Below are 142256 nucleotides of genomic sequence, written 5' to 3'. Positions count from 1 at the left end.
CTTTCCAGAGAATGCGCGGTGAAAAGGGAATTGTAAATTCAAAAATATAAACAAAGCACTAAGGCATTTTTCAAATAAAAAGCAGGCGTTTATTTTTAGTACCAACTTTAGCATTTTTCATCGCTTGTCTAATAAAAATATTGATATTTTACATTTTACGATTATTAATATACTACTATATTAAATTACACCCAATTAACGGTCACACAAATTAGTTTAATAATTGCACACCGATTTCACATATCTCCATAATTCCTCAGTGTATTTATTCTGAGTTCGTTACACCGGAAATTTGAAAAAACTTCGAAAAAATATTTTGAAGTTTTATATACTATCAGATAAAGACATTATTCGCATAAAACTGAAGCCTAAAGTATCACATGCTTTTGTTAGACGACTATGTATTACTTGCCTTAATGACGTCCATTTGTCCTGTTGGGGTACATATTTCTTTCGAACACTAATGATTAAATATTCGTTAATATATTGGAAGATCTGCGCTATTGTGAACTATAAATACAAATGCAGCTGATATGCCCTGCATATAAACTCACCGTAGGTGTTGCCTTGCACCGAAGACCCACCATGCATAATTAGCCGGTAAGTCACTAAAAATCAACGCTGAAGACATGTAGTTAAAAAACACCTTAGTGCAGTTTTTTTTCTTCTCTTATTTAATATAAAAGGAAAGCGATAAAAATTTCGCATTAATTATTCGTAAGAAATTGGGAACTTTTTTTATCAACACTAGGCAAATCCAGAAAATGAGAGGTGATCTTAGACAAAAGAGATAATTTAAGGACACTCATACTTACCTCGTATTCATTGCTTTCGCTATACTAAGTTTGTTTTATTGTTTTGCTTGAACACCGTCTTTTTAAAGCACTTACTCACTGATATGCTGTCCTACCTTTGTTGTTGCGCGCCGGTTAATCTGTAATATTCCTGAAACCGGACGCCATAGTCTACAACATCCGTTCTTGTAAAAAGATAAACAAATATTTTATATATATATACAAGTCGAAGGTCGTCCGCACTTTTCAGTCACACGTATTCTTCCAACATCAATTTGTTGAATGCACAACGTCGTAGTCATATGGGTTGATGTCGCGGTTTTGTTGGGAAATTTGTTTTTTCCGGTTCCTTTTATTTTTACGATTTCAGCAGTTTGAGAAAGAATCTGTGTGAGATGACGGTGATCAAAATCAAGGAAGCATGGCCGGGTCGATAGAGAAGGGTGTTGCAAGCAGTACGCGAAACAATCGTGTGCGTTATACGTCTTTGGACAAAACATTTATTTAAAACCCACACTTATCTACAGGTTCAGAGACACAACACAAAGGCATCTATAATGGACGTGAACATGCAACGACAGTAAAAATTATAAGCAAAATATGTTACACTCTTCACGCCTTGTAAATTTGGATTATGTTAAATTGACCTCCGTTTTAAGTGAAATCGACATTAGGCGACAACTAAATTAAATAAAGTTTACATTCCCAGATATGGTAACAATGCAAACATTCGGAATAGCGCCACGTGCAAAGGTAATGAAGTCTGATCGTAAATTAAATGTACATAAGATTTGGTTGCTACTTCATAATTACCACGTTCTTTTTAAGCACGCGCCTTTGAAGCATGATCTTGTTTATCGATCTCAGACTCGGTGAGCATAATGTGCGGGGATATAGATCAGAGAAAAAGAAAGAAAGCCCATCCGCAATGCATGTCAACGAGTTCTAAAAGGCAGTCTCTAGAATGCAAGGTTCTGTTTTTTTCTTTCTTTCCTGACAACATTCACGTTTTATTGCGAAGGTTCCGATGTCCAAACTTGTTTTGTTTTCGTAACTGACTAAGGAGATAGAGGTAGTAAAAGGAATCTGACTTGTTTCGTATAAAAGCAGCCGGCGATTCATAGCGAGCATCAAATTCTACTTCTCATCAAGACGATCAGCTTCTAACATGTTTTCAAAGGTACAGTGAGTTTCTACCCGTCAGACAGGGTTTGTTTAAACGCACTTTATTACCCCACACGCCCGGCTTTGTGATCTAATTTTTGTCGAGTGGTGCGCATTTTGTCCGGTTCAGTTTTGAGAAGTAAGATTTAGCTTACTGTATCCGGCTTTATTCCAGGTTTTCCTGTGCTGCCTCATTGCCTTCGCGGCATCCCAGGTTGTGGAGAACAACGTAAGAGATTTTGATAGCGCTGCTTTATTTCTCGGCAAAGAGGGAAAATATGGTGGTAAATAGCATCACACCTATTAAGCTGCGTTAGTTGAAGGACCAGGTCGACCTTAAATAAATAAGCGAAGAAAACACGGAGCAAGAACAAAAACTAACAACTTTGCTTTCACACACTTCATATTCGTAATCGTTTTCTTCGGAGAAGGTAATGATTTCGTATATAAAAATAGGTGTACTAAAGCAAAGTTGTTGGTCGATTGTTATGTTCTGGTATGACTTTCCTTAGTTCGGTTCTGTAAGTTTAAGCTCACACTTAATAATAATGTACCAACTATCTTAACGAAAGACATTAAACGCGTTCGTTTTGTTTTCTTTCTTGCTCCTCCATTTGCGATTCGTAGCTTTATACTGTCAGTGTATGAATTAAGCCACGCCTGTTTCTATAGTACAATACACATACGCCGGACGTTTCGAACCCCAAGCTCTTATAATCTTATCACTACGCAGCCAACGATAGATGGAGGCATTAATTCGCAAATAAGAATATCTATAAAAACCACGTATCAAGACGCCTGAAGATAATGAGCTACTCCCCGAGTTCTTTAAGCTGTCGGTTAGCAAAGCTGATTCATCGTGGAACCTGGTGGGACATAGCTTTGGTTGTAGAACATCGAGGTTGAGACAAGATGAAATCGATACCCGCATTCTCGGGACCAGGACGAAAGAAGTAGCAGCTCAACGTACCTAATTATTTTTTCACGCGTCCTGGCGACTTAGCCACCGCAGCCATACAGCTTCGGCTACGACAGCACCGACGAGTTCGGTACCCGGCTGACCCGCCAAGAGACTGGGGACGAGTTCAACGGCAAGGTCGGATCCTACAGCTACACCGACGCCGCTGGTGTTCATCGTAGTGTCAATTACGTGGCCGATGGCGCTGGCTTCCGTGCAACCGTCGACACCAACGAACCAGGCACCAAGACCTCCGAGCCAGCCGATGCGCCTACTGTCTCTGGAGCCGTGGAGGGACCGCATCCTGTCGCTGTGAAGGCCGCTGCCCCTGTCGCAGTGCAGGGTGTTCACGCCGCTCCGGAGGCTGTGCACGCCCTCCATGCTGGTCCTGTGGACTACGCCCAGCATGCCGCTCCTCTGGCTTACGCAGAGAATGCATCTCCACTCGCCTACGCCCAGCTTGCTGATCCTCTCGCCTACGCTCAGCCCACTGGGCCCGTTGTTTACGCCCAGCCGCACGGACTACCACTGGCTTACTCTGTGCGCCAGGCTCCGCTTGCCTACACCCTTGCCAAAAGCGCGTAAATAGCCCGAACCTCGAAATAAATCTTACGTTGGAATTTTTCAACCTATTGTCGTAAGTTTGACTTTAGGCTTCATAAACTGGTTTCAATAGAATCAATATAAACCATGAAACCTATAGCATCTTCTAAACGTCTCTAGTTCGTATTTGCGGTCTGAGTCCTTGACAATATGGAGTTTTATGAAACCGTATTTGCACGTCCGATACTGTACGATGCGCCCTCCGGTACAAACCGCACATGTGCGATTCATATATGCGCAGTTCGTACCGAATGGCCTATTGTATATACGATAGTATCAGATATGCAAAAAGGTTTGAGAGTGGTGAAACCGTGGCGAGTTCTGAGCATCATACTATCGCGTTGCTGGCCAATAAGATTCCGTCATTCGCCGATAAGAATACAGAAAAACAAATGACTAAGCAAGCCTATTGAACATAGTAAGCCACAGCTTATGTGTATTAAGATGTCCAGCTGTTTTTGTTTTTCAGATGAAAATGATTAATAATAAGAATGTGGCATCAGCTGCGAAATAATTGCTTAGAAACTGTTGAATTTGCAAGAGCTGCACATCTGATTCTGATCAGGGTTTTTACATCGAGGGCCTTAAGGAGCTCGTGTTGCAGGAACGGCTGCGTCGGCGGTGGCGTCTGTGAAATGAGAAACTCTTGATTGACCGATAGGGTCATGATGTAACAACCAGATGACCTCGCGGGAAATTAAAACCCAGAACTCTCACGTGAAACATGACGTCACGCGTGACATGAACGGCGTAAAAACATGACATAACATGACATTACACAACATGATATGTAGTGCGAATTAAAGGCCGCCGCATGTCTAAAATGATTTCACTTTATGAAGATATTAATTTGCCTTAACAATAAAATTTGAAAAATTTTAGGAGGGATTTGAACTCGCTAACTTTCGGTTGAAAGCCACGCTACTGACCAGGCCACGCAGACACGCTTGCACGTCTTTCGCGTTCCACTCTTAAAGGGGAAGCTGAAGCGTCCTCCTGCATTTTTAAATAATTTTTATGGGTCCTTCCATAATTCTATAGAACCTTGTCTACGCGGGCACCGTCGTCATGAATCGAGCAACGTTGGGTATGAGGGAAAACATCGCTTTGCTCTCACCACACCACATGAAGGTGCTCACGTTTTAATTGCGACTCTATTATTCTTGTTTTGCCTTTTCTATTGTCCTCACTTATGCCAGGTCGTAATGCTTCGTTGTTTTTTTTTTCACTTCGCATACCAGAAATATCAGTCACTTGGCTGGAAACGAAAGCAACGAAAAATATATATTGAGTGCTCACACACTACCTTTTCTTTTATGTTTCCGAACGACGATAGAGAGAACTATTTTTACTCGCAGGTTAAGGAATGCTGGCGCGATCCTAATTCGTGAATCGTATTGTTGTGTTTGTGTAAGCCGGTGCCGGAATTTGATTGGTTCAAAGCGATAATAATATACCTTGGAATCGCCAAGACCCGCGTCTCTTTGGCTGTCAGTATTTATAGCCCCGAACCCAGGATCAATAGCATGTAATGTAGAATCCACAATATACTTTTTTTTTTGCAGTAGAATACTCAAAGTGCTAGTGCAACTTTGGAGGCAATATTTCAATAAAACAAAAAGGGAAAGATGTAAAATTCCCTTAAAGAATACCAGCAGTGATAACTCATCCTCAGGGGCTGCGTTGACATATCATTAAGGAACTTGTGCATGTAGTCAGGGTATTGGCTAACCGGAAGCAAAATGCACGTTAGGAAGCGTGGAGAGATTCGCACGTGTACATTTAGAGCTCTTAACGAATTGGCCAGCATCACAATACGAGACGCCATTGGTCGTTATCTCGGTCGTAAAAAACTGACCATCACAAAACCGATCGTTGAATTTCTCATCTGCCTCTGATTCAATAAAATTTATTGGATCATATGTAGAAAATAAATAGTGAGCCACGTTTACAATATATATTATTGTGGCTTGCAAAATGCGACATGGATTTTAATTTTTTTTTTTTTTTAGATTGGAGCTACGTAATTGTCAAGCAGTAGAAAATGCAAAATACCCCAACTGCCAAGTAGCCAGAAATATTTTAGACACGTTTTGTGGGTATGAGTTGTAAATATTATTGGCCTTGAGGTTATGAATTTAGTTGAAATTAATGTCACTATTGAGGATACTGGGAAGTTTCTATATATTAAAGAAAACTACAATTGTTATACACATAGGCGCAACTACATTGATAACGAGGGAACAATATATAAGAACATATATCTAACAGCGGACATACACGTTCATATGCCTCCTTAAGCCACAAAGATACATTGGACCCAACAAAGTTCAAGCCTCTAAGGAACACCGTATATATGTCAATAATATATTCATGATATTACCTTACAGGCTGCTTTCATGCCGCAAAAAATGCTAAGAATTTGTATTTGCGATGCCTCACATCGAGCAATGTGATGTGTAAAATTTAGTAGGTCGATTTATTTAGGGTTGATGTGCGGTGAAAAAAAAGTCTCAGATCTAGTCTTCCATTGTCACCGAAAACACAGAACGATAAAGAAACGAACAAAACAACAACAAGTCTCAAACACAGCTTCTACATTAATTGAACAACGAACGCTTTTTATACACGTCACCCCTCACCACCAAAAAAAAAGATAATCTCCTCTCCACCAGCTCACCGAAAGCCGGACACTCAGACAGGTCCAAAGGAGTCATGCTGCGCCTTTGCTTCCACACCAACCACCCTCCCTGACGACATCCTTTTATCTCTGGGCACTGTGTAAGCACACCGTCTTCGGCAATGGATAGTGATGTGAAACGCTTTTTCTGTCGTTAAGGCCTTGTTTCGTGGGTTCTCCAAGGGTCACGGGTTGTGCTTGAGTTTCCTGTTACCGCACGTGGCTGCCCTTAGCGAAAACTAGGTTACTTTAAGTATACTTTACGGTCTTTTAAGATACTCATTCTCAAGAAGTATACTAAAATTGTCCTTAAAGGATGCTAGCCAGAAGTAGGCTTGTACTATTAGTGTCCTTTCTTAGTATGCTTGAAGTAAGTACTGTAATAGTATACTTTTAGTAAACTAGCTAAGACCTAAGTAGCTTCTAAGTTCATGCGAAGCGTCTTACTAGTAGCCTGCCCTGGGTATCTTTTAGTGCACTAGAAGAACGTTATGGAAGTAAGCTGGAAGGATCTTGTAAGTATTCGTGCAGTGACTTATCAGTTGCCTCTCTAAGGTTTCTTTTAGTGAACGAAAAGTTTACTATGGAAGTGCGCTGAAAGGATAATCGGAGCATGCACCGAGTATGCTTAGCTGCGCTCACCATGAAATGAGGACAACACTGGGCTTCGTCGCTGTGTCTGTGTCATGAAATGGCGTCAGCAGCTCGCGTTGTTTCGAGCGCTGTGGCGTTTCAGTGCTGTACGTGAGCCCCCTGATCAAGTTCTCAGCGTTCCGGTGGCAGGCGTGACCGACTACGTCTGCGATTGCACCGTGCCAAAATGAGTGTAGTGACCATTATAAGTTGCGCACACGCTGTGGACGCGTAGCTTCCCGGCGTGGCGATCAAGAAATGAGCCGCCTGGAAACGACAACAATAGTTGCGTTGACGCAGTGGTTACCCCTAACAAGAGCGCAAGAAAAACTGTGAAAGGTACGTTCAGTTGATATCTTCAGGAATGTGAAAGGTAGCCACTGCAGTCTCAGCGTAGTTGTTGTCGTTTCCAGTTCGCTCTGGTTACACGGACGCGGTGAGCAGCCTGCAACAGCGAGTGAGATACGCTATCTACCGTTTGATCCACCAGCTTGGTGACAATCAACAAATATGCGAGCATGACCGACTACGTCTGTGATTCCATCGTTTAATCATCAGTGCTACGTGTTATTTGCCCCACCAACATCGACGAGCAATCTTCTGTCGTCGATAGTTCTCAGTCGCGCAGTTTGTGTAGTGGTGCACCGGGTCGCGAAATCGATGCTCCTGAGTTTCGTCGACGCAGAAAAAACAAGCTTCATCGTGTCTGCGTCTGAGAGCTCCGCGTGGTTTCATTGCAGTGTTAAAATTCGAATGATTTGGGGTGTGTTGCTGTCGTGACGCGTTTGAGTTCTTAATATTTCTATCAGTCGTGAGCCTGACCGACCACGTTTGCAAATACGTCGCTTTTTAGACTTCAGCTAGGTGGCGCAAGCTACCGCCCGTTACAAAGTGCGTTGCAAGGTGCCGCAGTAGTATCCATACCCATACAATCATCCAGATGGTGCCGGGTTGATCAGCCGTCAGTTTTGTTGTCTTTAAATAAACCAGTTTTTTTTTATGAACGTTCGATGATGTTACTTCGAAAACTTTAGCATTCAGAAGTGGGATTACCGCTGAGCCTTCCCGGAACAGTGGTGGCTGCGACAGCCACGTTCACGCCGACGAACGTGAGTCTTCTTCGCGGGCGGTGGTGCGCGTCCATTGTTTCCGCCACCGACGAGAGGCCGTTCAGTGTTCCCGTTGACTCGACGAGAAAGCACAGCCATGGCCGCGGACCGTGAGCTCGTACGGACCCTAGCGTCGCAACCGGGCTTCGCATCGGTGACCGCGATGCCAGACTTGACGGCGTTCATTCCCGCCTTCTCTGACTCGTCGTCGGCAGCGAGCGCCATGAAGTGCGCGGGACTGGGAGGCGCATATCAACACGGTGGCGGCGCAGCGCAGTCCGGGTGGAGCGACGGAATAACGCTCGCTGTTGCTTCATCGAAGGTGAGCGGGACGGCTTGAGTGGCATCCAACGACCGGGAAGCGACTGGAAACTTGGTCGAAATGGGCTGAAGAACTACAGATGGTGTTCCCCGATGATGACGATTCGCACTCTACGAGATGATGCTCCGGCGGACACGGACCGGGTGAGTCCGTCGCTGATTATTTTTTCGACAAGAGCTTCTTCTGCTCGAAGTGTGACGTCAAGGAAATGAGTTTACAACGGCGCAGCTTATAATTGCGGAACTTCGGAACATGAACCACGCTGTGATCCTGCGGCTTCAACAGCGACGTTCGCAACGTCTTTCGAAATTTTGCAAAAACTTGCTGATTTTTTTTTCTTGAAATCACTCGTTGCAGAACAAGCAGCCCACAAGAAAAAAAAAAAAAAAAGACACTGTGGAGGACAAGCTTCTCAAAAAGCTTCGCCAGGAGCTGAAAGGTCACAGGGTATGTATAACAACATTTTTGTTAGAAAGTGTTATCTTTATGGAGAGCACATCAGATTTATATAATGTTGCCATTTTGGTGCTTGGTTAGATATATTTTAATCAATGTCATTATTGCTTTTTCAAGTGTACTTATCAATTATTCATTCATGCAAACTGCAAGCTGTTCAGAATGCTGAAGTAATTGGAGACTAGATATACTGTTTCAGTAACCTTTGCACTGTGAGGGCAGATGACATATGATGTTATTTTCCTCAGCATTAGAAAAAGTTGGTGGGCAACGGGAATGCAACTTTGCGGGTCAGTCAGAGGTCACTTCTGGGAAGCAGTTGCTTAGGACTTCCAATGTTATACTTTGTTGTACAACTCTGATAATCTATCATTACTGCTTATATTTTCTGTTTATAGCTCCGTGCATCTTCTGGGGATCCTGAGGACGTTGCATCACAAGCTCGAAGACCTGTCTTCGCTGTACCTGCCCTGGCCTCTGCTGAAGAGGCCTCTGCTAGGTCCAAGGAGGCCCGGATAAAGGAGGGCGAGACCTGGGCCAACAATGTCGAGACCAGGGCCAGTGAGCCTCAGACCGGGGCCGAAGCCAGGGCTAATAAGGTCAAAGCCTGGGCCAACGAGGCCGAAACCAGGGCAGGGCCACCGAGGCTGAAGCCAGCATGGAGCAGGTTGAGACCAGGACCGACCTGACTGGGGGACGCTGAGGCTAGGGCGGCCGAGGCCAGAGCACAGGAGGTCGAGGTTGTAACGTAGCGTCCTCTGCATCCGGATGTAAGGTGAAACAGTATAACCTATTTGTCCAGGCCTAACTGCTCGATGTCGCAAATTTGCAACCTAAAAGATTTTTGCTTAGAAGTTCATTTGCACCAAAAATAACTTTAGTGATCGATTACATATACACATTTGCAGGTACGTCCCCTGGGCACCGCCATCTTCCTAGCTGGAGAGCGCGTGAGCTGCGCCATAACCTAATTACGATGCCTTGAGAAGAAGACGTAGTCAGATTATGGCGCGGCCCACAGTGTACCTAAGTACCCCCCAGTAAGCAAGATGGCGGCGCCCATAGGCCATACTTACAAAGATGTATACAAAGCAAAAAAATAAAGTTTAAAACATTTTTCTTATCTACACTTTGCTTTAATTCCCTGCGTTAAATGGTCAACAAGCTTCTTCATATCCCAAAATGAGTACTACTGCTGCTACTATTCTTTGTGATTCCGTAAGTTTTTTTAGTTAAACTGAATGCTGATACAGGAGAGACTTTTTCAAAATCAGGGTAGGCAATATCTGTGATGGTAAAGCACTGAATCGTGATGCGAGAGCTGACCCTGCTTGGGTTTGGAGTTTGACTGTCTCTATGTTTACACACAGTGTCAATTTTCATGCCTCAATTTGCTGTTCTCCTTACAGGAATAGCTTGTGCATTTCTCTTTAAAGTTGTAGCTGTACATAGGTGAAATGGGGCCACTCATAATTTGATATAGAGTGGCAGCAGCATTCTTACTCGATTTGGGAGCGGTTTGTGAAGCGGCGTGTTGACAGTGAGTGCCCGTGTCGAAAGCAGTGAAATATGCACAAAAATACTGAATGTGCACTAGGAGAGAAATTTTTAAAATAAAAGTGACAGCCACTGAACTGAGCTGACTAAGATCAGGGAATGAGATTTGAGGGGTATTGGGGTGGCGAAGCAGTCTGAAGGGAGATTAATATTTCTAGTGCAAGTTAAAGGGCTCGGATAATTTCACGAATGGTTTCTTTATGGTGAGTATACACATGTCCAGCATGGGATTTCAGGCTTGGATTTCACAGCTTCATGCTTTCCCACCATTCATATTAAAAGTTTGAAGTCTAGGAGCAAGTTTGGTGCAGTGTTTGCTTTAATCGTGTGCACTTTTAATTTTCCTTAATGTTAAACCAGGTGTCACATGTGTGTAACTTCAAAGCGCCTGTGATTTCAGTGTTGACTGTTGAACCAGTAATTTTCTTATAATTTGATGCTTCCTACCGGCAGGTGTGCCACCCCTTGTTGCGGCTATGGAGACTCATGGAGTGGCAGGCCCTGTGGTTCAAGAGGATATTGTGTAGAATATGGTATGTAACAATTTTTTTTCTTCACATCGCAGTTAAAGGTGTGAATCTTTTATCTTGTCTTTTTCCTAACCGTAATGGCTCATTCACACGAAATTTTGACGCTGGGCGTCAAAATTTGATCAGATTATTTTGATGCTCGAACCACAATCGCAGACTTTTGACGCTGGGTGTCAGAACTCTGTGGAATATCCTGTGGCAAGCGGATCGATCAAAGACCTTTTTGATCTTTTTTTTCTTTTTTGCTGGAGAAAACTTTTTAATTAGAACAAAAGGCAGGAGTTCTATTGCCGTATGTCACACCAGGGAATGTCAGCTTATGTGCAGCAAGAAAATGAATTTCGGCGACGCGAGGATGTCTCGTGCAAGGCTCTGTCACATGCCTCCTCAGCTTGCAATGGCCTTGCCGCTTGCCTTCCTTGTCTTGCTCGGCCTTTTCTGTCCTCAGCTACAGTTGGTTTGCGACAGCACACTGCCTTTTGGTGCCAGGGTAGGTTGGTGCAGCTTTTAAAAAAGGTCTATTGCATCCTTTGTGATATAGCAGACGTTCACAAATCATTTTAAATCTCGTTTAGCAGACGATACATCAATGTCTTTTTTGTTGTGTTTTCGTCGGTGATTGACACTTCATGGCAAGCGAAACCAACACAATTTAGACGAACTTGAGGTTTTAGCACCGATTTTCCATGTCACCTAAAAGGAGTCAGTGTGAAGCGCAGATTGAACACGAGTGTCATGTCAGCCTTGACTGCCCATTCGGTGAGAACACGAGTCGCACCTGATTGATGATGCTTCACTAATTATTAATCTTAAATCTGTGCTCTGCTCGGTCCCCCTTTTGGTCACAGAAAATCCAGTGCGTTGACTTCCCAAACTCTTCTTTTTCTCGCACTGACAGGCAACATATTTGCAAACAGTCTTTTAGCTCCTTCACTCTCGCCAAGACGAAAATCAGACCCCGTGCTGTGGACAGCTTTCGTTCGGTGCTCGCATATTTCTTGGTTGTCACTGAGCAATGAGCATAGGTAACCTACTCAAAGTAATGCATGGTGTTTGTCAAAAGTTGACCTCCTAACTTTATCCGCCGACGCACACTGGCACGGCAGGGTTGTACTAAGGAAACTGATTTCCCAGATACATCATATGGGAACGGCAGGGAGTAGTAAGCCTCAACATTATAACTTACAGTGCGACTAGGACAAAGACAGACAGAGGAGAAAACACAGGACAAGCGCTGTACTAGCAACTGATTCTATTGAAAAGAAAATACATATGATGCTGCTGCTGCTCAGGCAGGCATGCCCCTCCGTGGCCCTGGCGCTTCTTCTTTTACTCAACACGATACCAGCCGAGTTATCCGAGATCCGAAAAGCCGATCTCGCTCTTCATCAAAATCACTGTGGGCTGGCTCACACACAGAGATCCGTTTCGTGTTATGTAGTATGTCTCCATCATTTCTCGGGGTAGTTTTTGGTTGTGTCGGAAAATGCGATGCCTTGTTTGACGAGTTTAGAGTGGGCTGACTGAAAGTTTAGAAGAGCCTTTGCTGTTCTGAAACTGTAACACCAGCAAACATGATCATCCCCCTCTTTGATGCGGAGATCCAGGAACTCAATAAGGTTCTTTTTTGGGGCTTCATAGGTGAATCGAAGTCCTTGCCTTTTTTTCGTGAAGATCTTCAGCACATCGTCAAGCTTCTGATGGAAATTAGCCTACTCAACGAACACCAAATAATCGTCTACGTACCTAAACACTTTTTTGGTGTTTTTCTCCAAGCAAGGTTCCAGATCCCGATGGATCTTGCCTAGGAAGATGTTACTGAGCACAGAGGCTACCCTCGACCCTATGAATACTCCGGACTTCTGTATGTACACCTTGTCCTGCCATCCGATGAATGTGGACTTCAGCCCACTCCAAACTCGTCACACAAGGCATCGCATTTTCCTGTCTGAGGACAGCTTTAACAAGCACATGTATCCACAAATTGAGTTCCAGCTTCATGTCCCAAATTCAACGGTTCAAGGATTCGGGGTATCCTAATTCGGTCATTACTTCAGCTTGCGAAAAAATCGTGAAATACCTTAAAACAGATCCAGAGATCGAGCAATGTGACCTCGAGCAGAAAGAGAAAAGGAAAACTTCAGTCATACCGTACATCCACCGTCTTTCCCACGGACTCAAGAAAGCTGCCATGAGATACAATGTGAATGTTGTTTTTTTCCGCCCGCCCCAAGCTTAGATCTGTGTGCTCCACAGTCAACAAACGTGCGAGAAATGACGATCCTACATCTCACAGCCGCTGCAGCATCAAACACGGAATGCAGTTTGTCGCCTGCATAAAAGGTGTGGTCTACAAGATCCCGTTTTCCTGCGGGCGTGCCTACATAGGACAAACTGGGAGTTGCCTCAACATAAGACTACGAAAACACCACAGTTCTATGAAAGGAACCGCTCACACACATCTCGCAATGCATTGCCGGGATTGCGGATGCCAACCCCTTTTGAACAACACGACAGTGATGTTCCGACACAACCAGAAACTACCCCGAGAAATGATGCAGACGTACTACATAACACAAAACGGATCCTTGTGTGTGAGCCAGCCCACAGTGACTTTGATGAAGAGCGAGATCGGCTTTTTGTATCTCGGATAATTCGGCTGGTATCGTGTTGAGTGAAAGAAAAAGCGCCAGGACCACGGAGGGGCATGCCTGGACGAGCAGCAGCATCATCATATGTATTTCCTTTTCGATCGAATCAGTTGCTCGTTAAGCGCTTGGCCTGTGTTTTCTCCTCTGTCTCTCTTTGTCCTAGTCGCACTGTAAGTTATAATGATCTCTACGGTAAACTCGCCCAATTGTCCATTCTGCTAGGCCTGAACAGTTCGGTCTTTTTTTGGTGACCAAATTCGGTCGGCAGCAAGACTGCTTTTTAAAAGTGTGAACGAACCATATGTTCTAGCAAAAAATGTGCCTATTAGAGAGGTTCAACTATTAGAACCATAGCTATACTTACTGACCTTATAATGTGAGGCCTAAGTTTCCACATTCCACCAGGATGTGCGAAGAGGTAAGCATTGGAATCTATGGAAGAAGCTTAGCAATGTTGAGGCATAGAAAGGTAATGGTTCTTCAAACAGCACTAACCGTATTGTTGGTTTCATTTCTGAATTGTTTTGTGTTGTCTCTGTTTCTGTCGTGTCCTTAAATCTCAGTGATTTGCTTTGTTCGTGGTTTGCAAGGTTTCAGCAGACCCGTCCTCTTTTTTAAGAGGTTCTTTTTTTTAATTAGATGCTGTATATGGGGTGTCTGTTCATGCAGGCTTAGGCCATCCCAACAATGTCAGGACTGCTTTCTGCTGATCATTTTCATAACCTAAATATAATTCTGTTAGAACCCAGGGAACAATTTTTGCAACAGATATATCCCTCATTGCCTCTACGCACGCCTTCTAAATTCTGGGAACTGGATGGAAATAGTGTATTAGGTTCACCACTATCTTTCGATGATTTTCCGAGTGATGCTGCCACACTCCACGAATGCGGCCAGCGGAAGTTCTCATTCAGCCACTGTAGGGTGCGCAGCATTCAATCGGTTGAGGCGTTTTCAAAGCTGGAGGATATAGTGGTGCCTCGATTATGTGACTTTCAGGAGACTGCGCGACAACATTGGATAATCCAAAAAACAACAGTTACGGGACAAAGACATGCAGAACTTCCAAACAGCCTTTAAGCTGATAATCTGCTGGAATCTGAAGAAGCTAGAACCCTCATGCAACTATAAATGTAACCTAGAAATTGTGTAATAGAGGTGCCAATCAATCTTTATTATCACATTGGAACTTCAAAAGAAATCAGTGAGTTTCTGCTGACTCGTCCAGTTGTGCATAAACCGGGGACGCATAATTGGGGTTTTACTGTATCCACTGTGGGACACATTTAATTCTCGATCGCATAATGTGTAGAAGTTTCTTAAAAATTTCTGGGCGTTGCCTTTAAGGACTAGCATTTTCAAAATAAAAAAAAACAATCAGAAAACTGCTTTAATAAACGACGCAGATCAAGCCTGGAATGTGCTCGACAGCGGATGTTTTCTTCAGCTTCGAGAATACTTCCCCAGTCGACTGCTGCATGCTGCAAGATTGCCAATTCAGAACTTCCGGAGGCTGCAATCACAGAGTGAAGCGTAATTATAGTTGGAGGCACCTACTACAGTCCATGTGCATGTTCTCTTAAAGGGACACTTGCATGGCTGTTAGGGATATAGCTAATAGTAATCAATAATATTGATTACTATTAGCCTTGGCACACTCGCAACTGTTGTTTATTTGGAAAGACAATTTACTATATAGGCCCCTTTGGCCAGCCTAGTCATCATCACTTCGTGCGAAGCATTTTTGTTTAATAGTGCGATTGATGCCTCACTTACACACTCTTTTCCTTTTTCCTAAATATCATATTCCTCATGCAGTTCTCTGCTTGTTTTGTCATTGTATCTGGCAAGAATCTTAACATCGTGCAACACCAAGGAACAGGGGCATCTACCGCAGTGAATGGCGAGGTGGCCAGACAGGCTAGCTCACGTGGCAGCCACGTGCTCATGGGCACGTTCATTCATGCATCCACAAATTTATTCTTGTGTTTTATGCTGCAAGGCTCGGACGGCTGCTCTATGATGTTGATTCTGTGGCAGAGCCGAGCCATCTTATTGGATGCCAAGGACACCACAGGAAAGCGGTGGCGCTGACCGACTTCCCTTAATTGTGTGAAACTGAGGGTATGGTATCAGAGCTGGTCTTACATTGGACCTCTCACGAGTGGGTTTGTTTATCCAGAAGCAAGCTACCTGCAGATGTGTATAATTCAGGTCGCCAAAAGCTTGTTAAATAAAGTTGAGGCATAAACAAACCTGCTCGTGAGAGGTCCAATGGGAGACCAGATGTGGTACCATACTTACACTCATACCCGCCAACTCTTCCGAATTTTTCGTAAAATGTACAAATTGGGACTAATTTTACGATTTTACAAATCTTGCTTCAAATCTTACAAAAAAAATTTTTTTATTTTTTTTGTTGTTTTTGTAACTCCGTTGTTGGCGGTATCTTGTATTGCCACAAGAGGGCGATAGGTACCGTCCACAGCAGCGTCGTGGTTTTTACTATCCGTCTATCCGGTGGCCACGAATCGAAAACCAATCCAAAGCTCAAAGCCTTTGTTTGTGTGTTCGGCGGTGCACAGGTGCAAGTTGGTTCGGCGTGTTCAGACGTTGTTGGGGCCTCATTGTTTCGGCCAGTTTCGAGGCAAAAAGTATGGCGTCTGTGTTTGTTGCACGTGTAACTGTAGCATTCTTCTGGTCACTGTGGCTTCGCGGCGCAATGCCGAACTCGAAACCTCAAAAGAGGTACTTTCAGGTGTTCCTGAAGTCCTACACGTCGAAATTTCCGTGCTTCATGCCGCCCAAAAAGCAAGAGAAGTTTGGATTGTGTAGCACGTACACGTGTGATGTAAGCGTTTTGCACGCTGGCCAGGCTGACATTAAGCTGCACATCGTTTCGCGTAACCCCCCCCCCCCCCCCCCCCCCGGCCGCAGCCGCGCGACTTTTACGAATTTGAAATTCCACAGGTTGGCAGGTATGTACACTCAGTGTCACACAATTCAAGGAAGTCGGTCAGCGGTACCGCACTCCTGTGATGTCTTCGGCACACAATAGGATGGCTTGGCTCTGCCACAGAATCAACAGGCCCAAGCCCCGCCGTCTTAGCCTTGCAGCATAAAACACAAGGGTAAAATTGCTCGGTGTGTTTTGGGCGTTGTGTATCAGATACCAATATTGTGAGGGGCAGTGTGTATGGGCCAGATGTGGGAATGACCCTGCCCGTGAGCATGTGGCTGCCACGCCAGCCAGCCTGTCTGGCCACCTCGCCATTCACTGCAGCAGATGCCTCTGTTCCCCGGTATTGCATTATGTTAAGATTCTCGCAAATACAATGACAGAACAAGCAGAGAACTGCATGAAGCATATGAAATTTGGGAAAAAGGAAAAAAGCGTGTGAGTGAGGCATCAATCGCCCTATTACACAAAAATGCTTTGCGCCAATGTGATGGTGACTAGCCTGACCAGTGGACTTCATATAGTAAATGTTCAAACTAGCCTTATTACCCTCTTTACTATTAGCTAGCTCTCTTCATCAAACACTTCCTTACCACCAGCATGTCACGGCCATTCGTGCACATGCGCTCATCTAAAAGGCGTTCATATGGATGTAAGGACCGTATTTGGTTCTATTTTTATGTTTCAGATAACCTTTGGAGACATTGCGCTTCCTGAAGCGCAGTTGAAGCATGTCGACACGAAGCAGCCATCCATTTACGTTCAGGAACTCGCGGTCATGGTATTTGGAACTGAGGCCCTGACAAACTGGTGCCTTACGGGGTCGGCAATGAAGGGAAAGCTTCCTAAAAAGGGAGTTAAGGACTTGATAGGTGCGTAAATTGCCGTAAAGAGGAAATGGCAAGGCACTATTGCAATCAAACTTAACAGGAACAAATACTAAGTTTACTCTTGACATATATTGGACTTAAATCTTGGACAAAAGCTCACCAGACAGAAGTTCACCGGTCAAAAGCTCACCACGTGAAAATTTAATGTTGGTCTTAACACGAGTGCAGACAACTTAGGTGCATGTGTGCGACACTAAAACACAACAATGAATTAAATCTGATAGGCACATGGTTTGTTGATTAGACTGGAAACAAGTTTATCGATTGGTTAGAAGGAAATGCAGTCCCGTACAGGCTGTTTCCAGCAGTCTTGGTAGATCTCGGTGCACCTGGAAACCCTTGCAAATATTTTCCAGACGGTTGTGGCATACCTTGAGTCAACCCAGATTGATCTTATCAGCTTCAGCTCCACTCATTTTGGTGACCTAAATTTTTGTCCCAAATCGTTGCTTCTGTGCCTGTTATGGCTTACCTGTCGACACCGTTGCATGAGATGGGGTACCACTTCTTCTAAAAATAGTGCAATGTCCATTGCGTCCGCACTTTGGCCCAGCTCGTGACTCACCGGGTAGCCAAAAAAAGGGGGTGAGCAATTGTGTGGGTCTACGAAAAAAACGGGTGAGCTTCTGTCCGGTGAGCTTTTGTCTGGTCACCATTGGACTTGTGTCTCGGTACTCATGGATGGTTGTTTCTTTTTGGCTTATGTTGGGGGAGGTATTTGTCTTTTTGTGTCATTACGTCTTGCGCTACACCTCTGGTTTGCAATAATGTGCCCCAGTTCTAGCATACTTTAATTTTTGCCTAGATTATAATTCACTCTGATGTTCCTTCTGCTTAATTTTGATCGTCGATTTATATCAGCGATTAAACTTAACGAAACTTCAGTATTGTTTACTTTTGTGTACAATTTTCTGAAGATAGCTGACTGTTTACCCCAGCTTTAGGCTGCTGAATCTTTCAAAAACTTTCAGCTTGTTCAGTTGTTTTTAAAGTAATTGTTTGGTACAGTATGGCCTCAGTTGGTTTTATATCAGTAAACCCTGAATTATAATATAAAATAGATGTCAGAATCAAAATTAAAAAAAATGTGGTCATCTGTGTGTTTAAAATTATTGTCTAGCTACGCTATCTCCGACGTTCTAGCCAAATATCCTGAGGCACTGGTTCTCGAACAGGGTTCCTAGTACAGTATACTGAGGGTTCTTTCAGCACCTGAACTTCCTCAATTGTTCCTACACCATTGTCATACACTCAATTGCAACAATGCCAAGAGTGGAAGGGGCTCCTCGGCTAACAATAACATTAGTAAATTTTTGTTCGCTGATGTCAGAAAGTTTGAGAGTCCCTGTCACAAAGAATGTTATGTTTGCAGGCTTTTAAAGGGGTTATGAAATAGTCTTCAGACTTCGGCCAAGTAAGTGTGGCAGTATCTCACCATCGCATGTGCAGTGAAGATCAGAAAACAATTTTTTCCAAGGTGCACTAGTTTTATTAAAAAAATTAAATAGACTTAAGCTTGGGGGGCCCCTCAACCTTTAGAGTCCTTTCCAGGTCACGTGCGTGTGACATGAATTGGGGGCCAAATGAGTGAATGACAACTTTTATAAAAACCTTAGCTTCAAATTGGGCAGATACCTGCTCAACCCGCAAACTCGACCACTATTGGCGCCAAGCCAGTAGTTCCTGTGGCCACCATAAGCTGCATGATGAAAAATGGACCCTTTTTTCCTTTCTGATTACGCAGTGCACTCGCGACATTTTGAGGGATCACGGTGTGTTTTCTCATACTTGTGATAAGGTAAAAGAAATAAAAGTAACGAGCTCCAGACTGTTTCCACAGTAAACTTGTTTCATGATCCCTTTAATGCATTGCAAATTGACGAAATGCCTTGTTTTACATTATTTCACAGCAGCAATATTTCACAGTTGCCAATAAACATAGTCATTGGTCCCCGTGCTCAATATATTTAGATGATTAACTTTTTGTTGTTGGTTTCTTTTTGTGAAATTTTCTAAAATTATGTGGACCTGAAGTATAATTTTATGTAGTATTAAGTAAATATGGAGTCTTAAGGCAAGTTCCTTAATTGTCTATTGTCTTCTCTTTTCAGCTTTTGTTACTGCCAATTCCCTGGAGAAACTCGGAAGTCCGTGAAAGAATACCTGTAAAGGAAGTGCTGCAATGCTTCCTACACTCAAAACAAAGCCTCCAACAAACAGAAGAAAACTGCAGAATGAAAAAAAAAAAATTAGCTTTCATTTTCATTCATTTTGCGCATTGGCTTTTTTTTTCTCTTAAATCTGATTAGCGATTAATTTAGATTTTATTTAACAAGTGCATTAACTTTTTTCATTCATTTTACTTCAGTCATGTAGGTGATGTTCCTTCAGTCATGGTAGATGATAAATATTGTAGGTTTTATATTAACAGGTGCAATACTATTTTTGCTCGTTTTTCTTCAGCATGATAGTTTGTAATTATATTTTCTAATAAGAGCTTGTTTATAAAGCTTTAAGTGCATCTGTGATGTTTGTAAGCCACTAAAAGTATTACGTTTTTTGTTCCATCGTAAGTGTTTGTTGTAGGCAACATGTGTTCATTCTATTGAAAAAAATATTTGTTTAATAAAAAGTTCTTATTTTAATTTGTCATCACTTTGAACTCGTCTACATTAAAGCCTGTAACATAATGCATTTCAGTTTCGATAAGTGCAAACCACTGCAATTGCTAAATCAATATAATTTTCTACTTTTCTTATCTGGAATTGGTCAGGAATAAATTGGTGAAATGCTTTAAAAGTTCTATTAAGTGTACCCCCGATTATATTTGAAAGCCTGCTTCCAAGTTTAATCCGGGGTACAATTTATAGTACTAAAGGCCTGCATAAAAGCATACTAAAATTCTCCTCAGAAGTGTACTAGAAGTATCCTAAAAGGATGGCGAAATGTTACTTCTGAAGTGCGTAAGAAGTGTACTAAAATGCCTCTTACAGGCATGCTTAGAAGTATCCTAAAAGTATAGCGAAATGTTACTTTTGAAGTGCGTAAGAAGTATACTAAAATGCCTCTTACAGGTATGCTTAGAAGTATACTAAAAGTATGGCGAAATGCTACTTTGAAGTGCGTCAGAAGTATACTAAAAACCGGCCAATTTAGAGCATCAAGCATACTTCTGGAAGTGCAAATAAAGTATACTCTAAGAGCCCCGGTTTTTCGCTAAGGGTGGTCAGCCTCCAACCGATGTCATTAGGGTGGTTGGTCGGTGTGAAAGGATGAATAATTCGAACCTGTGTGAGTGTCCGGCTTTCAGTGATCTAACGGAAATTAGTTTTTTTGTGTGTGTTTTTACGTATATATAAGAGTATTCGCTGTTTAAATATACTATAGTCTGTTGCAACTCAAGAAAGTCGGGCGAGGGAAAGGAAGGCAGTGGAGCAGGAGACCGGATGGAACGCTGGAGAGGAGGAGGAGGGGAAACCTTTTCCTCTTTCCAGCGTCTCAGCAGCTTCCTTATCCCCCGGCCTTCCTTTCCCTCGCCCTACCTCGATGCGTTGCAACGAATTATAGAAGCTGTGGTTGAGACTAGTTTTTTATTCCCTTCATTTATTGTGCCGTGTCTCCGGTTACTATGGAAGTTCTTGACCAGCTCGCCTCTGTTTTTATCCCTTCTCGGATGTTGCCGCCGTCTTTTTGTCAATTGCTTTCGGAGGGAAATTTCAATCTCAAATATTGTGAATACGAGCCGCCGTTCTCGTCTCTTTAGAAATAGAAAAATAAACATTTTAAAGCTCATTTTACTCACTTCCCAATGTAGACCGTCACAAATAATGATGTCAATAATATTTTAAGACCAGTTTGAAGTAACACCGCTATAAGTACATTTTGCTTTTTTTACGGTAGATGCGACAATTGTGGCATGGTAGAACGCCGTTAGAAAAACAAAATATAAAAACTAGAAAGCTTGGCATTCCGTTGTGTCTTTACACATAAAACTAAAGCTATTTTGATCTGACTCCACAAGACGCACCCAACGGTAGAATCGTAAGGGCGAAAAGTAATCGTGTGTCTTGTTTAGGAGGTGTACTGGTGCATATATTGTTTTGAGCACGTAAAGAAAAACACGCCGCTTTGGAGTTAATCAACTCTTTTATGGTTACCTCGCATTGCACCTTGCACGTTACCTGGCAGATACGCAGGATGATGGGAACACAGGGCACATATCGGCATTGTGATGTATTCGATTTGTTCTTATTTTCTGTTCTGAACTTGGACTGGTAAAAGAGATTAAGGAACTGCGCTCCGTCAAGGATGAATGGAGCGCATGAGCCGGCCCGAGCTTACACTGCAACGGCCCCACACTTACCAGTGCGACACAGCACAATATGTGATCGACGAAAGGCATTGTGGGATTTTCTAGAAATATATATTTATTATGGTAGATTATAAAACAAAACAAAAAGTGACTTCTGAAGAGACAAAGTTGCAATCGATGTACTTCTTCTATCACCAGGTGCTATTTTAAGTGGACCTGGCGCGACGTGCTCCTTTTCATAGGTGAACGGAAAAACGAGGAAAATGCAATACTGAAATATTTTGTGCTTCTCAAGGAGAGCATTAGAGCAAGGCGCAGGTTCCTGGTAAAAAGGGTTGACATTTTCTGTGATCCACAAGTTATCTGAGAGACGAATTACATATTTCAGAATGGCGGCATCTCTCACTCAAGTGAGGAATTGCATGCCCATGGATGTCCGAAAACAAAGGCAAGCAATTAAAAAAAAAAAATCAGAACAAATACAAGATTTATGGTCACTATTTATTTGTAAGTGTCACCTCGTCATGCCTTTTTGGCCTGACCAAGAGTATAGGCGATTGGAGCATGGCCCACGGCATACGCAACAGGAGCAGCCTGGAAGGCCTGAACAACGGGGCTGGAGGGTACAGCGTGCACAGCCACGGGCGCAGCGTGAACCGCCTGCACGGTGAGTGGGGAAGGCTGGAAGGCCTTGACAACCAGAGGCGCAGCTTGTACTGCTTGAACCGCCACTGAGGCAGGACGGAGGACACCTACAACGGCAGCAGCTGGGCGAACGGCCTTCACGACTGCTGGGGCGGTCTTGACGGCAACAGGATGCGGACCCTCAACAGCGGATGACACAACGGGTGCGTCAGCGGGATTGGAGCTCTTGGTGCCTGGCTCGTTGGTCTCGATGGTGGCGCGGAAGCCTTCGCCGTCGGCGACGTACTTCACGGTTCGGAAGACGCCGGCGGCGTCGGTGTAGCTGTATGAACCAACCTTGTTGTTCACGTCGCCGGTCTCTTCTTGGGCCAGTCGGGTGCCAAATTCGTCGGTGCTGTCGTAGGCGAAGCTGTATGGCTGCGGGGGCTGCATTGATGGTGTTGACACAAAAGTTGTTGAAATTGCATAAAAGGCAGAGGGAAAACATTATGAGTGAGACTGGTAGTGCATTACGAGTGAGACTGGTAGGTTTAGACTGGCATAGCCGCAGGTTAAGAACATTGATTCCGTGTTATTTGTGAGACTTGAATATTGTCTATATTAATAAGTATAGCAAACCGCAGAAACCACTATTGTTGGTTGTCTATGAATCCCGATAGCATTCGCCATTTTTGCCTCCTTTCGTTACGAGGCCGGCTAAATTAAACTTCCCCGCTAAATTCAGATGGGAACCTGAATTTCTCTTTAGGCCCCGTGACGCAGGTCACCTCACATTAATTGTTCCGCCAAATTTAGCGGAGAAACTGAATAAGAGCATAGGTCGTGAGGTGACGTCATTTTTTTTAATAAATTTTTGCTCGGAACCCTGAATTGGTGCATAGGTCACGTAGCGTCAGGTCACGTGATATCAATCTTCAGCCAAATTTAGTGGGGAAACTGAATTTTCGCATAGGTCCCATGACGTAAATGTTTCGCTAAATTTAGCGTGGAACATTAGAGGTCAGATACCCAAAAATTTGTGATGAGCAGCTTATTAGGGTTATGCATTAAAATTAAGCACGGTGATTTCCATAAGCGAATATTACGTATGTCATATATTGGAATATGAATGTTGCTCACTTTTAACTCCAGCAGATATCTTTCATCTTTTTCTCAAGGGAATCTTAAATGGCTAGCTTTTTCAATGCATAGGTATTGTTTTCGACTGATGTTATTTGGGGAAACACCACTCACTCCTTTGTTAATGCTTTATGGATCACGTTGCAATGAAAGCTTTAAAGTCAATCAATATTTTAAATTAAACCAATAATCAAAACTCGCAAAACGGTTATCACAACCCATGAGATATGTTTAATTAGTTTAGTCGCCCGGTTCCCAAACCGGGTGCAGACGGAGCGCCCTTACCTACAATGATGCGAATAGAAGTGACAAAAACCTTGTGCGGGACACGCTTCTACCGGCTATAGTCAATGATAACATAAGAAGCACAGGGTGGGGCCTATTATGTTCACAGTTCTTGGACTGATAATAGGATGCTCGGGAGTCGCCCAACGCCGTGTTTCATACGCTGTCAGCGGATACGCTGCGGAGATGAAAAGGGCTCCCCATCGGTATTTCACTTTTCTAAGCAGAACTGCGTTCTCGGCATACGCCACTTTTTCTGTGTAGAGGTTCAGTACACAAACGACACACACGCAGGAGGTAAAGATAATTTTTTGAGAACGTTGGCACAGATGGCATAAATTGGTTTTACCACTAACAAAACATAATTTAAACTGTTTAAGCGCATGAACGAGAGAAACAATATTTTTGTTGATTTTTTTTATGTAAAATTTTACAGCGGCATGTACGGCGGCCGAGACAAAGGTCAATGCCGGCCGCTTCAGCGAATATAGCTTATGCTTGCAAACAAGTAGCAAGCAAATTTTCACAACTACAAAAACCGACTAAAGAAAGATAACACAAATTGTAAGGTATAAGAAATGGTTTGCTACGAAATCAATGCAACAAATAGTAAACAATACACAATTGTAGCACGCTACTCTAGTGTACAATATGTTTTCTGACTGATGTGACAAAAGCAGAAGTTAATAACCTGGGATGATGTTTCTCCGTTTTCAATGTCTTTTACGAATTATGCGACAAAGAAAGGAAAATAAAAAACCACCTTTAGTCTGTGTACTCTTATGTTGGGGCCTCTTTGTATCGCGTATTCCTGGTTGTACTACATAGCACGTAATTTATTCATTCAAGTTGGATGTTATCATGGACAATGTCAAACAAAATTTAAAGATGGCCGACTTTTCTTGATATTTTTCTCTCCAGCTATAGACATTCGAATTATTGTCCAGATAAGTACTAGCGGTCAGCCTGTTACACCGCCTGATTCCTATCGCTGGACTCTGGTTCTGGAAAGTTTTTTTAGGAAGGTTGTTTTAATTTTTTATTCAATACCACGTCTAGATATTTAAATATTGGCCCAACTATAGGCCAAACTTGGCATGTAGTTGAATAGATATTTTTATAACAAACAGACAATTTCTAACAACTTAGTAACAACGTGGTTACTATGTTCGATCCATGTGGAACTTTATGTAATGAAAATGCGAGGATATTGCTGTTCGCTTTCATTTTGCAAAGGAACATTGTTTTCTAAGTAACATGAAGGCAAAGGATTTTTCTCCTCCGTTATAGTTATTTGCAGGTCAAGACTTTCAGGTCTACACTACTTTAATAGGCTTTACAGTTACATCTTAGTGAAATAAAACACTAAATGCAATCTAAAGAAAGACAGTCACTAAGTACAACAGCAACATGATATAGTTCTGCTGATTGCTTTGAAGAAAGTTTCCAGTCGTCACATTGAAGAAATTGTTTATAGCAGTTCTTATCATCGATTCTCAGGTCCTCCTAAACAACCAGAGCGACAACTCGCTATATTTCTGCCGGCTCGCGTCATTCAGAATCGTTTTGCTCGGCGTTATTGGTGCGATATATACCTAGCCATGAACGGCCTCTGCTCACGAGTCTTTTCCAAGCGGGTGATATAGTAATAAATTCTTTATGGCTAGTCTACCAATTCCAAAACCGTGTTTATGTCTCCCTTGCTCGTATTACTAAAATAAAGAAACTTTAGTTCAGATTTTAACTATTGTTTTATTATTGCAACGGTTTTTGCATTATATCAAGTCCAAATCTTATTTAATGAGCCGAATAAAAACGCATTAATAACAGTAATTAGACAATGACCACTCTCTCTTACGTGTTATGATTATTATTAAGACCTTGTTAATAACATAATGATTGATATTATTAACTATCATGATTCACACTATTATAATTCAAAACGTTTTTATAGGTGCTATCGCTGCTTAAATATTATAGAATGCTATAGAATACCAGAAAGAAAGCGAGCCAATGAGAAAGGTTTCGGTATACAATATTATCTGACAGATTTGCCTCTGAATTTGTCATACTCACATATTCCGCGGCATCTTGAGAAACCACGTAGGCGCAAAAGCAGAACAAAATCACCTGAAATTAGAAATAGATATGTCAGATTGCGTTTCCCCGAGGAGCATTACGAATCATGTTGATTATCCAACTTTGCGTGAGACGACAGGTAATGCTTAGTTCGATTCACCTTTGAGAACATAGCACTAGCTTGCAAGGTCCTCTTGCTGGAATAGTCAAGCGAATTTAGCGGAGCGGTATCCAACCAGAAGGCTTTTATACTCTCCGCTGTGCTGTTCAAACGAGTTTAAACCTACCAATTTTATTATTTAATCAGTAAAAATAAGCGGTTAAGGAATTTTGCGTTTACCGAGTGCAGTGCCATTTCAAAATCCAGATGCCTTTGTATACAAAATAATTAATTGCGAACTACTATTGCATTAAGACGATAAGGCCGCCGCATACGGTATGCATATGTGTTAACCGTTACCTAACTACTAACTTGTATTGAATCTTTACTCACAGCATGTTTTGAAATCACGGGTATCATCGGGAACTTGTAGTGTAGGTTCGCCAGTACCCTACCTGCATTTTGACGTGTCTTTTTTTGTTTTAATTCTTTCACACAGGTATATCTTACGCGGAAAATACATGCGGTTTTCAACATTCTGCTTTTTCTGCTTTTTTGTGTGCCTAACCTGGGTATTTTATAAAACTGCATCACCTGGGGCGATCTATAAATACATCCGAACACAATCATGGAAGTTCCTCAGTCTTATGTATTTAATGACCTCGTATGAGACTTTGGTCGAAGGAGCAGTTTTTGACTTTTTTCTTAACTTGAAGAAACATGGAATGTGCGACTATAACCTAAGATGTGCGTAAATTAGGTACTATATTTTACAATTTCGTTCGCGTAGAAAAAGTATGAAAGGTGCTTCGTAATCCCCTCTAAGAAGTTCTCCTAGTCCTCTTGGAAGTCTTTCGCTGCTTCCCAGAGAGCGTTTTTAATAAAATGTTGCTGGCAGTAAAAATGCTCTTTGCATGTAGCCTACTTTTATTGTAATATTCATTTTTCCGAAGTGTATCGTCTCAAATATTTATATTCTTACTCTTTGAAAAGTATATCTTGTTAAGACAGCTTAGCCCTATAATTAATATATAGCGAGGAAGAGAGAGATTCGGCGATTCTCAACGTTGTTTAAGTGCGAACTGACCCGCGCTGCCCCTTACGTCTAGGTGAGCCATCGGATACAATGATGGTAATGCGGCTTATGTCAATGAAGACCTCCATTAATTTATTAGAAAATACATCTTACCCCTCGAAAATTCAATGGCCTGGGGGTAGACAGCTTTAGCGTAGTTGGAACCACTGAACGCACATGCCGTGAGGTTTCGCTCTTCCAATTTCGAGTACAGACCTTTTCCATAATCGCCCTCTGGACGCTGCCATATTTGTCTACTGGGTTGTGGAAGGCGTTTTGAGCATGTGCAGTAGCTCTCGCCTACAAAATGTTTGACACCGCGCATGCGCCCACAGCCCAATGACCCATCATTTCCGCCTAGGTGATATGCGCTGAAAATGTTTAACTTCTTTTTACTTTTAGTTCAGACGCAGACGACGCTACGAGCTGATAGGACTAATCAAAGATCGTCAAGAGCGAACCATCATGGTGTTTTGTAAAAATTGTGTACGCGTTATATCATTGTTAAGCCAGTTATAAACAAAAAAAGTCCAGTGACTTGCGCTTTTGACGCTTCTTGCTTAGCCCCATTAGCTCCTTATGTCGGCGTGCGTCTGAACTTTAGCAGAAACAATTAAGTATAGAGTAACTGCGTATTTTCCGTTGAGAATGATAGCTGCAGATATATCTACTCTCCTGAACAGCCTTCGAGGTAGCGGAGTCAGCCGTCTCTGCTGTCTTGGTGAATACGGTGTCTCGTCGCGTCGGGGCTGACCACTCTTTCGGCGCAGCACGAAAGCACAAAACCGCGGACAGCGCGATGCTCATGCGTTCCCTCGGACGTGGGCTGTCAACACCGCTGGGTGGAGGATTTGGTGCTGTACGCTACCTATATAATACAAATCAGGAATTTAGATTGCATTATTCTAATAGTGTATTTAAGGACTTCATCACAATTCAATCCTCCCTCTTCCCCGCCGGGGGAAAAGGGGATTTGCAGTTGTATTGTTAGTAATTTAGCGAAAGTAATTTATCGAGGCAGCGACCGATAGTTAAATGTTTAAGCGGTTAACAATGCCTCTGTAGTGCGGCGGTAGCCATCATTGGATGAAGACTCGGGTGCTGCGAGGTGGGAAACGACGGACGCTAGTTCGATGATGTGGTAAGCCCCAATATATTTGTAGACAAGCCCTTCAGCTCGGGCAGTTTATCGTGAGGGGGAGTTAAAACCCACACTTAATCGGCAACGAGCATATCTGATATGGGTGTAGTACTTGCCGAGCGTTCTTTTAGCAACCTCTTGATGCATACAGCAGTCTCCATGTAGCGATCTCATGTTCGCTGCTGGAACACATCTTAGCCTCACGGGAAAGATAAAATATTGCATTCTGGTGATTAGCTCGTTCATCACACTTGTTATATAGGCTTACCCGGTCCTAAACGTCCAGTCAATATTCCACATCGTCTTCGCTGAATCCAGATATGTTGTCTTGGGATGTCGAATATGACTGAGACCTTGGCTGAATGCAGCGGCAGGGGCGCCCGTTAGAGGATCGGCCATTGGAATATACCGTATGTCGTAGTCGTCGGTGCGATGCTCCAGAGTGCAATACACTTCTCTTGGAGAACGTAGAAACTAAACGAGACCTTTACGGAATAATGTGAGGAAGACAGGAATTCGACGACAATGTTAAACTATGTTCATTTTAAAATATGCCCGCGCTGCCCGGTCGGGAAACATAAGCCGTCGAAGATAACAATGGTGATGCGCAATGATGACGTCAAAGACCTAGAAAATACAAACACCAGACGAATGATAAAAGTGTATCTGAGCTGCTAATAATTATTGTCTTGGAAACTTGAAACGAATTACAGAACCACAAAGACACGGCCAAGGTCATCTTTAGAGATACTGACTGATACCTATAGAGGATGTCCCTCATGCTTTCTTTGTTATTTTCCTCCTTCATTTGTTCGTTTATTGAGTATAATAGTGTTTATGAAAGTTTTTATGTAAAAAAACGAATGATGCATAACAAAAGAAAAATGCTCGCTCAGAAGGATACACGATCAACGTGCCGCTCAAAGTGTACACGCTCGAATGTTTCAGAGTGCAAATCACAAATACATAATGGGCGAGACAACGCACTCAGCGCTAAGCCAGACTATAGCGTTTAGACTTTCCGTTATTAAAATTTTCCCGGATCACGAATCCCAAGATAAACTGCTGAACATATACCGTCAGCCCAAAAGCTACTTTAACCCTACTGGGCATATATAGGTCCTTTTGCGCAGCTCGTTTGATGGCATCTCTGTTGAAGGCTGGAGCAGATTTTTAGCTGTAATCATCAACAAAAGTCAAACAACCTCGTTTTTTTTTGTTTTTTTTTTACTTTTGCAGTGGTACATTTAGTGGCATCAAACGTATACTGCCGCTGCTGATTACCAGTGTTAACAAGGCCTCCGATACTACAGTTTCAGCTTCAATTAAAATAAAAAATAAACATTTTGGCTGAGGTATTTATAATACTAATCGCGGTACACAAAATTACCGCATCTCCACGTGGTGAATGATGTTGATTGGGGCGAAGCTCGGGTGGTGCTGATGGTACTGAGTTTGGTCATAGGTAGTCCTGATGGTGCCGTTTTCATTCATGTCAGTAGGAGAATGAGTGGTTTTCTTCTTTTTCTTTTTTTAAGAAGACAGATGGGATGGCAACTCAGAATCCCCTACTCTTTTTTTTTTCTTCTTTTCCTTGGTACTGATTTTGGTCATACGTAGTGCTGATGGTGCCGTTTTCATCCATGTCAATACAGGAATCTGTGGTTTTCTTCTTTTAATATTTCTAAGAAGACAGATGGGGTGGAATCTCGGATCCCCCCTATTTTTTTCTTCTTTTTCTTTTCTTTTATTTTTTTTTCGTCTTTTTTTTCTCTTTTTTTTTTTTGCTCTCGCTGCTGAACTCGCGAGCAGGAGCTCGTAAGCTCCTGCTCGTGAGCTCACGAGCAGGGGCACGCCGGACTTTTTTTTTTCATTTTTGCTTTCTTGCTCTCGCTGCTGAACTCACGAGCAGGAGCTCGTGAGCTCCTGCTCGTGAGCTCACGAGCAGGGGCACGCCGGACGTATTTTTTTTTCATTTTTGCTTTCTTGCTCTCGCTGCTGAACTCACGAGCAGGGGCACGCCGGACGGCGGACTGACATACAAGCATGGCTAGCCCCTAAGGAGCTTCGCCCCTAAAAAAGGCCATTATATGATATAGGGAGTATTCACTGAACGCCATATTTGTGGGTGCTGTTTAGAGCGCATGCTCCAAACGAGCTCACATCAATAGGCTGCTAAGACCGGTACTCTCGATGGTGCGGAATGCACGTTGCAAAAGAACTGAGGAAGCTTACCGTCAGCACGCGCTCAGCATTCGCGCAAACAGATATGGCCGGCAATGAATACTCCCTATACGGGGGTGCTACACAAACTGTGCCAGAAAGACAGCTTTATTCCATATCCCATATATTAGGGAGGTTTTTTTTCCTTCCCTGCGACACAGAGTTTTTTTTTTTTTAATATACTTTTAACTTTTTGCATAAACTTGGGGGTTATATGTCTCAGCCCCGCTTCCAATATTTCGAGTGATTATTAGCGTTCCCGTCGGTGTTTCGAGAGAATAGTTTATATCAAATGTCTCAAACACGCGGACAGCAAGCATCCCTAGGCTGCGAGCCCCATTCTCACGCATCAAGCTACATGCTTTCTAAATTATGACATTATGTTGACAATTCAATTTTGCTCCAGACATAGCGCTGTTCGCATTTTTCGCTCTAATTTGTTTTCTTTTGGACTAAATATTGTTGCGTGGAAATGTTACTTGTCAGTTTTTTTGTTTGTTTTTTGTGTCAGTCTGCTGTACGACAATCCTACTATATCTAGGGGCGTGAGATTTTTTTTCTTAAAAACCGACCTACAGAATCGTCTCCTGCTGGGCTGAATAACCTGTTTTCAATTTCCTTCTCTCAACTTCCTCTCGCACTCCTCTCTCCACAGGGGCGGATCTCTAAGCTACTATTCACAGAGAGGAGGAGTAGGGTCTACAATTTTTTCAAATGGAAGGGAGGAACTGCGAGAGAAAGGAAGAAAGAGAGAGAGAGAGAGAGATCCCCCCTCTGGCTTTTCATCGGCCTTGAAGACGCATCTCTGCTGAACGAACTCTCATTCAGCAAGAGCAAATACCATATATAAAGATATCAGCTAGGATTGCTGACCGTTAAATCACTTGTAAATTCAAGTTTTGGTTTAAGGTTTCTGGCTATTTTCAGGCAAGTAGACGCGGTATTTTCTTAATGTATGGGTTATTACTAAAAAAAATATATTAAATAAGTATACATGGAAACTTCAAAAACGAAATTTGTTTTTTGCGAATAAATATTTTTTTTCTGATATGCTATAAAATTTTAGAATTTGCATAAAATCTTCGTAGTTAAAATAAAAACACTGTGTAATAACTGTTGTTTATCGCGCAAATTTAGATGGGCCCCCTGTATACTTAATAATATGTCGAATAGTATATTAACATACAAATATTTAACAACGCAATTTTGAGTAAAATAGGCTCTCCATACCCTATTGGAAAAACGTGCAAGAAACAAACCTGCTGCTTGTACAGTTCTGGTATGACACCACCATAATTCCTTTGTATTATGCATGCAGCTAGTTTGGTTTGGCGTTCTGCATAACTGGAGATACCGGCACCGCTATGGCTCCGGGTCTGTCTATACTGGCAGCCACTTTGCTTGCCGATATGATTCGGTGTGGCTGGTAGGATTTTGCGTCCGATGACGTAGGCGACTGCCGTCTTTCCAACAAAATGCTTATACCGCAGGACCACCGGTATAACCAAATCATACATGCAGAAAGACGACCGCCATCTTCCAACAAAAAACGTCCATCGTTCACCACCGCTATCGTTACATACACCATACATGTCGAAAAAGAACATAAGCCACGTTTACACGAATGCGACTTAGTCGCATTGAATCCAGTTGCCGGATTCAATATGCGGTCATGTAAACAGCATAATGCGCAAAGCGCATCGCATTTTGGAACGGGGAGGATTATCGGAAGGCGCTCGCTGCGGGAGCGAGTGAACAGCTGAGAACATGGCGGCGGCCAACCTCGTCGGCGGCGCGGAGAGCGGTCCCGCAATTTTTTTCCCGAGAACGCAAGCTTTTATTGCGATCATAAGTAAGCGGAATATAGCGGAGCTGCTCGGTGAGGGCGGCCCCGTCCAAACCTTTGCGAAGTACGACTTGCGCGTCCGAAGGGGTCACAAAGGCTTCGGTGCAAGCACGAATGACACCGAGAGCTCCGAGCACTGTAGAGCACTGCATGGTAGCGCAGAACGAGCAGCTCCTACCTCGGTGCAGTTCCTGGCTCCGCAAGAGCCTCTCGGACTCGGGGTCCGGTTGGTCCGGTCGCGATCGGCGAGGTCTAGAGCGGCGAAACGCGGAGCCTTCCTCAAAGCGTGCACACACAAGTCGCCTCTCGTTCAGAGTGAACCGGCGGCCCGGCCTGGAGTCCTAAACGCCTTCCGTCTCCCAACTTCTTCCACAGCACCGAAGACAGCGGGCACGATCTTTACGTTCACTGAATGCGTCGAAAGGCCTCCACGTGCGATGCACCGGAAAACGTGGTGCGGCTGGTGCCGGAACGGAACTGCATAACTTCGAGCTTTGAGTCAACGTGCACGGCAACAAACCGATCGTGACACCAAGCCGCGGATACCGCATCGCCGGTCGACAGCGGCAAACGGCCCGTTGCTCGTATCGTGGGCCGTGACTCGTACTCGGCCAACTTGGCGTCTTTTCGTGGCCCCTCGCGTCGTCGCAACCAGCCACAAACCCGACAAACCCACCAGCCCGAAACCGTAGCGACCGTAGCCTGCGTTGGAGAAAAGCGAAACCGAAACTTAAAGCTTCCGCCCAGTGGCTTTCGCTGCCGCGGCTTTTCTAACCTCGCGGCTTCCACTTCCGGTCGTCGCGGAGATGGCGAAGATAGAGCGGTGTGGGGGGTCGTTGGCTCGTTTACGGCAGAGGTTTACGGTTACGGGACAGATGTTTTGCGGTCCGTTTCTACTGCGTCTCTGGCTCTCAACTGGACGGCGCCTCTCATAGTTCAACCAGGCGTGGTCAGCCTGCGTCACGCCGGCTCGACTCGTCCGATCGCCGGACCGCAGGCGACTTCCAAGTACGGCCGTTAGGCCTAGGATCCGAAGGCCTAGGATCCGTGAAGCGGTAAGCGAATCTCGTTCGGTTTTCGTTCTACTTTTAAATTACGTTAGGTGCGCTATAGTATAAGCATGCGTGCCAAGTGTTCGTGACAATTTTGAACTAGAATAATTGTGCTTCATTGCGGTCATTTGCCGAAAATGTAAATCGAGCAATGAACGAGGAGCCATGCTTGAAAACGGTGTATGTACGATGTGAACTTCTACCTGTGCGGCTTTAAAGAAAGTCAATACTGGTTACGGTTGGATGCGAGGCTGGTCCCAATGCAATGGTAAGCACTTAGAGCGCCTTTCTGAACGGCATGTTAGCAATATAGCGATCAAAGAGACGAGCGACGGCGAGAAGCTACGAGAGCCGGCGCCGAGCGCCGAAGATTTCTCACTCTCGCTGCTTGCGCCGCTCGGTTCTTGGGCTTCTAGAAAACGTCGCTCATCGCCTTGGTCGCTCGCACTAATCGCTTTCATAATGTGTGTCTCGTCGCGCGGCTGACCACCGTGTTTATTCGAATATAAGTCGACCTTTTTTTTTTTTTTTTTTTCTTCTCGGAAATTGTGACTAAAGAATTTCGACACCTACATTCGCGACCGAATTTTGCGACCCTACCGGAGGCATGAAGCTATCGAGTCACCGAGCCGGCGTTGCCTTAGGGCCGCGCCGCTTTTTGTTTCGAAAAGCTTTTGGTTGCCGAAATGGCTCGCCGCCCGCGGTGGCCAGTGCCGCTGTCGCGCGCACCGCTCGGGCGTCGGATTTCGACATCGTGCCTCTAGCGTTCCCCTTGCTGGGCAACGGGGAAGGAGAGGAACGCGATGCGCCATGCACTTTACCCCTCTATCCTCGCAAACGCGCAAAAAAAAAAGAAAAAAAAAAGTTATTTTTGTTATTTGCTTGAGGCGGCTCGGCTCACGTGTTGCTCATGGCGACACGGCGGCTTTGCTTGCGTCTTTGTAGTTTGTCTTCCGTCGCTTCGCACCTTTTTTCGTTTCTTGTCGTCATTTTACAACGGTGTCAGTGAAGTATTGCTGCGAATTTGCGAGGATGTCTACCCAGCTGACGAAGCTTCGGACGATGATAACATGTCCAGAAGTTCTGACGGTGATGAATATTTTGGCATCGCCCCGTGATTTAGCTGAGAGTGATGTAAATAAAGGTTTTTTTCTTTCTTTTGCCCAACATTTCCCCTGTTCTTAAAAATAAAAAAAAAGATCGACCTATATTTGAATTTTTTTTCTTTTTTTTTTTTGTTCTTGGTGGATTTAATAAATAGGGTTCGACCTATTTTCGAGTAAATACGGTAACTTTAATTTTTATTTCGGGTTACGTCGGACGTAACGTTAGACACTCCGTTACACTTAAGGAAAATAGGGGCTGTTGGTTCATCATATAAACCAACCATTTGTGTTTAACTAAAATGCATCACTGACCTCAAAAAAAAAAAAATACTGCTATCCTAGAGTTTATGCTATAGGAATGTAGCGCTTCAGATAAATTTGTTAATTTTTACTTTTAGTCCCTGCACCCTCCAGATACAACATCTGGCCTAAAGCAGTGTTCCGGATCTCCTTCCAAGACCTCAGGCGGGTCGTCATTCAATCCAAGAGTCGGCGGCGTCTCATGGGCGTGTTGCTGGTGCTTACTGGATGGTGCTACCGAGAGAAAAGTGGTCATGCTTGGGAAAGGCAAGTATGGCCGCCGTAAGTATACATATTGTCTTTACCTTTGCTCGAATCCACTTTTAAGAAATGCACAGTTCGCATGTGTGCATCTCTCAATGTTTCCACAGTCGGCTGTTTTTTTTTTTTTTTTTGAGTGCTCCAACTCTGTCAGCGCTAGTTTCTCTAGATCATGCAGATGGGATGCAACACTAAACCACATATGCTCTCGCAACAAACAGTGCTGTGCAGAAGCACAGTGGAATTTACTCTAGCTTTATAATGCAGCACAAAATAGTTGACTCCAAGTATAGCTACTTTTGTGACTCCGTTTAACCAAAAGCTCTGCCGAAACAAACTTGCCGCCTTATAGGTAGTGCAAAAGAACCTCGCGTGCCTAACCTGGAGAAGGGCATTTTCTTTTCATAGGTCAATTTTTTCTTAAACCAGTACCTTCAGCCTCCTGGAAATGTTAACATCATGTGACACACGGAAGAACAGTAAACTCTTTAATGTTGGCCAACCTTTAATTTTCGCGGCCTTTAATTTTGCAGTATTCAGTGGCTGCGATTATGTCCTCTGTGACCGATTCAAGAAGAAATAGGGGCCACGAAGATAAGGGGGTTTTACTGTATGTACATCGGAGGAAAGAGGAAGTCACTTTTGTTTGTATGCAAGAGTAAAACCAACAACAACAATCATGGTGTCGACACCTTGTGAGCCTATCTGTGTCTATTGAATGATATCAATTTTGTTTTAGTTCGTTAAACATTGTTGCCTGTACACTGTGGGATGTCGTCTTCAACACGAGCAGTGGTTTTCCCTGAAGCAGGCAGCATGGATGCGTGCCGCAGCGCAACATAGTTCATTTGCAGGTGGTACCGCAGGTTGAAGGATGGTTGGCACAATATGGGGGAATCACAATTCAATGTTCTACCTCGGGCGTAGACAAGATTTGCTCATTCTAAATCATTTTGTCTAAAAATCGGGGATTTGCGATGAATGTACCCGCATGGTTGGAAGGGCCAGACAAGCCTTGTGAGCGCTTCGTTTTCTAGCGTCTCAGTCCTGAACCTACTCACGCACCACATGTGTAGATGTTCCAATACATGGGACCACTTATTTGGAAAATGGTGAATGGCAACTGTTATCTTTATCAGACTTCTGTATTATGGTCAAAGTTGGACTGCATATTTGCAATACTTTTTCTCACTTAAAAATATGTCATACTAAATTATGTAGAATAGCCGATGACAAAAAGAGAATGGCTGGGCGTCCTCCAGCACGTGCTTGTGCTCTTCACCCCACTTTGGACAGATGTGCTCGCTCCAGGCTCATGAGGCGCTGAAACGTCATCGAAGGTAGCAGACGGGCTGGTGGTGGAACAACGGAGACTTCTCCCTGCCTTCCTCATGCTGTCAGTGAGCGTGTACCTCTATACTCTAACTTAGCTTAACCTGCACAGAGCTGAGGAGAATAGGCTTGGCGAGTGCCTTTACTGCATATGCATTTGTACAGCTGAGGCACTTTCTGAATCAAGAACATTGTGTATCTTACCTTCAAAAACACATCATTTTGGGGGTGCAAAAGGAATTGGTAGGCATATCTTTGTTTGTATTGTCCTCTTACGCATCACAGGCACGTAGCCAGGGGGAGGCTTATGAGGCCCGGCCCCCCCCCCCCCCCCCCCCCCGATATCTTCCATTTTGCATGGGTCCTCCTCTCCCCCCTCCCCCTCATACAGCATTTTGTTATGAGTGGGCCCCCCCTGAAACAAAATCCTGGCTACGTGCCTGACGCATCGACTCCAACTTAATGCGGAGTCGACCCACCTTGTTGATAAATTTAATGCCTGCCAGGTAATTTGTTTTGCATTCAGTTAATATATCAGTATTCAGTTAGGTATCCCAAGTCATTAGTCGTTGAGATGCAGTCTCTCTGTAAGTCAGTCATGTTTAGCATTCATAAAACTGCTTGTCAAATAATGGCACTGTCGAGGACATGTACTCGGCTCGAGCAATCGCTGTCCACAAGCTGGTTGTGTGGGTACAGGCAGCAAACATCCCGGTTGAAACGTCCTTCCTTGCAATGTAGCTCAAGACTAGGTCAGGGCCCCACTCACAAACGTCTATACTTTGCATCTCTTTAAGCTGGACCACTTTTGACACTACAAGCCATCGCAGCAAAAACAGTGTGACACATGATTATAAGCTCGACGTACCATGGCGTCCAACTTGAAGGTCACATGGCTTGCAGCTTCTGCCATGGTTAACTTTAAACTGAGATAGTTTGGAATAATGCTCTCGGTTTTTAGTGTTGCCCGGCACGGTTAACAATTTGGTGATATAGTGCTGCATTGAAAAATCTGCATTCGTGACTGTATCACCTTATGAATGCATACTAGCTATTAAACTCTCCATTCTGCAGAGAAATGAAATGCACTTTGCTTCCAATTGCAGCTACTTCTGGAACTTCATGGTATGAAGCACCTTATGGCTGCAAGCTCTGACCGATCTTGTTCTCTGGTCTGCGCAGGCCCATTGCAGGGAGTCACTCCGAGAGCCTCACCAGAGGTTCCTGCCCGTGGTCGTTCTAAATTTTTTTGTTGTAGGTATGCATCCTTTCTGTCTTTCCCTAATGTACTCAGGCGTTTTCTTTTCATTGTCGCAGATTTGCCTCAAAATTGGTTCAGCACAAAAATGGATGCTGTACAACTGTATCCCGCATATTTTGTTCAAGATAACTTTTCTTTGCGAAAGTTAGATTTTTTTATAAAGGTTAGTCTTTTTTGTTTTTATTTACAAATTTATTTGAGTTTCCATGGGCAACACTAAGACGTTATGCCAAGGGCAAGGACAAATTCACTGCTCTAACTTGTTCTCAACTGATTGCAAGAAATTTTGTTAATGTCGTGAAACCTCTTTCCAGCACTTGCTTTGCAGCATGGAAACAAATTATACATGGGACATACTCTTTTTTAGACTGCTTGCTCATTCTGCAGGTCTGCCTTCTATAGATGTCGTGCTACTGGAGAGCAGGCGAATTCGATTGTTGGTTTTGCCATTGCTTTTTTTTAGCCGTTGTCTTAATAGTTGTTGTAAATTTAAAAATTTTCCTAAAAAGCAAGTCGGCAAGAATATCTAGTTTGACTAGTTAGCTGAAAATAATGATCTAGTACCCTTTAGTCAGTAAAATAGATAGTGTATGCCACTGTTAGTGTCAAGTAGAGATGCACGCTTTTTAGGCATTTTGCGCAGAGTGGCACCCATTTTTATTGGTTAGCCTCTTGGTGCGCCAACTAAACTCTTTCTATCCAGACACCTGCCCTTTGCTTTTATTTGGCAGGCTTTGGCAATAAAATAATAGTGTTATTCCTCGGTGGCTTAAAAACCTAAAGAAAGAAGTTTCTTCATGTTTAAACGCAAAGTTTTATAAAGGCAAAAATGAATTAAGCCAGTAGCAGACGACACATAGCCTCAACACTGCTCTGCGCCAACAGCGTTGCGTCAAAATAGCGGTCGTCTCCTTTTTGCTGCCTTCTCTCTCCCTCCTTCGGCGCTCTCCTCCCTTTCCTCCTCTCCGGCACCTTTGTCACCACACCCACTGGTTAAACTCTCCCACTATACGGCTCTGCATTGCAGTAGTAGTTTTTTTTTTATAGTCTTTAGAGTTAAATGTGAATATTTGACAGAAATCTCCCAGGTTGGGGTGAAAGGGGGTTAAATGAATGCATTTGATCATTCGCCTTAATTCTGTACCCATCATTTCAAGGCCTCTGTGGCCTTGTCCTGGGGTGTGTCTATGACTGTGGCTGTGAAGGAGCAGTTTTTTAATAGGTGCACATACAAAGTATAAAAACAAAAGGATCTATGTGCTGATCACGAAAGAATATGCTAGCCATTCTAATGTAGCTCTGCCAAGTACGTGATTGTGATTTGTTTTTATTTCCAGCTACTTGGTTGCCTCAAGATCTGGAGATCCTAGTGGCCACAAGCTTGGACTCAATCTTCTTCTGTGGTCCGGCCAGGACCATGGGGGAGGTAATCCCAGCAACAAGAGCATCACAGTATCTCCCTGCCTGTGACTTTCGATTAGCATCACGACAAGGGAGTCCTCATGCCACCAAGTGTTAGGTATGCTACTCGAAATAAGCATTCTTACCTCTTCTTGAAGTGAAACAGCAAAAGCACTACTAAGCCTAAAATGCAAAAAACATTCAAATCTCGGGTTGGATGGAGTTCCAATTACAAAAAGGCGTCTGCAGACATGATTCACATGTGAACTTAAAGCCCACGGATGTAGGTTCGACAGAGTCACAGAAATAACTTCCCGCAGATGGCTTCGCTAGTGCTATACACAAACAAATTCTTAAAATAATCATTGTGTTACGTTGGTGTCATCAATCTTATGTACCTACCCCACCCAGCAGTCTGGAGATGTGAAATATAAAAAAATGGGAACTTGCACATTGTCAGCTCTGCAAAGATAATATATTGAACCGAGCATAGCACATTCAACTTAAGAAAGCAATTCAGTGCAGGCCTAGTTTTAAGCTTCATATATTTGTTATTGCCCTTCATAATGAAGTAAAAACTGCTTAAGTTGTGGCCCACTACAGGCTTTCTATTAGTGTTAAAAAGTGTTAAGGCAGTTTAAACAGCTCGCTCCAAATATTTTCTCGAAATGCATAGGTTTATGGAAATTATTATGTGGATGTTTGCAGACAGTCATGGTGAGACCAATCTTTAGTGCCAAGTGTTCCACTTATTCAGAGTTGGTTGAGTCTGTAAATATAGTAGGTCGCAAATTAAATTTTTATAGTATGCAATGGGCACAATCATCCGTAATGACTAGCTCTACCTAGGGGAACTTTATACGTTTACTACGGCAAGATGGTTTCGCAAAACTAAGTATTTAGTTTATTCAACTCCTGCACTAACCTTATATCTAGAAACTTTTTATATTCTTTACGATGCTGAGTTAGGATTCTCGAAGTAGTTTTTCTAGAACTACGCTAGACATTTCCAGTTGATAATTTTTCTCGCAAAGCATTCGAGAGAGCCAAACCCTGTAATATACGGATGGAATTCCAGAATGATGCGACTGGCAATTTGAAACATTCGGCACTGTAACAGTAACAATGACATGTCACTTGCCTATGTAATGCTCATTGTCGCAGATCAAACTGCTTTTTCCGTCTGCACTCATTTTCAGTGGACTCATTCAGCGAACTCGCACCCGAGACTGCAGCGCTGGGTTCTGCGAAGTAATTTGCATGAATATAGATGCAACAGGTTTCTTTGAGCGTGCGTCTAACACGTATTCTTCATATTGAATCTGCTACTGTATTCATGACCATGTCCTTAATTGTATCCACATTCCAGCTTATTTTTATTTTGACATTTGAGTTTTCTTCAGTACTTTTCTCAACATCTGTGCTTGTTGGGCCGTACTCAAGACCATACATGTTGTCTTTCACTATTACATCAATATATAAAACTGTTGATGCCGAGTGAGAATTCAAGGTTCCGAATCTGTCGTGCGAGTTAAATAAGAACCAATAAAAAGCTCTACAAAGAAAATTTTGTTAAAGGAGGCTGTATAAGCATTAGAATAGCACATGCCATGCTAAAAAAAATACAAATTCTTGTTAGGTATGCAAGGATGACACTGCTGTGCTGTTTCTGATGTGTCACAAAAAAAATTAGTGCCATACAGTGTTCCTTATGGAAGTACAAACTGTCGATTTCAAAGCCCAGAAGTTTTATTCAAGAATGTTCCTCAATACAAATGTATTTAGAGATCTGAGCCACTGACTCATACATGACTATGTGGCGAACATTCATTTTCATCTGCATTATAGTTTACAAGGTCTAGTCTGCATTGATTTATTGCATTCATGCTGAAACTGGGAGGGGTTCTCTGGGTATGAATAAAGATATAAACATTTCTTAAAATCAAAACATTTGAGAACAGACTATACGGCTCTGCATTGCGGTAGTAGTTTTATTTGTAGTCTTTACAGTTGAATGTGAATATTTGACAGAAGTCTCTCAGGTTGGTGCGAAAGAGGGTTAAATGAATGCATTTGATCATTCGCCTTAACTCGGTACCCATCATTTTAACGCCTACGTGGCCTTGTCCTGGGGGGTGACAATGACTAAAATAAGAGGATCTATGTGCTGATCACGAAAGAATATGCTAGCCATTCTAATGTAGCTCTGCCAAGTACTTGATTGTGATTTGTTTTTATTTTCAGCTACTTGGATGCCTCAAGATCTGGAGATCCTAGTGGCCACAAGCTTGGACTCAATCTTTTTCTGTGGTCTGGCCAGGACCATGGGGGAGATAATTCCAGCAACAAGAGCATCGCAGTATCTCCCTGCCTATGACTTTCGATCAGCGTCACGACGGGAGTCCTCGTGCCACCAGGTGTTAGGTATGCCACTTGAAATAGGCATTTTTCTTACCTATTACTAGAACAGCAAAAGCACTACTAAGCCTAAAATGCAAAAAAAACATATTCAAATCTTGGGTTGGATGGAGTTCCAATTACAAAAAGGAGTCTGCAGACATGATTAACATGTGAACTTAAAGCCCGCGGATGTAGGTTCGACGGTGTCACAGAAATAACTTCCCGCAGATCGCCTTGTTCGTGCTTTACCCAAACAAATTCTTAAAATAATCATTGTGTTTCGTTGGTGTCATCAATCTTATGTCCCTACCACACCCAGCAGTCGGGACATGTGAAATATAAAAAAACAGGAACTTGCACATTGTCAGCTCTGCAAAGATTTATATAGTTAACAGAGCATAGCACATTCAGCTTAAGAAAAAAATTCAGTGCAGACCTATATTCATGGTTCACATATGTGTAATTGCTCTTCATAATGAAGTGAAAACTGCTTAAGTTGCGGCCCACTACAGGCTTTCTATTTGTGTTAAAAAGTGTGGTAGAAAACATGATTGCGCTTGGAAGACGGGGACATAGGAAGGACAGACACAACAGAGCGCTAACATTCAACTGATTTAATTCCAGAACCTCAGCGTAGAAACGGACTTTGTCACCGCACCACATCTCAACCAATCCGTTCTGCCACGGACCGCAAGTACGCCAACTCCTTATCCGCCAAGTCAATTGACGCCATACTGACACAACTTGTGCCGGAACTATTTATAGTGTCAGACTCTATAATCTCGCTAACAGTCCTATCTTTGTGCCTCCCAAGAACAGTAGACGAAGCAAATAATTGTTTGCACCCGCAGTCATGACAGTGACACGACAGACCATCACTGCGAGTGCAAACCATTATTTGCTTTGTCTACTGTTCTTGCTAGGCACAAAGATATGACTGTTAGAGAGATTATGGAGGCTGATGCTATAAATAGTTCTGGCACGTGTTGTGTCAGTGTGGCGTCAATTGACTTGGCGAATAAGGAGTTGGCGTACTTGCGGTCCGTGGCAGGGCCACGGATTGGTTGAGATGTGGTGCGGTGACGCAGTGTGTTTTTTCGCTGAGGTTCTTGAATTAAATCAGTTGAAAGTTAGCACTCGGTGGTGTCTGTCCTTCCTATGTCCCCGTCTTCAAAGCGCAATTATGTTTTCTAACGTACCGTACCAACTTGCCCAACAATCAGCACTTGTTAAAAAGTGCTATTGTGTTTTAAGCAGCTCACACCAAATATTTTCTTGAAATACATAGGTTCATGAAAATTATTATGTAAATGTTGGCAGACAGTCATGGTGAGGCCAATCTTTAATGCCAAGGGGTCCACTTATTCAGAGTTAATTGAGTTTGTAAATATTGTAGGTCGCAAATTAAATTTTTATGGTATGCAATGGGCACAATCATCCGTAATGACTAGCTCTACCTAGGGGAACTTCATATGTTTAGTACGGCAAGATGGTTTCGAAAAACAAAGTATTTAGTTTATTCAACTCCTGCACTAACCTTGTCTTTAGAAACTTTTTATATTCTTTGCGATCTGAGATAAGATTCTGGAAATAGTTTTTCTGGAACTACTCTAGATATTTCCAGTTCATCATTTTTCTCGCAAAGCATTCGAAAGAGCCAAACCCTGTAATGTACGGAGGGAATTCACAGAATGATGCGACTGACAGTTTGGAACATTCGGCACTGTAACAGTAATAATGACATGTCACTTATGTAATGCTCATTATCGCAGATCAAACTGCTTTTTCCGTCTACACTCATTTTCAGTAGACTCATCCAGCGAACTCCCACCTGAGACTGCAGCGCTGGGTTCTGCAAAGTAATTTGAATGAATAATGATGCAACAGGTTTCTTTGAGCGTGCGTCTAACACATATTATTTATATTGAATCTGCTAACTGTATTCATGACCATGTCCATAATTGTATCCACATTCCAGCTTATTTTTATTTTGACATTTGAGTTTTCCTCAGTACTTTTCTCAACATCTGTGCTTGTTGAACCGTACTCAAGTCCATACATCTTGTCTTTCGCTTTTACATTAATATATAGAACTATTGATGCCGAGTGAGAATTCAAGGTACCGAATCTGTCGTGCGAGCTAAATAAGAACCAATAAAAAGCTATACAAAGGAAATTTTGTTAAAGGAGGCTGTATGGGCATTAGAATAGCACATGCCATGCTAAAAAAAAAAAGATACAAATTCTTGTTAGGTATGCAAGGATGACAGTGTTGTGCTGTTTCTGATGTGTCACAAAAAACAAAAAAAAATCAGTGCCATACAGTGTTCCTTATGGAAGTACAAACTGTTGAATTCGAAGCCCAGAAATTTTATTCAAGAATGTTCCTCAATACAAATGTATTTTGAGATCTGAGCCACTGACTGATACATGACTATGTGGCAAACATTCATTTTCATGTGCATTATAGTTTACTAGATCTAGTCTGCATTGATTTATTGCATTCATGCTGAAACTGGGAGGGGTTCTCTGGGTATGAATAAAGAGATAAACATTTCTTGATATCAAAACATTTGAGAACGGACAAAAGGAAGGATCTGAGAACGGTATCTTAGATTCTCTTCTTTTTCTTACCGTATATCTAATGTTCACTTTATTTCACCTGATGCATTTAGTTTTTAGCGCAGCTGTTAGCACCCGTTTCCGCGTTTCGCGGCGTCGCTGTCGGCGTAACCGCCCAACTAAACTTGGCAGGAAATTGAATTAATGTTGTGGTCATGTGACGTTAATATTTCCGCTAAGTCTAGCTGAGAAACTGAATTTTTTTATGGATGACGTGACACGGTCATGCGACGTCATTTTCCCCGCTACTTTTAGCGGAAAAACTGCATTTGTGTTGAGGTCATGTGACATCAATTTCCACGCTAAATTTAGTGCGAAACTTAACCCGCTAAATTTAGTGGGGAAATTTTCCCGCTAAATTCAAGGAAATTTCCCCCTAAATGGGAGGGAGCAGAAGAGGAGGAGGGGAGGGGAAGGAGGGGCATACCCTCCCATCTTCCTCTTTGAGAGCTGTACTGTATTTTCTCATTACAGAGAATTGTAAACGTCTCATATTTCATCTCATGTTTTTTCAACTTTTATATTGCAGGTGCGCTTGCAGCACAAATCTGGGTTGTGCTGATCCTCTACGCACAAGTTAGGAACTCCTGAGTGACAAGAGTGGGAGTTTGGTCTGACAGCTCAAGGGACACCATTGTTCAGTATTGAATTTTTAATTATCTTCTTTTGAGCAAAGTTAAGCTTTGCTGCATGCAGTTCTTCTAAAAATAAATACCTGCTACCAAATTTACCAGGTCACGACATTTTGCCTCTGCTCTTAGCGCTCCTGGTGAGCCTCGGATAAGCGCTTACTGGTGTGCAAACATCATAATTGTTTGAAACCACTCACTGATGTAGAGACTCATTGACATCCAGCATTCCAATGAAACGCTGGATATCCACAAGTCTTTCTTGAACAATGCAAGCGGGAAAGGAACCATACAATCATATTGTATTGGGGGACATTCTACAGAGTGTTTTTTTGTATATTTTACAGATTTTCTTTAAAAAAAGCCGTAAAAGCTACATTTACGCAGTCTGTACACGTGAGTTATATGGCCAGGGCGGCATAGTATAAAAGGCTAATTTGTAATGATCAGTCGGCTTATTACAGAGATGTGCCAGACTTCTTTCAGAAAACTAGATGGAGGTTCATTCTCGCATGGTTTTATCCCGCGAATCTGAATATCCCGTTGGTTTTCTACAAAGATATAACTAAACGTGAGAAAACACAAAAAAAAAAACATCCTACCAATAGTGACATCGTAAGAAGACCTTTCAGCCGCCAAGTGTGTCTCGCTTAAGGGCCGCGCGTCCAGTCGCAATTTTTCTAGGTATATTCTCCCGCATTGGCACCAGTCGTGACACATTTTTCTGCCCCTTTAAAAAATAGCATGTGCGTGCATAGCTTTCATAGGCGCTGAAGATGCGTGAACAAAGATTTTGAAAGCTGCTCTTGTGACGTCGCTCTCTAGGGAAGTGCTTTCAAAGCGCTTTAAAAATGACTCTATGCAGCCTCGATTAATTAAATTAGCAAATAATTTTGATATTTGAGATTCTGGAGGTCAAATGAAGAAGATTTAAAAGTGTTTTCTCAAATACAAAACCGCTTCAACCTCTCTCTTAAGTATAGTATGTTCCTGAAATTTTTAATCAGTGAAAATAGACCCATGGTTCCAATTAGAAACTTTTAAGCATCATCAAAACACACTAAATCAATTTTCTTTGTGAAGATATAAGACAAGAGCAGCATTTTATGGTGTTCTAAAAAAATGGTCAATTTGGACGCGTTTCCAGACTTCGGTTTCTTACCAGAGCGCATCTTTGCACCTACGGTCCTGCTGCCCGGTGGCCGCAGTGCGAAGCCGCCCCCTCGCCTCCCTCGTAGGATGGAGGGAAGCAAGGCGCACGTGTGTTGCGCGTCTAAGCCCCTGGGGAACAGGACTGTGGGCGCAAAGATGAGCTCTGATAAGAAACTGAAACCTAGAAACTCGTCCAAATAAAGCATTTTTACGTAACGCGTAAAATGCTACCCCTGCATTATATCCTTCTAAAAAGAGTTGATTTTGTGGTTTTCAGTGACTCAGCAAGTTTCCAATAGAAACCATAGTTTCATTTTCACTAATTAAAAAGTTAATTAACAAATTGTATTTAATTATCTGACTGATCGTTACGACTAGGTCCCTTACGTACGCCTGGCCATATAACTCGCCTGCACAAATCGCATTAATTTAGCTTTCACGACCTTTCTAAACATATATGTAAAGCTTAAAACTAAATTGCCGTGTACAACAGTGAAAAGGCGAAACCACCATGTTGGAGGCATATGGCTCCAACATGCCGGTATCGCCTTTTCGCTGGTATAGGATATCCCATATTACGTTATCCATGTATGGTTCCGTCCGCCTACATGGTTCCGCCATAATCCACTACGCCGGTATAGGATGTCCCATAATACGACACGCGTGTATGGTTCCGCCTACCTGTATCTTTCCGCCGTAATCCACTATACTGGAGCTGCCTTTTCGCTTGTATAGGATGTCCCATATTACGGTTACGCTTGTATGAGCCTTTTCCATCATCTTTCCATCATCGATATTTTCCAACAGGGTAAAGAAGAGATTTTATAAGATTTCATTTTTTTTAGTGAACTAGAAGTGAGGTGTTGGCCACAATACTTTTTTTTCTTCTCTAAAGACTAAAAATTTAATCGCTTGTATTTTATTTTCTAAGCCTCGTTTCGTTGCGTCTTATATAAATGCCGAAACTTGCAGTTCAAGCCGAAATGGCCATATTGAGAGCCTGTTTTTAACTTTTTTTTACTTTTTTACTTCTTCGGGGTTGCGATCACTTGCTTTTTGTTCGGAACGCATACCGGATAGGAGGACATCGTGGCTGGGTGCGAGGCTAAACGAAAAAGGTGTATATTGTGCGGGAAAAGATTGCCACAAGCAATGCTCACAATGACGCTTAGAAGATTGACGTAGTCGCTCTTATGACGTCATCACTATCTTGCCAGCCCGCCGTCGTCCTTATTGGGTGCGACAACAAACTTAAATGCATCTTAGTACTACCAAAATACATTTAAGTTCAATGGGTAAGCGACGTCACTGTTTTTCGTTTTCATCGTTTAAGAGCCATCCCGTCTGAATTGTTATATCAGTAAATACGACAGACAATGCTGACAGCTGGGTGTACGCATTCCCAAGCTCGGGGACCAGGCCTGCGTTTGTCGGCAGTTACCTGGACAGATCGAAATAGAGTAAAATTAAGACTTCAGAATTATTTTATAACGTAAAGAGGATACGGATGCCTAGAAGTCAGGATAACACGCACTTCAACTGAATAAAACGTGCTTTCAGGAGTGCGTTGAAGACCTTCGGGCGCCATCTCACACTGTCGGCGCTTCGCTAGGGAAGACCGGCGTGCGTAGCCGACAGGGCGGGCGCCACGGTCGGAGAGGCTCATCTTTAAAACAAATAATCTCTCCGCAACAACAAAAAGTACTTTTCTCATATTTTGATACGTTAAACAGAGGAGGTGAATCGGCTATTTCAAAAGTTCCGGGCACCGCTGCCCACATTGATTTTACTGGCTCTTAACGTGGCCGTCACTGCCTAAACTGGAGATTTCGGCATTTATTTATGACGCTACAAAGCACCGAAATCAAAGTTGACTAAAAAAATAAAGAAATATCATTAAGTCTCCTCCTTTCGGAGCTCCTATCAGGGCTCAAAACAGCGTATATAAATATTTTTATTATAACGCAAGATATGAATTATTGTTAGGTAACTAGGCGCTAAACTAATATATAACATGGAAATAAAATAATATAAATAAAATAATATATAACATGGAAAATAAATTATACACACTGGGAGTTTTTTTAGACTTTAAAAAAGCATTCGACACGATTCAACACCAAATTTTGTTAAGTAAACTTCAACTGTACGGAATACGAGGAGTAGCTTTGGCTTTAATAAAACATTATCTAACAAATCGCCTTCAATTCGTCAAAGTTAACAACTCTCTCTCAACCACGTTGGAAGTAAAATATGGTGTCCCTCAAGGTTCTATCCTAGGCCCCTTGTTGTTCCTCCTTTACATAAACGACATTACTGCTATTCCTAGATCTCCAGAACTGATTATATACGCAGATGATACGAACGCATTTTTCGCCTCTGCCTCCAAAGCATCCCTAGAGTCAATGGCAAATAGCTATCTCGCTGAATTAGCAGTGTGGCTTAATAGAAATAAACTGCAACTAAATTCTAAGAAAACCAAGTATATAATTTTTGCTCCAATAAACAAACATGATAATACTCCAATAACTCTGTATTTCGAAAACACGATTATAGAGCAAGTCCCCGAACAAAAACTTTTAGGCGTTTGGTTTAACCAGGAGCCTAGCTGGAATGCACATGTAAATAAGTTGACTGCTGAGCTTTCTCAGGCAGTTGGATGTTTGTATAAAATAAGAAACCTGATTCCTACATGGTTAAAAAAACAAATTTATTACTCTCTTTTTTACTCAAAGTTATGCTACTGTATTTTAGTATGGGGCACCACCACGCTCACAAACTACAATAAGATTCTTAAATTACAGAAGAGAATTTTGCGGTTATTTGAAAGTTACACGGGAAATATGCAAGACCTTCCAACTGAGCCACTCTTTAAAAAACATGGTATACTCAAGGCTAACCAAATTTATGATTTCAAGTTAATGCAACGTATCAAAACTGAGAAACTTTATGATAAAAATACAAGTGATGTAGAGCACAGATACACCTTTCGGCACTCTTTAAGACGACCCCCACAGATTCGAACAAATTACGGAAAGCAAACTAAAGATTATCAGGTGACCAAATTATTAAATTCAATTGGGACCTTCGTGGATTTTAATAACTCCTTTTCTAAATTTAAAAAAGAGCTGAGGACACTCTTGGTGGGCAGTGACACTGTTTTATAGCCATTTTTATACATGTACAATTTGATGGTTCTTATTTTTTGAACTTGTGAAAAAGTTTCTTTCACAATCTATATTACTAGTTGCGATCCTCATGATGATGTATTATAAAGCTATGACATTATTTGAATTGCTGATTGTTATACAACTGCATGAGTGTTTACTATACAGTGTACCGTATGTACGAACTGCAAAGGGGACAGAGACCTTCGTCAGGCATTTTCTGCCTTTAGTCTCTGTTCCCCTTTCGGTTGATCCGAAAGAAATAAAGACTTCAATTCAATTAAACTGAATTTCTGTGGTAAACAACAGTTTCTTTCAAATTTTTTCTTAACTACGAAAGTTTTGTGCAATTTCCTGAAATTCAGAGAATGATATCAGCAAAAATAAAATAATTGTGTTTTCACACCAAGAAATATTGCTTGGGGTTCAGGGGTTTCTTTATCCAAATAATTTTGTTTTTTGTACATATCCCAGAGATAAAAAAATAATGCCGCGTCTCCTTTGGCATGGATGACCTCCTGCTATAAACATTTTCACAAAAGCAAGCAAGCACTGTCGCTTGATGATATCTCTTTAATTACGTTTAATTTGATTATTTCCTGAGTGAAATGAGTGACAAGGAAACAACCGTGGGCTTGTTATCTTTTTCTGTTGAGAAAGAAAAATGCCAGTACCGATGGCGGATGTCATTTTGAGAGACTCGGCTGCTTTGCGCACGTGAAACATCATTGATATATAAAAATATTGCACAAAAAAGGAGCTAAAAGGGCGACACAAAAGACGAATTCGTCTTTTTCGTCTCATTTCTTTTTTTACGCTATTTTTATACAGCAGAACTCACCAACACGCCCAAGCATCGTTATTAACATCACTGCTCTTTATTTTATTATCCCGAAATAGGTTTAACACTGGCCTTCTACCTCTCAAAGGTGGGCTACCTCACCCCCACACTTGAATGACCTTGAGACGCCTAGTTTTTTCATTGTCACCAGAAAAATGCAGTCAATTGTAAAACTGAAAATAAAAATTTCATTGCGCGAACCTATTCAAGTCACTAACACGAATGGGGCATTATATGCCTTCCTACAGTGACAAAAACGTGACTTATGCGAAGTCACGATCCAAGTAACCGAGAACATTTGAAACACAAATATGCGATGCGTTCTGATCATCTACAGAAACTTTCCAGAGGATCAACAAAAAAAAAACGAAGAGCTGCGTTTTGAGGGTTTATACTCCGTGACTTTACGTGGCACCCGCGTGTATTGCCACTCTGCTGCGAAGACAGAAACGTAAGCACCTGCAGCATTAGCTATCATATCGAGTATGCGCTTGCCACGCGTAGTTAGCGCTTAATGAATCTAAACGTAATACTCCCTAAAGAGGAGAGAAGCGCAAACTTATTTCCTACTATGCGATTGCAGTGATGTTGAGGGCTGGCAGACAATATATACGGTCCTTCTAACATTAAGAGTGTAAAACTGCCTCAGAAGTATCGACTAACTTTTACCCTTCACTTACTCAACTAGCTTTTAGTTTGAATAGCTTACTTTAATTTTTTGAAATTACGGGTATCGCCTGCAGATGAAATGTATATATCCACTTTTGCTTAATTGTTTGATTTGTTTCTTTTATATGTCATTTCGAATATGCATGTTAATGTTTAACTTTCAAAGTTTATAAGTGCACAAACTGTTTCAGCACTATTTGGCGTTGGCTTCATCTGTTGCTCTACCTTTCAAAGTGAGCGTAAAAAAATCTTTATATGTTTTATTTTTCTTGGTTAAGCACCAACGTAGTGCATCCCGATTATGTGAAAAGTCCGTCCATGTGGAGGACGGCTCGTTTAGCTGACAAAGTGGGCTCCAGTGAAGGATTAGCGCATGGCGCTAAGTGTCTGTTGAAGGCAAACACTTAAATATCAGTGAAGACTTAGTACTCATTCTTAAGATTTCTTTACTAATATGTCGCCTCTTTTAGGCCTTCTTGACCTGACCAAGAGTGTAGGCGAGTGGAGCTTGGCCCACAGCGTATCCGACGTGAGCAGGGACGACGGCATACCCAGAGGGAGCATGACCCACGGCGTATCCAACGGTAGCTTGCCCCGCGGAATACGCAGCAGGAGCAGCCTGGAGAGCCTGAACTACGGGGGCAGCGTGAACGGTTTGCACGGTGAGTGGGGCGGGCTGGAAGGCATTCACGACATATGGCGCAGCATGGACTGCTTGAACCGCGACCGGGGCAGGGCGGGGGACATTTGCAACGGCAGCAGCTGGGCGAACAGCCTTCACGACAACTTCGGCGGTCTTGAGGGCCGCGGGATGTGGGCCCTCAACAGCGGAGGACACAACGGGGGCATCAGCGGGGTTGGAGCTCTTGGTGCCCGGCTCGTTCGTCTCCACGGTGGCGTGGAAGCCGTCGGCGTTGGCGACGTACTTCACGGTGCGGAAGACACCCGCGGCATCGGTTTAACTATACGAGCCGACCTTGTTGTTGTTCGCGTCGCCGGTCTCTTCACGGGCCAGGCGGGTGCCGAACTCGTCGGTGTTGTCGTAGGCGAAGCTGTATGGCTGCGCTGGCTGCGTGCATAATGGGTACATGTAAGTGGAGAAAAAAGAGGTATGCGAAGGGAAAAGTGTTACACTGAAATCTAGCACGCACTAGAGAATGTTCGCAAAATGATTTCGCCGTTCCGCAACGTCCTCCGCAACCCACTTTGAGATTGAGAAGTGCACAGTCAAGAGTAGAGGCGCACATGAGCACATACGTTTTCTACATATAGTACGTGAATAAAGAAAACGGCCCTCCAGAACATCCTGATACTTTGCGCTCTTTAAAATGTATTTTGTTTGAAGAGAGCGGTGTTGTTTCGTGATAATTTTGAGACTTGGTGATACAAAAAATTAATATTTATGCATGCAGAATATTTGAATTCCTATTAAAACTATTTTCATTAAGTGGATCTACCGCTTATTATTTAAAGGATTTACCGCATATCAATAGGTATGTGGTGGAGAAAACGCATATATTGCACATGGCGGATATTGAATGCCAAATAACCGTCAAAAGTGTGCTAATCATGCACACCGAATACTTCCCGCATAGTGGTAGTCCTGGTTGGGCATTCTCGACCAGACAAGTGGTTTTGATTGCGGCGCCTCAGTTTTAATAAAAACACCTTTACAGCTCTCACTTCTTCACGATAACTGTATCGAGCTTTGCACATGTTCAGCGATGCTCAAATTTCATGTTTCTGAAACAATTCCGAAACATAATTTATATCAATAATTTGCTTACTCTTACAATTTAGATATTAGCAATATATAAATATCCGTTAATCAGACGTCTAATCCTGATAGAAATCGCCTCTTCAAAAAGAAAAGAGCCCCTATATGAACTATCATTACTGAGAACTATTTCAGAGAAACAACCTCGGCGAAATATCATACACTATTTCAGATTGGCCATAGAATTTCCCATTCACATATGTTATACTCACATCTTCGACAGCAATCTGCGAAGCTGCGTAGGTGCAGAAGCAGAACAGAAGCACCTGTAATGAGATAATTACTGTGTTAGCTTAAATTCCACCAAGCAACGCCACTATGGTCTTGTAGAATATCCGACTTTGTGTAAAAGGACTGAAGGTCCTTAATGCTATTCACCTTGGAGAACATAGCTGAAGCTAGTAAGGTCCTCTTGCTGAAACAGTCAAGTGAATTTAGTAGAGAGGTACACAGCACCAAGGCATTTATACCTCGTGCAGTGCTATGCAAATACCTTTGTGCGTAAAGTATTTGATTATTTAATCAAGTTAAAAATGCGGCCAACCCATTTTGTTGATTTTGACCTAAGTGCAGTTGCAAAAGCGGAATTCTTTGGTAGGAAACTGATAAAAGCCCGGAATTTTATTTTAAAGAAAGAAAAAGGACGCAAAGTCCAACATGTTTCGTCACCGCCAGTTGACAAACTTGTTATAAATCTTTACTCTCTACGAGTTTTGAAATTACAGATGTGCTCGGACCCTTGAAGCATATAATTGAGCTTACGTAAATGCTTCCACGCGTATTCTTGTATTTATTTTATATTTTGAATTGGGTGAAATACCTGAATGTTTTTGTGCTCGTCAGTCATATTTCGAGGCTCATTTATGTATCTTAGGGATATGTCAAAATCTTTATGAAATTACGAAAATAGTCCCTGAAGAAGAGGAACAAGAGGGACAAAGATAAAAAACAAATCTCCAAACACAGCTAGGTGACTGGTGAGCGACCAAGAAAGTCCGCCTGGTCCGGTCACTCACCAGTCACCTAGCTGTATTTGGAGATTTGTGCTTGTCTTTTGTCTCTCTTGTTCCCCTTCTCCAGGGATTATTTTCGTCATTCTTATACAGCTCGCTTGCAGCTTTGAATTTGATTGCATTATAATTCATAAAATTGCATCAATATGGCGTATTTCTCCTTATCTTTGTCGTTTAATTGTTTAACGCAGTCGTTTAATGCTTTATTATTTTTGTTTATTTACACATACTACTAACCGTCTTTTGGAGATTGTGGTAGGAGCGGTTAAACGAGTTATTCGCATATGAAACTACAAAAAATCCGGAAAAAAGACGCGAACATTCTCAGTAGATTTGTAAGCGAAAATTTCACAACAAACATTTCCCTGAACAACTTCCCAAAGCGTTGACAAATAAATCAGATGGTGTCAAATTTGCATGTGCTTCAGAAAGGGTATTTGATTCCTTCATGGTACTTGGAAAAACAAGAATTTCGACGAGGTACTATAACACAGAAAGGGAAGGGAAAGAATTCTTGGTGCAAAAAAAAGCCGAGGAGGTAAATAGTTTGCTGTATCTATCTTAAAATCACTAATTAACATACAGCATAGAGACTAATTTTGTCGCGCTCTCGACGCCCAGTTAATAAAAAAAATTAAATTTAGCGATCCCGTAAAGTGGAGCAACCTATTCGTTTCTTTTGTATTGGTTGCATATGAAGTGCAGTTCAAATCCCTCCACCGCCTCTAATTTGTCAACTTTAGTAGCTGTGTGCGGATCCCAAACTTAAGAAGCATATTCTAACAGGTTTTACCTGATTTTTTGTATGCAGTGAGCTTTATATAAAAAGAGTGATTCAAATCACGCTTCATGTACCAAAGGTTGTCATAAGCTTCACAAACAGCGTAGTTAACATTTAAATTCCACTTTAAATCCGCATAAAAAAACTTTTATGAGCACAAAATGAACCACGATAATACATGAATATACAAAAAATATTCTTGCTTACCATGATATCACTTTTCTAGAAAAAATAAACTGTGAAATTTGTTTTTTTTTAATTAACTTGCGCAAAGTCCTTGTAATCCCAACACGACGCAAGGTAATTCTTGCGTCGTGTTCCCTTAGAATGCAGCAGGCAAGACATATTTTATTGTGTTGAATATTTAACTCAGAACAGTGGCCTGAACGGGATTATAGTTCAGAAGTAAAAGTTGGAGTTGTCTATAGCGCAAGCGAGAGCGAAAGTGTCGGTTGATAATTCATTTTCTCGGCAGCCGGATATCCTAAGGTTGTGCTCTCCTTTTTATGAACTACTGTAACGCCGCCTTCAATGTCGCCAGACAAAAGAGCGCTTGAAAGGCTCAACACAGTGACGCCTACGCAGTTTGGTTTTGGCACACCACAGGTCCTCGATCACTGTGATTTTCCAAATTGTAGCCCTCTTGAATTGACATTTTTGTTCTCCTGGGATATTGTTTTTTATATATAATTTTCAATATTCGTGCTGTTAAAACTCTAGATTCGTATGTTGGAATAACAGATTGTGGCCTGAATAAAAGAATATTATCCTGAGGTAATAATAACTGCTTTTTCTGTGCTGATATGGTACTAAGGTTTTGAGCAGCTCGAAACGAATTTCACAAATCTAAAACTAGGGGCAGTTTAAGAACATACGCCATTATGGATATCACCTAGCATCTATGTAAAATATCGCGTATGTACTCCCCTTGATTTTCCTTTGCCTGTCGAGGGTTTAATTACGCGTCATCAAGTTTCCCATCTATAGCTGCGTTTAGTTTTGCGAGTTCAAAGTACGTAAACAATAAAATGAGGCTTGAGGAGAAGGACCCTTGATGAACAGGCCGAGTTGAATACACGCTCTTGTCTTTTTGTGAGGGGAAATCTGAAGGCTATGGTAGAGCAGGTATGCACTATAGCGTTATGCTCAGCTAGAGTTGCACTATGATCTGCATAGTTTTGCTGGCTTTTTTATCTGCAGATTGTGCATGGTTACGTAATAATAGCACTTTGTAAAACGAAAACGTTGGCTTTTAAAACAACTCCTGAAAAAAAGGTTTACGAAATCAAATTTTATTTTATATTTCGAAACACTGTCTGACCACCATTGGGGACTGTTTCAGAAAAGGTTCTTGTCCAACTGAAAGACGCATGTAAATGCAACAAAAATACATTAAAATAGGGGAAAGTATGGTGCCCCATCGGAACCGCGGAAGAGTTTCCGCCCCCTGGTTACGAGAAATTGCGTCAATACACCTCTCAGTACCAACACAATACTTTTCTCATGTCACGTGGGAGAGGAATATTGGGTAGGGCCCAGTATTCAGGATTAGAGTCCTACTAAACTAATGCCCGTATAATACCCAACACGTCTTGGCAAACTAAACATTAACCGAATCGTTTTTTTTTTCTTTCTTTGTGTGTAAGTGGGGAGAAAGAGTGGAATCTCTTGTGCAGCCTTTTTGTTGCAAAAGACTATAAGTCTGTAATTTTACCAGTCACCAAAGAGGGAAACCATATTGCGTTTGTGATAGCGCGTTAAAGAGACGTCGGTTTGGAACAACGTAAACTCTTCCTGACGAGCCCTAATCTTCTTCCTAGCTCAGTGACGCCCTAAGACACTTGTTAGGGCCAAGGAGCACAAAGAGGGCTCCAAAGCAGGGGGGGGGGGGAGGGGGGATCTCACGCTGGCAGTCTACGTGCGTCTCACGTCGGTTTTGGAACTCGGGCACACGTCGCCCCGAATGGGCCTTTTCCAGGGTGTAAGATAGACAGGTGGGGAAACGGCCCACAGAAGCCTACCGCAGCACCGTGACCGGATTGTGTACCCATCTGCTTGCGGGTACCGCCGATTTGCGACAGATGGCGCTGCGGCGAGAAGAAAAAAATTGGAATTAGATTTGCATGAAACTTTATGGGAGAGTGCCGAAAATAAACCGAGAGCACGACAGTCCTCCATAGAAAATCCACGAGAAACCATCTCCGTCCCTTTAGCCGGTCGCAACCGGTCACCCACCCGGAGTCAGAGTTCGCGGTGCTCCACATAGATGGCGCCACAAAAAAAGAGAAAACCGAGAGGGACACAATTCGCTCGCTCATTTGGCTCTCGTTTCCCCGCCTGTCTATGGCTGTGTTCCAAAACTTACTCGATTCGACCCCAGAGTAAAGGTTTCGCACCGTGGCGTTTCAAAACTTACTCGAGCTTACTCGATGACGTCACAACTCGCGTTTCAGAAGCGGGTTGTTTACTCCGGAGTAATTACTCGCGCTACCCTCCTCGATCGGGGGGTAACGTCGGATCAAATCGAGTAAATGGGTCACGTGATCTGCTCGTCGTCTGCTTTCTGCGCTAACAGCCGTCAAAGCTCGTTTGCGTTGTTGCGTTCGGTGACAGATTGCAAGAATGGCTGAGAACTCGACGCCGTCGTTTTTGTGCGGTTATTGCGACATGTCTTTCTCAACTCATGAGTTAGCTGTGCAACACATTCACAGCGTACATCTTGCGCGAACAGGTATGCACATATTTCTCAGTAGCAATTTCTCTGCATCCTCGCTCTCAGCGTTGGAGTGAACTCGCTGTTCATGCTTTCAAGATTGAAGGCGTTCGACACTGACCGGATTACTTAGTTATTAAAAAGGATACGTCAAATGAAGCCCTATATTACAGGGACCCGACGTTTCGAGGCCTACTCGGACTCTTTTTCAGGTGTGACTGCATGAATTTGCTTTGCTCTGGATAGAATAGAATAGAATAGAATAGTTTATTCCAGGTTTCTTTCAAAAATACATTTTCCAGAATCGTCTCACTTAAGCACATGTGTGCGTAAGTGAGACGATCTACTTCTTCGTCTAGGGTGGTGTTTTTCTTTTTGCATCGGTGATGTGACGAAGCCCGTTTACGTATGCGGATGGTAAAGCACCGAGGGATCTGTTGATGTTTCCTGGCGTGCTTTGAATATGCCAGGATTATAAGAAAGTCTCTGCCGGGGATTGGGTTCAATGTCGATGACGAGGTGTACGTTTCCTCGGTGATGTATAACTTGGCTAGAAAATAAAAATAAAATATCGCTGACGACGCTGTCACGCGGCAACAGACAATGCCGTGTACATACATTCTTATTTTCTAGACTGAGAAAGTTGCACTGCCAGTTTTCTCTGGGTGGAATCGAGCACCGGAATTAACGCACCTTTCGCCCGAGGTGTATTTGAAGGGCACGGAATTTCGGTATACTTAAAGACAATGATTGCGTAATGGTACAGAGCTCTGACGAAGAGCGGAATTAGGAGATATAATTTTGTATTCAATCTATACACAGCCCATGTGAAGGCTGAGCAAGACGGGCCACCTCCGAAACAGCCAGCTGAGAAGGAGGTGTATGTTTATTGGGCTGAGGACTTGTACGTTCAAGGCTGAAAATAGTCGAACACAGTAGATGATGATGATGAAATTATGAAGTAGATGATAAACATTGTTAAAAATCGCGCACAAAGAGACAAGAACAAACGAGGAACGTGCAACACAGACAGGCACGTCTGTGTTCTACGTTCCTTCCTCGTTTGTTCTTGTCTCTTCGTGCGCGATTTCTAACCGTGTTCAACCTTTACCAAGACGCCCAGCTTACTACTTTACTATAAAGATGCAAGTATCTTTTTTTTCCAGAGTAAGCATAATAGCGCTTGTAAGCAGTGAAGGCTTGGAAAATTTTATGTAAATAATCAGTCAACATGCGCCCCCCCCCCCCTTTTTTTTTTCCCACCCTAAAAAAATGCCGTTCAGTTTTAAAGTTCTCTCTGTGATATATTTTTGTTTTTCAGCGTCAAAACTAAGGTAATTAAGTTACATATTTCACTGAGTACCGCTACACTGCGTGGAATATGATTTTAAATTTCCGCAAATTGTAATCGATTCAAATTATGATGCGGGGAACGCATATGTATAAGGCACCTGGAGTATAATAACAGCGATTGCTCTAACTAATAAAAACAAATGTTTGATGTCTAACTGAAATGAGTTTTGATCTCAATATGCAGTTCAAAAGGAAGCTGACCAAGTGGAGCCGGTGGAGCCACCTCCAAAAACATTGACGCCAAGCAAGGAGGCGTACATGTATTGGACACGACCAGCCGTACTGGCCTTAATCGAACGATGTGCCAAGATGGAAAAAAAAAGTAATCCTGTCTCCAGGACGTTCTGGAAAGGGTAAAACGATACATTTTCAGGTATTTTGTATTATCGCTGTGAAATGAAGGAAATGCATGCTCGTGCCACAACTGCGTATTGGCAATTCCCTCTTCTTTTTTTTTGTTTTTTGTAGCACGCATTTTTATTTTATTTATGTTTTTAACGAAGATAAGGAAAATATGTCTTTGCTTACCTGGAACTAGACATCTACAACGCGTAACATTTCACACGAGCATGTCTGAGGATGAGAGATGTTTACAAAAGTCAAAATGTTTGCACTCATAGGGAACTCGCCGGTTTGGTGGGCTTGCTTTTAATATAAAGAGGCAGAATGTCAATTTTGACTACTATTTCAGGGAGCGTTCATTTGGACAATCCGGTCACATGAAACTAAATACACTAAAAAAATTGGTGGTGATTTATTTCAGGCTGGCCGAGACCCTCAATGAAATGGGGTACCCAGTCACTGAGGACCAGTGTTGCAATAAATGGAAAAATTTGAAAAAAGCGTATAAAGGTGTTAAGGACCACAACGCCAAGAGCGGCAACGACAGGTACGCATTTCAAGTCTCCATTTTTATATTTCTTGAGTGAGATTTTGATGAAATCTTTCAGCACTGTATTAATCTCGCAGGAAGGATTGGCCATTCCTCAAGGAAATGGATGAAATCTTCGGGCGAAGGCCGGAGGTGGTCCCTCTGGCTGTTGCGAGCACCTCAGTTGGTCTGAGCGTCAGGGAAACCGGAGAGGAGCCGAAGGCGGAGTGCAGCCGAGGAAGCAAGAGAAAGTCGAAACTCTCGGAGTCACATGAGTTGCTGTCCAAAAAAATGGCCTTAGAAGAAAGGAAAGTCAAGGCCCTAGAGGATTTTAATTGTTTTTTTAAAGATTTTATAGAACTCAAGAAAGCAGAAAAAGCCAGAGCGGAAGAAGAGCTATGATGTTTGAAACTTTGTAATCTAGATTTTAATTGACGAGCAAAGAGCTGCAAAGATGTGTTCACCTTCAATGTTATTTATTTTGTGTGAGTGTGTGAAGATATAAGTCACAATCATTAACATGTTCGCGTAACCACGGGATCACAAAGAAATGTGAAAGTTCCAACTAGTTTTTAATTATTAACAGTAACTTGATGAATACATAAAGAATAAAAAAAATAGGTTGGTCTCCTATTCTTGTTAATAAACATGAACTATGTACATATATACCGGGGCTTCACAGGCTATGCATGATAAAATCTCGCTTTGCCTTGCCCCTGGCCTTGTCGCGACTCGCCGTGGGTGCGTCGTCTTCGTCCGAGGAGGACCCACCGGACTCGCTGGAGTCGCTGTCCGTACCGTCACCTGCGGGTCCATCGTCCTCGGTGTGTAGGGGACCGTCGTAGATGTCCCGCCACTCCATGCACGCGTTGTGCATGACGCAGGCTGCCACAATCGTCGTGACAATGCGTTCTGGGCGGCGGGCTTCAATGTACTTGAGACGTCGGAACCGCCCCTTGAGAATCCCAAAGGCCCGCTCTATAGCCACTCGCGTTGTTGCGTGCTTTGTGTTATAGTTTCTGTGCTGCTCAGTTAGCCGGCCGTTGTTCCTGTAGGGGACAAGGAGGCTTTGTCGCAGCGGGTACGCGCCATCTCCGAGCAGGTGGCTGTCGAAGGGGAACTTGTCCGCAGTCAAGATCGTCGGTAGCTCGGACCGCCTGTACATGCGTGCGTCGTGCACGGACCCGGGATCTCCTGCGCTGCAGTGAAGGAACTTGGCCTCGTGGTCGCAGATAGCTTGAAGGAGCACCGATGGCAATCTATGTCGGTTGATGTACGACTGGGCATCCTTGCCCTGAAGCCCCTTGCAAACGATATGACTTCCGTCGATTGCTCCCAGGACTCCAGGGAAGCCTGCTTTCGCCTCGAAGCCGGATATAATATGCAGTGCCTTTTTCTCCGTCGGCCACGACACGAAGTTTGGGCTCTGGGTCAAAACAGCTAGACCAACTCGGTGCACTACCCTGCACACCGTAGACTTGGAGAGTCCAAAGCGGTCTCCAACAGACCTGTAAAATATAAAAACAGCCAGCATTTAAATTATATATAAAAATGAACCACCTTGAGTTCGTTCCCATACACAGTATACGCTTATTTCGTCATCTGAAATTTAAAGCGATGAGGCCCTTTCGCTGGCGCCGAACAGCTAGACATTTCAGAAATTATTGTAGCCAACCAGACATTTCAGAAAATTTAAGTAACGAAATCCTGCTCAGACGACTTGCTCTCCGCATAGCTATGCGGAGGGAAAGTCATCTGCTTCTTGCGTAGGAGTTGCGGTGACGTCAGAACGACGCCGAGCTCTGAATGACTTTGATATGAAAGGAGAAAGTGGGTAGATCTCAACGCTAGATGCCTTGAGATCTACCCACTATTTTGTTTCAATCAGCCACTAAGAGCTCGGCGTTCTGACATCATTGCAACCCCTGTGCCAGAAGCATACGAACTAGCACTCCGCATAGACAAACAACGAGTTGGGGATATTTATTATTGGTTCAAGATCGAGAAATAACCCGTTCCCATAAAGTCACCTGAAGCACTCCAGGTTGGCAAGACTCCACACGAATATCAGAGTCTGCTTGGTAACGTCTATGGCCGGCCGTCCGCGAGGAACTTGCAGCTGAGGGGCGAGCAACGTTACTAGGCGCTCAACAGAAGTCCTTCGGAGCCGAAAATGACTTTTGAAGTCCTCGGGAGACTGGCGGGGGACAACAGTTTCCGCATACCCTAAAATCTTGGCCACTTTGCGCCTGAAATGATAAAAAAATATATGTATATACATTATGTAGGATTTGTTTTAAAGTGCAGGTGCATTCGTTTCGCGTGTCTGCTTCAATATATACAAACTTTATCGTTGGTTTCCATCCCCGACAATAATCAACCAGCTACTCATAACACACGTGCGATTTGTGATCTTTTTTTCCCGGTGACTAGTGATTCATAGAATGCAAGCCTGGTAACACAAAAACAATTCATTCGGAACAAACAAGTCAATTGTGTATGTGTATATATATAAAAAAAAAAAACACACTGAAGGGACGGATTCCACCCGAAGTCTTCCTTTAGACGTAAAGCGTAGCTAGTGTGGACGTTCATGGTACATTATATAAAAGCTAAAGAAATAAATAAAGCCCACACGCAGGACATAATTTACTAAAATACGTATGACGGCCAAATGTTCTTTTATGTTGCCTTTCTATATTTTACGTCCCACGCAGCTTATTGAATAGATGAGAGTGAATACGTAATTCACTCTCATCGGAGTGAATAGTTTCGCTTTTATTTGTATACAATAACTAATATAAGCTTCAAGTCGGCGTTGCAAGGTGTGCCAATGAAGCACGCTCTGGATACTTTTTCGATTAGCGCGCTAAATGCCGCTTTAAAGTTTATCAGAAAATGTTTCCTTACCTCTTCTTCGTTGTAAAACTCTCTAGGATTTCCCACTCCTCCGCCGCGTCGTCACTATCAAAGAAAAACTTCGCAGCGGTTAATATCATCGTCTCTTCGAATGCTTCCTCCATGATCAAAACAGATCGTCTGCTATTTCCAGAATCGAGCCTTCTATGCTTTCGTTTTGCCGTAGCACAAGACGAAGCCAATCCGCGTAGTAGCCAGGTGATTATCCCGGCCGTTCCAAAATCGACTCGCGGATCGTTTACTCGCGATGTCACGTGGTATTACCCGCTGACGTAGGAGACAGGTTACTCGGGTAAGATTTGAAACATACCCTATCTTACACCCTGGCCTTTTCCGGAGTTTCCAGGGCGCATGCGCAGAAGCCGCAGACAGGAGTCCGCCATTTTTGGCGGCGTGCTGCGCCCGGCTCGGGACTGCGAACAGCAGCGGTGGTCGCGCGTTTCCAAGTTCTCCGACTTGCCCCAACGCTGTTCCGTTGTCAGCTGAAGCAACGAGAGGAAGGGTTGTCGCGACTTGGGTTTCTTTAGGTTTCCGCCGACCAGCCTGCACCCGATGAAACGGCAGCTGTGGATCCGGGCGATCCGGCGAAACAATGTGGAAGGCACCTGAAGGCTGCCTTTAAAGCGCTCTCGTGTTTCCAGTGGCCACTTCAAGGAAAGTTCATGTTTTTGGTCCTTTCTTTCTTATTGGTGTGGAAATACAAGTCAGCAGATTGATTACGTATTCTGTCGCGTCGCTTACGTGCCACGCAGAGCGAGCGCCTCGGAGTTCTTGTTTCTGTGATGGTGTATTTGACTGGCGCAAGATTTCGCTTGCTAAAGTGACGGTCCCGTGTAACTACGTGAACTGCCTGTCTGCTTTTTGGTTGTTATAAACATTAAAATCGTCCACAGTTTCCAAATATTTAGAAAGCATTGAGGCAAAAGGCCTATGTTGCACAGTTTTATGTACGTACACACCCGGAAAGAGAAATGGGACCACGACCGCATCTGCTGATCTTGTGGTTAAATAAGAAAAAAGGATACAATCGACTTGATGTATGTATGTAACATGTATGTATCGAGTAAAGGAATTACTTTGAAACATTGTCTACTGAAGCGATGCTCAAAACAGACAGGTGTGGCCGATTTCTTGTCTTTTTTCTTCAGGACCTACAGTTATACACAGCTGTAGCCTGAAGTGGGGTGATATCAATGCCGAGGCTCGCTCAGAAATCGGCGCTGCACGTATACATCTTAAATATTTAATAGGGAAGTGTTTTAGTGATTAATTTGACCTTGTCAACTTTCAAAGTGTTACTCCCTTCCAGTAAAAGGACAAGACTAACAAACTTGCCAGGGTCAGCGGCGCTCGCAAACGATTTAGTAGTCCCGAACGCGTCCGCCGTTGACCCGGACAAGTTTGTAGGTCTCATTTTTCACGGGCATTAAGCTACGTTTTTGAAATTTCACAAAAGCCAACACTGAAATACACTTTTGACAAGAAAATTACATTGATACGTGCAGGCTCCGAGGTTTTCGGACGATTTTAGAAGAAGCCTTCACAATTATGAGAATACACCTTGTCAATTAAAATTTCCGAGCAGGTTAAACAAACGATTGCCTTAACTGTAACTTGGTCTCGAATATTTTCTGAATTTATTGCCGGTACTGCATATAGCATAAACCCTAGCATAGTGTAACTGTTTCTACTTTCTCAATGGTCGAAGAGAGCTTCAACTGTGCCGTCAGTCACAACAAGCTCCACGGCAAAATCCACCGTTCATTCTTCGTAAAAATGTACAGACAGGCGAAGTGGTCCATAGTCAACGCATTCGTTGAAAACAAATGTACTCGTCGATCTCGTTAGATAGAGGAAAAAGAAACGCAAGGCGCCTTTATTGATTGCGGTCAGACGGCCAACATACCCAACAGAGCTTGGAGCGGGCAGAACCGCAAGCAAGGCCTCCTTACCCCACCTCCTTACCCCACCTCTAACTTCCGGTTTGCGACGGAGGCGCCCTCTGGAATTTCCCAAGCGTCTCGACGTCTTGGTCAGCTGAAGCGGTCGAGATGCCGATCGTGTGGACTTTTCTCGTCAGACCAGCGTGGCAGTGACCTCATTTAGAATTATAATGCAATTAAATGCAAAGGTGCAAGCGAGCTCGACAAGAATGACGAAAGTAATCCCTGGAGAAGGGGAACAAGAGGGACAAATGACAAACATCGGTCGCTCACCGGTCACCTAGCTGTGTTTGGAGATTTATGTTTGTCCTTTGTCCCTCTTGTTCCCCTTCTCCAGGGATTACTTTCGTCTCATCTAGAGCCCGCATTCGTATCGGATCGTCCTGAAGTCGCTCTAGATCTGTTCGTCCAACCGCGGACCTGACAAGTGCTTTGGATAATCGTCCCTACCGAGTTGCATTGGGTCAGTGTCTCGCGAGTGTTCGACTTCACAGCTGGAGCGGGCGAGTTGCCGATCGAGTGGACTTTTCTTATAATACAAGTGTGGCAATAACCTCATTTAGAGCCCGGATTCGCATCTGACCGCCCTGAAGCCTCTGTAGATCTGTTCGTCCAACCGTGCATCCCGAAAGTACTTTGGATAATCGCCCCTACCGAGTTGCATTAGGTCAGTCTCTCGCGAGTGTTCAGCTTAATTATCATATAAAACCGCGATATTGCAATTTTATTCTCCACGATTGCAAATGATTGACTACTTCTTAATACGTGTCCTTAGCGAGCTTTCGGGGGGGGTCTGGCCTACGGGCGCTAAAAACAATTTGGCGGCCTAGAAAGCAAGATACTATTTTCTTTCTAATAGGGGAAGTATTGATGTGGTTGACGCTAAGCTAGCACTTTGAAGCTGCCTGCAGTACTAGTAATGATAAAAATTGATACGTATTGCTGTGCATGCTGTAAAAATTAGCGACACCGCGGGCCTTTCGCTACGGGGCTACGCGGTGCCGCTACTTTCCCGAGCGTATAATTTTCGTTATCTTATTTGATGAAACCGTTTTTAAAAATGAAAACTCCGTTTTCGTGTATTTTTGTTACCCCGTAATTTTATCAGAGTGTCTCTATCGTTTCTGTTATTCGTTGATACTAAGAAAATCCAGGTTTACTTACGATTTACACTGCTTTTAGACTCCTGGGCCAGCGTCCTGGTACAGACTTGGAAACTAGCGCTCGGTTTCAGCACCTAGTTCTGGAGTCAAGCAATTGCAGATTATTTCAGTGAATGGGAATGAGGCAACAATAATTCAAATCACACCCAGAGAACAATGCCAAATAAGCGAATGCGAGATCAAAATCTCCATGAAAATACACAAGCACGGATGATGTTAAAAATAACAAAATTAAAGTCACAATTTTATTTATTTTACATAACTGCCAACCAAGCAAAAGGCCACGGCAGGAGCATTCACTACAAGTAGAACACAGGCTGAGTACATAACAAGAAATCACAGAATGAAAAATAAGATATATGACACGGAGACACACCATACACAATCCAGATGCTTTCTTAACACTTTACAAACGTGTGGGTAGCTTTACTGACAGGTGCAGTCACTTTTACATATCATAAAATACTTCTAAAGCCCTTACACCTTCTAATGCTGTAACTGGTACGGTACACCTGTAGACAATAAATTGTACAAACCACATGGAATTCAACATCGAGCTACTTGATGAGATGGGTATGCAGGTATCCAACTTGAGATGCCTATTTAAGATAAGGATGCACGAGTGTGTTATATGCTGCAAGTTTGGCTCACCTCGGATGCTAAAGGATCCATCAGCTTGTGCATTATGTCTGACACAAAGTTGAAGTCCTGTAGATGCCAATGAAGTGTACATTCTACAGGCAAAAGCTACCCCGATTCCCCAGTACCAAATTGAAACCATGGGAAACACAAGAAAGATGAATATTAAAAGTTTCTCGAGGATCCCTTTACTCCATGCATTCCCCTTCATACTGGACTTTTCGAGACACTTAAGTTGATCTGCAGCGAGAAAGCGCTTAAGTCCAAATTGTAAATTGTTCTCTTCACGTTGCAACTGGTACTCCTGTCATTGCGCCAATATCAGTTTTATCTGCATTGAATTTCATTGTAGCTCTTTGTTATTCATCAGTACACCTGAAAAACTGGCAGTCTGATGATACTGCCTGATGCCAAGTGTAAACAGTGTGCTTGAAAAAGAAAAAAAAGACTATTATTTAGTCTTGTCAAGTGGCTACCAGTGAGAAATAAGATCAAATGTAAGTAACAGTGTGTAACTGTCTGCACTCTGCCAGGAAATAAACAGTCGTCATAAATGAAAACTCATCAGCTGTTGCTGCAGAAATCTGTCCAGGACAAGCTGGAGAAGCAAGGGCCTGTAGGGCACTGCTCAGACCTTGTTCAGGCAGCCATGGGATGGTACACACTTCTAGAATGAAAAAAATGAACACAGACGACAGTCGTTGTAGGTGTGCCTCGGTCGACTTGGAAACACTATCATTGTGCTAAACTCACCAGCAGCTGAAGGAGGGGAGGGGGGTTGCCGAACCAGGCTGCTCGGGAAGCTGGAAAAGTCAGGTTCTGTACAGCACCGCTTGGAACTTCCGGGGGGCCTCAGGAGGACACACTCGCCTAGAATCGACAAATATGGCACTAGTGATAGGTGAGCCTCAGTTGACCTGCAAAGAGTATCGAACTGCCAAACTTACCAACAGCTGTGGTCACTGCGGCAGATTGCCCCGATGGAAAAGCTCCGCTTGAAACTTGCTGGGGGCCCTCCGGAGGACACACACTCCTAAAATGGACAGAGATGGCACTAGTGGTAAGTGTGCCTCGGTCGACCAAGGAACAGTATCGGACAGCCAAACTAAAGAGCAGCTGCGGTTGCTTCAGCAGTCTTTTCTGAGGATGTTTCAGTGCTGTGGGCATTGCGTTGTGGTGGGGTGCCTCGGGGACATTAGAGAGCCAACCAAAACAAATAAATGTAACTGCATTTTGTAAAGGAGGCATCCAAAATTATCAGTTTGTGCATCAAATTTGTATTGTAAAACAGATAACGTGTCTTACTGGAAAAAAAATAAAAAAAAATAGTTTGTGAAATGTTGTACATACCACCTACATTTCCAGCTCCCTTGCAGTGGTGGTTTACTCTCTAGGTTGAAGGTAACAAAAAAAGAAATATTTGGGAGAGCATTTTTTCTCAATTTTTTGCTCTCCTTTGTTTTGCATGATTAGTGTTTTGAATTGGTGAATACTGCAGTGGTCCTGTAATAGACTGAAGAGATAGAATTTTAGTCGAGAACACATCAAGTTACTCCACCCCAAGCGCCCGTTCCTGCAGATCCTAGGTTAGCCTGCCAAAGACCTGCAAGTAAAGTTTGCGCTGACAAAGCTGCTCGCGGGAGTGTGGGGTTGGTCTCAAATGTTTTATTTGCTTGCATTTTTGTTTCAATAAGACTGCCAGCGAAGTAGACCCTATTGACACTACGAGAGCGAACGCACTTTGAGCGGGCTAAGCACACACGCTCGTCCAGTAAGAGCGTCATCAGAGAAAACATACTCGTGCTTGTCGCACTGGCTGCGCTCACACTTATATTGAAACGGAGTATAAATACATCCACAAGCTCGGGTCCGCAGCCGCGGCAGCGTTGCAAGCTATGTGTGCGAAACAAAGTATGGTACGCGAACACGTACGCAACACTTGACGAGAGCGCGTACTCCGCATTCACCCGTAATTAGGAGCGACGCCGATGCCACAAGCACGAGCAGGAGCAGGCCGTTTAGATCGACCAAAGCCCCTACGCAAAGTTGAGTTTGAGAGTGTTTCACTGCGTTGCGACTGCGAGGACGCAGGACATCCATACTTCTTTTGTCGTATGCCAAGCAATTCCTTGAATTGGATTCCACGCTTCATACGAAGGGCATATGTGCCGATCAATCACTTTCGTTTCTCGACATAACGCAGTTAAACGCTCTCAAACGCAACTGTGCGTAGGGGCCTTTACTTCGACGGCACGGGCATCCGTGCATGCCAAGTTGGCAATCTTGTGCTCGCTATTACATCGCTCGCGTTTACGGTGGAATGGCGTGCATAACTCGCTCTAAACAGCTGTCTTCTTGCATGCTGGTGAGCTTTATACAGAGCACTCACCTCGCATAACTTTGCGGCTCCCGTCGAGTTGAAATCTTTTCGACCGATTCGGTGAAGCAAGATCTTCCTCCGAGGTTCATTTTCCGTTCCAGAGAGAACACTCAAAAGCTTTCCGGCCGACTTTTCTACAAGCCAACGCTACAGGCGCATCAGCCCGGCAGCTGCGGCGTAGCAACATATTGGGAAATTCATGACGACCGGAAGTCCCAAACCGAAAGCCAGATGTCACGTGACGACCGGCCAATAGTGTGCGAGGCGACTACTTCAAAGAATGGCACCACTTTTCCCAGGATAGAGGGGCTATAGGTACAGCGACAGGCCCAGGCGACATACCGATGGAACTCATAAAGACACTAGAAAAAAAATAGGAAATTGAATTTACGGCATGTGATTAACCAAGTAATTAGGGAGGATAGGTACTGAATGATTGGAAACTAAGTAAAATTACAGTGATATATAAGGGCGAGGGAAACACCGACAACATTAAGTCATACCACCCGATAACGGAAACTTCAGTTCTATACAGATTACCTAAGCGGATAATAAAGTGTAGAATGGCGGAACGGGCAGAAGATATGTAAATACCGGGTGACCTCCAAAATGAATTCTGAAGAGAAAAAAGACTGGTAGATAACTTATTCGTCACCACTTAATGTATAGAGATAGCACTGAAGAACCAAACTCCTTTATGGTGAGCTTATTTGGACATCATGGGAGCGTTTGATAATGTGAGACAAGAAAAACTTTGGGTCCACCTGAAGGAGTATAATTTAGATGCAAATTTGTTTAGGTTTCTTCAGCAGGTGTAGACAGATAATGGCGTAGCTATAACATGTGAAGCATAAGCTATAAACAACCCGCAGCAATAAAAGGAAGACGATCAGGCAGGGCTGTCCACTGTCACCTCTGCTCTTCCTGGTATATCTCAGTGAAATAGAAAAAAAGTGAAAGCCGTTTACAACTCCCTGTAACGCCGAATTAGAGCGCAGCTCTTGAGGAGGAGGAGGGAAGGGTACTGGGGGGGGGGGGTCAAGTGACCTTGGGTGGGGGTCACGTGACCTAGGGGGGTCACGTGACGATGCCGATGCCGATGACGTCATCAGTAACGATGACGATCCGGATACAGATGACGTCATCAGTGACGTCACTGATGACGTCATCAGTGACGATGGCAATGACGATGCGGATGCCGGTGAGGTCATCAGTGATGATGACGATGACGATGCGGATGCCGGTGACGTCATCAGTGATGATGACGATGACGATGTGGATGCCGGGGACGTCATCAGTGACGTCACTGATGACGGCATCAGTGATGATGACGCTGACGATGCGGATGCCGGTGACGTCACTGATGACGTCACGTGACTTGGGGAGCCACGTGACTTTGGGTGTCACGTGACCTTGGGGGTCACGTGAAACTGGGGGAGGGGTCACGTGACCTTGGGGGTCACGTGAAACTGGGGGAGGGGTCACGTGACCTTGGGGAGTCACGTGACCTTGGGGTCACGTGACCCTTGGGGAGGGGTCACGTGACCTTGGGGTCACGTGACCTTGGGATGACCTTGGTTACGCCAACGGCGACGCCAACGCCAACAGCGACGGCGACGCCGCTCAAGCCGGGAACGGGCCCCTAAGAGCTGCGCTCTAAAAAAATGAAGCAGGGAACTCAGGTAATTATGTGAGTTTTATGGCAGGACGGAAAAATGGAATACAGGTAATACCAGGAGTGATAAATGCGGATGGCATAGTACTCATCGCAGATAACCAGGATACATTAGAGGAAATAGCTTGAATATGTGGAGAGGAAGGGGGAAACCTTGGGCATGAGTTTTGAGTAGTGACAAGTTTGGTGTGATTGTATTTAACGACGAAAAGAGAAAACTCCTGAGGATACAAGACATCGTAATAGACCATGTAGCAAAATACAAATATCTGGGAGTCCGGCTCGATGAGGGAAGAAAATATCTACAAGAACATGAGGAGATTATAATTAGAAAAGGGAAAATAAATGTGTCTATTTTGTACCTCAAGTCACTACGAAAATATAATAGATATGAAGTGGTCAGAGGTATTTGGAAAGGAGTGATGGTACCCGGACTGTCTTTTGTGCATGAAATCAGAGGTTCAATCAGGATTAGAAATTCGACAATGAAGCGTAGGAAGATTGGCACTGGGAGCAATCGGAAAAACACCAAATGAGGAAGTAGAGGGGGACATGTTATGGTCGTCATTTGAGAGCAGGGAGTCAATAAGTAAGTTGAAATCTGAAGAAAGGTTGACCAAAATGGATGGTGCGCGGCGGGCGGAGAAGATATTCAAGTATTTAAACATGAAACATTTAAACATAAAATGGACAAACCGAACCCGAAAGGTCACATTTAGATACCTACGCATTGTTGACGGGGCTGAGCAGACTATTTCAATGTAAAAGGGGGTGAAAGAGGAGGAGAGGGAAATGTGGGAGGGAAGAATGAAGAAGAAATCAGCTCCAGCGGTGTACAGGTCACGAAAGCACGACATGAGGAAGGAAAATGTGTTTGACAATTCACTGGGAAGTTCTTTGATGTTTGAGGCGAGAACGCGAGTTTTGAGGACGAAGACGTAGAGGGATATATTTCAAAAGACAGACACATTATGTGCCGCCTTCCGTTATGAGAACGAGACACTAGAGCATTTGGTTTTGAAGTGCAAGGGGCTTCGCACTGCCCTGCCCGGAGCGGTAACTGATTTGGTCGGGGCCCTGGGTTTGAATGGCGATGATGAAATGTCGGAAGAGAAAATGATTACAGTCACAAGGAATCGAATAAACTATTGGTGAAAATTATCTAGGGAAAATTAAATGATCCACAACTAACTAGCACAGCTGGGGACAGGCGGGACAGATGTAAATTGGGACCAGGGGCGGATGCAGAAATGTCCTGAGGGGGGGGTCAGGTGTTGGTCAGCGTACCATATGTTTAGGAACCCCCTCCCCCTCTCCTTCGTTTTACGCCCTAAAATTTACACAAGCAGGAACCAAGAGGGGGGGGGGGGTCAGGACGTCCGAACCCCCTCTCTAAATCCGCCCCTGATGGGACTCCCTCCCGCATGCCTCCGACCCAAAGTCCCAACCCTGTCTCCCACTGAGTCCGGTGCTGGGGTAACACCGACAAGGTTTGACCTGAGGAAAATTGGCGACTCCCACATTGAGAGGAAGAGGCGAGGGTGATGTTTTTTTCGTTTTATTTTCCCCAATCCCCTGAAGGTCATTCTGGTGATATCCCACACTGCCTGATGATAGTCAGGGGGACAAAATTGGTATTAGAAGGGTGGAAGCAGTCTTATATATGTCTTTTATACATAGGCTAGGTGGTGCAAGCTACCGCCCGTTAGAAAGGGTATAGCTATTAGTAACATTCATCCATCCAGCCAAGAAATATATAAATCGGTTGTACATAATTGCCCTCTCACGGCAAGTATTTTTTTTTTTATGAGCGCCTCGTAATCATTATTTCTTAGAAAATACTCCAGGCTGGATAGACCATATGTGAAATTGTTCGAACTTCTGGCAACGCTCTAGCGGTATCGGTAACAATCGAGGCCTGTTTCCCTACTGCTCGCTGTCAGCGGTCCTCACCCACACCTGTGAGCTATGGGTTAGTATGGTTTTGCGCTATTCTTGCGCATGTACGTGCTCGACATCCTGCAGCTCGCTGGTTTCTCGCCGCAGTTAATATGACGGATGTACACTTACGTTCCAAATTTGGCTATGAGTGCCGGCAAAGGAATGGGCATGTGCGCCTGGTTTCCGAAAGCCCCTTCACTGCGCGAGTGCTCGTGTGAGTGAAGGCTTCTTCGTAACTAGTCTTTCGCGCCCTGGACTTACCAGTGCGAAGCCAACTGGTGGCATGTAGCATGTTCTTCGGCGCCCCTCCAGTTTGCGCTGTGCATTTCGCAGATGGTTGATTTTTCAATGTTTCATTGAAAAATCAACTATCTGCGAAATGAAATGAAAAATCAGCAAGCAGCAGAAATCAAAACCGGCATGCATCCCGCTGCGCGGGATGCATGCCGGTTTTGGTTCCTGCTGCTTGCTGAGAAACTTGGCGTCGGTGGTAATCATTGGCTTGGACATTAATCTGGACACTTGGCGCAAAAGTCGGCGAGAAATCCAGCGGCCGTGGTCGGCCAGCGCCGCACTTGACCTTGACGCCGGCCAATCATAGCCGTGGGATTTTTCGGCAACTTTTTCGCCAAGTGTCCAGATTAGGGCTCCCGGTCTGTGTCGTTGAAGGTCACCGTGCTACGTGTAAAGCGTTTTGTTTGACTGCGAATTATCGTTTTGTGTCGCGAGAATAAACCAGCGCGTCCTAGAGGAGGGGATCCATCCCCTCGGTCATTGACGTCGTGGCGGCAGTCTCAAGGCAGCAAAAACGCTCGTGCAGTCGTGTTTGTCTACCTCGACTACAAGGGTTCTTTTATCAATATTTTGGCCCAGAAACATTCCCTGGATTTCTTACTTTTCGTACTTCATTCGTGTGCTTCGGTTTACTGTACTAGTGGTGTGTATTGCTTCTAGAAATGACCCTGAACAATGCGAAATTTCCCGACTTATATCGCCAGTGAAACGTAATCATTGGTAAGATCCTTGCACACTTGCAATGTATATGTGATACCAAAACTGTATCCGTACGTTGCTTTATCACGTTTAAATTAGGTCGCCTTCTGTAATTGTAGAAAGAAGTGTCTCGAGATTTGTACCATTGGTAAAGTCATGTGTGAAAGGTCGTCATCGTCCAAGGCGGCGAACTGATTTCTTTCATTCTTTTTTCATAAAAGTAGCAATCTAAACAATTAATGGATAAATGAAAATGAATAAAGCCTTACGCTATTTCGAAAACTGCCTGTCCGTTTGCCGTTACGCCAGTGAATGGCAAAGCGCCCCTTTATTTACAGAGGTACAGCGAAAACAGCTTACGACGGTGTAGAGGCGGCCACCGCACTGCCGACCACCATGTTCCCCTGAGTTGCTGCTCTTGTTGCAGTGGATGTAGGGGTGTGTACGCGCGGCATAGAGCAGTGGTTCCAGTAGCTTTGTTTGCAACGGACGCAGTCGTGGTTAAAACGCTTGTTGCAGCTGTCTGAACCAGCCCATTATGGTTGCATCACGTGAGAAACATTCAAACACAGTATAAGGGCACGGCACCTTTAAAGGGATACTACAAGGGCATTTCTGCCTAAATGTTTGATCAGTTTCCTTTATATTTGATTTCCAAGATGTATATTCATGTTTTAATTTTCAAGGCATACACACAAGCACGCAGTACATGTTGCAGTACTATTTCGCGTTCGCCTCATATTTTGTTCTACCTTTCTGGAGTAAGCGTAAAACAAAATCTGCATATGTATTATTTTTCTTAATCAAGCACCGCATTGAGCAGCTTGATTATATGAAAAATACGTGCTCTAGGTGAACGGTTCGTTTCGTCGAAAAAGTGGGCGCTAAGAAGGATTAACGCATGGCGCTAAGTGGCAGCTCCAGGCCAACAATTGAGTATCGGTTGTTACAGAGTACTCATTCTTAAGATTTATTTACTAATGCTGCCTCTTTTAGGCACTCTTGCCCTGACGAAGACTGTAGGCGAGTGGAGCTTTCCCAAGGCGTACGCAACGGGATCAGGACCCGCGGTGTATCCAACGGGAACATGGCCCACGGAATACTCAGCAGGCGCACTCTGGAAGGCCTGAGCCACGGGGACAGCGTGAACGGACTGCATGGTGAGGCAGGCTGGAAGGCCTTCACGACGTATGGCGCAGCATGATCAAAGAGGACTCAAAAAAAGAGAAGGGAGGGGGGGGCGCCGGAGATCTCACGCGGGCCGTCCACGTGCGTCTCATGCCGGTTTTGCAACTCGTGCCCATGTCGGGCCGACTTGGGCCCGACTTGCGCCCGACTTGGGCTGCCCAACGGGCTTCCCTTATTTGACCAACAGTGGGTCTACTTGGGTATCCCACCTCGGCTTAACTCGTTTAATGTGTAGGTGCCTACTTGGGAAGCTCACCTAGGCTTCTGTCTAGAGACGTCTTAGTAATTGCTAAAGACGTTGCGGTAATCGCGACCGTGGAAACTTTTAGTAGGTAGTAAGCTCTACTTTTAGAGCGCAGCTCTTAGGGGCCCGTTTCCAGTCTGAGCGGCGTCGGCGTCGCCGTCGGCGTAACCGCGCCCCTCCCTCTCCTCCTCCTCCCCTCCTCCTCCTCCCCCTCCTTCTCCTCCTCCTCCCCTCATTGTGTAGTATGGTCCGGGCGGGTCACGTGACCTCGGGGGGAGGGGGTCACATGACCCGTTTCCAGCCTGTGCGGCGTCGGCGTCGGCGTCGCCCCTCCCCCTCCTTCTCCTCCCCCTCCGCTCCTCCTCCTCCCCCCTCCTCCCCCGCCAAGGTCACGTGACCCCGGGGGTGACTCCCCTCCCCCCGCCGACGTCACGTGACGGCCCGCCCAAGGTCATGTGATCCCGTCCCCTCGAGGTCACGTGACCCCCCGGGACCTCTGCCCTCCTCCTCCTCCCCTCATTGTCTAGTATGGTCCGGGGGGTCACGTGACCCCCCGCTGAAGTCGTGTGACTTATTTTCAGGAAACAAGCTACACAAGTACTCGGAAGAGAGGGAGGGGGAGCAGGAGGGAAGAAGGACTAGCAGGCATGATCACGAGGGAGGAGGGGGAATATACCTTCCACTCCTCCTCCTCAAGAGCTGCGCTCCAATTCGGCGTTATAGGAAGTTGTAAACGGCTTTCACTTTTTTTTAAACCAAAGTTAAATAGAATTTGGATTATTTTCTTCTATAAATGTTACGATGGCGTTCGTCGAGACGTCAGAATAAAATATCATCATTCAAGATATATAATGAAAAACAAAAATAAAAAGTGTTGACGAATACTCAGCTAAGTGTGAACACCAAGGTTCAAGAAGCAGACAGTTGACGAAATTAGGCAAGGTTTGTGAAGTTGATTCCGCCATAAAACTATTTACAAAAACGTTACACACAAAATGTCTCCCTTTAATGACGACATATACGAATGTGAAAATTGCTTAAAGCAATAATTTTTTAGGTTGTTAACGTTTAGCATGGTCAGATAAAAAACACTGCTGAAATTTACAAAATAAATGTAAGGTGAACCTGCGAGTTATAGGTTTGTTGCCTGAGGGCAACACCAGGCAAAAGTATGAAAATGACTCCATTGCGTAATCTTTATGGATCATGATAAAATATCAATATTATCTACTCATACCTCATGTAAAACAGTCATCCATCGAAAAATATTAGAGGCAAGAAAAACAGACATATCCATATTTTTCGTAGTTCTGATGTACTCGGTTGCCACGTATTTGCGTGCCAAACTTCTGTTTTCTCGGCAACTATTTGCGTATGTTTGCAGTTGAATAGTGCTGTACTTTCGATCTTCAAGACTCTTGCCCGACTTCTAGATTCTAAAAACACGTGATTAAACCAAAACGTTTAAACAAAACAGAAATATGTGGTTTGTTGCCTGCAGGCAACACTCGTCAACAGAAGGTTCAAAAACAGATTAGCAAAAGTAATATATATCGATTATACACAATTGTCCTCTCGCGGCCAGTATGTTAGACGAACGCTTCGTAATCATTAACTCTAAGAAAGCATTCCAGACGGAAAAGACCATATGCGAATTTGTTAGAAAGTCTGGCAACACTCTAGTGTTGTCAGTAACAATCGAGGCCTACTTCTCACCGTCATCGATCCTCACCCACAGCTGTCATCTAAGGTTTAGTGGTGTTTTACGCCCTTCAAGCGCAAGTACGTGCTCGTCGCGCTGCTGGTCACTGGTTTCTCGCCGCAACCAATATGGCGGACGTGCACTTACGCTCGAAATTTGGCTTTGAGTGCCGGCCAAGGCATGGGCGTTTGCACCTGGTTTTCGATAGTGCTTTAACAGCAGAAGTGCTTGTGCGAGCGTAGGCTTCTTCAGGACTATGCTTACGCGCCCTGGCTTTTGCCAGTGTCGAAGCTGGTGAGATGAAGCATGTTCTATGGCGCCCCACTATATTGCGCTGTTCATTACGCAGATGGTGTTTTACAGATCGGAATTTTCTGAATGTTTTGATTAATATTCTAGTTGTTAAACAAATGTCAAGCGAAAATGTTTGTCCGGATACAGAAAAAAAAAATGTTCACACCAATTAAGAATGACTAGTGGATATGTACAGACTTGTACACGTTACTGAAAAATAGTAAGGAATTACATTTACAGTTACTCAAGGCTAAATTGTAATTTATTACAATTACAATTACCCTCCCATAAATGTAAGTGACCGTTACTTCCAAAAGTAATCCGTTACTTTCGTGGCGTTACTTTCAACAATATTTTCCTCAATTAGGAAACAAAGGAAGAAGGTTATTCAAGTTCTTATTGTTGCCACCTGTTCCATTTATTGACCGTGCGTATTTTGAGCAATAGCTGATTCCGAAAGTCTCGTCAGACATTTTGCGTTATTTCTTACTCAATATGTCGACCGCTACGCATTCGAACTGAGGCACTGAGTGGGAGTGCCATATTGTGGCTCTCGAATGTTTTATGCTCTGTATTGAGCTTTTTCAGCGAAGCGATGGAACTACTATTTACCTCTAAGATAGAGCAAAGCTTCGTCGTTGCAGCCGCTGCCTGATATTCGAGAGCTTCAGTAGAGTTAGTAACAGTAAGGTGATAATTAAATAGTAAATAAGGTTTGGCTCGATATTCTTCTTCCTTTGGTTCTGAACAGGTCGAGCCTCGGTTGAGACGTTGGTGAATTGCAAAAAAAGTTCCCATATTTAAATATAGGTAATCGAGAAGAAAACAACAGGACACTCATAACAACAATTAATTAGAACATTGGTTAAAACAAGGAAATGTGAACGCACGTTTGCCATGTGTACCTTTCTTGGTGCCGTTCAAAAACTCACGGAGCACGGGCCGACTGCAGTTTACTCCGGTGTTCTCCAGATTGACGTCCGCTTATGCCACGGGCAGCGGAGGGCAGAGAACTAAGTAAGCCGCGCTATGGCCCCACTCACGAGTTTCACTCTCTCCTCAAGCCCAGAATATTAAGTCTACGTTAGCCACCATTATGTTTTATTTGTAAAACTATATGCTTGAGATAAGATGCGTCCTGCTGGGGTAAAAAACAGGAAGCAAAAAGGAAGACTATTACCATTTTCGAAGTGCTCGCAAAAAGCTGACTCACAAAAAGGGTAACTGAGATTCAAATAAACTGGCTGGAATTCACAAATAAAGTGGGCCAACCCTAAAAGTTGGACTACAAAAAAAGTAAATAGCTTTTAAAACATGGTCAAATAAGGTGAAAGAAGCAGGAAAAAAATACATCCTGTTTTCTAAAAGAAGATGATAAGTGAGCATTGACGAACGAGTATGCTTGTGGCAATAACACCTTCACATATTTATTTATTTATTTATTTACAATGCCCTCAAGGCCGTGAGGCGTTAGAGAGGGGAGTGGGTATTACAATATTGCTGAATCACTTCGCGAAATGCGGCGGAGTCCTCGATGGCTGCGATGTCACCGGGAAGGCTGCTTTGATGTGCTGCGGAAAAACATCGCGGTCGGGCTATTTTTTTAGGATGATCTAGTCTAGAAGACGAATAGGTTGGCAGAGTGATTATCACATCTCTTTCAGTGGATTTTAGGGTAGACGGCGCTTTGCCTCGTGTTGTGACATTATGAAAATGGTCCTAGTGACTATAACCGAGAGCGAACGCCTTGAACTTCTCGAGGAGGCATACAATTCCTTGGTGTCTTCCTCTCCCCGCCTTCGATCGCAAAGAAAAAACAAAGACACTAAAAAAAGCGGATTTAACTTGCTCCCCCCCTCTCCCCGCCCCCTTTTTTTAGAAATGTTTATTTAGATCTTTTGACATTGTTGTTAAATTCAAGGGCTTGGCGTTTCAAAAAAAAAAAAAAAAAAGGCTTTGCGGAACTGAAGAGTGCCAAGCCTCCCTTTGCGCTGATCAATTCGCGTGACAGTGTCACTGCGCTCAACTTTACCAAAATGAAAACGACCTTTTCTTTAGAAAAAGAGGAGGGGGGGGGGGGGGGGGCTGGTCCTAAAAAAATGTAACGGACTACAAGGAATCCGTTACATAAAATATGGAAGGGAATTACTTTAAAATTACTCTAGCAGATATGTAATTATTCCGTTACTAAATTACCGATAAATGTAACGGATTACAAGTAATTTCGTTACTTGTAACGGATTACGTACAAGTCTGGATATATATACGTACCTTTGAAAGGGCCCTGCAGTCATATTAGAGCGTCTACCTTTTTTGCGCTTTCCACGTCTCTTGGGGTTCCGAAAAGCCAGCGGGCACGGAGAGAGTAACGAAATATCAGCGCGTCCTATTTTAACCCGACGACGTTGAAACCTCCTCCAACTACGGGGGCGACCCGCGGTGCCGAAAGCGTGCGATATATGACGTCCTGGCTACTAGGCATACTACTCGTCGGAGCCGTTAAAAACTTCTTTTTAGTCAAAATACAAAACATATTGGCGACAGTCATTTCAATTATTTCTAGAAGTATTTCTTGTTCAGTATTTTAGATCAGAAAAACAAAACAAAAAATCAGTTTACAAAGTACGGAAACAAGAAATGACCCCTCTACATACCCGCCACCAAGCGGTGGAAAATTAACCTCACGGTTACACCGACGGCGACGCCGGTCAAGCAGTAAACGGGCGCCTAGGAGCTGCGCTCTAAAAGTAACTTTTCTTCCCCTGTTTGTGAATTTTTTTTGCATTTTGCATTTGTACAGATTAGCTCCTCTGTGTACCTGGAGCGAACGCCATGAGGTTGGATTTTTCAAGCGTTCTCGTCCTTTTTTCTTAATCATTTTGTCTGCTTCTACACCTAAACGATAATTCCTCGTTTTTACACGCCACTTCTTGATTACACACACACAAAAAAAAGCCGACGCGTAGCTTTGTGCGAGCCCTTAGCGCGCCTAGGTAGCGAGCGCTGGGCAGCAACCTGGGGAGATTTGGGCGAGGCGCGTCGCTTGGGACGGGCAGTGGTGACGTAGCTGACGTCAAGGCACGTGACGCGATGACCTGAAACCGGTCTAGGAGGTAATGCCAGAGCGATCACGACAGACCAATCATGGATCGAGGAGTGTTCGGCCGCGCGTGTTGCATGCCGGTTGTGGTTCCTGCTGTCTGCTGAGAAACATGGCGTCGGTGGCGATCGTCGACCTGATCGATGTCGTTGAAGATCACCGTTCTACGTGTAAAGCGCTATCCTTGACTGTGAATTCTCCTCGTGTGTCGCGAGGATCAACTAGCACGTCCCATAGAAGAAGATCCATTCCATCGTGCATTCACGTCGTAGTGGTAGTCTCAAGGCAGCAAAAAACGCCCGTGCAGTCGTGTTTGTTTACCTCGACTACAGTGGCTCTTTTTTTAGTATTTATGGCCACAAACGTTTCCCGGATTTCTTTTTTTTTACTTGACTTGTGTGCTTGAGTACACTGTATACCTACTGGTATGTACTACTTCTAAAAGTAGGCATGAATAATGCGAATTTTTACTACCTCATACCGCCAGTGACCTGTAATCATTGGTAACATTCTTGCGCACTTGCTATGTCTACGTGATCCCGAAATCGCATTCGTTCGTGTCTCTAGCACTGCCAAAACTCGGTCGTCTTCTATACTTGTATATAAAGCGTGTGGAAAGATTTGTACTATTGGTGAAGTGGTTTGATAAGGTTGTTATCGTCCAAAGCGGCGTACTGATTTTTTTTATCATAAATTAGCCCTCAAGACTTATATTTGAAAAATAAAAATAACTAAGTCCTTACACTATTAAAAATACTGCCTATCCGTTTGCGGTTATACCAGTGAGTGGCAAAGCATCGCTTTATTTGTATAGATACAGCGAAAACAACTTACGACGGTGTAGAGGTGGCCACCGCACTGCCGACTGCCACGTTTCTCTGAGTTGCTGCGTCTATTGCAGTGGACGTATAGGGTATGTAAGCGCGGCACAGAGCAGTTCTAGTCGCTCTGGTTGCAACGGGCGCAGTCTTAGCTAACGCGCTCGTTGCAGCTGTGTGAACCAGCCCCTTACGGTTGCATCCCGTGAGAAACATTCAAACCCAGTATAGTGGCACACCCCCTTTAAAGAGATACTACAACGAAATTTCGGCACGTATTTCTTAGTCTATACGTGTTCAAAGAAGGAGTATCCTATCGGACACATCAATATGTTGTTAAAAAAGAAAAGAAAAGAAATTTAAAAAAAAATGAACGATTAGCAAAGGGCACCTGGTGGATGTCGCTAAAGCTTCGTTTGTAATGACCATCTAGGAGCCTTGACAGGTAATGACGATGCCTGTCTCACCTAGATTTATTCATGCATTGAACCTGACGTCATGCCACCAGCTATCCGGTCACAACGAGAGAAGAAGGTAAGGAGGAACTTCCCTCCCGCCGTGACTCTCTTCAGTGCTTCCCAGACGTCGCTATTGTCCCTCTAGAAGATTAGACCCGTCACACAACTTTCGTACAACCGCAGCTTTCTGGATAGTTGTGGTGGCCTGACCGTTGCCGTGCTTCGGCCGTTTCGTTGGCTGGAACGCCTAGGACATCATGTCGACGTCAGCCGCGCCGCAGCTTTGCTCGTCCCGAGAAAATCAAAGCCAGGATTGCACCGGATGTCACGTGCTCTGCCCTGGCTGCTCTGGGAGTGCATGCCAAAGTGGGCCATTTTTAACGAAAAATACAGCCATAAGCCTCAAAATACAAACGTGAAATTGTCATTTAGAGACATAGTGGGTTATATCCAGCCTATTACTAAACACGCCGGGTATATCACACATTTCGATTAAGTATCCCTTTAGGAAACTATAATTGCGTAGTGGTCGCGTCTTGTAAGGCGTTCTGTAATACAAATATCCAGTTCCACTTTAGCTGAAAAGAGCATCACAGCTGATTTTGTTTATAAATCTAAAGTGAGTTGTCTGAAACGATACTTCAAAGTTCTGGGAAATTCACCGGTCATTTATTGCTCCCTTAAATATCATTCTATCTAATTTTTGAACAATATCATGGGATCACAAAATATCACAAAATTGAAGGAAGAGTTTAGGACTCAAAATATATTTATTGTGATATGAACATCTTTACGATCCTTAATCTGAAGACTATCTAGGGGGTTGATATTGTATTACCATACAACATTTAACGATGCCTCATTTAAAAAACTTAATCAATTCCATTTTGCGACTGAGCACCTGGACAAAAAGGGGGCTTTCACTTTCGTCCCAAACTAGAGGTCTGAAAATGATGCAAAACATTTTTCGGAAATCACACCCTTCGATATTCTCGAATTAATTATGTGCTCTTTGCCTGACTAAAGCTATAAGCCAGGGGAGCCTGGGCGAAGGTGTAAGTGACCGGAGTCTGGTGGTGGGAGGTGTAGATGACAGGCGCGGTGTGGTCGGTGTACACCACAGGCCTTGGGTGCACGTTTTGGAAAGCAGGAGTGGCGTGCACAGCGTGGACGGCGTAACGCGTCGGGTGCGCAGCCTTGACAACTACTGGAGTTTGGATATCCACGGGGGAAGAGCGAACAACAACCGGAGAGGCGACTGCCACGATCTCAGTGTCGGCCGGGCTTGACGTCTTGGTACCAGGCTCGTTGGTCTCTACTTTGGCGCGGAATCCGTCGGCATCGGCAACGTACTTGACGGTACGGGTGATTCCGTAGGCGTCGGTATAGCTGTAAGATCCGATCTTGGTGTTGTCTTTGTCTCCGGTTTCCTGGCGTACGAGGCGGGTACCGAACTCGTCAGTGTTGTCGAAACCGAAGTTATATGGCTGGGGTGGCTGTTGCGGAAGAAAATTGAGAACATATTAACCTCGCTTATTTTGGTGTCGATAAACCAGATTGTATTTGTAAACTTGTAAGCAAGTTATATGAACCTAAATAAATTTTTGAATACGGCTAAGATGTCTAAACGTTTGCAACCAGTCTGTTTTGACACCGTGAACGGAAAACGCTTTGTTTGTGCTCAAATTCGGCAGCTGTGGACACGCCTTAGCAAGGCTTGGTAGTCACACGATCTACACGCGTCGTCAGGATAATGACATCGCCTAGAGGCCGTATACCTCTAAACGTCTATTCGGATGAGGTATTATTGAAAAAAAGTAGTATTGGAATACAGTTGTTTTACTATAGAACTAAATGTCACAGCTTTCGTATCCTACCTACTCTTATCGCACCTTGCCTGAGTCAGTCGTGATGAAAGACATGTGATATTAGCGATAGAGAAGTATCCTGGCCCCTGCATTTTACAAACTGTCATTCTACTTGAATACAAGCACATCAAAAACGAAGCTGTATATAGAAACTTGCAAGCTTAGCGCCTCGACTGGGCACAAGAACGCGTAGTGTGCGCGGAAACGTGACCTTGGCGGTCTTGCTCATTTCGTGTGATTGCCCGCACGTGCAGAGACCTAGGGGCATCCAGGTGCCCTGCTGGCTAACATTCGATAAGCACTAAAAAGGAGGAGGCGACAAGACATCTCTTTTGAACGCGTGGTCTTCAGTACGGGCTCGTTGGCTTACGCTGTGCATTGGCTGAATGTGCAAGCTCGAGGTTCACGAAACGCTGAATCGTAATCAAGGGTATCAAGCTCGCGCTTGAAACGACACAACTTTGGCTCCTCCCAGCGGTTTTTATCTTTTCAGTTACTATTGCGTTTCTGGTGCAAAGGTATTAAAGTGTACTCACCTGTTCAACCGTAACCTGGGTCGCCACGTAAACGAAGAAGCTGCACAGAAGAACCTAAAATAAAATGGTGAAGTTGTTATGAGCACATCCTACTTACTAACGAAGGCGACACTGTGTGACGAAAAACAATATGTACACAGGGCACCACGGCCGCACCTTGGTGAACATGATGACGATGGGGAGATGTGTTCCTTTTGCTGGGATGGCCAAGTGTGATGTTGTGCTGTACCTTCGATTGGCCACGCTTTTATACTCGACACGCCACGTTCCATAGGCTGGCAAGATCAACGTAATAAACGTAATCGAAGAATCAGTTTAACAGGATTGAATTCAAAAAAGTAAAATTCTCTGTAGTTTTTGCGCTGTTCTTGCAGTCGTCTAGGGAACAAGCTCGTGTATTTGTGCGTGTGTGTGTTGTTTGTGACCTTCGTTAAGTTACAACGGCTGGTGAGCGATAGTATCCATGTACGTCTAGTGATATATTTATTTACCATCGAAGACGGTTTGAGCTTCTCAAACCGAAAACATCAGTTTCGATTAAAAACAAGCAGCGAATGAAACAAATCAAGATACGCATGCGGTTGTTTCTGCCTATTCCCTCCTTTATTTATGTGTTTATTTCATTAGGAACCCCTACGCCTGAAGAGCTTTCCTTCTTTGACGCAAACCTTGCTCTATTTGTAGAAACGGGAGTTCAAGGTTTCTGTGATCTTTGCCTCGTCTGGTCAGGTTTGGGACCCCTATTTGAAGCTGTTTTGTATTAAATCGCTTTCGTAATTTTCTTCTATGCCTGTTTTATAGAATAATTAGTTTAGGTAAACTTACAATAGAAGTTAATATTACACTGGTAATTTTCACTTGGAAACAAAAACGGCTGAATTCAGAGCATGCGTTTACATTATGTCATTCTTCCTGCTCACGTAATAAAACGGACGTCTCATTTTAAGGACGCAAACGTACTTCTAATTTGATATCTAGATTCCGCAGTTCAGATGTATCATCTAGGTTGAGTTTCTACGACTTCGAAGTTTTGAAAGGTACAGTCAGTAATGCACAATTCAGGTTAAAGAACTTGACTGATTTTATTTAACGCGATGTCCAGTGAGGGCTACTTTTAATTTGTTGGAGGGCTAGAAAATTAAAGCAGTAACAAAATATATGTATCTTGTTTGTAGGCCATATATGCTACTTGGACGTAAAATAAGACGTACTAATATCCTGTCTGCGTCAAATATGAGTGTGTTCATTTTTTCACTGGCACCTAATTGAGTAAGTAATATGCGTTTTTTCCTTTCTTCCTTGAAATACGGATAAATTAAATGAGTCTATCAAAATGCTGATCCGAAGCATAATGTGGCGTTTTTTCACCATAATGTATTTCTTGACACTTAAACAGAGACCTCCTGCGCCTTAATGAGCTGAATTAATCTAGAGTAATTTCAAACTAGTGTCTAAATGCCAATATCATTTCACGGATCCCTTCTTAATTAAGATGAGTTTGTATAGTTTACTTAACTAAATATATTTTTTTCTAGATAAATCACTACCAATATCTTCATTTCTTTCATTTTAATATGGTTAACCAGTGCTAAACATGGTTTTATTTCATATGAACATTCATTAACGAACTGATAGTTTTTTTTTTTTTTAATTTCTGGAAGCCTTGTCCAAAGTAAGCATTACCGGAAATTCCTCACCAAGTTTAAAAACAAGAACAAACAAAAAATACATTAGCCAAACGTGCTACGATGACGGCAATAATGCTATAAACCTTTTCATTCTCAGTCGCATGGGCGCCGCCACCTTTGAATAACGTGACACGGCAGCCATTATGTTGCTTCAACCTGTTGCTCCGCTTTCCCCTACGAGCCTTGGCGGATGCGTTGTATTCGTGTTTTTTGTCGCGTTTAACCGCACTTTCTTGGCTTACTTCGGAAACTGTGGTCCGATACGTCTACTCGACGACTAGGACATCACGAGGGCTCAAAGTTCCTTATGAGAACTGAGATTTATTTACGAATAATGGAGGAACATTCCCAATAAGAAGCGCGTATATTTATATCGCGCATTTTGAACCGGAAGGCGTCAGGAATGGTCAGCGCATGGAGACTATCTGTATTTCCTGAAAGTATCGTCCTATGTATTCATAATATATCGAAGACAGTTTATGTCGATCATGTGAGGACACTCGCGGAAGAGATAGACATCGAACGTTTAACTTGTATTTTATTAGAGGCTAGAATAATGGTACGTCAACATCAGGAGATTTGTATGTTCATAATATCACACCCACATTTGTATGAGGTTCTCAATCTTTTTATGCGACGTAAATATTCTCTTGGTCGGCTTACTTATGAAGTTTAAAAAATTTTATACCGTGCTCGGTCCCATTCCTTCAAATGATTTATTGATTGTATTTAGACAACCAGCTCAATCGACTGAATTTATTTGAACACAAAGATTGGGACCTCCCGTGCAAGAAACTCTTGAGGCAGCTTGACAGTAGCCAATTTAAGATAGCGTATGCAAAAAAATGTTGTCGTCGTCTCTATTTGCAAATTCAAAACGCGGTTTGGGCTCGGCTCGTGCGCAATAATGACGACGCTTTTTTTTTTTCGTACGTTGATATAATTTTTGATAGTACCTTGGGTCTGCAATAGTTGATGCCGTAAAAAAAAAGCCGTCTGCATAACAATCACCCGAGTTCAGTACTGTCGATGGCGAATAGAGGTTTACTTTTGGTGACTGTCGCCGCCGAAATTTACAAAGCGAATCTGTTCAAACAAATAAATATTTGTTCACACAGGTTCGTGAAGTGGTGCCTAGCGCTATAATTCAACCAAACTTTCCGAGGTATTTCTCCTGCGCCCTTTAATTTTATTTGGCCAATTTTACGACAGACAAATGTCAGATTCCATTTGACGGGCCTGTCACTTATATTTTGAGTAAGCAAACGTCCCTACAAAAAATAATTTACAACTAGAACAATATCGCCAAATGCTGATTATGAGTACTTTAGGAGGGTTGATGATTCAAGCAATTTTCTATACGACCTAGGTCGCACTGTTAAAATATGCTCGAGTACTGAATTTTAAAAAAAAGCCTAGACAATACTACATGTATATATAAATTATCTGCGTCATTACACGATACGTTTTTAGTCTGCGAAGTTCACTAAAGTTTGGGTGTCCACAGAAACCAAACAATGAGTAGTAAACTCGCGAATTCATCTGTTCTGCTCAATCCAACACATTGCTAACCAAGCTGTCCATATGCTCCTTTACATTCGCGTGTTTAGTCTGGAAACTAGTGTCACCGGGTACGGTCTGTGAAGATGGCAATCTTCCCTGTACATCAGTCAGGCGTTTCTCAACCGACCATAGCCAGATACTTTAAAGGAGTTAATAAAAAAAAGCCCGCAATTTAAGCTCAAAAACACCTCGTAGTTTTTAAAGTGGCTCAATACCACTGTTTCGGTGGTTGTGTGCTACAAGGAAAATAATTGTATCACAAAATTAAGATAGCCGCGTGCACGAAACTGAAACCAACCAAATTGAAGCAACCTAATATTGCCAAGTGTATCAGCGCCCTCTATCCACCGGTGAGGCAACTACTAAAATGAAAAGGTCTATAATCTACTCAATGTAGGTGCTTAACGTACTGCGTGTAAATCGTCATTGGCATTTGAAGGAACCTCATAATTTGGTGCCTCAGTTCATCGAGTTAAAGGGACCAGCAAGAATATTGTCACGGGTGGTGACCAATAAACAAGAAATAAACAGAAATAAATAAACGTTTAATGTGGCGAACTTGTGCCAAAAATAAAGGGGTACAAAAGATAATAACAGAGCGTCGCGGGCGTCGAAGTCGGCGTAGCAGCAGAGTCGAAAGCTGGGGCGAAACTGACTGCGGATCGCCACGCGGAGCCCCTTATGTACACGTGTGGGCTTTTGGAATAATCGGCGTAGAAGGCTCGGCGTGTAGAACATTCTGACCTCGAACAAGCAACATGGTTCTCGAACTTACCAGTACATTACTTTACAGAGTCAAAAAAATGCGCCTCCACGGCCAGGAATCGAACCCTGGCTTTCAGCGTGGAAAGCAAGCGCGATAACCGTTAGGCCACGCGCACGCTGCCTACTTGGCCAGCTGAGCGCGCGGCATTACTCCTCCCTTTTAAAAAGTGCATCGTCCCGATGCAACCCAAAAACAAAACAAAACAAAGAACGGTAAACTAAGGAGTCATTTGGAGCACATAAGGTCCACAGTCCTATCGAGCATGGTACGGCCAGTCGCACGACGTGGACGACTTCCGGTCATGGAGGGCGGCGTGACGAAGTCCGTGTTCCGTCGGGCATCACCTCGTAGTTCAGATCCCCGAGTAGACGAAGCACTTTGTAGGGTCCAAAGTAACGTTTCAGGAGTTTCTCGCTGAGACCGCGGCGGCGAATCGGTGTCCACACCCACACCCACACCTAGTCTCCGGGCTGGAAGTGGACGTCCCGACGACGAAGGTTGTAGCGGCCAGTATCGACGCGTTGTTGAGCCTTAATACGGAGTTTGGCGAGCTGACAGACTTCTTCTGCCCTTTGGGCAACCACCTGGGCGTCGTCGGTTACGTCGACAGCCGGTTGGTGGGGCAACATAGTGTCCAGCATTGTCGTTACCTTGCGCCCATGTACCAGCTGAAAGGGTGTCACTCCGGTGGTCTCTTGTACGGCCGTGTTGTAGGCAAATGTGACGTACGGCAACACCTCGTCCCATGTCTTGTGCTCCACGTCGACGTACATGGAGATCATGTCGGCGATGGTTTTGTTTAGTCTCTCCGTCAGCCCGTTAGTCTGCGGGTGGTACGCCGTTGTGCGCCGGTGGCTGGTGTGGCTCAGACGAAGGATTTCTTGAGTCAGCTGGACCATGAACGATGATCCACGGTCTGAGATCAGAACTTCGGGAGCGCCGTGCCCGAGAACGATGGACTCGATAATGAACTTGGCGACTTCCACAGCAGTCCCTGCAGGAAGGGCTTTCGTTTCGGCGTACCGTGTGAGATAATCGGTGGCGACGATAATCCATCTATTTCCTTGCGCCGATGGTGGGAAAGGACCAAGTAGATCCATTCCGATCTGCTGGAACGGTGCGGTCGGAGGAGCAATCGGCTGCAGGAGACGTGCCGGCTTCGTCGGCGGTTTCTTGCGTCGCTGGCACTAGTGGCACGACAGTGTGTAGAAGTGAACGGTCTTCGGCAGCTTAGGCCAGTAATACTTTTCACGAATTCGGGCCTGCGTAAGCTGTAACCAAGGTGTCCGGACGTCGGGTCGTCGTGGCAGGCTTGAAAGATTTCCGCTCTAAGGTCGGTAGGGATTACCAGCAACCATGGGGTGCTGTTGTCTCTGAAGTTCTCCTTGTAGAGTACACCTTGTCGGAGGACGAAAGTCGGTAAGGCTCTCGAGAAGACACGGGGAACAGCACCCCCTCGTCCTTCGAGCCGCTCGATTAGCGCACGCTACTCAGGATCGTCTCTTTGACGTCGTGCCATGTCGTTGGAGTTCACTGCACCTAGGAAGCACTCGTCGTCATCGTCGTCGCTGCTGCCGGAAGTTGTTCCGACGTAGGCTCTGGACAGGCCGTCGGCGTCGCTGTGCTCGCGGCCTGACTTGTAGACCACACTCATCTTGAACTCTTGTAGTCGTAGACTCCATCGAGCGAGGCGTCCTGACGGGTCCTTGAGGTTTGCAAGCCAGCAGAGGGAGTGGTGGTCCATGACTACGCGGAACGGGCTCCCGTACAAGTATGGACGAAACCTCGTGATTTCCCAGACGACCGCGAGGCGTTCTTTCTCAGTCGTGGAGTAATTTTTCTCCGCCTTGGACAGTGTCCGACTTGCACAGGCGATAACTCGCTCGGTGCCTTCTTGCATTTGAACCAGTACCGCGCCAAGTCCAGCGTTACTTGCGTCCGTGTGAATTTCGGTTTCCGCATCTTGATCGAAATGTCCTAGAACAGGGGGATATTGTAGTGTAGTGAGTGCGCAGGCGAGCTGGTGGAAATTAACCTGCAGTCGTCGTTTCAGCTTGTCGAATGCCTGCTGCAGCTCCTCGGCCCATTCGAACTTCTTGACGTCCTTTGTGAGGTTAGTGAGCGGTGCGGAAATCATTGCGAAATCCCGGATGAAGCGCCGATAGTACGCACATAGTCCAAGGAATCTTCGCACGGCCTTCTTTTCAGTCGGCATCGGAAAGGCAGCGACGGCGCGAGTCTTCTCTGGGTCGGGGCGAACGCCTTCGTTACTAACCAAGTGATCTAGGAACTTCAGTTCGTCGTAGGCGAACCGACACTTTGACGGCTTCAGGGTAAGTCCGGCGGTCCATATGGCTTGGAGAACTGCTCGGAGTCGTCGCAAGTGCTCATCAAAGTCGCTGGAAAACACCACGACGTCGTCGAGGTAGAAAAGACTGCTCTGCCACTTCAGTCCTGCCAGTACGGTGTCCATGACACGCTGAGAGTTGCTTGCACCGTGCACAGTCCGAAGGGCATCACCTTGAACTCGTACAACCCATCCGGCGTGACGAAAGCTGTCTTCTCTCGGTCCCGTTCCTCGACTTCAATCTGCCAATAGCCGCTCTTCAGCTCCATTGATGAGAAGTATCGAGAGTGGCGCAGCCGGTCTAACGTGTCGTCGATGCGGGTGAGTGGATAGACGTCTTTCTTCGTCACCGCGTTCAGCTGCCGGTAGTCCACGCAGAATCTAAGCGTTCCGTCCTTCTTCTTAACCAGTACGACTGGGGAGGCCCACGGACTGCTTGAAGGTTGGATTATGTCGTCGTTCAGCATCTCTTGAACTTGTTCCTGGATCACCTCCCTTTCTTTAACGGAGTCTCTGTAAGGCGATCGATGCACAGGGCGCGCGTCGTCCTCGGTAACGATGCGGTGCTTCGGAACGGTGGTTTGGCGCACCTTCGGCGACGTCGCAAAGCAATCCCGGTATTCGGTGAGAAGGTTAAGCAGCTGCCGTCGTTTCGGGCCCGGAAGCTTAGGGTCAATGTCGAGCTGCGCTGGCGACGTACTCTTCTGCTGAGGTGGCGAGGATTCGTCAGTAATGGCGGCGATAGCGGCGGAGTTTCGAAGTTCCTCGACCTGGCCCACGGCTGCACCTTTTGTGAGGTGTTGCGCTTCATTTCGGAAGTTCGTAACGAGGACCACAATGCGGCCATCCTGAAGTTCAACAACTCCTCTTGCGACGCCTATTCCTTTTCCAAGAAGCAACTGGAAGCTTCCTTCGAGCAGAACTTCGCCGGAGCAAGCTTCGGTGATCACGACGGGTACGGAAACACTCGACCGTGGCGGTACGTTCACGTGGCTGGCGAGGACTCGGACCGCAGATGACGTCGCTTTGGGTTCCTCCGGTGGTGAAAAAGGTTTTCGTAGCGTCAACCGGTTTGCTCCGATGTTGATGACGGCGCCATACTCGCAGAGGAAGTCCATTCCGAAGATAACGTCCCAGTCTTGCAGGACGACGAACTTCACAGGGCACGTCTCACCGTGGATCTCGACGCGAGCAGTGCATCGCCCGACTGGTGTGATGAGGAGCCCACCGGCGGTTCGTATTTGAGGGCCTTCCCACGGCGTTATTACTTTTCGCAGGCGACGAGAGAGCATCCCACTCAAGACTGAGTAGTCTGTTTCGGTGTCCACGAGTGCCAATGCGTCGTGGCCGTCGATAGTAATGTTTAAGTTGTTGGACACCGATGCAGGGACGTCGTTGTGATATGTATCGTCGAGAGCGTGGGAGCGCTCCGGCGTTCTTGGAGGCTCTTTACTTCGGTCGTCTTCGGCAACGCCACCTCCAGGCGTTGCCGCACTTAGTTTTCCCGGCGGCGCAAAGGAGACAGGCTCTCTCGGCGGGGTCGTGGCGCTGGAGACGCTGAACGTCTGGGCGACGGTGAGCGGGACTCACGGCGGAGCGGCGTTGAGGATGGCGAACGTCGGAGGTACTCTTCGATGTCACGAGGGCGTTCGTCGTACCTTGGGCGCGGGTCGTTCCGGTGGAACCAGCGCAGTCCCAGTTGTCGGTAGTGGCATCGATGGTAAATGTGGCCGGCTTCAGCGCAATGATAACACAACGGGCGTCGGTCGGCCGTCCTCCACACGTCGGTCTTTCGTGGCGCAGCTTGTTCTGGGCGGACGTACGCCCGATCTTCCTGGCGTCGCGAATACTGTGGCGCTAGAGGTTCACGTCGAGGTGGCGCCGTATACGGGTGAGCAGGGGGCGGTGGTCGTCGGGTAGCTGCGGCGTAGCTCAGCTTCGGTAGTTCAGGAGCGGCGCTGGCGAGAACTTCTGGCTGCAGCGCCTGCTGAAGTTCTTCCCGGACAATCTCGGCTACTGAGGGCGTAGTCGGGCTTGTGGCATCAGGTAGCAGCTTCCTGATTTCCTCTCGCACGACGTTGCCGATAATCTCGCGGAGGTCCGGGCTGTTGCAGCTGGAAGTCGAGAGGGCCGCGACGCCGGGAAGTCGCTGGTAATGGCAGGCCCGTGCTTGAAGGGCACGTTCAATGTTTGTTGCCTCCGTCATGAATCCTTCGACTGTGGTAGGCGGGGCTTGCACAAGGCCGCCGAAGATGCTTTGTTTGACGCCTCGCATCAGGATTCTCAGCTTCTTCGCTTCGGAGGCTTGAGGATCGGCGCGGTTGCTGAGTCGCAGGACATCCTCCACGAAGCTGACGATGCTCTCGTTAGGGCCTTGGATCCTCGCTTGAAGAAGTTCTTCCGCGCGTTCTCTTGGTTGTTGGTTTGTGAACGTTCTTCGCAACTCAGCTTTGAGTTGCTCCCAGGAGGTGATCGATGCTTCGTGGTTCTCGAACCAGTTCCGAGCGGTCGCTTCCAAGGCGAAGTAAGCATTCTGTAGACACTGTTCTGGCGTCCACCCGTTATGACAGGCCACTCGTTCGTACTGTTGGACCCAGTCGTCGATGTCTTCGTTGCTTTCGCTGTGGAAGGGAGCTGGTGTCCGAGGAGCGACAGGTAGGTAGACGACGGCAGGAGCGGCGGGGTTCTGCGACTGGTTGGCCATCGTCGTCGTTTTCGGCTTGGGCGTGTCCAGCAGTAAACCGTAGTCAGGATCCTCTCCCTTGGTGCGGCGGCTGGTCCGAGTTTCAGGTTCCGCGGTGAGTGGTCTTCTCACCGAGCTGGGAACCGGACTTGCACTGCGGGCCCTGGGAGGGGAACGCTCCACGGGCATGCGGTACCCCGCACCTCCACCGAATTTCACGGGTGGTGACCAATAAACAAGAACTAAACAGAAATAAATAAACGTTTATTGTGGCGAACTTGTGCCAAAAATAAAATGGTACAAAAGATAATAACAGAGCGTCGCGGGCGTCGAAGTCGGCGTAGCAGCAGAGTCGAACGCTGTGGCGAAACTGACTGCAGATCGCCACGCGGAGCCCCTTATGTACACGTGTGGGCTTCTGGAATAATCGGCGTAGAAAGCTCGGCGTGTAGAACATTCTGACCTCGAAGAAGCAAAATGGTTCTCGAACTTACCAGAACATTACTTTACAGAGTAAAAAAAATGCGCCTCCACGGCCAGGAATCGAACCCTGGCTTTCAGCGTGGAAAGCAAGCGCGATAACCGTTAGGCCACGCGCGCGCTGCCTACTTGGCCAGCTGCGCGCGCGGCAATATTAGATACGAATGTTCCTCACTTTACAAAAGCTTACATGCACTTTTTAGACTTAAGTATACTTGCACGCAACGCTACTGACCGAGACGCATATTTGTGGCCGCAAAATTTCACGGGTGAAAGCGAACTTTGTTTTTTCGGCCTCTTCGCAAGATTTGCTGACGAAGTTGCGGGAATCACACTGTTGGCGTACCCCAGGATTTCGTCAGGAAGTTTTGGCAGCCAAGCTCTGACTATATTTAAATGTGGCTCATACAATGGACATGAGCACTACGTAATCATTTCATTTGGCCTTGGGACAATCAATGTCTCGACATGCATTCGCGGCTCGTGCCTAATCACCTAATCACTGGCATCACGGGAGTAGATAAAGCTTAACGATACGTGGAACTTATCGATTGCTTGGCGCTTTACGAACCCCCGAGCAAGGCCATGCTAAACATTGGTGGCATATAATCTTCTCCAGGGCACGTGGTCGCTTGTTCTTATTGCGACCTGAGGGATTTACGCCGATCACTTTTCTCTATCTTTTTTTTTAACGCGACAGCCATTGCTTGAAGAAGAAAAAAAATCGAAGGCTTCTTTTATAGGTTATAATATTCAAGAAGTAATTGTAAGTGGTATTTAATGAAAGCAGTAAAATTGTTGCGTTACCCTTTTAAATTCTAGTACAGGGGCAGCAGATGTGGCATTTTGTGCATCACAGTTTAACGAATAACCCCACCTGGGGGGTAAGGGAGAAATGAAGAGCCTGGTTTCGCTAATTACGGTTTCCGTCTACTGACAAAAGGAGTCTGAATGCGGAACGACCGAGAGATGAAGGCAGGTAGGAGGGGGCGGGCGGATACTTATCTCCGAAAGCAGGCAGTACATATTATCCAAATTCAAAGCAGGCTTTTTTTTTTTTTTTGGTTTGGGACCAGAATTTTTGTGATTTTGTTATTAAAACACAGTGAATAAACAATAAAGAAAGATTATTTGACAGTCAACTACGCCTACACGCCAACAGTTGCCGCCATATCTGGAACGTAGTTTCAACCAGACGTCTTTTCTTTGCAGACTGCCGCCTTCAAAGGTGAATTCAATCCCCTAACCTTTTTTTTATTACTCGGGCAAGTTTTCTCAACGAAACATTGGTAGAAGAATGCTTTATCTTCCACCACCTTCACGCAAAATTTTAGCGTGACTCGTTAACAAGCAGATTTATCTGTTTCCTTCAAGGGGCCAACGATGCATTTGACTCACGCGGTATTTTCCGTACCATCTCGGTCGTCTTCAACCCCTCAAACGACAGATTTTTTGGTAACAAATCAATTTATTTCATTCTTAGTGCAAGTGAAACATCAGGGAAGGACAGCTTCATTAACTAAACCGGCATGAGCACCTAAAAAAAATACAAAGATTCTGACTGTATATTGAGCGGGTTCTCGGAACTTTCAGTTTCCGGGTGTGCTGGAACACCGCAGATTACTTTTTAATCTTTATCGAATAAAGTTCCGTTTCCAGAAATGACTGCCCTATTTTAAACCGGAAACGTACTTAAGCACTCTTGGCACGACCGAGGGTGTAAGTGAGGGGAGCGTGAGAGAGGGCGATCACTGGGGTGACGTGGTGAGCGGTGGCGTAGGACACTGGGGCGGCGTGAATGGCGTGAACCACGGGGGTGGCCTGAACGGCGTGGATGGTGATTGGAGCCGCCTTCACGGCCAGGGGGGCAGGCTTGACTGGGGACGAAGGGGGGTTGGCGGAGTAGGAGTCGTCGGCGGCGTTGGACACGATCTGGGCGTCGGCTGGGTTGGAGGTCTTGGTGCCTGGCTCGTTGGTCTCGATGGTCACACGGAAGCCCTCGGCGTCAGCGACGTACTTGACGGTACGGCTGATGCCGTCGGGGTCGGTGTAGCTGTATGAGCCGACCTTGTTGTTGTTCTCGTCACCGGTCTCCTCTTGGGAGATGCGGGTGCCGTACTCGTCGGTGTTGTCGTAGCTGAAGCTGTACGGCTGGGGTGGCTGTCGTTTAATGGGAAAAGGTCGGGGAGGAAAAAAAGAGCAACAAAGAAGTGGTATAAAACAGAATATCCTCAGCTTGCTTTTCTTGAGCAGAAGAGAATATCTTGGACAGCACTGTTTTCTAGCTGACGCTCCCCTAGCATGTAGCCAAGATTCGGATTACGTGCCGACATGAAGACACAGAAAATAGTATGATATTATTAACTGTCAGCTAGAAAATAGGGTCGATTTAAAAAAAAAAATTACACAAGTTACATTTCATGTGAGTCTTCTTTGAATTGAAGCACCATGAAAAGCTCGAAAGTTGGTCTTGACGTCAAATAAATATAGCTAAAACTTGTCGCTATTAGTATCAAATTAAATGGACTGCTGAGAATACGCTTAATATAACTCAACGCGAAGACAGTATCCCTAAAATAAGCTTATTTCAAAACAATATTTAGACTAATACAATATGTTCTAGGGAGCCCACCAAATTTCAAACGAGTACTTTTTTTTTTTTGCGCATAAAATGGCTTTCGTTAAAGAAAAAAAAATTATATATTTTCGAGATGCATAAAAATGTACCCATTTCAATCTCCATTATAAAATATAAAACTCCACAGGCAAAAGAAGTTTGAATAAGGGCATTACAATTTTCGAAAATTTGTTCGCTTATACATTTAGGTTACAGCATATGAATACATGTTCGTCATAAAATATCGTCGGTCTCATTAATCTTCAATCAGACCACACAATTAGTACTTACGGCAGCAGGTTCGGACTGAGCCGCCGCGTAGGCCACGAGACAGCAGAGAAGCACCTGAAATGGTAGAGTACCTAGTTACCTAATGTATTGTAGGGTGTAGCAAGTGCCAGAATAATCCAAAATCCAAAGTTGGTGGCGGTAAGTTCCAAACGAAGAGCACCTTGGAGAACATGGTCGTCTTGGGATTCACCTTGATGAGATGGTCAAGCGGATCTAGTTGAACTGCTCAGCTTCAGGGCTTTTATAGCGTACGCCTATGCTTCACTCTGCCCGTTAAAACTACGCGTGTGTGGTTTATTATAACCGAATGGTTTCGGGTTGTGAATATTAATGACGCGCTGACGTGAGCACTGAATTGTGCCAGATCTGGATTACTGAAATAAAACAGTGCAAGGTCATCACCTTTGGTGACCGATTTCAAAGCTACCGAACAGCTCTTTTTCTTTCTTTCTTTCTTTCTTTCTTTTTTGCAGAAAAGTTGTCTGATCTTGTTTCGTCTTCTTTTTTATCTTAACTAATACAAAACGAAGAGTATAGCTATATGGGTTGTAGGATTGTAAAGGTCCTTACAGGCATTTATTATGCGTTTTGCAATTCACCTATATGATCAATTTAAGATTATGCGTTTAAACTTGTTCGTTTTTAACTTAATTATATTTATATATTTAGTCTCTTACCGCTTAGAACAAAAGTTCCTTCTTTTTTCTTATGTTACATGTGATAATGCATGTGTCATCGTTTGCATTTCCAGGCCAAGGGGATTCAACTGCAGTAGGCTGATTAGAATAAGTGAAACATTATCTCTGAGTTGCAACAAGTCAAAGGGAAGCTGAAACACTTATTGAAAAAAAAAGTTAGAGGAATTCCTTTGTAAGTTTGTACCGTGAATCTAAATATCACGTTTGTTTTCCTCGAAGTTGTAACTAAATGCGAGAAAACACGAAAAACCGCCTACCCGGTCGTGACGTCACACTAGGATTTTCGGACAGACAAGTGCGTGTCACTCGTGTGGGCAGCGCGGACAATTACAAGCTTGCCCGATTTATTTTTCCTCACTGACGCCAGTCGTGATGCCTATATCTGATATTTATGAAAATAGCAACAATACGCGTGCATAGCTTTGACAGGCGCTGAAGATGCGCGAGAGCAAGGATTCCAAAAACTCCTTCTATGACGTCAAGTGTCGGGAAGAAAAGGCTTCGACGGTGCTTTAAAAAATAATTTCTGTAGCCTCTGGTGCATCAAACTGAAAAATAATGTCCTCATTGGTAATCCTGGAGGCCAAATGAAGACAATTTAGGTGTTTTTCTCTCACACAAAAGCGCTCCAGTTGCGCTTTCATTTTTCATTTCATTTCATTTTATTACCTTAAAGACCCCATTTTAGGGTGTATTACATAAGGGGTGGGGTTACAAAAAATATTCAAACATAGGTGCTAGTCTTCACGATGAGATATGATTGGTAATATTTTCGAAGAAGGTTGATGGGCAGGTCATAGCAGCAATGTGGTGGGGAAGGCTGTTCCAGTCTAGAGCTGCTCGGGGGAAGAATGACGCGGAAAAAGTGACAGTGCGAGCGCGGGGGCGAGCGACCTGGAGAGGATGGCTGGTGCGTTGAGATATGCATGTGAGAGGTACCATGTAAGGAGAGATACAGAGGGGGGAATCGCATAACTTGTGAAACAAACAGAAGGTAACGATGCGGCGACGACAAGCGAGACTAAGTAAATCTAATTCAGCTTTCAGGGGCGATACGCTGGTATTGCACGAGTATGAAGTACTAACTGCAGAAATTTAATAAGACTCAGTGACTATTGGTGTTACAGAACGTACCAGGATCTAATATTATGATGGATAACACAAAAACAGGGGTTACACTAAAAAAAATTGAGGTTTATTGTGGCAAACTTGTGCCAAACAAAAGATGGCATAACTTGGCGTCGCGGGCGTCAATGTCGGCGTGGTAGAAGTATGGTAGAAGGATCGAGAGCTGGCGAAAGACGCACAGTTATTTTATTCGTTTTCTGGCTCCATTTCCCCACATTAAATCTTTAGTTCTCTTGTTTCCCCCCTTCCTCGTATGTTATCCGTGACATTCCGGTAAAGGTGGACAGTCTTCGGGAGCTTGGGCCAGCAGTACTACTCTCGGATCCTTGGGAGAGTCCTGTTGTAGCCAAGGTGACCAGATGTTGGGTCGCCGTGGTAGGCTTGGAAGATCTCTTCTCGAAGACTTGTAGAAATTACTAGAAGTCACGTCGACTGGCTGTTCTCGAAGTTATTTTTGAAGAGAATACCTTGCCGGACGGCGTATGTCGGTAGGGCACGTTAAAAGGCTTGGGGAAACGCTCCTCTCGTCCCTCCAAGTGGTCGATCAGTGCGCGAAGCTCAGGATCATCCTGTTGGAGCGCTGCCATACCGTTAACGCACACTGCGCCAAGAAACCGATCGTCGTGGTCGTCGTCTTTGGCGCAGCCGATAGCTGACTCGACGGGGGTTCTGGACAGGCAGTCGGGGTCGCTGTGTTTTCGGCCTGACTTGTATACCAGTCACGTCTTACTCTTGAAGTCTCAGGCTCCACCGAGCGAGGCGTCGCGATTGTTCCTTCAAGCTCACTAACCAGCACAGCGAGTGATGGTCGGTGTCCACTCGGAAAGGGCTCTCATATAATTACGGGCGGAATTTCGTGATGGCCCAGAAGACGGCCAGACATTTCTTCTCGGTTGTCGACTAATTGAGATCCTTGTTCGATAACGTCCGATTTGCGTAGGCGACCACGCGCTCTGCACCCTGTTGTCGTTGGACCGGTATTGCTCCGAGTCCTGTATTGCTGGCGGCTATGTGAACTTCCGTTTTAGCTAATCGGTCGAAGAGGCCCAGAGTTAGTTGCGACTGGAGTCATCGCTTTAGCTTGTCAAATGCCAGTCTAGAGCCCCCGTCGTACCGGCAGTCGCGTAACCCCAGCTGCAGGTATGGGCAACGGCGGTCGACATGGTCTGCTTCCTGGCAGTGGTAGCACAGAGGGCGTCGGTCAGCCGTCCGTCACATGTCCGTCTTTCTTGGCGCCGGGGGTTCGGCTCGGACATACGAAGCTTGATCCTTAGGTAGTGAATAACCGTGACGGAGCAGCACCACTTCAACAGTTCCTCCCTGCGACGATGAATTGGTGTTCAGATCCACACTTGGTAACCAGGTTGGAACTGCTACGTCAAAGGCGCCGTAAGGACGACTGACTGAAGCAGCCAGGCGAAGCGCCTTTTGTAAGCGCGTTGTTATCTAGGGGTTTCCGAGTTCAGACAAACAAGATTCTCGAGTCATGTGGAACGTTTCAATCATGCAAACAAAAGAAAGATAAAAAGAACAAGCACTGGCGCGGATCAAACCCTTTCCAGCGGTGTGGAAATCGAGCACGCTGCTGACTCAGCTCTTTGCACGGGCAAAATACATACCTGCGTGCACAAGAAGGCCTGAAAACTTCAACAAATTATAAAAATGCATGCTATCGCAAGTTTCACATCCTCAGTCAACTACTACCAAATTTCACTCAACCTCAATAATAAACGATTTGGGTTGGAAACGACATCCTCAGCTTGGTCCACAATTTCTTCAAACACAAATGTGTGGCTCGAATTCTATGTACCTTGCTTGAGGGACTGCTCGGATCGGTAGCTAATTGCAATTCAATGTCCAAAAAGAACGTTGAATTAATTTCTTATTTTGTTTTTGATTTTACTCGTTGTCAGATTAGTTTTATTTGTTTTTTTTTGTTGTTTTTTTTATTAGTGGTTATTTTGTATTCTATGGGCAAGAGCATAGCCCGCAGAAGCGCCCTTAGAAATGTGCCGTCCTCGGGCAATACCTTTTAAAAGGGAAGAACGTAGGGCTGGATATTCGGTATCAACTAAGAGAGGCAAAAGTGGTGCACAGATATGACCCGAGTGCTCTGTCAGCGTGCGGCGGGTGCCCCGTTTGATTTACACGGGTCCTAGGGGAGCGATAAAGCAGCACTTTGTTCAAGCTGTGCCCCGCGTTGGTCACGGCACCGAAACGTCAGCACCATGGTCTTCCTTTCTAAGAGCCGCTGCTCACGCGGTCTTCAAAAGCAATTCTATCCCGAGTGATTCGAAATTCATATGATATAGTATACGTCTTTAAGGTGTGGTGCAGATAAATTTAATAAAGGTTTAAAATAACTGATTCCGAAGTTGAAGATCTTTACAAGCCCACCCTGAATATTGATCCAGTAAAACATATTTTTATCGCAAAACTGGTACAGTAATTCGGGGTTCATAATGTCTGAGTTTTGAATTTTCTCCTCCAATTCCAGGACAGTTTACTTCTGTTTTGTAATTACATTTTCAAGGGTTCCTCTGACAGGAATTTGACATCGGAATCACTGCACAAGCGCCTGGAATACTCTAAAATGGCGTCGATGTTTTGACAAAAAGTGTGCATTTCCACTGAAGCTCAATTGATCTTGCTGATGTTTTACTTCAGATAGTTTACCCTTTCTTCATAAATGGTGCGCACTCTTGTAGCCTCGAGTTAAAACTCAATTAATAAAAGCAGTTTTTGTTCGTAGAATTTTCTTTTCTACATTTTATATTCATTACTAACCATCATTCTGCTTTCGTTGCAGATGGTAATTATTCAAATCTGGAAAAAAGCATAATTACTTTGAGTCGGGGCACATATATGTAGCTAAAGCGTATGGTATAAAAGTACGTGTCCCTAACAAGCAAATATTAGAGCAGTGCACCTAGTCATCAGTTGCTGATGTTTATCGGTAAATCCGGCCTTGAATGCAATCGTCTTTATTAAGTAATCAATTTGAAGTTTTCTAACATGTTCACACTGGCAGTTTAATTTGGCTAATCATCGTAAATCATCCCAAATAAGAGAACATCAGCCTTAATTTCGGACGAAACGTTTGCGTTCGCTGTAAGCATATTATGCCTTTTTCTTTCTAATTTGGCCACACGCAAATAAATGTCGATTGACAACAAGGTTATTTTATAAGCTATCTAAATCGTATTGTCGTTCAATCGATCGTTTTATAAACCCAAAGGCATAGTTGGGTCTTATTCAATTTGTAGTTGAGAGCGAAAAGGCACAACTCTCTTTATTATCGTGGAGTTTAATCCAGAAACTAACAATGCATTATGGATATAAGCAAAATACTTATTTTGTTTCTATCAACAATATTTCGATTCCTAAAAATATATTGGTACCTTTCCAGAATTTGGTGGCAAAGGCAGCTGTAACAAAAAATATTGTTCGCTGCTTGGCGTTCGTGTAGTACATAGAAACTTGAAACGCATTATACTTCTTGAGGGCGTGAAAATAGAGCTTTAGCAGAGTTCTGTAAGAGAGCTTTAGCAGAGTTCTGTTTAGGGAACCGTTCCGCACATCCGTTACGGTCCGATGGTCACTCTAGTACGAACTGGGCATGTACGAGTCTTCCGCGGTAGTATATGCGGAGTGCGTACCGCAGGGCCCATTGTATTGTGTCGTATGTGCCAAAAACGTTTCCTTAAAACTCTGTAGTACCTCCAAAAACAGTACCCGATAACCATACAATGCATGCGGAAAGCTGTCGGCGGAGTATTGAGTGTCTTTATTGGAGTCATCGGAAGATTCCTTTAAAACTCTCTAATATCGTCGCGCGCAGCTTTTCGGATTGAAAGCCCTGCCAAATCTAGCGCTTTAGCTGGAGAGGAACGCAGAGTTCGAGTATTTTGCGGTCGCACACCTCAGCCTTGACCCTGCTATTTTGCGCCTCACTGCTCCCATCGGACCACCAGCTTGTTTTCTTCCCTCTCGCCCGCCTTATGCGCGCTCTCTCGCCGTATATGCGAACGCATTTTCTTAACACCTCCTATAGGTATAAATGACTATTCACACAGTACCGTTTCACCATGGTATGAGAACTTAGGTCAAGTTACAACCTCGAGTCACCTGGACGTCCGTGAAGCGGTGAAGCTTGGTAACCAATGCAAAAAGTAGTTCAGCACGCAACATACAAAGCGCGGACGTTCCGCGACCTGATTTTGTACCAATTTGAACAAGTTAAACATTTAATCGATCTCCATCCCCAGCAAGGGTGTTGTATCTTGGTGTTCGAAAACCTTCGCGCGTTCAGTGTCGCTCTATCCTTGTTAACACCCGATACTAACACTGGAATTAATTCGGATTTACTTGACTAAGATTTGAAGAACAGCCAACACGTCGCTGTCACGCGCTGCTGTCTCAATGAGCCTTGAGAAGGTTGTAGGACTGGAGCTTTAGGTCACGCGCAGGAGGCCAGCAATGTCACAGCGTGCACACCATTGTTCCGCCAACTTTCGAATGGCAAAACTGACGAAAGTAATCCCTGGAGAAGGGGAACAAGAGGGACAAAGGACAAACATAAATCTCCAAACACAGCTAGGTGACTGGTGAGCGACCGAAAAAATCCGCCTGGTCCGGGTATCGAACCCGGGACCTCTCCATTACAAGTGGAGCGCTCTACCAACTGAGCTAACCAGGGGTTAGACGTCAGTAGAGCAAACGGGTTTTATCAGCTGCCACCAATCGAACAGCACCAAGGGTGAAGCTTGCAATTTAAGGTTATAATTATAATGCAATTAAATGCAAAGGTGCAAGCGAGCTGGACAAGAATGACGAAAGTAATCCCTGGAGAAGGGGAACAAGAGGGACAAAGGACAAACATAAATCTCCAAACACAGCTAGGTGACTGGTGAGCGACCGAAAAAATCCGCCTGGTCCGGGTATCGAACCCGGGACCTCTCCATTACAAGTGGAGCGCTCTACCAACTGAGCTAACCAGGGGTTAGACGTCAGTAGAGCAAACGGGTTTTATCAGCTGCCACCAATCGAACAGCACCAAGGGTGAAGCTTGCAATTTAAGGTTATAATTATAATGCAATTAAATGCAAAGGTGCAAGCGAGCTGGACAAGAATGACGAAAGTAATCCCTGGAGAAGGGGAACAAGAGGGACAAAGGACAAACATAAATCTGCAAACACAGCTAGGTGACTGGTGAGCGACCGAAAAAATCCGCCTGGTCCGGGTATCGAACCCGGGACCTCTCCATTACAAGTGGAGCGCTCTACCAACTGAGCTAACCAGGGGTTAGACGTCAGTAGAGCAAACGGGTTTTATCAGCTGCCACCAATCGAACAGCACCAAGGGTGAAGCTTGCAATTTAAGGTTATAATTATAATGCAATTAAATGCAAAGGTGCAAGCGAGCTGGACAAGAATGACGAAAGTAATCCCTGGAGAAGGGGAACAAGAGGGACAAAGGACAAACATAAATCTCCAAACACAGCTAGGTGACTGGTGAGCGACCGAAACCTTAAATTGCAAGCTTCACCCTTGGTGCTGTTCGATTGGTGGCAGCTGATAAAACCCGGTTGCTCTACTGACGTCTAACCCCTGGTTAGCTCAGTTGGTAGAGCGCTCCACTTGTAATGGAGAGGTCCCGGGTTCGATACCCGGACCAGGCGGATTTTTTCGGTCGCTCACCAGTCACCTAGCTGTGTTTGGAGATTTATGTTTGTCCTTTGTCCCTCTTGTTCCCCTTCTCCAGGGATTACTTTCGTCATTCTTGTCCAGCTCGCTTGCACCTTTGCATTTAATTGCATTATAATTATAACCTTAAATTGCAAGCTTCACCCTTGGTGCTGTTCGATTGGTGGCAGCTGATAAAACCCGTTTGCTCTACTGACGTCTAACCCCTGGTTAGCTCAGTTGGTAGAGCGCTCCACTTGTAATGGAGAGGTCCCGGGTTCGATACCCGGACCAGGCGGATTTTTTCGGTCGCTCACCAGTCACCTAGCTGTGTTTGGAGATTTATGTTTGTCCTTTGTCCCTCTTGTTCCCCTTCTCCAGGGATTACTTTCGTCATTCTTGTCCAGCTCGCTTGCACCTTTGCATTTAATTGCATTATAATTTCGAATGGCACTCGTGTTTAACGAGCTCCAGACGACCGTTGACGCAGCAGTCCTGGAACGTTCTTTAGTAACACAAGTGCAAAACAAGAAACTGCTAGGTGCCGCCATGTAACACGTTTCGGGGTAACAAAATACAACACTATTAGATCCATCAACGAGTAGGAGCAACAAATCTAAGTTTAAAAAAAATATATGAATAGAAGTTCCGCCGACACCGCTGAAGAAAGCATTTGTAGCACGTTGCTTATATTTATAAGGAATTTATTGTCTTGAGAGGAATTTACCTTGTGATTCAACATAAAATGAGCACGACTCCTTTATCTGTATTCCTTTAGATTATCATTTATCCATTTGTTGACGCGATCGTGGCATGAGCCTTCACCACGATACGTTATATTTTGCAAATTACCTTCAAGTAATTATCCTACTTAATTGTATCAACCAACGGCACTACGAAACGTCAGTCGCGATGTGCGTAAAGCGGCCAAATATGTTCAAGTAGTTTATTTTAAGTTTAACAGTTTCATCTAATGGCGCGAGAGCTATAGAGATGTCGTTTTTACATTGTCTGTATCAAGTTTGGGACGAAATATATGAGGGAAGAACCGCAATTGTAATTTGCCTAATCAAGTCGAATTCTGAATATTATGTAACTATTGCTTATGTGGTTTATATTGCATTTGCAGTTTTGACGGCAGTTACTCTTCGAGACTTAAACAATTTAAGCAGCTTTCGAAATGCCTACAGCCTCTGAGATATTAATTGATCAACCTTTATCGTAAAGGTTGTAGATGCTGGTACACGCAATAAAAGGTATCCCCTGTATGTTGTCTTATGACTCTTCAAATATCTAAACACATAGCTATTACTTAGACACATCCGGTCCTAGTTGAAAGCCGCGGCTACATGAATCCGACTTAAGCGCATCGACTCCAATCGTCCTTGGAATGAAGCCGACGCCTCAATGTTTCAATGGATGCGCACCAAGACCTACGCGATGGCGCCAGGGCCTGTCACATCTCAAAGTTAAAGCTGCGTTTCCGCCACCAGCTGTACCACGTGACCACGTTTTCGGGCACTTCTTCGAGCGCGGAAGCTTTTTCGACGTGCCTAGAGATTGTGCTCGCAGTATTCGATGACGTGCGCGTTACGAGACATGAAATGTCCAAACTCAAACGGCTTAGACACCGCCCCGGGCCACTCTGGAAGAGGCGATGTGAGTGCGGAGAGCCTGGCGAGGCAGATACTTTGCAAGCTCTTTGAGGGCGCCGGTACGCTTTGGTTCCCCAGACAGCGCCAACCACATACCTCACCTCAAGGATGAGGGGCGCCGGCTACACGTAGGAACGGCGCCTAGGTAGGAGCTGCTCGTTTTGCGGTACCAGTGAATGTTCTGAGCTTTCGGCGGCTTTTGCGTTTGCGGTGGTGCCTTTAGGATCTTCCACCGACGCCCAAGTGGCGATTCGCAAGGTCCGGTCGGCGCGCGGCCTCACCGAGCTTCTTATCTATATTCTGTTAACTTTTGATACCAATAAAGCTCACGATTCTTCTCGGGAGAAACCTGCGAGCGGACACAGGGCACCGCCCTCCGCCACTGCCAAAGAGATGGTCCACTGCCATGTTCTCACATGTTCACTCACTCCGGCAGCGAGGGCCTCGCCATAATCCTCCCTGTTCTGAAACCCGATGCGACCTTCGTTTACATGTGCTGAATAAATGCTTATTCGCCGTCTCGACCCATTTTTGTCTAGCGACTTGAATTCCATGTCCTTCCTTAGCCCATTATGCCGTTTACTTGACCATACTAAATCAGACAACTGCACTCGATGCGACTAGGTCGCCTTCATCTAAACGCGGCTGCAGTCAAGAGGCCAGAAATGATGCTTGCTACTCTCTTTTATGAATATAGGCCGGAACTTTGTGCTTGTGTTTGCAATTAGGTTAAGAAATTCAGCCGTGTCATGCAACACACGCTTCTGCGTGATCATATAGAGGATTGCAAAATAATGCTTCAAAAGATATGTAAATGGTACAGGAGTCACAAATAACAAATTGCTTTTTCTCACTGTGAGTAAGGCCACTGTAACCGCTTATTCACACTGGAAGCGGATCCGCGTTCGCAAAGTGGTTGCGAACGCGGTTGTATAAAGATCCCGTACAATTGCACGCGCACTTGATGTCATCGAGTGCGCGTGCAATTGCACTGGATCTTTATACAACCGCGTTCGCAACCGCTTTGCGAACGCGGATCCGCTTCCAGTGTGAATGAGCGGTAAGTGACCTCCCTCTGATATTCGTCACTGTGTTAAGCGTCATAGCGAGTGTAGTCGCGTGTGCATGCCCACACTCTAGCAGGTACCCTCTCCCTACAACAAGACTTTAAAAAAACTTTATGCCCTGCTGTTTATAATCCTCTTGACTGTTCATAGGCTTCGCCCTTTACATCATCAGAACCCGCCAGGAAAGGCTTTTTAACTAGTCTGTCAAAGCTTACTAAAAACACAAGACACAATTTTCATTGCAAGATATTTATTATAATTTTGACATGTACTGTACAACACAGATGGATGAGTGCACGCTGAGAAGTTCCACACACAGTAATAGACTGTACAGAGCAGGACACCAAAGTGCGGCTATAGGCAGCTGGTTCCCGCTCATTTCCGATTCGCATTGCAGACTGCGCCGACAATACTCCGCTCGAATAATAATCACCGTACCGAAGGAAGAAAGTACCAATTACTATTCTAATCCACGTCGTATACTTAGGCACTCTTGGCAGCGCCAAGGCTGTAGGTCAGGGGAGCGTGGGAAAGGGAGACAGCGATCGGGGCCACGTGGTGGGCGGTGTCGTAAGTGATCGGGGCGGCATAGGAGATAGGAGCCTGGATGGCGTGCACAACTGGAGAAGCATGGACGGCGTGGACAGTGACAGGGGCCTGCTGGACGGTCTTGACCACGACTGGAGCAGGCTTCACGACCACTGGGGCTGGGGCTGGGGCCTCAACGGAAGAGGAGATGATCTGGGCATCGGCTGGGTTGGAGGTCTTGGTGCCTGGCTCGTTGGTCTCAATGGTCACGTGGAAGCCGGTGGCGTCAGCGACGTACTTGACGGTACGCTGCATGCCGAATGGGTCGGTGTAGCTGTAGGAACCAGTCTTGACGTTGTTCTCGTCACCGGTTTCTTCCTGAGTGATGCGGGTGCCGTTCTCGTCGATGTTGTCGACGTTGAATCTATACGGTTGAGGAGGCTGCGTGCGAAGCGGAGACAAGGAAGGTGAAAAAAAAATGACGCATAGCAAACTTACGGGAAATATTTCACACTGTGTATGCCTTTACATATAACCACTGTGGGGTGAGTAAAATTGTACTGGTCGGTACACCATTGACTTTAATACAATATTTTCTATATTTTTCCCCACGTTTAGGCTCTTAAATCTTCTAATTCTACCTGCTAGTTCAAACCAATATCGCCATCGGGGCACCAAACTTCAGCAGAACAAATTAGATTTCGACTTATGTCCATAGAGAACGCCACGAAGCGCCATTCACCGCTGACGTACTTATTGTGTCCAACGCTTCACATGTTGTAATCGGCGATTCAAATATAAGTGTATTTGGAGGATATTAAAAAAATGGGCCTACCAAATATATTTTATTTCAGATTATGCAGAAATAAATTAAATTCTGGGTTGTATTTCTAATGTTAAATTAAATAAGTCCAACGTGAGTGATGCGCATATTTTTTTCCTAAAGTGTCGAGGATTTATTCATTTTATTATCTATTATCTACCAGCACAATGATATAGAGTGTTTGTTTACCCATACAAATGGCTCAAAGAAAAACAATGAAACCTCCACAAATGCGTTTTGTGTCAGGCGGATAACATGTTCAAGAAAGAACGAAACTAAAAGATGATTAATAAAAAATATTCACGAATAGCTTTTATAATTGGACATTTCAAGGCACATGTTTATATCGAAGAAAGAGAGAATTAATGTTGAAGGCTAGAACAGTTCTTTTAAAATCCTGCTTCAATCAAGCAGTTGGAGCCATTCACTGTCAGAATTTGTTCTTAAAATACGTCGATACCGAAACCAAACGAGCGATGCCTACCAGAAGGACAACCCTCGTTTGACGCCCGTAGGCCTCGTGCTAATGACGAATGTTGCGTCACTATTTCGCGTCACAGCACGCCGGAGCTGATTGCAGTCGGTACTCCGTGCCTGGCGAACTAAAGAGATAAACCACCTTATCGACCGCGACAAGTGGGTTTCCTATGCTTCATGATATCACTGAAAAACACGTGGACAACCGGCGTCAAGCACGGGTTGTACGTCCGGTGGGCATCGTACATTAGGTTTCTGTATCTACAAAGTTCCAGAACAATATTTGACAATGAAGACTTCAACTGCTTGCTCGATCCAGGAATTTTTTAAACTGGTTTAGCCTCCAACATTAATTGCTTTAATTTTTTCAACACAAGAATCTGATCTAAAATATATTAATAAAAATTGATAAGTAAATTTTCTATATTTAGTATTTTTAGTTGCATTCTCCCTTGAACAAAACGTCCAACGGGCCGTATAACTCATATTTGTGTTGCTTTCACGGCTTTGTTTGTGAAATATTTGAATTCGATAAAAAACTTCTTCTTGATATTGACTGAATGACATGATGTTATAAACGTGTACGTAATCTTCCCACTGGAAAAAAGTTTTAAATATGAGTAGTTATTCCGCTTAAGAAATAAACAGATTCCTTCTGGATGTAGCATTAAAATAAGGCGGTCGTTTTTTAAATATAAATTTGCCGGAAAAATTATTCGAATATTTTTATCTCGAAACTGTTTTATTCTAGAATAACTAAAAAGTTTATGTTTGAATACGCCTAGTTCCGCAACTTACAGGAATAAACCCTCTCCTGATGAAATGTAATTTTGCAAGACTAAATGTAAATAGAGTGGAATGAACAAGAGCATATCCCTTCGGTTGTATTTTGTCTGGAGAGTTATAATTCGCCACCACAGTCCACATTTTTTACATATTCTTATTTCCATGCCAATAACTTTTTACTCAGTCCCGGTGCGTATTTTGCACATTTCGAATACTATAATTGTATCACATAAGTTCAAACTGGAAGGTCAGAAACAATTTAACTTTAGTTCAAAGCCACAATCTGTGCCAGAGCTATCACCTATGGGCACCCTGCCTATTTAACTCAGTGGCCGACACGCGCGCCTCTCGCGGCGGTGTCGCACGTACTCATCGGGAAGCGACCTTGACAGTCGCAGCTCGATTGCAGTGGCGCAGAGGTGGGTGTTGCAAGGCAGACAAGCCTGCTTGGGCTATAGTATCGGCGGAAGCGCAGGATCAGCGGGAGCGGCGGCGGAGCTCTACCGATCTCTCTATAAGCTGACCCAAAGTGGCCGCGCGCGGCGCTGTTCGCTGGACGATCGGTAGTGACTCCTGGCAGACGCAGGGTGCCCATACCCGTTAATAAGTACAACTTAAAACTAAAAGCTATATGTCTAATTATCTTACGTAGTTTTCAACCGCCTGGGAAGCCACGTAGGCCACAAAGCAGCACAGGAGCACCTGAAACAAGAGTGTGCCAAATTTAGCAATGGCCAAGTTTAGGTTTGGTGCCCTTTTCACTTTACGTCCTACAGCAGCGAACGCTAAATAATTGATAGAGTAACTAAGCAACGCCGAAAGTGCATCGTCATGGCACTATGCGCGTTTTCACCTGAATCAAAAATGATTTTTTGCGCATTCCTGATACGCCGCGCGAAGTGGTTCTTACAGGATTTGGTTGTCGACGGAAGAAGCGATGCTTTTGCGTTTCAACCGCGTACGTCTTGATAAGGTAACATATATCTAGCCTAAAATTTACCTACGTATATAACAATTATCCATATAAAGGGGGAAATTAGTAATGCTTCGAGAGAAGCCGGACTTTCTTTAGTACGGTTCTTGAGGTGAAAACGAGTGTAGGTTTCTTTGAAGGTTTCTATAACCTGCTAATCCAATCACATGCGCGCACAAATTACAGGATCACAGCGCCTTCACTGGGGGGAATGGTTTAGTCGGTCATGGTAAAAGTACAAAGCAGATGCTGGCCATGACGATTGACTTTTGGCGCAGCTTAATTAGAATGATTGTGTCTTAGCGTTGGCAGCGCTCGGACGTAAACGTGAAACGGAATATGATAATCCAGGCGACCGCGTATGCTGTTTGTCGGATACACTCAGCACCTTGGTGAACATGATGTCCTGGAGTATTCCTCTTGCCGCGACGACCAAGTGGATTCCTGTTGTTTCGATGCTCAGCCGCACTTTTATATCGTGAACGACTAGCTGCGAATACTTGTTAGATCCGTCTCATTATTAGGCTTTGGAGTAAAGGAAACAATCGGCTTTTGAATTTTAATAGGCTCCTCGCACTGAATTGATCACGTGACAGGAGCCAACGGCGATAAAAGTCGTCGACTTCTTTTGAAAGAGAGGCACATATTTTTTTCCTGATTGTGATCTGCGCGGTTATTGGTTTATTCTTGTCACGCCTTTTTTTATAAGAAAGAAAGGAGAGAAGGTACATTTTTTTAAAGTTTATTAAACTATGATCGACGCGAGAGCATTTTAAATGTGCGCCAGAAAATGTCTTCTTTGTGGACTGAAAGCCAAATTTTTTTAGTAGGATACGTAACAGTGCCATTAGTCTCATTTCCTCAAGACGTGACATCATTCTTAGCACAAAGATTATTTCCAGTTCAAGGATAATCTTCAGATTTCTATTCAAACCATTCGCACAGACGCGAAGCGTGACACTATTTGTGTTTTTACTCTTATCGCCTGCTTAGACCAGTAGTTTTGAAAAGTCAAACAGACGCATGGAGTGATCTGGTTCTAAAACGTTATTTTAAGGTATAAACTTTTTCAAATACTTTTTTTTTACTTCTTGTTAATAGTTATTTTATAGCTTCTTTCCCCTTTATTTTTTCTAATTAAATATTTATTTTATTTATTTTCATTGACTCCAAAGCTCTGTCCAATTTTCCTTGGTCATCAACTAGTCCGTTCGTGCTGGGTGAAATATAAGTTTATGTCAGCCTGTTTTATGCGGTAAATTCTTTTTTATATTGGTACGTTCACCAACACCTGTTTTTTATTTCCTTCACAGCTCTGATCCGGTGGTCACATGATTCGAAACGTTCTTTTGCTTGTTGTATGTCGTCTGGTATCGGGGTATTCAACCTGCCCCAGTTTTGTTTACCCAAGCAAAATACCTTTACTGTTTAAAAATTTTAACATCAGTTATTTTGTTGTTTCGCGTGCAATGAAAAATATAATACCTATGTAATGAAGTATAGAGGACTATGGCACTTTTTAAAAACGTTACTGGTCTTCAAGCTTTCAGAAGCACGCAGGAGACGTCTTTTGTTGTTCTTATGGCACTATAATATAAAATAGTCACGTTAAGAAAACACGGCGGAAATTTGTAACAAATTTTAAAATATTTATGGGTGGAAATTGAATTTTGTCTGCTTAAATCTCTTGGAAATTTTATCATCAACCACTGCAGTCGCTTCTTGTAACAATGTTCGCGAGAACATATGCTTTTTTTTATACTTGAATAACTACCCTAATCGTACCTCCTTAATAGTTTTAATCTTTTGTGCTACCAATGAGAACTAGAAGATGATATGGCTCTTTGAATATATTTGCAGCTTGCCTTCTTTTTCTGCAAGATAATTGTATCTGATACATCAAAGATAAAAAGGGACATTGAATATAAGATTTTACAAAATAATGTCAAATTCAAAATTACAAATAAAATTTGTAATCGTATAATTAATGTTATAATTGCGAACACACTTTATTAGAATGATAGTATGCGTCGCCTCCCTTTTGAAACTGTTCAACCAAAAAAAATCTGATATACTTGTTTTTTTTACTATAAAACGTTCTACATTTGGTGCTGCTAACACTTTCTTTGGGGAAACGTGTAAGGGCCGAACACCACTGCGAATTATTTATATATTTTAAGCATTGATGAAAAACAATTGGCGCTTGGTGTCGCGCGATATTTGTGTTTTAATGAAAATTTTTAAATTCCATTCGGAATAATTTATATCAAGTAAACGTCTGGAGCGGTGTTATGTATATCTTTCGTTAACCATCTAGCGAGCAACCAATTATGTCGATTGGGCTGTGTTCCACGGGCATTCTTTTTGCTACAAATCACCCTATATATCTAAACGAGCAGTTCAGGACTAAGAAGGGTGGTGCAACTAATTTTCTAGTTTCTCGAAATACCAAATGAACACTGTGAGACTCCCCTTTTAGGGGGGTACCACTTAGAAACACAGAAGGTTCCTTGGGTCCGGATAAAGACGTGTTTATTTGACTTAGATGCCACACGCTTGCCCGAAGGCCAACAATGTTGGAGATGACGGCGCTGTCTCTTTTGACAGGATCACCAGTCGGAGTCTGCGCTGCCACTATTGACAGTATCACGGAGGGGGAGGATCAGATAAGGATATGAAGGCTCCGTCGAGCAGAGCCTCCCCCAGCGAGAGTCCCGCCCGTTGGATTAGGGCCGCCTTATATAGCCTGCGGGAATGGACGCGCCCGGGGTGGGTCGGATGTAGGTGGCTCCCCGGAGGGGCGGACGCGTCCAAGTCATGATCCCGAGGCGTGTGCCTTAGGCAAATCACCCGAGAAGGACGAGGGAAAGTCGCCCACCAGGGAATACGGCTTCGCCCTCGCATCCGGGACGCGCCCCTACCTGGCGACGTCCCACGGCCTGCCTGAGCTATGCCTAGATAGGGATGCGGGGAACCCGTGGTTCCCACACACCCCCCTCCTTGAGGCTGAGGTAGGTTTAAGAAAAATAAAAATTAACCTACCGACTCTCGAAAACAAAACAAAACAAAACAAAAACAACGCGGCGGTGCTGGCTCCCACATGCATGGGGTAACAAATAAATCGACGTTCTTCGTGACGTTCCCTGCGTTGCCGCAGCTCGCTCACCATGGCGTAGGGTTCTTGGTGGAAGGTTTGCGGGGCCCTGGGACAGGTCACGGGACGTACGCGAACAGCTGGTCCCTGTCGGCGAGCTGTCCGACCGCCGCGCGGGTCCCGTGGTCGTGGATGAAGAGCGGGCTGTCCTTGGCCAGATGACGATCCCGACGTGCACGACGACGGCGGTTCGCTGGTTCGGCCCGCGGCCGGCCGGGGTCACAGGGTTGCTTGACGATTCACGCACAGCCGCGGTCCGTGCACGGCGCTGAACCGCCGTAACCAGGGGACAGCAGCTCCCGAACGGCGCAAGGCCCTGTGCTGGTTGGGAATCGTAGACGGCGTCAGTGTAATCTCCGTGCAAAGAAGCCGACGGCCACTCTGAGGTTAAGAGATCGAAGCTCGAGGCTGCATTTGCCTGCTGTTGCGTCATTGTCTCTTGTCTCGTCGGACCCGTGTTGACTTCGAAAGTCGCGGGTGAGCTTGGCTCAGCGATGAAGGCTGGCGCGCTCCGAGAAGGAGTGCCACGGTTGCATTCCGGGCATTGTAAGTCATACCCATTAGGGAAGCTCGGCTGAAAGGACACTTGCTCATTGTGTCCGTGCGTGGCTGGCGTGGCCACAGAGCCGTTGAGTGGCATCGGGTGTCGGGCGTTTGCCTCTTCCTCTGTCCACGAAGTTCTTGGCCGGAAATTGGCCTGGTTCGCTTTGTTTGCAGTCGCCGGACAGGCCGCACGTTGGGGCGCCAGATGTGGGATTCCCCTTTTATGGGGGTACCACTTAGAAACACAGAAGGTTCCTTGGGTCCGGATAAAGACGTGTTTATTTGACTTAGATGCCACACGCTTGCCTGAAGGCCAACAATGTTGGAGATGACGGCGCTGTCTCTTTTGACCGGATCACCAGTCGGAGTCTGCGCTGCCGCTATTGACAGTATCACGGAGGGGGAGGATCAGATAAGGATATGAAGGCTCCGTCGAGCAGAGCCTCCCCCAGTGAGAGTCCCGTCCGTTGGATTAGGGCCGTCTTATATAGCCTGCGGGAATGGACGCGCCCGGGGTGGGTCGGATGTAGGTGGCTCCCCGGAGGGGCGGACGCGTCCAAGTCATGATCCCGAGGGGTGTGCCTTAGGCAAATCACCCGAGAAGGACGAGGGAAAGCCGCCCACCAGGGAATACGGCTTCGCCCTCGCATCCCGGACGCACCCCCACGTGGCGACGTCCCACGGCCTGCCTGAGCTAGGCCTAGATAGGCATGCGGGGAACCCGTGGTTCCCACAACACAATCCTTGACGTTCAAACAACTTACGAAACACGCTTTAGTTTTTCCTCTTCGAACAATAAAAGTCACAAAAAAAAGAAATCGAGAAAAACAGTCAGGATTCACCTCTTCAACTGGCAGCCAGATCGAACGTCCACGTTATCTACTGCCGATTACGTTGCGCCACAGTTCATCCACGGCTGTGCTTGAGTCAAGAGGTGTACTCTCCTTAGTGGTTGTTACTTGGAGGGTAGTTTCTTACTGCCGCCGCGGCATGATCGTGTATTCTGACCCTACCCTTTTTCCAGCGCTTTAACTTCTTTTGACCACGTACCCCAACTTTTTTTGTGTTTGCCTCTTTGCTCCGGGATAAAGTTGGAAATTTGTTCCAGATGAATTAGGCCTAGTTAGACATACAGGTCAAAAAGCTACCTGTCTGCAGAGAGTTACGCGAAGCTCCTTTTCTTTTTCTCAATCAATGACTATTCATAAAAATAATGTATTTGCAGCAAGTAAAAATTAACTCTTAGCGCGCTACAGTTACTTCAGATTGATATATTGGACACGTTTTGAATCCCGCTGGTCATGAAGTATTCAGGGTATGAAAGAAATTTCGTCTCCCATGCGGAGACAAAACGTATGACTAAGTTGTTATTTCTGTTATGCTCTATTGAAAATCTCATTTGTATGAGAAAGTTTTGTGTCCAATAAACACATATAAATCATGCAAGATATATAAGAACATATAAGAACAGTATAAGGAACTTGTGATAAGTTTCTTATAAGTGTTTGTATAGTTCTTATATATCTTGTACGACTCACTTGTGTTTATTGGACACAAGACATTTCTCATAAAAAAGGCTTTTTCACTAAAGTGCCAAATCGGTGCAGTTTGTAACATCACGATGAGTCCCGGCTTCTGGAACACTTGCATTTATTCTTACCTTGTACCGCTCTACTGCCTTGGGCAACCTAAGAGAATAATTCAACCAATCCACAAGGATCGTCCGCCTTGAAGGCCATGAACGCTTCAACCGTGAGGTCCTCAACCACGATATGATGCCTCATAGACTACAACGTCGTCCCTATGTCGACGTTCCTTCCGGAAGGAAACTGGCTCAGAGTTTCAGCCCACACTAGATGAAATCAAGGATACTGAACAACAAGCAGGAAATCATCGACTGTCGGCACCGTTTTAGAGCAGCTAAAAAGTTCCTGCGACGGACCCTCCAACAAGACGACATGTACCACGTTTTCAGCGCGCGGAAGCAAGCGGAGGAAATGGAAAAGAAAAAGCGCACAGATATTCATGACAAGAAACTGGTTCAACTAATCCCAAAGGCTGCAACACCACCGGCGACAGCGGTCTAGAACCTGTCGTCGAAACGAATTTCCAATAGTCATGTGTCTTTTTTCAAAAGGTCTTGATTTCCCTCTGGCCCCACGCGGTGTTCCTGAACAAGATTTTATAATTGAAATTGAAAAGGCACGTCGTGACCTGCGCAATACGACTGGTATCAATCTGGCACGCCCACGCACAACGACTACGCTTAAGGACGCAGAAGGAACGTCATTGAATCTAAGCAGATGAAACTATCGGCACTACAGGATCTTAAATCTGATCAGTCTTACAACTGAAAAAAAGTGCAGTAGTACTTGCAAGCAAGTTTATTATGAAAGAATCAGGTGATTCTAGATGACACAGCTCATTTCATAAAGTTGCCACGCGAACCACTCCAAAATCAGTGAGATTCCTTGTTGATCAACCCTGTGATCTAAAAAAGAAGAAACCAGAAAATCTACACCCGCTCCACCGCACGCGCCGCAAGCGCCACACGCGCACACCTTCCCCGTACAAAAGATTCGAAGTAAATAACCAAAATAAAGCGTTGACGAACGGGCGTGCAAGATGCCTTTTGTTTTAGGATTTTGCTTTAGAACAGTTACCACAGCAGACGCTGGCACATGCGGCGTGTGGAACACCATTCCCTGCGTTCTTCTTGATGCTTGTGTAATTTGGCAATAGGTCTATTTCAATTCTCTTTACTCGCCGGATATAGTCCGGACTCTCAAGAGGAACGCGCCTACGAAGAGCAACGGCGGGAACGGCAACGAGAATGTCAGCGGCGGTCGCGGCCGGCACGTGTATGTGCGTACCTTTCGTCACGAGGACCACCGATCAGGACAGTAAATGTGTTCGTACCTTCGTTAAAAATTTGGTGTCACGTCTTTGTCGTGTGCTGAATAGCTTCGCTAGTCCTCTACCTTCACAAAGTGGAATGGCTCATGATTTATAAATTGAACTGCCTAAATTGTGACGCATCGTATCTTGGAGAGAACTGCCGCAAACGCCGCACCCGTATGAAAGAACACAAGCGTGACGTGGCGAAACCCATGCATGCCACTAGGGCAAAGACGGAGCTGGTTGACCATTGTTGGAGTCAAGCGTTCTCGAAGTAAAAAGTGTGACCGTCTTCGGTTACACTTTTGACTTCGAGAACTCCCGACCTTGGCGCGCACGAAGATGGGGTCCACGAAAGTACTTGGAATTATGGTGCATCTTGAGGGATTCACCGGCCTGTAACTCGAACCGCAGCCACCTTCCCGAAGTTTACTCGGACCTCCTTAAATAGCATTTCTTGTTGGCGACTCTATCACTGCTGCCTCTTGGCTTCACTTATGATGTCTCCCGTATGGAAGACAAAACGTCTGATTGATTTGTTATCTTCTGTTATGTCAAGTTGGTGCAGTCTGTATCATTATCAAGTCTTGGTAACCTCCTCAACGGAGAGCTCCGTCTAACGTTTCCTGAGTGTTCTACATCACTCGAGAAAACTACTCCAGCCACACGCATGTCCTTACGGAATACCATTCGAGAGGATCTTTCTACCGCAGCTCCCATTAAGTATATCCTCGATGGCGATGACCTGTCGTCCACGCACTGATCCAGCTCTAGAATCACATGGACCAGCCGCCCAGACTTCCTTCCAACCCAACTTCCCAAGAACGATGATCACTGACTCTCCCAGGAACCCTTACTCCAACACGCACTGAACGCCCATCGTTCGAAGTCGCGCCACCTGCCTTTACAGTGGCATCCGATGTCTTATCGCTTGCTTCTGTCGACGACGCATTGAAGAGAAAAGTGAAGACTACAGATATTTTGGTCGTTCAAATTAAAATGCACAGCCAACCTACACTGACCGCGTGCACAGCGCAGCCGTTTTTGTTTCGCTGTCGGACTGGACGCGACAAACGTACGTCCGTACGTTTGAAAGGCTTAAAGCTGCATTCACATCGGCTGGAATTGCTTTCTTGAACCATGACATTTTCACGACGGATTTTGAGCAGGCGCTCATTAATGGTCTGCACGACGTGTTTCTTCAAGCTGCTCATTGCGGGTGCCATTTTAACTAGCGCTTAAAGGGTGTGGACTTCCGTTCAGAGGGCTGGGGTCTAAGCGCATGTTCAAGTGACAGCCAACTAAGGAAGGTCGTTCTTTAAGCTCGTAGCACTTTCCTTTGTTTCGCCTTCTGACATCCCTCGCGCCTGGGCGTTTTTGCATCCGGAGGGTATATTGCTCGGTATCCAGGGGCTAATTTTAATGGTGGATTACTTTGACGCGACTTTGTCGAGTGGCATTTTTTTAAATGAAACAGTGGAACCTCCGCAGAAACAGAGGTTTCAGAACCATCGACCGCATGAAGGCATGGCACCGCAAAATCAAAGTATGTCGGGAAGAGCGCACCCAAACTCCTTCGCGTTTATTTATTTAATCAAGAGAGACGAGTCCCAAACAAGAGTCCTCTTGCTTCAAGCTGCAAACGGGGGAGTCGTCTGTGCGCAAGGCCGCAAATGGACCAATAAAGACAGAAAACCACCGAAGCTTGAACGACGTTTCAACATTCGCGTCATTTCGCTTTTTTTTTAATTTCTGAACTTAGCCCCAGACTTGTACACGTTACTGAAAAATAGTAAGGAATTACATTTACAATTACTCAAGGCTGAATTGTAATTTATTACAATTACAATTACCCTCGCATAAAAGTAACTGACCGTTACTCCAAAAAGTAATCCGTTACTTTCGTGGCGTTACTTTTAACATTATTGTCCTCAAGTAAGAAACAAAGGGAAGGGGGTTATTCAAGTTTTTATTGTTGCAAGCTGTTCCATTTAATGACCCTGAGTATTTTGAGCAACAGCTGGCACTCGAAAGTCTCGCCAGACATATTGGGTTATTTCTTACTCAATATGTCGACTGCTACGCTGAACACCCACTGAACTGAGGCACTGGATGGGACTGCCATATTGTTCCTGATGAATGCTTTATGGTCTGCATTGAGCTTCTTCAGCGAAGCAATGGAAGTACTATTTACCTCGAAGATAGAACAAAGCTTTGTCGTTGCAGCCGTTGCTTGATAAAAGAGAGTTTCAGTAAATCGTTCCGATTCCTCCGATGCCCCCGATAACAATATGATGCATGCGCAAAGGCGGTGGCGGTGTATCGGGTGTCGTTATCGGAGTCATCGGACCGATCTACTAAAATTCTCCATTGTCTAAATCGCAAAGCTGTGAAAGTCATCATGTCATCTAGCCAAAACTAGAATAAGAACTGATTTATGTCCATCTTACTAACCTCCATATATTGCCAGGCAATAGCAAAACATAGTTGTAACAGTAAGGTGATAATTAAATAATAAATAAGGTTTGGCTCCATATTCTCTTTCCTTTGGTTATGAAGAGGTCGAGCCTCGGTTGAGACGTTGGTGAATACAAACAAAGCTCCTAGTATATAAATATAAGTACTAAAAAAAAGGACACTCATAACAACTTAGAGCGGAAACGCACGTTTGCCGTGTGTACCTTTTTGGTGCCGTTCAAAACCGCATGGAGCACGAACCGACTGCAGTTTACTCCGGTGTTCTCCAGATAGACGCCCGCTGATGCCACGGGCAGCGAAGGGCAGAGTACTAAGTAAGCCGCGCTATGGCCCCACTCACGAGTTACACTCACCCCTCAAGCACTGAATATCAAGTCTACGTCAGCCACCATTATGTTTTATTTGTAAAAATATCCGCTTGAGATGAGATGCGTCCTGCTGGGGAAAAACAGAAAAAAGAAGAAAGGAAGACTATTACCTTTTTCCAAGTGCTCGCAAAAAGCTGACACATAAAAGGCTGACTGAGATGCAGATAACCAGGCTGGAATTCACAAATAAAGAGGGCCAACCCTAGAGGTTAAGTAGCTTTTAAAACGGCGTCAAATAATGTGAAAGATGCAGAAAAATATACATCCTGTTTTCTAAGAGAAGATGATAAGTGTGCAGCGACGAACGAGGATGCTTGCGGCAATAACACCTTCACATATTATCACATCTCTTCTAGTGGATTTTAGGGCAGACGGAGCGTTGTCTCTTGTTGTGACATTATGAAAATGGTCGTAGTCCCTATAACCGAGAAGGACATTGTTAATTTTTTTTGTCCACTTACCACCTCGAGCTTCTCGAAGAGGCACACAATCACTTGTGTCCTCCTCCAAAGTTTTCGACCGCAAAGAAAAAACAAAGGGACTAAAAAAAGCAGATATAACTTGCCAACCCTTTCGTCGTTTACCCTGAGACTGGGGGTTTTCTTAGAAGAGCAGAAGAACTTGCCCCCTCCCTCCTTTTTCTTTTTTCTTTTTGTAGAAATGTTTATTTGGATTTTTTTAATTGTTGTTAGGGTCTAAAAAAAAAATAGATTCAGGGGCTTGGTGTTGCAAAACAAAAAAGGCATTGCGGAACTGAAGAGTGCCAAGCCTCCCTTTGCGCTGGTCAATTCGCGTGACAGTGTCACTGCGCTCGACTTTACCAAATTAAAAACAACCCTTTCTTTAGAATGGGGGGGAAGGGGGGGGGGGGGGTTTGGTCCTGAAAAAAAATGTAACGGATTACAAGGAATCCGTTACGTAAAAAATGTAACGGAATTGCTTTAAAATTACTCTAGAAAATATGTAATTATTCCGTTACTAAATTACTGATATATGTAAGGGATTACAAGTAATTTCGTTACTTGTAACGGATTACGTACAAGTCTGCTTAGCCCAATCTTTTTCTGGACTGTAAGCAGGCACTGTTGAGAGCTTTGTCCGGAATAATAAAGGTAGGAAAAAGTTGCAGTTGATTTGTTGTACCTGTGTGATAATGTGTCAGAAATAAAACCAAGATGTTTGTCTGAAAAAAAAATTATATCCCTTTCTTCGAATGCAGAAAAATTAATTCGACTAATCTTGGGTTGGAGGGAGGGTGGGGGGAGGATTTACACATACTACGATTCTCAGTTCGTACCTATACACATGGCATATATCTGATGGTATGTTGAAAGCCCAAGCAAGAAAAGGCTCACCAGCAAAACCGCGAAAGCATATCGACCGTAGAGGCATGCCGAACTAGTGCCATTTGGTCGTAGCGCGAATGGGCAAAATGAGAATGGGAACAGTCGCGAAAACGACGATTCAGATCTTATGAACCGGTTCAAACGAGGCGGAAAAATGTAGAATAGAACGAAATGTTCAAGGTCCGAATGCGAATAGGACGTTTTCAGATAACGGGAAAAATTATAATCAGCAAGTTGAGAAAGACCTGATTAGCGTCTCATGAGAAGGTTCAAGTAGTAAAGGAGAAGGACCAAATGAGAATGGGACGAAATGCGCAAAGTTCAAATGCGAATGGGAAGTTTCGAGATTCACCCATGTTTGAGTAAGGAACATGTAATTTCATCTTTGATTGTAAGTTTTGTCACGGGGATGAATGCACCTTCCTCGACAAGTATAATGGTAACGTCCTTGTAGGAGCTTGCCGCTATTTGTAACTACAGAACATGGGAAAAATGGATTGAATTATTTTTAAGATGACCGCTTAAATCGGTTTCTTAACTTATCGCACTGAGATCTATTACAGAGGTGTACGATGCTGGTGCAGTCATTAATTGAGAATATGAACACATAAAACTTCCGGAGTCAAAATAAAGAAAATAAAAAAGGATTTTGCCTATGGAAAAATTATCGATAAGCCTTTTATCTCAAGATATTCAGAAAATTGTTGTGGGCTGATCTTGGCGTTTACAATTATTGAAAAAAAAATATTCAATGAAAAAAGAATGAAATCGGCCTACCTATTCTTCACCTCGTTTGGCCCAAATAAGCGCCACAGCAACATACGATATGTTTAGTGTACTTGCAAAGTATAGAGAAAACATTTTTTTTTATCTACTCAGGTTAGCCAATCTTTCCACAATCTTATCAAAAGCTTCAACCAACTTCAGTCACCTCTGTAGTAAATCCTAGCGCAGAAAGCTAAGAAACCGATTTATGCGTTCAGTTTAAAGTGCGTTCAATAAATTTCGCCCACGCTGCACCTAACAGCCTAGCACTTCTGTTTTTTTTATTATTGACCCTGGAGTTGCAACTCTCCCTACCACCAACATGTCAAACAAGCTTCGGAGTTTAAGAACCGGAGCTTGCGTAGCCTGTTTACCCTTTGCCTACACGCCCAGTTTTTACTCTCGAACTACGCGATCCTGAATTGACTAGATCAAATACTTTGTCGTTTGACTGTGTTCCTCCTTATCATTCATGATTGATAAACATTTGCCGAAGGACTTTCAATGGTGCTTGTTGGATTCATTGAAACACTACTCCCCATGCCTTGATCTTAATGTAGAACCCAATGGGGTGCCCATTGGGTTTGACAACCTCCCTAAAGCGCGGTCCAAACCGACACGTATTCCGGATTCGTATACCGGAACCCGCATGAGCCCGCTTCCTGCTCCGACGTCACAGCACCGTTTTTGCTGGTTCCGACATCAGTATTTGTAGTTCAAATATCTCAGCTTTTACGTGTCCCATATTGTGACGTGCCCATAATGTGACGTGAGTGGCCAATCACGGGGCGCGCTTCCTTCCCACCGCTGACTGTGTCTGACTCCACTAACGCCAGCAGCGCCGAGCCGCCTAGTCCTGCAGAGTCGCCGTGCGCGGGGCTCAGGATCGGCAGGGTGCAGGCTTCTCGCAGTGATCACTCTGCGCCGAGTCACGCCTCTCCCGTTGCAAATGTATTTCGATATTCCCTTTTCTGCGTGGTAGTTTTGGTGTGATGACGTGGGAATTCACCGTTTCTGCCGTCGACTTTTCAGCGTCCACGCGCTTGGTCGATCGGACCGAGCGTGGTGACGAGGTGCCTGTCGATACCGGTCGGCGCCGCTTCTCCGTTCGTCAAGCTGCGTCGCAAACTCGTGGTGCTGTGCGCTACCCTCGCGGTGGTTTCTCTGAGCGTTTACGGCGGTATACGCTCTTGTGCACGGTTATTTCGGTTTGGTGACATTAATATTCACCTGGTCCGCCCACGACTGTTAAACGTTTCCCCTCTTTGTTGACCCCAGCGTTTAGACGAAATGCCCGTCGAGACCAGAGGAAGGTTTTTTGGTCACCACTTCTTCGTTCGTAAAGTTGCGTCGCAAACTTGTAGTGGCGGGACCTTCCCTCGTGATAGTTTTTGTGGGCGGCGTGAGCATGCTGTGCTCACCAGCGCTCGAGTGACGCCACCGTTTGCTGCCTCACCGGTTTTCGTTTACTCTGTTGGGGTTATTAAACGAAGCATGCCTACTGAAACGTCCCCTTTTAATAGGTATTTATCCGTGTGTGTAATGTGGTGTTCCGGTAAAGTATCGTAGTTTTCGATTAGTCGCGTGGTAAATGAGATAAGAAATATGATTCCCTTGTACTACCACTGTCGCGCATTGTGACTTCGTGGTAGCAAATTACAATCGTGCACTGCCATAACCCTTTTAGTTTCGACGACAGGGAGTAGAAACCGGCCGAGGGTATCGGCACGACGGTGCCGATACCCTCGACCGGCAATGACCTTCGTGCCTCTGATCGACATTGCCGATGTCACCACTACGCGGAGCTGAAGACATGCTATTCTTTTTTGACATTGAAGGCACTTGTAGCGGCCGGCATTACACTGTGGCCGCGAAGTACCTCTGCCAGCCTCCGTCTCCCAACGTATCCTCTCCCTCCTTCACTCGTATTCTGAATAAGCCCATGTTTTCTGTGGAACCACTCAAATCAATCACGTAACACCTCTGTCCGTATTTCGTGCGCCGGAACAGGTGACTTTTTTTTTTTACATGTTCAGGCATGCGAATCGTGAATATCCGTCTTTTAAAACGGCGTTTAAACAACTGTATTCACACCTGCAACCTTTCACCACTTCGACACAGATCTTAACGCGTCTCTCCTTCAGAGCGAGCATTAATTGGTCAGTATGTTAAATACATGTTTCGTAAAAAAACATCATTGTTGCATCCTCAGGTCAGTGGTCCTCACTTGTAGTTCTCATCGTATCATGGAGAGTTTTGCGTGGATTTCAGACGCCTCAATGAAGTCGCCAAAAAGGACGTGTATCCCCTTCGCCGAATCGATGACGCTTTAGACACCTTGCAAAGATCTGAATACTGTTCTTATTCAGACTTACGTTCCGGATGTTGACAGAAACCGATATATGAGCAGGATCGATCAAAAAACAGCTTTCATCACTATTGACGGACTCCATGAATTCAAAGTCGTATCGGTTTGTACATGCAACGCTCCTGTAACGATCGAGAGAATCATGGATGATTTATTGAGAGGTTTAAATGGCAAAGCTGCCGGCTTTATATGGACGATTTTTTTTATCTACTCCGCAGCATTTGAAGAACATCTCTCACGATTGCACTTTGTCCTGGAATGCATTAAAACAGCAGGCCTCCAACTTAGCTCCAAGAAATGCCCTGACGCTTGCCGCCAAATCAAGATCTTGGGACACACTGCCAGCGCACACTGTAGACGTCCTGACCCCACCAAAATAAAAGCTCTCTCCGAATTTCTCCGCCCACTCAACGTCAAACAACTGAAATGCTTCTTGGACCTTTGCTCATACGTTGGACTCTTCACTCAGCATTTCGCTGTCCGGGCAGCACCTCCTGCTCACCTTCTCTTCAAGAAGAGGCCACTCGAATGAACGGAATATCAGGATATATCTTTTAGTTCCTTGAAGTTATACTTAAATGGTGATCAAATTGTATGTCATTTGGACCCTCGCTCTCCCTCAGAAATGCATTTGGACGCAAGCGGATATAGAATAAGCGCAGTCCTCATAGAGAAAAAAAAAGTAGGAGCCCGCCATCGTGTACGCTAGCCGCGCACTTACTAAAGCGGAAATGAATTACTACGCCACATAGAAGGAGTATCTGGTTATAATATGGGCCATAACTAAGTTCAAAGCAAACCTCTTTGGACTTCGCTTTCGTAAAGTCACTGACCACAACACCCTCTGCTGGTTGTCAAAGATCAAGGATCCATCAGCAAATCTTGCTGGACGGTCACTTCGTCTACTGGAATATGATATCTAGGTAGTCTACAACGCAGGCCGCGCTCACCAAGACGCTGACGCTTTGTCTCGCTGCCCTCTACAATCTACCACTCGCGATGACGATGATGCCACTAAGATACCTCTTCAAGAACATTCTGCAGAGATTGACATCTCCACGGAACAACGAAACGATCCAAAACTGCAAAGTGTTATCGAACTTTTGAATCATACTTTTCCACGAAATAGAGCAGCGAAAATTGCAAATATATATATGCATATACACAGTTTACCGTGTTTTATATCATCGTAATTATCAGCCCACAAGACAACCACTCCTTCTTGTGATTCCCCAGCATTTACACTCTGACATACTTATCTCTCTCTCTCCATGATGACTAAACCGCCGGACATCTGTGTGTTTATCGCGCATACAACCCGGCCCCTTCTCGCTTTTTCCGGTTTGGCTTATGCAAAGAGTATCCACAGGTATGTCACGCCATGAGTAGCTTCCCACCTCCGTAAAACATTTTCACTCGCACCAGCGGGCCATGTTCGTTCCATTCAGCCACCTACCCACCCCTTTGAAAGTGTTAACAGTTTGCTTGAGTCCAAAAAAAAAAGAAACATGGATAATCGTTACCGTCAAACAGTGATTGTGTCCACGGTACTTGGAAACCCAAGCACTCGCGGCACGTAATGCAAAAAGAGGTAGCCTCATTTTTTCTTCACATCATCGTTCTCAAACACGGATACCCAGGAAAACTTTCCAGCGATCGAGGTCGTGTCTTGCTATCTGCAGTAAATCAGAACATTCCTCGATACTGCCGCCCCACCCATTGTGCCACAACCACCTACCACACGAATATCACTTTAAAGGGTCGCCTGCTGCGCAGTTCCATATCAAACAAACTCCGATTAACTGTATGTTGGGACACACTTGTACCTAGACCTACAATGCATCTAAATGTCAGTTGAACCACAGTTGAACCACAGGAATCCGCTAATACTGTATCACTAAGCAATGAAAACCTTCGTTGATAATGCAATTCCTGCAAAGATGCAAGCAATCTGGGCAAGAATGACGATAATAATCTCTGGAAAATTGGAACAATGACGCAAACGACAAACAAAACTTTTTAAGGACAGGTAGGTGACTGGCGCGTGACCGAAAAAAGCCGCATGGTCCTGGTATCAAACCAGAAACCTCTTCATTTCCAGTGGCGCGCTATACAAACTGAGTTAACCAGGAGTTAGACGTCAGTAGAGCAAACGGGGTTCATCACCTGCCGCCAGCCTAACACCAACAAGGATGAACGGCCTGCACTTTAATGGCCTATTCGTCTGGGGCAAACCGCACCCGTCCAGTGCAGTAAACTCCTTCCACTTTAGTACGCGAAAGACTGGTGGAAAGAGAAGGAAGCTCCCCTCTCCCCTCTAGCCTTCCGTGTACCACGAACCGCACTGCACCGGTGCGATGCGGGGCCCAAACGAATTGGTCATAAGGCTATTATGATAATTTAACTAATCCAAAGGTGCAAGCTGTGTTTGGAGATTCGTGCTGCCCTTTGCCCTTGTCCAGAGATTATGATCGTCAAACCTTTCACATCTCCATACGGTGATGATGCGTGGAAGTGCAAAACACCGGTGTCTACTAACCGTTTCAGCTTCGTTCTTCCACTTTAAAGGTAATAACAACAGCAGCTCACGAAAGCCCGAAAAAATATTGAAGTTTACATGATACTTGCTTTGAACCGCCGGGTCATCACGATCTGCACTCTGTCAGTCACCTAAATCAAGAGCCTTTTCTAAAACACGCGCACATAGTCTGCAAAATGATCCCTCTGTGCCCCGGCAGCCGTTAACTACCATCAACATCAGCAAGTAGTAGATAAAGCGAACGGCGCGTCAGCTAAGCGCGCTCTTTGACACATTGTGGGTGCGTTCATAATGTTTTGGCTGATCACGGTAGGGAAGAGCGTTCAAACGAAGGTTTTCAAGTTAAAGCATATAAAGAACTGAGCGTCTCGACCCTATAATAAACTTCAAGACAATTCATGATTTGCACTTTGCTTTATCTCCTAAGTCAGAAAAGCCTGATTTTTTACCCACAAACCGTAACAGCAATTCATAGGATTATACAAGTCAGCTCAGGTCCACATTGTCTTAGTATCCTGAAAATACAAAGCACTATTAAGCCATATCTGGAATTTCATTATGTTATGTGATCAAAGTAATGCTTTAATTTTAAAGACACATAGTTAAATCATGCAACATGTCAGGAAAACTAAGCTAAAGTTCTAGTTTGCGGATAGCAAAATGGTTTGAATGAATCTTAGAAACAACATGCTACGACAGCAGATTTCGGTACTTTATACGGCTAGTCAATGAATCCAAAATTCTTCTAGAAAAACTAGCTACGTTATGCCAGCATGCAGTGTTTTCCGTTCAATGTATCCTGAATCAGAGTATAGTTCGTTCGCCATCGTACCACTTAATTGTTGCTTGACATCAAGATCGCAAAAAGCTGTAAACTCTGAAACCCACTACATAAATCTTAATGTTGTAGGAATATAAACAACTTTTGTTTCCGGTATAGGTAGAATATTGAGCCCATTACTTAATCTTCAGAAATTTGTAATATTAGATTATTCTACTTAGGAAAAATATAACCAAGTCCACTACAGATTCCAACTGGCCACCCACAATCTGTTAAAGCTTGTAACATTCAATTTATTGAAATTGAAATCATAGAACAAAATATCTGGAAAAGGTGAGGGGAAGCATTGCAGAGGATGAACGGCACTAGAGACAGATGCGGAAGACAAGTGTAAACCGTTTACACTGATCTTTGTATGTACATTGGAGCAATCCTTCAATAAAATGAATCATTGCAACCAATAAGGACAATGCTATTTAAGGTTAAAGGTCAACTCTAAGAGCTCTTAGATTTGTCAAGGGTGTAGGTGAGGGGAGCGCGGGAAAGAGCGACGGCAATGGGGGCCACACGCTGGGCGGTGGTGTAGGAGACGGGTGTCTGGATAGCGTGCACCACTGGGACCTGCTGGGCAACCTTGACTACGACAGGAGAAGCTTTGACTTCGACGGGGGCTGGGGCCTCCACGGAGGCAGAGACGATCTGGGCATCGGCTGGGTTGGAAGACTTGGTGCCTGGCTCGTTGGTCTCGATGGTCACGTGGAAACCTTCGGCGTCGGCGACGTACTTCACGGTACGCTGGATGCCATATGGGTCGGTGTAGCTGTAGGATCCAGTCTTGACGTTGTTCTCATCTCCGGTCTCTTGCTGGGTGATGCGAGTGCCGTTTTCGTTGGTGCTGTCGAAGCCGAAGCTGTAAGGTTGTGGTGGCTGCACGCGGGTGGTAAGGGAACGGTTGATTGGCAAGGGGTGGGGGAAGAATAAAGTTAGGAATTATTTTTATACTTTTTCGGCTAATTTAGAAAGCTATGTTGTAGTGTCTGTTCTATATGTGTGAAAGATTCAATTAGCATAAAGCTTGAGGTCATAGAGCTGATAAAGTGGCACTTCTCAGGATCTGGTAATGATATCATAAATAAAATTTAACAAAACAAAAAAAGTTGATTGTCTTACTATTTCAAAATTGTGTTTCTAGTTAAACATCTATTAATTTACAAAAACAGAATGTTAGGGCTATGCCAGACAATTTAACAAAAATATCTGCTGACGTTTTTTTTTTTTTTTTTTTTTTTTTACATTTAGAAAGTTTGTGTTAACAACAAAACGAAGCAAAATACTATGAATAAGTCTTACCGGTTCAACTTCAACGTGCTGGGAAGCCACGCACACGACGAAGCAGCACAAAAGCACCTGAAAAATAACATTACCATATTGACCTCCTCTCAAAATTTAAATGAAATCTCGAGATAGATAACATGCTCATCAAATAATAGCACTATAATCTAATAGCGCACCTTGCTGAACATTGCGAAATAGATGTCTCCTCTTGCAGAGATGCTGAGTGGATTGTGATCTCCGGATCTCTAAGTGGCTTTTATACTCGGCTTCCAGGTAGGTTCATAATAAGTGAAACCAATACGTATGTACAACTTTTTAGCACAATTGGACGATTTCAGAATTTTAATGCAGCGTTTCCGTCAAAGGTCAACGATACGTAGTGCTCTATTTTATATTTACCCAGAGATTATTCTTGTCAGCTTCTAGCGATGCCAAAAACCAGAAATTCCAATTAATAGACAACGAAAGCGACTATAGCATTGTAATTCAAAGCGGCTTCATTAAAAGCCGCGTATATTGACCTCTCTTTGCTGTTACCCCGATCATTTTCCTCGTAAGATTTCTTGTTTTCCTTTAAGGGCAAAATGAAGATTTGAATGCAAAATTGAAAATGTTGTCACTTTAATTCTCCGGATAAAAAATGCAAATATTGTACAATAAGCAAATTACATTGACAGGAGTTTACGTTGCGTAGTCCTCATGTGTTCTTTGAGTAATCGATAAGCCATCGGCGACAACAAAAACAAAAAAAAAGATGAAAAACACATTTTTTTCAGATTTATTTTCATGTAGTTGATAACGCGTCAATTATTTCGCCTGCGTTGTTTTTGTTTTTTTTGTTTTCTTTTGTGGTGCAAATTATTTATCCGGTAACTGAGTGCCATTATTTCCAATGCGAAATCAGGTATAAAAGCTTAAACCTTTCTGAGCTCAATGTCGGTTATGGTTTCGTGACTATAGAGAATAAATTTCAATGAATTAGCTATTTCCAATTTTTTGTTCGTCGGTTTATTATTCTAATTAGCTGGAAGTAATACACCTAGACGCACAGGGAAAACGCAAATAATATAAATTACACCTCAGTGACATTCATCTCTATCTATGACAGCCGATGCGCCTCTAAAATAAGATAAAATAACTCTGTTAGGATATGACGCACTCTATAAAATTAAATATATGTGTCCTGTTTACTTGTAGAATCTGTAAGCAGTGTTCACCCTTTCCTTTTACATCATGAAGCGGCTGGCAATATTGTAAATAAAGAGATAAACAACCGAACGAACAAACATTCGTGCCTCGAATAAAATACTTTTCAACAGTTGCTGGAACAAAACATTTTGTGTTTTTTCCTAAAACGTGAAGCAACGAGATAAAACTTAATTTATATTTGATTACATCTCTAGCCTACATGTAGAAAACAGTATGTCTTCTTCATTGCGTGCTAGTGAAGTTATATATATATATATATATTATTCAATCCATCATACAACTCTAAAATGTGTCACCTAGTCAAGGTATACGGTACACGTAGCAGGGCGCGTTGGATAGACTACAGTTCACACGTCTATTTTCAGTGTTTTTTATACTTTCTGTGTTAGCTGTAGTCAAGGTATACGGCCTTCAAATTCGTCTGCTTTCTGCGAAACTCGTGCGTATATTTACCCACCAAACCTGTCGAGGTGCTTTTGTTTCTACCTGCCTCAATCATTGACGCCGCGCGCTTGGCCTGCCTCATCAGGCGTTCCCTACGCATTCTCAATGGTGCCCTTTAAGTGTCATGCTCCTCCTTGCGTTCCGATGCACGAATGATGCATTTTGCGAGACTTGCTCGCCGTATAAAGTGCAAAAAAATAACTTCATTATCATAAAGTTATTGTTATGGACAGTGCAATGACAGCTTTACATTGCATAGAGTACAATGATCGAGTATCACAGCCATCGATATCACAGGAAATAATATATTTCCAAGGCAAACTAAATCTTTTTTTCCCTAATTATACTAAACGTGTTCGAAGAAAAGCTTCATGAATATAGCAAAAAGGAAACAGGTTAACTTCAGTATCTATGCTCCGGCCAAGCACGAAGAAATAAGGGGCCACGCGTAAACAAATATCTTCGCCAAGTATGAAACGTTTGGCCCGTTGGTGATGCGTAATATTTATAACTTTAGATGTAGCGCAGACATGCCGCTGCCTGAATGAACGTTTGAGGGAGCATCAATACAACGTACATACAATCATATCAGGGCATCTCAGCGTGCACTGCAAGAATTCTAATTCTGCCCCAATGTTCACTGACAAGGACGTACTAAACAAAAGTAGAAAAAAGATTAAGCGGGAGATACTTGAGGCTAGAGAAGTTAGTAGTTTGAGACTGCAGTGCGTCAGCACCCGCTCCGTGTCATTGACAGATAAAGAAATACATTTTGGAGACCGAAGGAGAGAAGTGCGTGTTACTGTCGATGAGTGTTATAACAATATGTTTGCTTTTAAACGGTGTATACCTGGGTTTCTTCAAAGGATATTTTTTGTGACACCGGTTATATATATTAAGTGACTAAGGAAACAAAGTTCAGTTCTAAGTTAGCGCTGTCTCTCTGTGCGTCTTCGTTGTTCGTATCTTGTTGCGCTTTTTAAATATTATATCATGGTGCCGAATTTTTTTTCTTTTTTTCTTAAATTGGGCATGGTGTTCCGTTTAAGTGTAGTTCCCAAAATACGAATATTCTGTAAAAATATCTTTATTTCTTGGGTGGCGACAGATACATACCGGTTTCATGGATATTTCACTCATTATCTTTCGCTTATATTGCTTCTTAATTTGAATTTTACGTTTGCGTAATTATACATTCACACTTAGATATGTTTTCTTTTGTTTTCGTCTTAATTCTGAGATGAGATGAATGTATAACTATGTGCCTGTTCAAGTGTTTATCTACTTTTTTTTTTAAATATCCCCACTTTTTGTTTTATTCTGGCCTCTCTTTTCAAGTCACTATAAGTAAATCGTGCATCCTTGCCCATTGCCCTGCCTCGTCATCCAGTACTACCTGGGATAAATTATTTAAGTAAAACCAAAACACCTGTCTTCCTTAATTAGAGTTCTTAAACCAAGCATAACCTTATTTATATGGAGCAAGTTTCCAATGTAAAAACAAACGGTAAATCTACTTGTTTAAAAAAAAATGACGAACGTTCCTTTGTATTGTTTAGCTTCTGTCAGCAAAGAATTTTCCCAAAACAAAATTAGGAAGGTCATCACGCAGGTCGTGTTTTTTTAAAACACGTTTATTTCTTGAACAACACAGAGTAAAAGACTAAACAGCAGCGACACGTGTTTTCACCAATAAACAGGTATTATAGAAACAGGACTTCGCACGACAGGCCACAAAACACTCCCGCAATCCATATTAACACACAAAGCCAACAGAAAAATGGGACGGACAGTTCACGACCGGGCAAGTCAGAGGAAGATGAAAACGAAACAATCGCTTTGAGCAGCTTAGTAATTTAGACGGACAGAAATTCGAATCGAGGCGTCCCCCAAGACACGCCCCGGGCATTTTTAGACGAGATGATCAACCAGGAAGCATCAAAGTGGCCGTGTATCCTGGTTCCCGCACAGAACGGCTTTTTCACGACTCAGAAGGAAGGACGGTGCTCGGCAAATATAAAGAAGAAAGAGGCCTCCGAAGTCGTCGTCGAGGATCGCTTCAGAACTGGGACGAATTTAGCGGCTCTTTGCTTTTCCCAGGGTGTACGTCAACGGGGCGTGCGTCAGCTGCACCGGGTGATGGGCGGTCGCGTACGAGATTGGCGCTGCATGGAGAGCGACAGTGCCGCCGCCGGTGTGGACGGCGTGAAGTACCGGAGTTCCACCAGCCTGGACAGCGTGCACAACCGGAGCCGAGTGCACGGCGTGGACTACAGGTGCGGCCTGCAGGGCGTGGACTACCGGTGTTGCCTGAACGGCGTGGACGACAGGTGCTGCCTGAACGGCGTGTACGACAACAGGCCTAGCCGGGGCCGGGCTGGCGGGGGCGACATAGTCGGGAGCGTTCGAGATGTATTCGGCATCCCCGGTCACGTGGCTCTTGGTACCGGGCTCGTTGGTTTCGACGGTGGCGCGGAAACCGTTCTCGTCGGCGACGTATTTGACGGTACGGGCGACGCCATTGGCGTCCGTGTAGCTGTAGGATCCCACCTTGGCGTTGTTGGCGTCGCTTGTCTCCTCGCGGGTCATGCGAGTGCCATACTCGTCGGTGGTGTCGTAGTTGAAGTGGTATGGTTGCGGGGGCTGTCGATTGAAGAAAAAATAGTTCGCGGGTTAAGTTTGCGCATTGGGAGGCAAAGGAATGTGTTTCAGTTCGCTGAAGTGTTTGAAGAGTTTATCAAAGCTTGAAATGTTTGAAAAGTTTATCCAAGCTTAAGATAGCCGGTGTTACAACCGTAGGTCTTGGAATCGTGAACTACTAGTTCGAGTTGTTGTAGCAAACTTTACAAAGTCTGCTATACTGGAAACCCTCCACAATCAGTGGGCGTACTGTACTTGGGCAAGATAATTATTGCAGTGTTACCTAATCCAGGATGACATCACTCATATTAACCACATGGGAGCATTCGAAATTACTTATCTCACTGCCGTAGCCTTCTGGCCGTATTTCGCAGCGGGTACTCTCTGCCTTCCGCACAGTAACTAGCACTCAAACGTCTTAAGAACATGCAGCGATATAACCAGGCGCCTAGGCTTGCGGTGTATAACACAAGATGCCCATAAAATTGCGTTTCCGTTGAGAACAACAGTTCGAAGTCAAGAGCACACGGAGTAAACCGCATTTTTTGGGAAATTTAGTTTACATTTTTCTAGCAGACACATAAGAGAGTCCAGAGTCTCCTACCCAAGATATCAATTCAATTTGAAAGATTTATTTATGACACCTTTAACTTCCCATAGCCTCGTAATGAAACGTTCCTTTTCAGTTAACTGCTGCTCGACGGGGTGGTACATGATAGGTGCAAAGTTGTTCTGTGCCTGCATTTAGGGACCATCACTGACAATCAGCATTATGCTTTAACTATTTAAAACTTGATTATACGCGGACGTTCTGAGTAATGCGTGCTGACTCTCAGTTCAGAGGTCGGCTCTTACATTGGTACACTTATAATTATGAATGCACATGTTTCTTCAGAGCCCAGTATACAATCAATATGTTTCAAGATTGTCGAACCAGAAAATGTTTCGCCTTCTTTTATAACTAAGTCAGGCAACTTACCGCCATCGGAAAAAGAAACTCTCAGAAAATAGTTGTGTTTATGTTCAAAATAACTTGATAACACGTTGTCTATCAAGATGAACAAGGAGTTTTAAAATATTTTTAACAATTTGGCATTTTATAAGTTATTATCAGAAATAATTTCTTAGGTTCTATTTCAACTCGAACCAAAATATCTCGCACTCGCCCTAGAGTTTTATTCACTATAACTAACAACCAGAATTTGTGGTTACATTTGGCTCTACGCGAAGGCTTTGAAGCACATGTAAGAAGTTCTGATTAGCATTAGTGTATTCTCACTTTTTGTCTGTTATACTTTTAGTTGGAATTAATAAAGCGCCGACGAACGTGCGACTAACGACATGAATTTGCTCTTATATAAAATACCCTTACCACATTCCGATTTTTTGTACAAAGATTCCTATGGTTGATAAAGAAAATAATGGACGCGTTATTTTCATACTCACATATTGCTCAACGACAGCCTGAGAAGCTACGTAAGCGACGAGACAGCACAGTAGAACCTGCAACGACACGACGGTTGATTAGAAGAACACTGGCTACTCAACTCCCTGCTGTAATCCAGTGGGTCAAACGGTTTCAGGTGGAACAGGTTCCGAACTTCAAGCACCTTGGTGAACATCGTGGACGAAGATGAAGGCAGTGGTCCTCTAGGCTCGATGATCAACCAAACTCCGGTTGATTTTTTGCTCGTCCACTCGGGGCTTTTATACTAAACCCGACGCATCCCCTCAAAAATCCCGGGTCTTAACTTTGTCGTCACATAGGTTCCTCCAATTGGCGGGAACGGGAGAACTTTATTATAATTAAAATTACTTTTTTTTTTTTTTTTTCAAATTTGGAAGGTCCTTTTTTTTTTGTGACGAGACGGGGGGCAATGGATGACTGCCACTTGCCAGGGCTGCGGCTTCGCGATCCCATCTCGAAAACGCTGCAATTTATGTGGAATCTCCTTTCTACGTGCGTCGCGAACCTCATTGTGTATACCCCGAGAAGTTGTCAATACGAAGAGAAAAACGCTATCTGATCGACTTTTTGTCTAGAGCTGGCTGAGGTTATACAAGGGACTGGTAATCCTCCCGAGCCTGGTGATGCGGGCCAGGGCTATTAAAAATGCCGCGTGCCTTGAGAAGCGACTATCGCGTGGAAATGGTTCAGGTAATCGAGCAGAAAACTGGCCGGCGTCCTAGACGATGGGCCTGGAGGACGACGTCTGCTTGTTTGTATTGTTGGCGACACTCAGCGTCGTACGCATTTTAATGAAAAGGTCGTTCTATAACCTTGTGGGACTATAATATGGTGTTACTGTCGCGTGTGTGGTCCGTAGAATACGCGCTCTTTGTGGTCTATCTCACGCATTTTTTGGCTGTTCTTTCGCAAAAGGGATTGTACCTTTTTGACCATATAAAAGGTTGTGGGCAAGCTTGTTTAGTCGCAATTTTGTTTACTTTTGATATTGGACTTGAGCCTTCAGTACAATCATTAAACTAACAGTATTTGCTTCCGAGACTAGGCCTTTCTATTACCAAAATCTCGCACTCACCTCCTCTTTAGCATTAGGTCGAAATGTGGGTTAACTTCGACCCTTCCTAGACCTGCATATGCACCTCCAAAAGGTTTAACTTTGTACACGCATCTATCTGTTTGGCGTAGTGCTTAAGCTAATAGTACAAGCTCTGAATATTTTCATTGTAATTGTAATTTTCATTTCATTTTTCATGCGCGTCGCTGCAGTGCCTCCAACAATCATAAAGCACGAGTTGAGTTTTGGCAAAGCTGAAGTGCTATAGGATGGTCTACACCAGTACAACTAAAACACTTTTCAATCACATGTGTCGAGGAAATAAATATTTCTTTTTTCCTGTACATTTTATTTCTTGAGAGACAGTGCCTTGAGATTATATGAGGTGGTGGTATTATCATTGGCAACATAAGAAGCGCGAGGTATGCCCAATATGTTCAAACCTCTTACTTTGTGATTACTTCCTCTTGGGTCATTTGGGCTAACATCACAATCTTATTCGCTCTCGGCCTATACTAAGATAATCAGGTCACGGTCTTTATGCCCATACATCCTAAGACAAATGGCGTCATCCCAGCCCATAATACTACTTTAATATTTTATTCAGATAAATTTAAAGAAAGAAAATAAGTTGTTTTATTTTCTGCACGTTTTATTACGCTTTTTACGTACTTGCATAGCAAAGCTGGTTCCTCTTTGTATTTGTAATGACATGTACATTACAATTCATTCAGCACAAATGTAAGAATGAGATATAAGACAGTAAAGCACCTAAACGTGCAATTCAAATAAACCTTACCAATTAACGAAACAAATAATGAATTCTAGTTTACCTTAACTATTACGCGGTATTTTCGTGTCGTAGAACTCTTATTTGTTTCTGGCGTATAAACACTCAGAGTTAAAAGTTAGAAGCAGCAACACAGTATTTATTGAGTTCATTCCGTTCATACAATTGGAAACTACAACCACTGTAGGTGCCTTTCCAAACGTGTACTTTAGCGGCCAGCATTGTGATAAAAATAAAAAAAATTATTGTGCTGAAATAATTTAAAAATACAATCAGTTAAGGGGCCTTTCCGAAGGTATACGTCAGAGGTACGTTACCACCTAAAGCAAACCGTGTCGTCCCGGCGCCCCCACGCCCCGCTGCAACGGCAGAATCAGGAACTTGCTGCGGCTGCACCAGGAACGAATGTTCGTTGAAGGTAACAGGAGCCACGAATCTAGCCGCAGACGGAGACGAAGTTGGTATCGGAGGCAATACAACCGGAACAGGGGTCAGTGCCCTAACTGTAGCCGGAACCAGTGGTTTAGAGCTGGCCAGATTTGGGAGGCCAACTGGGTGGGGAGGCTCAACTGCCTGGGAGTTGATCTGGACACCCGCGGGCGCCGACGTTTTGGTGCCCGGTTCGTTGGTATCAATAGTCACTCGGAATCCGTCCTTATCAGCGATGTAGTTGACCACCCTGTAGAGTCCGTTGGCGTCGCTGTAACTGTAGGAACCTCGCTTGACGTTGTCTTCGTCCCCTGTTTCGGACTGGGTGAGTCGCGTTCCTGATTCGTCCGTTGTGTCGTAGCCGAAGGAATAGGGGTACGGAGCCTGCAAATAATGAAATAATTTACGAGCAGAAAAGACCGATTATCCGCCATTTAGGAAAGAATTAAAAAAATAATAATAATCTCAGTCATCCACGTTTTCCGCATTATCTACATAATTTTTTTATTGGAAATCACAAATTATAAAAAGCTGCGATGAAGCTTCAGGAAATGGCTAAGCAAAGTAACGAGTTACATAGAGTATTTAACCACAGGTTCTGGTTTGCATTTAAATAAAATTTTAATGAATAATGGCAATTGAGGATGGAAGATGACACGGCGATAATTTAAAGGATGCTCTCAGAACCGAATTGACTAGAAGAGAGTATCTCTTCATTATGATATGGGTGTCACAGTGGTATAGTGTCAAGGCCAAAAACGCCTAACATTCTCACTCCGCGGTATCATAAATCGCATCGCTAGTTACGCCTTCCAGATTATAAACTTTGGGCAGGTTTTCCTATAAAGCATGAAACATTGAATAGTTCGTCTTTGTCATGCAAGAGCGAAAATTATATAACACAAGAACTAAAGACTATACTTCGTTTCACCTTTAGTCCGGACATAACGAACGCGACGAGCTGGTTGGACAAATTAAACAGGGTCAAAATCTGAAGTCGCTGGGCCTTCCGTGTACATGATTGGCTCAACGATAATGAGACATTTAGTGAAACTTGACGAATATCATGGTGGTTCACTTTTGAAGTTGCTTGATTTGTCCCATCAGCTAGCAGCGTCAGCTCTGTCCGGATGTTAATCTTTCTCAGTCCGGTGTACATAATAAATATCAATGTTTTCAAAGTGTGGTGTCGAAAAAAGCACGTGTGGGAAGCTTTTACACTTTTTTTTCAACGTGTATCCTTAATTTGAAGGTAAAAATCGGGAGCGATAAAATACCTATTGCTGTACTAATGTGTTATTTCACCGGGATCTGAGCAACGTGCGTATTCTGACTGTACACGTAGTATTATATAGTAAATAAAGATAATAAATACAAATTGACATATTTTATAACAATTCGTGATAATAGAAAGATAGCTAATTCTATTAGCTAGATAACTAATGCTGCTGCTATCAGTCGTCGAGCGTATTCCAACCGCACTCTTAATGCGGCGGGAATATGCTAATAAGATCTCATATACACCACACATGTATCCCTGTGACCATGGGTAGCTTTTGCTTTGCATATCAATTGAAAAAATGACAGGCTAATAATTGGTGCTTCCTAGACGTCTTATGGTAATACCATAGGTGAGTAAATTAATCGTCACACACACTTTGACTAGTACATTTACGCAGTTTGCAGTACCGGGCTCTTACAAACCCAAGCTGCAACGACCAACAGAGAAAACTTTAATCGCGAAAGTTATTGTCTAAGCGCCTGGAAGAGTAAACTTATCTGCTCCGTCCCATATAACGTCAGAAGGCGTCGAGTATACAAAGACTCAACCCTCTATTTACAATTATCATAAGCATACAAATGTACATATATATATTTTTTTTTAAAATTTCTAAATACCTCAAGGAATAAACTAAATGCAACCCATTTCTATATTGGATCTTGCTAGTTTCCCGCGGTGCTGCGGAAGCCTCGGGAGGGAGAAAGAGGAAAGCCACTTAAGACTTGTGAATTATTACCTGCTAACATTAACACTCTTATGCTTCTACCTTTGGTAAAAGTGCGCGCAACTAATGATATAACTATAAAAAATAAAACGTTAATTGTGCTGCGTCATCCAGAAGCAGCTGTCATTCGCTTTGGATGTGACTAGGTAAAGCATTATCTACGATATACTTTTATGATTGTGCTCACACCGTTTGCAACGGTACTTACATAGACTCCGGAATCGTCATTGTGGTCTTGTGCCATGGAAAGGCCGAGCAGGCTGATGAGCAGCGCCTGTTCCGATCATTGCGTTACTCCATTGCAACAGTTAAACTGTTTCCGTCGGACATCGCGCGACGTCCAAAGGAAAAGCAGATGGGCGATGTTTCGGAATTTGTATGTCACTAATATTTAGACAGAAATGCTGGATGGGCGATCTCTCAGGGGCGGGCGTTCTCTCGGGACTTTAGACTCAATTTCACTCAAAACTTCGAGTGCAACCTACGCTACAGAATCGAATGGAGCCGATCAAGCCGTGCAAAGGTGCATCGTAACGCCGCTCGTTGGCTTTTGTGAGTTTTCGATCCCCAGCTCGGAAAAAGGGCGTATATTCACTGCGTGTGATTGGTCTATTCGGTGGAAGGGAAACGCGGAAAGACGACGAGCGCTGTGCAGATACACTTTTGGTGCTACCTGATTGGCTCCATCGGGATCGTAACGCCGGCTGCTCCCGCAGTGTAAGTAAGACAGATATAGACCAGATATTGTACTTACAAAAGGTTGTAGAGTTAGACCGTTGTAATGGGTACAACACGTATAATGTTGGCGATTCTCAATGGGCCATGTGTTGTTTTTTTAGTAACGAGCGCCGTCTGGGGAGTTGTCTACAAACTTAAAAGGAAGGGACAGCTCAACATGCCTCATCCCGTCTGAACACACGAGCATAGTGCCGTTGTATCGGTTTTCAGTTCTTTTTTACAACCCATGCTACCTATACAAAAAAAAAAAAAAAAAAAAAACGAAGCGTCAAAATAGACTAAATACGTTCGAAGATAGATGCTGACAATGTTGGTCGAGGACGGTGCCCCGCGAAAATGGCGACAGCGAGAATATAGGCCTAGGGAGGGAGTGCACGCATGCGCAGTAGCTTACTGAAAAAAAAAAAAGAGGTCCATCGTGTTCTCTATTCTCTTATGTTTTATGCTTAGCGCTTTAAATTTAACGCAAGGGTGGAACTTTACAGTGTCCTGCGCTGACAAGTCAGGGGCTGAATGCCTCAGATCGTCTTTTTAACCTCCCTTCATTTTTTGTTAGAATTCACTGGGGTTAAAAGTAACAAGAACAATACTTGCTAAAAGAGAAACATGGAGCCTATACTTGTAAAACAATTTAGTGGCACCAAGCCGTCGTGCTCATAGTATGTTAGCCATAAGGAGGCTCTGCTTGAAATTCTGATCAATAAACTGTCCTGAATATTTTACAGTTCTATCATTAACTGTTACGCCTAGTGTCTTAACAGCTTACCTCGAACAGCATCTTGAGTTCGATTATGTCCACAGCCTCTTTGTCCCGGATCTCCGTAAAATGCTACAGAGACTGCATTGGCTTTTATACCTACACCTAGTGCATGCCCGAAGAAAGTGCGCTCAATATAAATCACGCCATAGATTCATAACGTACTTATCGTCGCTTGTCTGGAGTTGCATCAACCAAAAAACAGGAATATGAAACAGACGTTCGATGCCCTCTGAGGTAGCGCTGTGCCAATATTTCCACACAGTCGAACGCGTCTTCACTACGCCCCCAATGGGCATTTGAAGATGGAGTGCTTCCTTCCTTTCTGTAAACATTAATTCTCTGCGCCTCGGTGCGATGAGGCACTTGCCGCGTCTTCTAGCTCTAAAGTCTGCTTGATCGAAAAGCCCAAAGTCTCCGCGCAACCCACGCAACAGAGAACGGCTGCTGCTCAGACAGGAGGTGACGTATTCTCGGCTCGGAGACCCTTTTCGCGAGAAGTCAAGGCAATTTGCTGCCGCCAGACACGTCCTTATGTCTGTTTCAGTAACTTCCTCGGAATCGGGAGCCGAAGGTATAGAAGCATTCCGGACGTGTGTTTGATGAATAACATGATTTGTATATTTATCAATTTGTAAACATTTGACATTGGCACTGGTTGCGTGGTATTCTGTGATCTATGCCTGCACAAACAAGGATATTGGGGGAGCATTTGAACAGGACGTGCGTTATTTAGCAACATTACCTGATAAAAAGAAATGTGAGGAGAAAACGATTTTCATCCTCAAAGTAAACAGACAGTTTAAACAGATAAAGACATGAATATCTACCTCTCCGTCGCTCGCGTAGATGCAATGATCGCTGCCAGCTAAGTATACCACTGGAACGTAAGAAACCGGAGTACTCTTTTGCTCGGCATATTTAATCCTTGAATATTTTGAATGCAAAAAAAATTGCTTAATGTTTCTGTAACGTTCACATCTATTACACAAGAGCACTTTTCTTTAAAGACACTCATTTCTGATCCATTACTTCTACCACCGATTGAAATGATTTATCTTTGGTACACAATAGCATGATTGTTATGTAATTGCTAAATAATCTTTACGTAATAAACATAATTGTAGTTGAACCACATAACTAAGTTTTTGTGTGTGTGTGTGTGTGTGACCCTTCGTTATCTATCGTTACAATGCATTAATATCGTTACTATGCGCTCCTTAAGGTTCCACGGAACCTTAAGGAGCGTATAGTAACGATATTTTATTAAATTTGACTGAAAGAACGAAATGGGTAACATGCTGCGTCCGTTGTAAAGCTCATTTAAGACAAACATCACGTGAGCTATTATTAGTTATTAATTGAATGAGATAAATGTCAGACCGTGGCTCGCGGTTTCCGATGAAGCCTATAACTTCAGTGGAATACCGTCCTCAAACTTCGAGACGGTGTGTTGTACCTGTCTTCCCATTTTTTTTCCCTTTTGCTTTAATCAACAAAGGAAATGTTAGAGTAAACTTTAACTTGAATATAAAAAATCTCGCTTTTTTATATGAGGAAAGTTTGTGATCAATTTCTTGCTTAGGAAACTCCTAGTTTCTATCCCTGAATAAATAATTGAATAAAACTCAAGTTTCATCCTCCTTTAGAATGTCACACAAATAAAAGTATATCACGAAAATTTGTGTAGGTGTGGTCAGAACATTCAGAGAATGACTCTGCGGCGTAAAAACAAAGGGCAGCACAGTGGTGCACGCGCAGCAGTCGAAGGCAGGTACATTCCTGCGTCATTATGCCAAAGGGCGTCGCTTTGTCAACAGTTAAAACTGCGCTATACGTGTTTGTTTGACCACATGCACGCGCACAATGGTGATCTCTCCATACTATAGCCAAAGCTAGAGAGAACATCAATTTTACTTTGAACTTGGCATATCTAAAACAGAGACCTCCGAAATGATTTAGAAGGCTCATTTCAAAAAGCGCTGAGGTGTGCGAGATTTTTTAAGTGGCACTCGCGCCTCAAGAATGGCAGCACGTCACTGAAGTCAAGGCGAAGTCGGATGAGGTCGCACTACCGCCCTTCGTCTTCCACCGATGTCCTGCCGTTCCTGAAGCGCGAGTGCCACTTAAAACACTTTGCGAAATCCACTGCTTTGACACAAGCCTGCTGAACGACTTCAAAGGTTTATGTTTTATATTTGCCGAGTTTCACGAAACCTTGATGTTCGCTCTCGCCCTGGTTTGCAGTCTTTCGGGAAATCGCCATTCTGCCCGCGCACGTGGTCACAAAAGCTGGTGTTGCACAGCTCTGAATGTCCAAAGAGCCATGCCCATTAGTATGACGAGACACAAAGATCCCTTCCCTTGACTTCGATCTGTGCGCTCATCGCTGTGCTGCACACTCTTTTTACGGTAAAAATTAGTCTCCGAAATCTTTGATCACACTTCAAGTGCCCGCAATAACGTGCCATTTTTTGCTTAACTATTCCATGATTAATAAGACGGTTAAAGACGTGAGTTGCTTAATAAAAAAAATATACTCAGACTAGAAGTAATGTCTACACGCAACAGTGAACAACCTGGGGAAAAGTAATCATTTGAGCTCTTATTTTTTTAGAACACTGCCACAACAATAAGGACGGCCTGATCGTACATTCAAAGGATTGTGCTCAGTGTTTTAGTCTGTGATCGTGTTCTACGTTTTCAACCAACCATGGAGATGCGGTGGGAAAGAAGCTCACAACGTGCTGGCGGGCGACATAAAAAAAAGCTTAAGAACGTTTTACAGTACATTAAATTCAATACTGACGGCAATATATCATTCTTTTCGAAACAAATATATCTAGGGTTCCACGGAATCATGTACAAAAGCTCTACAACACATTCTAATCTACATGGCTTTACCCAAAATCTGACTTCAAAAAGTATCCTCTTATACCGCTCTTAATTAATCTTCGCAATACATGTATAGTCTAGCGACCATAGCAAGCAGAAACATAGGACACCAGAACAAAAATAACAATATTTAGTTTGCAATTAATTTACGAAAAACAAAAACGTATCTGACATTCGACGTATTTGTAGTAGCCTTAAATGAGACATTAACAGGGCATATCTTATACAGTATATTCATAATCAGAATCCAGAGTCTATAAATATTTCGGTGATAAATTATGACTTTCCGACTGCGATTTATAGG

At 44.1% G+C, this 142256-nt stretch overlaps 10 protein-coding genes and 1 pseudogene across 11 annotated transcripts; 2 read left to right on the top strand and 9 right to left on the bottom strand.

Moving 5' to 3' along the window:
- Window positions 1-1960: 1960 nt before the first annotated feature.
- Window positions 1961-3501, top strand: LOC120844733 (cuticle protein 10.9-like). Its single transcript, XM_040216655.1, has 4 exons — window positions 1961-1974; window positions 2134-2187; window positions 2962-3342; window positions 3430-3501. Exons 1-4 carry the CDS (start codon window positions 1963-1965, stop codon window positions 3499-3501), a joined length of 519 nt encoding a protein of 172 aa, XP_040072589.1. The 5' UTR covers window positions 1961-1962.
- An 18639-nt stretch (window positions 3502-22140) lies between these two features.
- On the bottom strand, window positions 22141-25961 carry LOC120840996 (cuticle protein 16.8-like). Its single transcript, XM_042294220.1, has 3 exons — window positions 25907-25961; window positions 25744-25797; window positions 22141-22689 (listed from the first exon to the last, which is right to left on the bottom strand). The coding sequence occupies exons 1-3, from the start codon at window positions 25916-25918 to the stop codon at window positions 22141-22143; spliced, it is 615 nt and encodes a 204-aa protein (XP_042150154.1). The 5' UTR covers window positions 25919-25961.
- Window positions 25962-50790: 24829 nt separating this feature from the next.
- On the bottom strand, window positions 50791-52948 carry LOC120840980 (annotated as a pseudogene).
- Window positions 52949-58163: 5215 nt separating this feature from the next.
- On the top strand, window positions 58164-59234 carry LOC115332247. The gene is made up of 3 exons (XM_040216656.3): window positions 58164-58314; window positions 58725-58850; window positions 58931-59234. The coding sequence occupies exons 1-3, from the start codon at window positions 58220-58222 to the stop codon at window positions 59232-59234; spliced, it is 525 nt and encodes a 174-aa protein (XP_040072590.1). The 5' UTR covers window positions 58164-58219.
- On the bottom strand, window positions 58704-73644 carry LOC115332250 (putative nuclease HARBI1). Its single transcript, XM_042294219.1, has 5 exons — window positions 73464-73644; window positions 61743-61777; window positions 61058-61081; window positions 60863-60951; window positions 58704-60340 (listed from the first exon to the last, which is right to left on the bottom strand). Exons 1-5 carry the CDS (start codon window positions 73642-73644, stop codon window positions 59509-59511), a joined length of 1161 nt encoding a protein of 386 aa, XP_042150153.1. The 3' UTR covers window positions 58704-59508.
- Window positions 73645-80936: 7292 nt separating this feature from the next.
- On the bottom strand, window positions 80937-82900 carry LOC120844734 (cuticle protein 16.8-like). Of its 2 annotated transcripts, none has more exons than XM_040216657.1 (3): window positions 82850-82900; window positions 82694-82747; window positions 80937-81785 (listed from the first exon to the last, which is right to left on the bottom strand). In XM_040216657.1, exons 1-3 carry the CDS (start codon window positions 82859-82861, stop codon window positions 81291-81293), a joined length of 561 nt encoding a protein of 186 aa, XP_040072591.1. In that variant the 5' UTR covers window positions 82862-82900; the 3' UTR covers window positions 80937-81290. The 2 variants fall into 2 exon arrangements, with proteins under 2 accessions (XP_040072591.1, XP_040072592.1); XM_040216658.2 differs by having other exon boundaries at window positions 80937-81719; window positions 82850-82890.
- A 10768-nt stretch (window positions 82901-93668) lies between these two features.
- Window positions 93669-95403, bottom strand: LOC8036257 (cuticle protein 16.8). The gene is made up of 3 exons (XM_002402051.5): window positions 95289-95403; window positions 95129-95182; window positions 93669-94380 (listed from the first exon to the last, which is right to left on the bottom strand). The coding sequence occupies exons 1-3, from the start codon at window positions 95298-95300 to the stop codon at window positions 93913-93915; spliced, it is 534 nt and encodes a 177-aa protein (XP_002402095.2). The 5' UTR covers window positions 95301-95403; the 3' UTR covers window positions 93669-93912.
- Window positions 95404-105597: 10194 nt separating this feature from the next.
- LOC8036256 (cuticle protein 16.8-like) lies at window positions 105598-109378 on the bottom strand. Its single transcript, XM_002402050.3, has 3 exons — window positions 109336-109378; window positions 108623-108676; window positions 105598-106329 (listed from the first exon to the last, which is right to left on the bottom strand). Exons 1-3 carry the CDS (start codon window positions 109345-109347, stop codon window positions 105844-105846), a joined length of 552 nt encoding a protein of 183 aa, XP_002402094.3. The 5' UTR covers window positions 109348-109378; the 3' UTR covers window positions 105598-105843.
- Window positions 109379-126526: 17148 nt separating this feature from the next.
- On the bottom strand, window positions 126527-127735 carry LOC115330522 (cuticle protein 16.8-like). The gene is made up of 3 exons (XM_029992364.4): window positions 127699-127735; window positions 127538-127594; window positions 126527-127114 (listed from the first exon to the last, which is right to left on the bottom strand). The coding sequence occupies exons 1-3, from the start codon at window positions 127708-127710 to the stop codon at window positions 126683-126685; spliced, it is 501 nt and encodes a 166-aa protein (XP_029848224.2). The 5' UTR covers window positions 127711-127735; the 3' UTR covers window positions 126527-126682.
- A 3492-nt stretch (window positions 127736-131227) lies between these two features.
- Window positions 131228-133449, bottom strand: LOC115330523 (cuticle protein 16.8). Its single transcript, XM_029992366.2, has 3 exons — window positions 133426-133449; window positions 133262-133318; window positions 131228-131818 (listed from the first exon to the last, which is right to left on the bottom strand). Exons 1-3 carry the CDS (start codon window positions 133435-133437, stop codon window positions 131252-131254), a joined length of 636 nt encoding a protein of 211 aa, XP_029848226.2. The 5' UTR covers window positions 133438-133449; the 3' UTR covers window positions 131228-131251.
- A 1794-nt stretch (window positions 133450-135243) lies between these two features.
- LOC8036259 (cuticle protein 16.8-like) lies at window positions 135244-137830 on the bottom strand. The gene is made up of 2 exons (XM_029992365.3): window positions 137771-137830; window positions 135244-135940 (listed from the first exon to the last, which is right to left on the bottom strand). Exons 1-2 carry the CDS (start codon window positions 137804-137806, stop codon window positions 135404-135406), a joined length of 573 nt encoding a protein of 190 aa, XP_029848225.3. The 5' UTR covers window positions 137807-137830; the 3' UTR covers window positions 135244-135403.
- Window positions 137831-142256: the final 4426 nt, after the last annotated feature.

This window comes from Ixodes scapularis, unplaced genomic scaffold (assembly GCF_016920785.2).
Source record: "Ixodes scapularis isolate PalLabHiFi unplaced genomic scaffold, ASM1692078v2 PGA_scaffold5__190_contigs__length_132052651, whole genome shotgun sequence".
In the NCBI taxonomy this organism is placed as follows: domain Eukaryota; kingdom Metazoa; phylum Arthropoda; class Arachnida; order Ixodida; family Ixodidae; genus Ixodes; species Ixodes scapularis.
The sequence above is the reverse complement of the archived record's forward strand: the minus strand, read 5'-3'. Positions and strand labels throughout refer to the sequence as shown.

What these genes read in the sequence shown, in the direction of transcription:
- LOC120844733 (XM_040216655.1), top strand. An exon ending in CCCAGGTTGTGGAGAACAAC is followed by an intron (nt 2,188 to 2,961) that starts GTAAGAGATTTT and finishes CTGGCGACTTAG; the next exon opens with CCACCGCAGCCATACAGCTT. An exon ending in ATGCCGCTCCTCTGGCTTAC is followed by an intron (nt 3,343 to 3,429) that starts GCAGAGAATGCA and finishes GTTTACGCCCAG; the next exon opens with CCGCACGGACTACCACTGGC.
- LOC120840996 (XM_042294220.1), bottom strand. An exon ending in CTCAAGATGCCGCGGAATAT is followed by an intron (nt 22,690 to 25,743) that starts GTGAGTATGACA and finishes CCATCAATGCAG; the next exon opens with CCCCCGCAGCCATACAGCTT.
- LOC115332247 (XM_040216656.3), top strand. Translation starts at nt 58,220, where the DNA reads ATGTATTGGACACGACCAGCCGTACTGGCCTTAATCGAACGATGTGCC. An exon ending in TCCAGGACGTTCTGGAAAGG is followed by an intron (nt 58,315 to 58,724) that starts GTAAAACGATAC and finishes GATTTATTTCAG; the next exon opens with GCTGGCCGAGACCCTCAATG. An exon ending in GCCAAGAGCGGCAACGACAG is followed by an intron (nt 58,851 to 58,930) that starts GTACGCATTTCA and finishes TTAATCTCGCAG; the next exon opens with GAAGGATTGGCCATTCCTCA.
- LOC115332250 (XM_042294219.1), bottom strand. Translation starts at nt 73,644, where the DNA reads ATGCAGTCCGTTCACGCTGTCCCCGTGGCTCAGGCCTTCCAGAGTGCG. An exon ending in GCCTAAAAGAGGCAGCATTA is followed by an intron (nt 61,778 to 73,463) that starts GTAAATAAATCT and finishes GCGGCGGAGGAG; the next exon opens with TGGGAAATCCTAGAGAGTTT. An exon ending in GCCAACCTGGAGTGCTTCAG is followed by an intron (nt 60,341 to 60,862) that starts GTGACTTTATGG and finishes TATATTTTACAG; the next exon opens with GTCTGTTGGAGACCGCTTTG.
- LOC120844734 (XM_040216657.1), bottom strand. An exon ending in CCCAGGTTACGGTTGAACAG is followed by an intron (nt 81,786 to 82,693) that starts GTGAGTACACTT and finishes CTTCCGCAACAG; the next exon opens with CCACCCCAGCCATATAACTT.
- LOC8036257 (XM_002402051.5), bottom strand. An exon ending in CTCAGTCCGAACCTGCTGCC is followed by an intron (nt 94,381 to 95,128) that starts GTAAGTACTAAT and finishes ATTAAACGACAG; the next exon opens with CCACCCCAGCCGTACAGCTT.
- LOC8036256 (XM_002402050.3), bottom strand. An exon ending in CCCAGGCGGTTGAAAACTAC is followed by an intron (nt 106,330 to 108,622) that starts GTAAGATAATTA and finishes CTTCGCACGCAG; the next exon opens with CCTCCTCAACCGTATAGATT.
- LOC115330522 (XM_029992364.4), bottom strand. An exon ending in AGCACGTTGAAGTTGAACCG is followed by an intron (nt 127,115 to 127,537) that starts GTAAGACTTATT and finishes ACCCGCGTGCAG; the next exon opens with CCACCACAACCTTACAGCTT.
- LOC115330523 (XM_029992366.2), bottom strand. An exon ending in AGGCTGTCGTTGAGCAATAT is followed by an intron (nt 131,819 to 133,261) that starts GTGAGTATGAAA and finishes TTCAATCGACAG; the next exon opens with CCCCCGCAACCATACCACTT.
- LOC8036259 (XM_029992365.3), bottom strand. Translation starts at nt 137,806, where the DNA reads ATGGCACAAGACCACAATGACGATTCCGGAGTCTAT. An exon ending in ATGACGATTCCGGAGTCTAT is followed by an intron (nt 135,941 to 137,770) that starts GTAAGTACCGTT and finishes CATTATTTGCAG; the next exon opens with GCTCCGTACCCCTATTCCTT.